Genomic DNA, 144,179 nt, shown 5'->3' with positions numbered 1-144,179 from the left:
TCTATCCCGTCTGAAAATCCTGTAACCAGGAATGTTGAGCTGCCATACCTGCCCCTCTTTCAGCCACGTCTCTGTAATAGCTATAATATCATAGCCCCAAGTATCTACCTGTGCCCTCAGCTCATCTGCCTTGTTCGCTATACTCCTTGCATTGAAGTATATACCATTTAGTGCAGGCAACCCACCTTGTTGACTACTATCTAGCCCTTGATTCCTTTGTCCTTCCAATTTATTTTCTATGTTTCTGTTTTCCAATTCCCGTTTATCTTCCCTCCCTATTGCCTCTATACTTAGGTTCCCATCCCCCTGCCAAGCTAGTTTAAACCCTCCCCAACAGCACTAGCAAACCCTCCCACGAGGAAATTGGTCCCGATCCCGTTGTGGTGCAACCCGTTTGGCTTGTAGAGGTCCCACCTCCCCCAGAAATGGTTCCAATTCCTCAGGAATCTAAAGCCCTTCCTCCTACACCATCTCTCCAGCCATGCATCCATCTGTTCTCATAGAGTCATAGAGTAATACAGCACGGATAGAGGCCCTTCGGCCCATCGTGTCCGCGCCGGCCATCAAGCCCTGTCTAATCTAATCCCATATTCCAGCATTTGGCCCGTAGCCTTGTATGCTATGGCATTTCAAGTGCTCATCCAAATGCATCTTAAATGTTGTGAGGGTTCCTGCCTCCACAACCCTTTCAGGCAGTGAGTTCCAGACTCCAACCACCCTCTGGGTGAAAAAGTTCTTTCTAAATCCCCTCTAAACCTCCCGCCCTTTACCTTGAATCTATGCCCCCTAGTTATTGACCCCTCTACTAAGGGAAAAAGCTCCTCAGCATCCATCCTATCTATGCCCCTCATAATTTTGTACACCTCAATCATGTCCCCCCTCAGCCTCCTCTGCTCCAAGGAAAACAAACCCAATCTGCCCAGTCTCTCTTCATAGCTGAAGCGCTCCAGCCCTGGTAACATCCTGGTGAACCTCCTCTGCACCCTCTCTAACGCAATCACATCCTTCCTGTAGTGTGGCGACCAGAACTGCACACAGTATTCCAGCTGTGGCCTAACCAGTGTTTTATACAGCTCCATCATAACCTCCTTGCTCTTATATTCAATGCCTCGGCTAATGAAAGCAAGTATCCCATATGCCTTTTTTACCACCTTATCCACCTGTTCCGCCGCCTTCAGGGATCTGTGTACTTGCACACCCAGATCCCTCTGACCCTCCGTCTTGCCTCGGGTCTCTCCATTCATTGTGTATTCCCTTGCCTTGTTAGTCCCCCCAAAGTGCATCACCTCGCACTTTTCCGGGTTAAATTCCATTTGCCACTATTCCGCCCATCTGACCAACCCATCTATATCGTCCTGCAGACTGAGGCTACCCTCCTCACTATTTACCACCCTACCAATTTTTGTATCATCCGCGAACTTACTGATCATACCCTTTACATTCATATCCAAGTCATTAATGTAGACCACAAACAGCAAGGGACCCAGCACCGATCCCTGTGGTACCCCACTGGCCACAGGCTTCCAGTCACAATCTTCTTATCTTCCTATTTCTGAACTCACTAGCACATGGCACTGGTGGTATTCCGGAAATTACTACCTTTGAGGTCCTGCTTATTAACCTCTTTCCTAGCTCCCTAAATTCTGCCTGCAGGACCTCATACCTCTTCCTACCTATGTCGTTGGTACTGATATGGACCATGACCTCAGGCCATTCAGCACCCCCCTCAGAATGCTCTGCAGCCGTTCAGTGACATCTTTATCCTGGAACTAGGGAGGCAACATACTATCCTGAAGTCACATCTGTGGCCGCAGAAACACCTGGCTGCTCCCCTAACTATTGAATCCCCTATCACTATTGCTCTCCCTCTCCTCTCCCCCCCCTCCCCCCCCCCCCCCGCCTGTGCAGCTGAGCCTTCCATGGTGCTGTGGACTTGGCTCTGGCTGCACTCCCCAGAGGAACCATCACCCTCACCAGAACTCAGCACCGAATACTGGTTGGTGAGCAAGATGGGCTCAGGGGACTCCTGCACTACCTGCCTGGTCCTCCCCTTCTGTCTGATGTCACCCATTCCCTCTCTGTCTGCACACTCTTAAGCTGCGGGTTGACAACCTCCCAAAACATGTTATCCACATAGCTCTCAGCCTCGCAGATGCACAGCAGTGACTGCAGACGCCACTCAAGCTCTGTAACCCAGTGCTCGAGCTGCTGTAGCTGGCGTCACTTCCCGCAAATGTGGTCGTCCAGACCACGGGACATGTCCAGGACTTCCCACATGGCACAGGATGTGCATTCCACGGGTGTGAGCTGCCCTGCCATACCTCTAATTAACCTCTAATTTACTAACCTAGCTGGAATAAATTTAAAATCCTTAAAAAAGCCAAGTATAAACACTTAGCAGATACTCAGCTCAGCTCCCTCCCCTTGTGCCGGCGTCACTTTTGACTTCTGACGTCACTCTTTCAAAATTCTGCCGGTGCTGAGTTGGTACCACCGCTGCAGCCTCGCCGCTCCACCCAGGTCCGCTCTGCCACTGCTGCTGCTGCTGTGAGGCCTACCTGCGCCTCAGGCTCTCTTTTTACCACCGCTGCCACCTCGCTGCTCCTCCCTGGTCTGCACTGCCGCCGCTGCTGCTGTGGCCAATCTCAGAAGCTTCAGCCTTCGGTATTTAGAACCTACTTTTGAGTTTTATGCACTTTTGAAGTGTTTGGAGTAATCTCTCTATCCATTGTCACCTCCTTGGAATAACCTATCTCAACATTTACAGATTACTTCTGTCATCTCAACCTCAACTGCCATCTATTCCATCAGCATCAGTGCCCTTGAAAAAATCTCACCTTGGTCCTCAGTATCCCAACACGATCAGCCCCAACACCAGCATCACTGGGCACACCAGCAGCACCAACATCCACACCAGCCTTCTCCGCAATCAACTGATGCTGCACTGGACTCAGGGCATCATCACCCATGCACATTGCTGCCTGGGACACCAGCGATAATCTCACCATGGACAGGTTTACTTCACTTAACACTGTACACCCTGACTGCCACAAGATGCACCAGCTTGGCACTACCCCACACCAGCACCAGAAAGCATCCCTACAATGTCCAAGCCATTCCTTTCACACTCATCACCATTGGGGGGTGGGGATGTTATGTTTCACCATTCACTGCAAATTACTAAGCCACTTTCAAAGGTGCATACAAATCTGTCCAAGAGGCAAAGTGGTGACAAAGAGGATTTCAATGCTTGACAACACATTAACAAAAAGTTTACATTGTGGCGTACCGATCACAGAAAGGACACAATCCGCTTTTCGGTCTGTAGACTATAAATCAGGCGTCATGCCTTTAAGAAGGATCACACCTTTAAGAAACTCGATCTGCAACATAGTTAAGCCCAGAGCGGGGGAGGAGCAGTCGAAGCTGTGGACTGATGAAAAGCAGTCAGATTTGGTGTAAGCTCTGATGCCATTTTGTGTTCAACATGTGGCCTCAACAATTAAACCTTTTCTGTTGAACCTCTCCGAGTTCAGTATTTTTTGCTAGGGGTACATTGGTGACCCCGACGCTCAGGACGACTCCTAAGCATAACCATGGCTGACACAAACGCAGTTTCTGTGAAGCTGCCGGAGTTCTGGGAGAACCTAGCCACCGCCTGGTTCCTTCAAGCCGAATCGCAATTCCGACTCCGCGGCATCACCGCCGACGCAATGATGTACGACTACCTCCTCACCTCCCTGGGTAGCTCCACAATCACGAAAGTCTGGACAACACTACAAGACCCTCCGGAGGAAGGCAAGTACGCACATCTCAAGGCCGCGCTCCTTAGAAAATTCACAGCCTCCCAATTTTTGCGCAACTGCCACCTCCTCGACCTCCCGGGCCTCGGTGACTCCACGCCGTCAGACTTGCTCTCACACATGCTTGCTCTGACCGATGAGAAACCGCCCGGCTCCCTCTTCCGCACGCTCTTTATCCGCCAACTACCACCCAGCATCCGCCCGGCGATCGTGGCGTCCAGCCTCACAGACCTCGAGGTCCTGGCCGACGAAGCCGATAAGCTCCTGTCCGCCGGCTCCAACCACGCCGTCACCCCCGACCTGGCCTCTGCAGTGTCGGCACGCGCTCCACCCTCTATCGCGCGGCCACACAGCTCAGCCACGAGGCCCCCCAGGCCCCCACGTCCCCCAAGCCCTCCGACCCAGGGCTACTGCTACTTCCATACCCGGTTCGGCGCACGTGCATGCCGCTGCAGCCATCCCTGCACGTTTCCAACCGCCCCCACACCGACCTACATGATGGCCGTGGGGCAAGCAGGTGCGCTGCTGTACGTTACGGACAGCGCCTCCGAACGCCGTTTCCTATGCGACACAGGCGCGCAGCGCAGCATCATCCCCGCGTCCACCCTCGAGATCCAGCGAGGCGGCTGTAGCCCTGCGCTGGCTGCCGCCAACGGCACCGACATCCGGTAGTATGGCACCCGCACCGTCACCATCGACCTCGCAGGCCGCCGCTACCACTGGGAGTTTATCACCACCAAGGTGCTCTGCCCGCTCCTCGGTGTGGATTTCCTGTGCACCCACGGCCTGTTGGTCGACATGCCTCGGCGCCGCCTCGTAGACATGAACATGATGGCACCCCCCTAACCCGCCGAAATGGCGCGGCAGTGCCACGCCCGCTCAACGGACGACTACTCAGCACACCTGGCTGAGTTCCCAGCCCTCACCAACCCAACCTTCTCCGCGAAAGTTGCTAAGCACGGGGTAGAACACTTCATCCCCACCACAGGCCCACCGGTGCATGCCCACGCCCACAGGCTGGACCCGGCTAAGCTGGAGATCGCGCGGGCTGAGTTCGCCACAATGGAACAGCTTGGCATCATCCGCCGCTCCAACAGCCCCTGGGCCTCCCCACTCCACATCGTCACCAAACCCGACGGGGGATGGCGCCTCTGCGGGGACTACCGGCGCCTAAACGACGCCACCACGCCGGATCGGTACCCCATACCGCACATTCAAGACTTCTCGGCTAGACTGGCCGGCCGCTCAGTCTTCTCCAAAGTCGACCTGGTGCGCGGTTACCATCAGGTGCCAGTCCACCCCACGGGCATTCCCAAGACGGCCATAATCACCCCTTTTGGACTATTCGAGTTCCTCCGAATGCCCTTCGGCCTCAAAAACGCGGCCCAGGCCTTCCAGCGGCTCATGGACTCAGTCCTCCGGGACCTGAAGTTCCTCTTTGTCTACCTGGATGACATCCTGGTAGCTAGTTCCTCCAAGCAGGAACACATCGAGCACCTCCGCACCCTGTTCCAGCGGCTCAGTGAGCACGGGCTCATCATCAGCCCAGCCAAGTGCCAATTCAGCCTCAGCAGGGTCGAATTCCTCGGCCACCATATCACGCAGGACAGAACCATTCCCCTGCCCGCCAAGGTGCAAGCCGTCCAGCAGTTCCCCCGGCCTACCACCATCAAAGGCCTCTAGGAGTTCTTGGGGATGATCAACTTTTACAACCGCTTCATTCCCAGAGCAGCCTCCCTCATGCGGCCCCTATACGAAGCCCTCCGGGGTAAGAAAGACAGAATGGCGATCGAGTGGTCGGCGGACATGTTGACCGCTTTCGACTCGACCAAAAAGGCGCTCGCCGACGCCACCATGCTCGCTCACCCACAGCCCAACGCCAGGGTGGCCCTCACCACGGACGCCTCCGACCACGCGGTCGGCGCCGTGTACGAACAGTGGGTCGACGGGGCCTGGCAACCGCTGGCCTTTTTCAGCCGCCAACTTCGCCCCCCGGAGGCCAAATACAGTGCCTTTGACCGCGAGCTCCTCGCACTGTACCTGGCAGTCCGCCATTTTAGATTTCTTCTGGAGGGCTGCCCCTTCACCGCGTTTGTCGACCACAAACCCCTGACATTCGCGATGGCGAAATCTGCGGACCCGTGGTCAGCCAGGCAACAATGCCAGCTCGCCGCGGTGTCCGAATTCACCACGGACATCCAGCACGTCTCCGGTCGAGACAACATGGTGGCCGACTGCCTATCCCGCCCCGCCATCCACGGCACCCACCTGGCAGTGGACTATGCTCAACTGGCAGTGGAGCAACGCACCAACCCCGATCTGCTCTCCGCGCCCACAACCCTCCCAGGGCTGCGACTGACCGACGTCGCCTGCGGCCCGTCCGCCGTCACAGTCAAATGCGACACCTCCTTGGCGCAACCCCGCCCCGTAGTCCCGGCGTCCTGGCGAAAACGGGTGTTCAACATCGTCCATGGCCTCTCACACCCTGGCACCCGTGCGTCCATTAGACTGGTGGCCAACCGATTCGTCTGGCGCGGCCTGCGCAAAGATGTGCGCATCTGGCCCAGATCCTGCACAGCTTGCCAGCATGCCAAAATCCACCAGCACATCAAAGCCCCACTCGAGGAGTTCACCGTGCCAGAAAGAAGGTTTGACCACATCCACATCGACCTCGTCGGCCCCCTGCCGCCATCACAAGGTCACACGCACCTGCTGACAATCGTGGACCGTACCACCCGCTGGCCCGAGGCCATTCCACTGACGTCCACCACCACCCCCGACATCGCGAGGGCGTTCATCGGTACCTGGGTCGCTCGGTTCGGCGTCCCCTCCGACATGACGTCGGATAGAGGCCCGCAGTTCACCTCTGATCTGTGGGCCGCCATCGCCCGAAACCTCGGGGTGGCCGTTCACCGCACCACAGCTTACCACCCCCAAGCCAACGGACTGTGCGAGTGATTCCACAGGTCCATGAAGGCGTCCCTCCGCTCCAGCCTCGAGGACGAGGCTTGGATCGACCGCCTCCCGTGGGTGCTACTTGGCCTACGCTCCGCAGTCAAGGAAGACCTGCAAGCCTCGGCGGCGGAACTCGTGTACGGCCAGCCGCTGCGCATACCCAGAGAGTTCCTGCCCACCGCCACGACCCCCTGGTCGGCTGACCAGCAACGCCGCGCTTTCGCCAACCGAGCACAACAGTTCGCTCCGGTACCCACCGGCCGGCACGGCGAACCAGCAACCTGCGTACCACCTAGCCTGCACATGGCCAAATTTGTTTTCGTACGCCATGACGCCCACCGAGGACCTCTACGGCCCCCATACGACGGACCCTACAAGGTACTCCAGACGGGGGACAAGTTCTTCCTCCTCGAAGTGGGCGGCAGAACTGACAAGGTGTCGGTCGACCGGCTCAAGCTGGTGCACCTAGAGCCCGACGAACCCGTACAAGTGGACCAACCCCCACCGCGGGGCAGACCACCTAAGAGCCCGACGCGTCCGACCGCCCCGCTCCCGACACCAACTGCCAAGAGCCGTTCCGGCCGTGCCATCAAGCTGTCACGCCGGTTCGTACACTCCCTACTAGCGGATTCTGGGGGGAGCTGTGTGGCGTACCGATCACAGAATGGACACAATCCGCTTTTCGGTCTGTAGACTATAAATCAGGCATCATGCCTTTAAGAAGGATCACACCTTTAAGAAACTCGATCTGCAACATAGTTAAGCCCAGAGCGGGGGAGGAGCTGTCGAAGCTGTGGACTGATGAAAAGCAGTCAGACTTGGTGTAAGCTCTGACGCCATTTTGTTTTCAACATGTGGCCTCAACAATTAAACCTTTTCTGTTGAACCTCTCCGAGTTCAGTATTTTTTGCTAGGAGTACGTAGACTCCTACAACATGACCATTGGCTAAAACACCCAAGAGCCTACCCTTGTGTGTTGTCAGTTGTTATGATTGGACTAGGATGAGGGTGAGTGTGAGGGGTGGCTAGTCAGATGGGGAAGTGATAATGTAGATAGAGAGGGATGGGTGGAGGTGCAAGGTAAGTTGGTGTGAGTAAGGATGTGCAGGTGTAGGGTAGAGAAGGCAGAGTGATGGGGATGTGATGAGTGGCACAGGAGGATGAGGTTGAGTGTGGCTTTGCAGTAACGTTTCATGATCTACTGAGATCATTAAAAGGTTTGCGCCACCGCAGCCTGGTCCTCCTGACAACATCCCTGCTTGTGCCTTCCTGTGCAATGTGCAGCCAGGTTGCGTTGATCTCCCGGGAAGGTCTCTTCTGCCCATTGGAAGGGAAGAGAACCTCCCTGTGTGCTGTGACTCCCTCCATAAGTATATGGAGGGAGTCATGGGAGAGCCTGAGTGTAGCTGTGCACCTCTGTGCAGTGGTTGTCAGTGTTTGCAGCACCTCAATGCTGCAGAACCGGCTGATGACCCATCATCAGATGATGTCATCAGACCCACTTCCTTTTAATTGGCTGGGAAACTTGCAGGGCGGGCTTAACGAGCCCAATCAGGGGAAAATCACTTGGAGGAGGTGGAATGAAGACGGGTGCGGAGTTTGCGGCTGCTGTCTGCTCCGGCCGCACCAGACTCGCCACAGCTGGTGAAATCATGGCCACATTTTCTGAATTATTAGTTCAGGCCTCTGGATTACTAGTCCAGCACCAAATATCCTTACACTAGCATATCCATCAAGTTAACAGTTTTATTATAATAGTTAAGGAATTTAACAAAAATAATGTGCTAAATATGGCATGCAAAGTAATTTCCGACCCCTGCTCTCTAAAATCATGTTGTGGGATACTAGCCAATAAACACTTGACCTGTGTCTGAAATTTCTCTCTATTATTTCAGCAGAGGCTAACTCCTCCATTAAAATAGTAGCGAGAGGAATTTCAGATGAATGTGTAAAGCTGCTAGCTTATCTACTAGTATCCTCTGCTGTAAAATCCGGTACATAAAGACCTAAGTTCAACATAGCTGCCCCCATTTTACAGGTGTGGAATGGGCCCAATAATGACAAATTTAGCAGAGTGACGGCCCACACCTGATTTGCGCACATGTTCCAGCAGTCGCTAAATTCCACTGGGCCTGATATATAGGCAGCCTTGGCACCTGCCTGAAATGACTGCAGGCCTCACTTCCATATTGAAATTCATTAAGACTAGATGGAGCTTCTGCTGCGCAAGCTCAAGCTTTGCAGCAGCCTGAACAGCAGCCCTTAATGGAAACTCTAGAGGCCCCCGAAAAAACACGTAGGTAGGGTTTTTAAACATATCATAATGTGGAGCCAGGAGTATTTTTCCCATCTCCACATTAACACTGTGGACTGCCTGCACTTGCCCCACTCCCATTTGCCCCGCCCCCCCCCGCATTATTCACTGGACTTAACTGCGGGCCAGCTCAGGGTCCAACTGCGGGTCAGCTCAGTGTCCGAACTGGAGAAAGTTTGAGGCCTGGTGAGCTACCTGATTTATTCTAATGAAAGCCAAGAACTAATTTAGGACCAAATTCAGGCCTCTCATTATCTGACACACGAGTTCAGTGAGCTAATTATTTCGTGCCCATTATCGAGCGCTATTGAATTTAGGCCCCGTGATGTTTTGCGTTAGTGAGATAGTGATTGAAACTCCTCTGAGTGTTACTGTTTGTGCACAGGTTAGAGCAATTATATCAAATTCCTGTGAACACTGTTTTCATGAAGCTGCTATAAACAACTTAGCAATCTGGCTATAACAGTACACACAGGGGGAAATGACCAGCATGCTAAAGATAGCGTACAAAGGACTTTCAACCCCACTGGGTGATTTCACTAATCCCAGCAGGAGTGCATCCTGTGATGTTTCCGAGATGCTCCATCTGTGAGAACCACTCCTTGCTTGGAGCATTAACTGCCCCTGATATTTACAGTAGTGCACAAAATCTTACCCCTGATTGAGGTAGTACTAAAGACCAAAATGACACATAGTAATAAAAGGTGCAGACCTGCAATCTGTGCTGAATACTGCTATTGAATATTCTAATAGAGTTTTGAAGTGCAACAAGTGATGTAAATGATAGGGTTTCAGCTTTGCTGCTCTCATTATAGCCCAATTGCATGACTGTTGTATGAGCTGTCATGGGCCATTCTTTATTAATCGCCCATGATCTTGTGATGTGGGCTCAATGAGGCTTGATTTTGAAATCTTAGAAAGAAGTAAAAAAAGAACTTGCATTTATATAGCGCCTTTCATGACCTAAGGACGTCCCACGTGCTTTACAACCAATGAAGTCGTTTTGAAGTGAAGTCACTGTTGTAAGATAGGAAGGTGGCAGCCAATTTGCACACTGCAAGGCCCTGCAAACAGCAATCAGATAATGACCAGATCGTTTTTTGGTGATGTTGGTTGAGGGATAAATATTGGCCAGGACACTGGGGAGAACTTCCCTGCTTTTCTTCAAAATAGTGCCATGGGATCTTTTACATCCTCCTGAGAGGCAGATGGTTTAACATTTCATTCAGAAGTTGGCACCTCTGATCGTGCAGCGCTCTCTCAGTACTGCACTGGAGTGTCAGACTAGATTTTGTGCTCAGATCTCTGAGTGGGGCTGGAACCCACCCCCTTCTGGCTCAGAGGTGAGGATGCTACCACTGAGCTACAGCTGACAGTCTTCCATGATCTTATATGATTTTGATGCTAAGGCCCCAAAACTGTGAGACTACACGCTTGGGGCAGAGAATTGCTCAATGGGAGAAACAGACAAGTCATGCAACCAGTATGCAGGACTCCTGATTTTCCAGTAACAGTTAGAAAATCACAGGCGCTGTGAATGGGGCACGCCCCGATCCTCAGATCCGTGGTCTCGCTGCATCAGGAATGGAGATCGGCAATCTTGTGGTTCAATATCTTTGGGCATGTTACCTTGCTCAGTTTTCTGTTTGCATTGCCTGATTCCTTTGTGCATCACATGCAAATTTCTGGGGAAATTAAATCCCTCTTCTTAATGGAAAACGGAAGACTGCTCTATAATTAACAACCTGCTAATGACATTGCAGGAATGAGCAGCTTCACAATATCCCAATTACTGAGACTAAAATTTCTTTGAAGGATTGTTAATTGTAGACAAAAAGGAACAAGCATTCTCCTGTCTTTCATTAAAAGAGGAATTTCACTCTCTCTGGTGCCTGGATCATCATCGCTCACAGAATTGGCCAACTGGTGAGTGTTGTCACCTGCGTGGAGACCAGGCCTAGTGCACAGTGATGGCGACAGGTTAGTTTGTGGATACGTGCAGGCAGAGCATTCATCAAAGAACAACTGCAGCATCGTGTGGATCAGTTAGAAAGTATCGTCTGCTCACATAGAAAGCTCAGGGACCCATCTCCAGCCAGCCTGTTTTCAATTAAGTAGTATATATATATTTTTCTCGCAAGTGGAATTATCTTTTGAATTTGAGTGGGAATAATTAGAGCTTGTAATTGAAAAAAATTCCTCTTAAATTCTAACGATGAAAACCAAGCAGGAGAAAAAGGTAACTAACAAGCTGCTTTTAATGAAAAGGAATCAATCCACCTGAATTCCAAAATTCCCATTAACATGTAGAAACACTTAGGGCTAAGTTTCCCTTTGATTATTAATTTTAACAAAATAGCAGACTCGAGTGGACAGATGAGGGAGATTGTAGTGGCAGACTTTTTCCCACTATTCAATGTCTTTGCAAGATTGTATGCTAAGTTCAGATAAAGAAAGTTCTGCTCATTTGACCTCATCATTTCAGAATACCAATCCTACTGTCTTCCCATTACACCACCTAACTGTTGTTCAAAAATGTGCCGTGTCCTGCTTCCAATCACTTCTCCTGGCAACCCTGTTCCAGTGATTGACGGGTCTCTGTGATTACACAATCACCATCTTGCTCCTACCCTTAAATTTCTGCAAGGAAATTGAAGGCCAAAGCAAGAGAAAACTATGTTGAATTGTGTGGTGGAGGCAGAAGGGGAGACTAAATCAGAAAGGGAGTCCTGAACCCAGACGTGGCATTATTATATGGAGGAAGAGGAAAATTTCAAAGCATCAGCACATTAATACTTAATTTTTTTTTAAATCTGATACTGTCCAATAACAACATAACAATTCAAACAGTAATTCAGATGTGCTTTAGTCAAATTCCAATGCTGATCCAAAATAATGGCTACATTTTGCTAAATATTCAATGCAAATTATATGTGCCTGGTACATTGTAAAACTTCCATTAAGGAAATGTATAAATGAATCAGTTGCACCAATATGTGTCACACAAGTGACAGAATTCAATGACAGGATTTAGCAATGGATTTATAAAGTTAAATGTGATTGAGTTTCTAAATATTTTTAAATCATACACAATGTGAAAACAGCAATTGTAACAAAGCAATGTTATCAATAATGTGACACATTGGTGCAGCTGATTCATTTATACATTTCCTTAATGGAAATTTTGCAATGTACTAGGCACGTAAAAACTACATTTATTATTTAATAAAATGGCCTTATTTTGCTTCTGCAACGGCATTTGTCTAAAGCAAATTTTACTACTTGTATAATCTCTCCCTTGAGCCTTCTCTTCTCTAACGTAAGCAATCCTAGGCTCTTGAACCTCTCCCTATAGTGCAGATACTTTAGCCCTGATTTTAACTCAGGGTGTGTGGGGTGCGGGACAGGACGGAAACCTCCACAAACTCCTTGGCATGAGGCCCGGGAGTTAAAATGGCTCGTGCCCAATTTCAGGGATCAAAGTTCTGTGCTCCAGGGGCACCTGAAAAAGTCTGACCTGGAATTGGGTCAGGCTATTTTTCAAGCATCCCTGGCAGCCACCTAAGGCAGGCATTACGTCCATTACATAAGTAAATGAGTGGCCTAACCCATGTAAAATGTTAATGAGGCCCAATTTCAGGCCAACCTCAGGTCTCTTGATTGGGGAGCCACCCAGCTGCAGACCAATTTCTTACTGCCTTTTATCCACATCAAATGCCATTTGCCAGCTATCAGCCCCACTTCAAAGCCTATCAAGATCCCTTTGTATTTGGTTTACCTGTTTCCTATTATTTGAAATCCCCTTCCAACTTGATGTCATCATTTAGAATCCCTAAGCCAATGCTCTTCCAACCGGCATCTAAACTCCCTGGATTTAGACAAATTGAAACAGTATTCTACAAGTGTGCATTTCTCAGCAGTTTGATTTTGAGACCCTTAAACATAATGGCCTAGAAATTGGGTTGGTAGCGCCGGCGCTGAGCGCCTAAAGAGACCTAGAATTGGGGCGAAGCGCTATGTTGGGGCGGACGCTATGAAGATAGCGCCAACTCAGATATTGACTATACATTTAGCGCCTGCGCTAAGTGTTTGCGCGCGCCCGCGAGTGCAAGCAGCTCATGACGTCATTTCAGTGTGCAACGCCTTTTAGGAGCGCCTGAGCGCATATTGGGTGGCGCCCGGAGCCTTAGCACCCAGCACTATTAGTGACAGTTCGAGGGAGGGCTAACAGGCCCTTCTCAGAGTAGGGGGGCGCTATTTAAAGGGGACAGCTCTACTGCAGAATCTTCTGCCACTTGGCCTGCTCATTGCGCTCGCTGCTAGAGAGAGTTGGCGAGCTAATGTGGAGCGGAGTTCTGGGATTTGAGCTTTACAGTACTTGGTACCTTCAACCCTGTCCGAAGCACTTGCACCACTACACCTAAAAGCCTTTTGACCAACTGGCATCAGAATGGGAGCTTGTTTGGAGGGCGACGGACCTCATCTGCACTCTGTGCAGCAGTCATGACGACCTGTCTTGCCCTGCGGGGAGACGGTGGCCGAACTTGCCTATCCCCCCTGCGTTGCTCCATGCCGCTTGGTCCGGCAACTGGTTCATCCTCAGAGCCACCCCCCCTCCCCTCCAGGGGACTACTATCCCCAGTCTGCAGATGTCTCCGCTCCCCGGATTCTGCAACGGCTGGTCCGGATTCCTCCTGGTCCTCGCCTCCGGTGGCACTGGCACTGGCAGCTTCAGCGCGTTGAGCCCGAGTTGGTGCTGCTTCATCTGAAAGTGGGAGGTGGAAGAGTGGCTTTAGCAAAAGGACAGGTTTGCTGAAAGGCATGCCAGATTGCGGCAAGGCTCTGACATGGCTGCACACTGAGGATGCATGCTGGCGGGGGGACCAACTGGAAGGCAACAGGTGGAAAAGGTGAGAGTCTTACGCTCGCTGTCGGTAATGGGGTCGCTAGATGCAGTGGTCACTGGACCAGACAGACATCCTCCAAGTATCTGGTGCACTCTCTCCTCCAGATCCGTGAGAGTGACCACTTGTGCAGGTCCGCCACCGGTTCGACGCTGCTCCTTTCTAATCTGTGCCATCTTGGGCTGCAGGGGAAAGAAGGGGAGGTTCTGTTACATGAGGCCTTGAGACCTCATCGCATGCCCCCCATGGTGCAAGAGCCCTTACATGAGGCCTTGAGACCTCATCACATGCTCCCCATGGTGCAAGAGCCCTTACATGAGGCCTTGAGACATCTGTCCATGTGTGTGGCCAGAAAGGGCCATGGGTGCATACTGACAGATGGCCATTGGCGCATCATTGCAGCAGGGTGCCCGAAGTCAGCTGCAGATGGAGGGAAGCACAAGTTTGGTAAACCATCACTCACCCTAACGATCCGTGTGAGGTCGTTGAATTTCTTCCTGCACTGAACAGGGGTCCTGGTCGCCATGCTGCTGGAATTCACCCTCACAGCAACCTCCCTCCAAGATCGTCGATAAGCCTTCTGATTTGGCCTCTTGCCATTATCCGGATACAGGACCTCTCGACAGTGTTCAACTGCAGCCACCAAGTGGTCCAGAGCCTCAGTGCTGAAGCGCTCTGCTTTCTGCCTTACCTTCTCCATAATGCACAAGTTTCTAACGCCAGACAAGGGCGAGCGCCGAATCTGAGGCCTTCGGGGCGTTGGGTGTTTAAGCTCAGTCTGACTGACCCGCCCCTTTAAGAGCTGGCCGGCGCCTGTAGGTCTCGTGCTTTCCCGTAATTGAGTTCACCTGCGCTGCGCCCGTCCGCGTCGATATTGAGTAGCGCCTGACCTTTTGCGCCTTAAGAGCACCGTGCAACGGCTGATTTAGCGCCTCAATCCCCTTTGGGGGCGATGCAACCCAATATCGTGCCAGGCGGTGATAAGTTTCGTCTGGCTATAAACTTAGCGCATCGCCAGTTCTAACGCCTCAAGCGGGGCTATACCCAATTTCTAGGCCAATGATTATTATTTCCCTACTGTGACAAAAAATCCTCAATATAGGGATTTAATAATGATCACTTTTTGCAAGGCTGATCACTGGATTTCATTGACTACACTAAAACGTGGCAGACTATTTTTCTAAAGACGCATTTACACTACAGCTGTAGTGTTAGTGCAAAGTGTTTACATGTGAATGCAGTCTGAATCTAGTGTCAGAGCCCAACTGACACAGGAGCAAAGCGGAGTGACATTGCCTGGAGGAGGGAGTCTCATTCCGCTTCCCATTGGAGTCTGTTTGGGACATAACCAATGTTGTCTTTAATTTGTTTTTGGGTGTGCGGTCCATTTAACGGGCTGCTCGGCCCATTCAAATTCCCACATATGCACAGTTTTTCCTGTTGTAAAGCCGGCAAGCGGCCTGCACGGGAGCTCCAGACAGCTGCGCGGCTGCACAGCTAAAGGGAACATTGGCCATGACACCCAATTTACGCTCACAGGGTCCATTTTGTCTGTTAAGGGATCAACTGGCTGAGCATCCCGGCGGCAAAGAGATGGCTGTAATTTTGAGGCCCCAGCCTTGTTTACATCGAACCAGCGAGGTGCCAAACGGTCAACCTGATGCAGATTGCCGGATTAAGGCCAATATCGAGCCACCCCGATCGGCAGCAAGGTCAGTGTAGGAGAGTGGGTGATCATAAAGTGGGGGGGGGGCGGTGCGGTCCCGGTCAGCAGCGGACCAGGTTATTTTTGTGGGGCCGTCTGCTCTTTCTGACCCCACAAATATAATTTCAAACTTACCTCTCCTGGGCCCCTATTGCCTGTGGAATTGATTGCAGAGTGCACGGCGCAGGATTCGACCAGTTCCTTGTAAAATGACAATCGGGGTTCTATTTACATCATAGGCCCCAGATTTGCATGCTAAAAGGGGCCTACTGCCTTCAGCCACCCAGTGTTAGTTCCTTTCAAAATGGCGACAGTTGCAGCGGCGGCCCGTACAGGGCGATAAGCACTGCACCACAATTTTAACTGTATTATTGTTCATTTGCACCAGTCGGGACAAGTTAAAGTCGGACCCTTATCTTCAGTTCAAAGCCTAAAGTGTTTCTTACTAAAGTTAACCTAGTAGTGTGATAACACTACAAGCTAACCAAATCTTGACTGTCACTATGAAACAAACACCAAACCTCAGTCCTTTCTTTTTGTACTTGCAATTGATTGTTATCCTTCAGTTCCTAATAGTGGAAAGGATGCTGTGATTAGAAACATATTTCCTAGTTTATACTTTCACTTACTTTATCAAAATCATTCGTAAAAGAAGGAAAATGTATGCTAGCCCTGTTTTGGTTACAACTCATGGTACCTCAGGTAGATTGCCATTTGCTTTGTGTATTTGAAAATGTTTTACAGTGCACCTACACTCCGCAAGTTTAGTTGATGCAAAGCAGAAGCAATTTTGTGAAGGCCTTCCTCCTCTTCATTCGGCTGTGAGGACTGACCCTGAATTTAAGCTGCATGGACACCATAAGTGTCAGTGAAACGCTTCACACTGAAAGCTCCCTTAGATAAAATGTACTAAATGTCCGTGTAAGTACACACGCTTTGTAAATCTTGTTGCTATAAGAGCAATTAACACAATTAACCTTTCCTCCACAAAAGAGGAAAATAGATCCCTTCATTTCTCTAACATCTACCCAAAGTCTCTGGTGCTGGGGATTCACTGACATGCTGTGTACTTTCCTGTTTTAAATACCATGCCCCAACGAAGTCACTACTGTAATTATTTTTAACAGTTCTGTACCTGAGTGAGTGTACACTGGTGTCAGCACAAAGCGAACGTATGTCAATGCAGCTTGAACATGGAAGTTAAGGTGAGTTGGCAGTATTAAATTTTATCAACCACATTCACTTTTTACAATCATTACCTCTTTATTTCTGTACAGCAGAGTTGCCAGCACTGTGATTAACATTGCCACTTTATATAAGATCAAATTACAGAATTGTCCACCTCCTTTTATTGACCTACTAGCTGGGGGTCCCGGCATTGCCAGGGCAATTTTGGGCCACGCGGTTTATGGCCGGGTGCTGCCGCTCCCCCGCTCTGTGTCACTCTTTCCCTCCGTCACCCTCTCTCTCTCCCTCCCCCTCTCTCTCCGTGCCCCTCTGTGCCCCTGCCCCTCTGTGTGACCCCTCTGTCTCTCTCCCTCCCTCTCTCTCACTCTCCCGCTCTCCTCTCCCTCTCTCCCCTCCCTCCCCCTCTCTCTCTCCCTCCCCCTGTCTCTCCCTGCTTTGCTCTCTGTCCCTCCCTGCCCTCTCCCTTCCCTCAGGCCCGGTGCCGTTGTGATAATTTGGGACCAGGGGAAGGGCTTTGAAAACTGAGCCCGGCCGCGGTGGATGTGCAGGGCCTAGTGGTTGAGGCCCAGCCGGGCTCTGGGGCCGAGACGGACCCCAGCTGAGCTCCCGGTGCAGCAGGGCGCCGTGGCGCGGTTAACGGCCAGCCACTGACGCTCCCCCGCCCACTCTGTGTCTCGGGCCGAGCGGTTGTGGGGCCCGGCCCGAGTGACTCCAACTCACCTCCCACTCCCGGAGCTGCAATGTGGGGGTTTGTTTGGCTGGTGCTGTCGCTGTGGGGATGAAAAAAACAGCAACAAAGTTTCGGGAGGCTGCAGGATTAGGCCCGCCCACAGACGGTGGATTGGTCAACCATCACGTCACTCAACGCTAATGAGCGGTAGGATTGGTCAACCGCTAAAGAGCGGATTTTTGAGGATTTTTGAAAGTTTTTTGTATAGTGTCCGAACAATTTTTGTCTGACCAAAAAGTAAATACACCTATTAGACTCCCCTAATGATAAGCTTTCTTTTGATATAACATGCGTGTATGTACGCTCTATAACTTTTGAGCGTATAGCGGACAGACAGACAGACAAACAGACAGACAAACCAACCGCTTTATATATATATATAAATAAAGCTGGAGTGCCCGGCGGTGCCGATGGTTTCTTGAGGGCATGTTGTTGCTGAAAGAGAGAGAGAGAGAGACTGGGGGGAAAAGAGAGAGACTGGGAGGGAGAGAGCGACTGGGGGGAAGAGAGAGAAAGAGAGAGAGACTGGGGGGAATAGAGAGAAAGAGAGAGATTGGGGGGAAGAGAGAGAGAGAGAGGCTGGGGGGAAGAGAGAGAAGGAGATGGGGGAGTGAGAGAGAGAGAGACTGGGGGGAGAAGACAGAGCCGGGGGGAGAAGAGAGAGATGGGGGGGTAAGAGGGAGACGGGGGGGAAGAGAGAGAGAGAGACTGCTGGATTTAGTTTGGGATTAGCCTGGAGAGAGAGGGGGTGAAGGAGCGCCTCAGGCCTGGCCTGATGGACCCCTGCGAAGGAAGGAAGGAAGGAAGAAGGCGAGCTCTTCCTCCCTCTCCCACCCCCTCACTCTTTCCCTCCCTCACCCTCTCTCTCTCCCTCACCCTGTCTCTCCCTGCTTTACTCTCTCTCCCTCCCTCCTGTCTCCTTTCCCTCCCTGTCCCTCTCCTCCCCCTCCCTCCCCCTCTCCTCTCCCTCCCTCCCTCCCCCTCTCCTCTGCCTCCCTCCCTCCCCATCTCCTCTCCCTCCCTCCCCTCTCCTCTCCTTCCCTCCCCCCCTCCCCCTCTCTCTCCCTCCCCCTCTCTCCCTCCCCGCTCTCTCTCCCTCCCCCTGGTTTACTCTCTCTCCCTCCCTCCCCTCTCCCTCTCTCCCTCCCCTTCTCCTCCCTCCCCCTCTCCTCTCACTCCCTCCCCCTCTCCCTCTCCTCTCCCTCCCTCCCCTCTCCTCTCCCCCCCTCCCTCCCCCCCTCCCTCCCCCTCTGTCCTCTCCCTCCCCCCGTCCTCTCCCTCCCCCCCGTCCTCTCCCTCCCCCCCGTCCTCTCCCTACCCCCCCTCTCCTCTCTGTCCTCCTCTCCTCTCCCTCCCGCTGTCTCTCCCTGATTTCCTCTCTTTCCCTCCCTCTCCCTCTCTCTCTCCCTTTCCTCAGAGCCCGGACGCGGTGACCGAAGGTCCCGTGTGCGGATCAGCGCCTCAGGGCCGGTCGGTGCGCGGCCTAGCACGTGAGGCCCGGCCCGACTCTCAGGTCCCGCTCCGGGCCGCTGCCGATGTTCACGCGCGCGCTGTCTCCCGCCCCGCCAGCCTTTACCAAGATGGTGGCGATGGCTACGTTGGGCTCAGCCCTGCCCCGCCAGCCTTTACCAAGATGGCGGTGATCGCGGGGCGGGCCCAGCGGGATGGGCGGTGCCTAGCTCGGGCGTGGCTGGTGAGGAGAGGCCGAGGATTCGAGGCCTGAGGCCTGCAGGCAGCTCATCCACCGCCGAGGGGGGGAAAGCCCGAGTCCCCTTTGCAAAAGGATTTTTTTTTCTTTTAAAACCAACTTTTTTTTTGCTGGAAATCTATGTTTCAAAATAAACACACAGAAAGTGGGAAAAATAAATCAATAGTTAGGAATCAAGATGGCGGCCACTCACCTCAGCTCAGAAGGATTAGGCCCGCCCACACACGCAATGAAACACACCCCGTGACGCACCGATTGGTCAACCATCACGTCACTCAACGCTAATGAGCAGAATGTTGCCTTTTTTTGAACCTTTTTTGTATACTGTCCGAACAATTTTTGCCTGACCAAAAAGTAAATATGCCTATTAGAGTCCCCTAATGATAAGCTTTCTTTTGATATAACATGCGTGTAGGTACGCTCTATAACTTTTGAGTGTATAGCGGACAGACAGACAGACAGACAGACAAACAAACCAACCGCTTTATATATAAAGATAATAGAAGATAAACTGTTGAATTGTCCTGTACCTATATTGATTATCTCTTTGTCCGAGTGCCCATATTAGCTTCAAGTCACACCTGCTGGCTTTACTACCCCTGAGCAAAAATACAAAGAAATGCTCCATGCACATAAATAATTATGAAGCAGGACATTAGAGTAGAGAGAATGCTTTCATTGAAAAGCACGCCCACTTTGCAGATCAGTTTCTCTTTTCTTCAAACCTTCCTGCCTAGCAGGAGAAATCCTCATTTTAATTGCTTTGCTGCACTCTTGTGGAGATCTGACATTTAAGGTCAGGAAGTTGCTGGAGGGCTGTTCAACTAAATACCGAAAGCAGGCTGAGACTGTGAGCAGCTCTATTGCATCAATGGGGTTCGGTATCCTTATAATTCCTGAATGTCAATCTAAAGCTTTCAGTCAGTGCGTAATGCATTGCACATCCCTATCAAAAGTAGCAGAGTGGAACTGTAAATCCATCACCACTTTTGCAATATCAATGGTTCTGTAGAGTTTTATGAGTGCAGTTATATATTGGTATGATATTTTACACGAAGATTGCACTTTTAAGTACTTCCAAAGCATAAATATCGCAAAGATTAGAGCATTTCTTCTGACATCACAGATGGTAGCAATAATATTATTGGAGCTACGATAACAATTTAAACAAAGTAATGTGTTTCTGCAAACCTAGGATCCCTGCACCCTCCCCATGAGACACCATTCAGCCTTTAACAATTGGTTCACTCATCTTTCCAAGTTTGCCTGAACTTTCGAACAAGGTCAAAACTCTATAGGCTTAAAAAATTTTTACTTCCAACATATTGGAAGAAAGAAAAAGAGGAAGTTTAAACTTTAACTGTTATTAAAGCTGTCCTTGCAAGTAAAGAAAAAAAACCACAGGGCAAGATTAAACTTGTGTTATGGTTAAAGCAGGCTTTTTGAATAATCTGTATGTGGTAAGAGAGCAATGTATATACTGAGTTTATTATTTGATAGCTCTGTTTGCTATGTCCAGTCCAATAACCCAGATTGAGAAAAATGTATCCCTCTGATGTCTCCTCTGCATTGTAGTGAAAGATCTCTGCTCCACCACCCACTAGGCAGTCACTGAATGACCCCTGTTTACCTTCTGTTGAGCGACTTCCTACTGTGTTATTGATGTGCTGCTCTGCCAACTGAGCACTTTGTTAGGCCCGCTCCAGTATGCAGATGCTGCTTTGTGAAGCCTGATGGAGAGTGATCTGATGTGGAACACTGGGCAACACTACACACCCAGGATTTAATAAGGCAAGTACCATTTAGTTCATCAGAAGCAATCATTGACTGATAGTTAGTCCATTAATTTCTAACTTGAACTATTAGTTCTGTCTTCACATAAAAAGATGATGCACTGTTGCACGAAACAAAAATTCAGTCATTTGCAGTCAAGTGATGAATTGAAAATTTGTTTTTATTAATGTTTTGTGCTGATCAAACAAAAATATAGAAAGAAAGAAAGATAGAAAGAAAAAAAGAAAGATAGAACTTTAAGTTATATAGCACCTTTCACAAGATCAGTGTCCCAAAGTGCTTTACGGCCAAATAAATAATTTTTAAAGTGTAGTTACTGTTGTAATGTAGGAAAACATGGCAGCAATGTGTGCACAGCAAGGTCCAACAGACAGCAATGAGATAATGACCAGGTAATCAGTATTTTTTAATGATGTTGGTTGAGGAATAAATATTGGCCAGGACACTGAGGAGAACTCCTCTACTCTTCTTCAAATAGTGCCATGGGATCTTTTACATCTATGTGAGGTGGCAGATGGAGCCTTGGATTAACTTCTAAAAATATACTTGAGAACAGTAATGATCAGTAGTCTACACTCAGCCAATTATTAAATGCCTGAGAGCGCAAGTTAAACATGCACTAAAGATTCCTCCTATACCTATAGATTGCTGTACATGCAGGACAATGTCATAAGTGAAGTCGTATGGCAACACAAAGTTTGCATTATGTTTAACAGGGTTCACAATATGGGCTCTGTAATGCTGTACAGATCACCCTGTTCTGGTTTGAGTCAGGTATAAGGGCTGGGTCTACAATTGGGTGCTCTCAGTGCAGATTTAAATATTTGTAAAAACACAGGCATTGCAGACTGTGATTTTCCAACCAGTGCTCCCTGTGGGTGCTACTCTGCGCTGTGAGTAGCCAATCATGGAACTAACCCTACGATTGGTTCACTTATAGGACAATTTAAATTATTCCAGTTTATCTGTTATCACATTTCATAGGAAAATAAGAACATGAATAGGTCATTTGGCCTATTGAGCCCACTTCACCATTTTGTTAGTCATGGCAGCTCTATCTGTTTAATTCTAATTCCCTTCCATTTCTCAATATCTGTTAATACCCTTACTTCAGAATTAAGTATTTCTCTCCCTTATTTTACTTTCTATCTGTAGCTTTCTGAAGCAGTGTGTTTTACAATCTCACAAGCCTTTGTGTGAAGAATTTTTCCCAGGATTCATATTTAATTCTTATCTAAAATTATGTCCCCTTGTTCTTAATATAGGGAAGAGTCTCTCTCTATCTACCCTGTCAATACCCATCATTATTTTAGACATAATAATCAGACCACTCCTTAACTTCCTCATCTCCACATAACATAACCCAAGGTCATCCAGTCTCCCATCATTATTCAATCATTCATTCACTTCTTCATTGCTGTTGGTTCAAGATCTTGGAACTCGCTACCTAACCGCATTATGCGACCATGTTCACCACATGGACTGCAGCCATTCAAGAATGTGGCTCACTTCTCAAGGGTAACTAGGGATGGGCAATAAATGCCAGCTTTGCAGCGATGCTCATATCCCGAGAATGAATACTAAGGAAAAAATCCCATTGTTCCAGGTACCATCCAAATGAATCATCACTGCACTTTCTCCAAGGCCAGGACAACCTATTCCTAAACCAAACACAATGGGGTAAAAATTCAGTTGGTTGCGCCACCCGTTAGCGCCTTAAGAGGGTGCTAAGTGGGGCGCAAATCAACTAGTGCCCAGGCGCGGCACTGCCCACGCCTCCCGCCAAATTCAGCGGGAGGTTAGTGGTGGCGCTAACCGGTAGCGCTGTGCCGCTGGCGATGATGTCATCGGTGTGCACAGCACCCCGCTCACGCCCCGGCCGCGATCTTCGCGAGTGCCCCCTGATTTACTGCCAGACGCTATGTCCGATAGGGTCAGGGTGGTGTACCTGCGGCCGGGGAGGTGCAATTTAAAGGCGAGGTGAGGGGCGACCATTTTTGTTGCTGGCACCTGCCTATGCTCCCATCCCCGGCCTCCTGAACGAACCCCCCACCCCAGAGTGCCAGCTGCGCTCCAAGAGCCCGGCACTTCTCTTGGGTGCCGGGCTCTTTTGCCGGCGCTCCCGATCCCCGGGGGCCCAACTGGGCCCCAGGTTGTGCTGCACAAGGCCCCTCCCCTTTAAGAAGGGGAGGAAGGCCTGCTATACCGCAGTGCGACGTGCCGCTGCGTGTGGCGCTGCGGCACATAGCGCCATGATATTCACTCGCAGCGCCCCAAGAGGGAGGCGGGGCACTTCCAGTAGCGCCCCGCTTCCCTCTTGGGGTGCAACCACTCAATTTCCGGCGCGGAGGCGCTAATTTTTCCGGGATGCCCCGGCGAAGTTAGCGCCTCAATGGGGGCACTACTCAATTTTTAGCCCAATATTCCAGAGTTGGTCTGGCCAGCACTCTTTATTGCTGCAGTAGTATTTCCTTACTTTTAAATTCAAAATCTTTTGTATTGAAGCCCAGCATCCCACTAGCCTGTTTGATCATTTTTTGCACCTGGGAGCTACCTTGTAATGGCTTGCAGACCCAAACATCTAAATTTCTTTGTTCATCTACCTTACATAGCACTTCACTATTTAGATTTACTTCCATCTGCCATTCTTACTATCTGAGTGTACTGCCGCATATCTTATCGTGTTAAACTGCCTTTGATTGGCCCAGTCAATAGTCTCTATCCTTTTGCAATTTTCTTCTCTCTTTATAATTCAGTATATCCTTAGCCTTGTATCATCAGCAAGTTTGGATATCTCCCCTCTATCCCCAAATTTAGATTATTTATAACCTGAGGGATAATTCAGCAATTAAGTGCACATGAAGCTCTAGTCAGGAATCATGGGCATGCTGTGCCTGATTTTCTGTCCATTTAAATGAATTATGGATTAGAATCCTTCTTTCGCCCTCTTAAGCCTCGCCATTCCTAAGATGCTGTTTTACTTCCTGCTCATTAACCATCACTGCTTTGTTAGGAGGGTTACCACCTAGGGAATGGTAACATTGTGGTATTGTCACTAGGCTAGTAATCCAACAGACCTGGACTAATGCTCTCAGAGATGTGAGTTCAAATCCAATGATGACAGCTGGGAAATTTAAATTCAGTTAATTGAATAAATCTGTAATAAAAAGCTTGTTATGTGAAACTGTAGGATTGTTGTATAAAACCCTCTCGGGAAGGAAATCTGTTGTCCTTATGTGGTCTGGCTCTAGACCCACAGCAATGTGGTTGACTTTTAACTGCCGAGCAAGCCACTCAGTTGTAACAAACCGCTACAAAACACAATAATAAGAATGAATCTGGATGGACCACCTGGCTATGGACATGGCAACGGCACACCCAGCTCAGTCGACCCTGCAAAGTCCTCCTCACCAACAACTTGTGCCAAAATTGGGAGAGCTTGAAGGGATAATTACTAGCCCTAGCCCTTTTCGGGCTACTCCAGATCAGGCGTATTCCCCAGACGTTCACCTTCAACTAAAGTTAGAGATAGCCGAATTCTGTAAGATGCTTTATTGGGTCTAAAGGTCCAGGCTATCTCTCTCTAAAGGAAAGGAATGACTTGAAGATGTTACCATCTTCCAGATAGCACTTTTAATATGTTTAACGAGACTGTAACCTTCCGGATATTATGAGGGTCCGGGAAACCCCCCCAGAATTCTGCAACTCCTCACCAAAGAGTGTACAGAAATTGAATTTGCGAGTTTGATACAGAAATACTATTTGAGACAATTCTAAAAATATATAGATTTATTAAAGAACTGACTTGCAGTTAACAGCTGGTGAGTCAATCGCAACTTTAACAGTTCAAAATACAAATAGCTTACATTTATTATTCTCAGAGCTCCTTATTCTCAAATCTTAACTTCGTTACATTTATACATTTCTTATTATTCTTAATCCACGATATCTACCAAAATCAAATAAGAGTACCTCTTGATCCCTGAGACTCAAAGAGTTAAAAACATACAGAGCCTGCCTCTGAAGTTAAGAATCGCTTGCCCCTTCCAGCAACTTCTGACTTTCTATCTGAAAGCTCCTTATTTTATATTCTTTTTTAGTGGTTTATCCTTTGAAGTTTTCTACTGGTGTAAACTAATTATCTCTAGTCATTCTCTGTTGAATTCTTTCTACTCTTATTGTCAATTCAGCCGTTAACTTTCAGAACCCTGTCTGCTGTATAGGTGTTTCAAAACTTATCATAAAAAATGGTTATTACAGATTTATCTCTTTGATGCCATTCTTACGAAGGACTTCAATTCAATTCTTAATATTGGCTTAACTGGTTATAATCAGACATTGTGGCCTAGAAATTCAGTCTGGACACTTTTGGGGTGCTAAAGTCGGGCGCTCGCTAAAGTTAGCGCCTGCCGGAAAGTGCAGGCCACCTCGCCGAAATTCAGTAGAGTTGGCCAAGAGTTTGGCCGAGCGCTGAAACTGGCGTTGCAATGCTCTGTTCAGGCGCTAATCCGGCGATGCGGCCTGATAACGCCGAGGCCGGGCGCAGCGCAGGTGCGGTCATGTTTTGATTGACAGCAGACACCCTGACGCCGGCCTGCTCTTAAAGGGGGAAGGGTCGACTTTGACTGCTGCCACGCCCTGCATACTGGAGCCCTGCAGCTAGGCCTCAACACTGCTGGTGGGCCAAAATAGCGCCAGGAGACATGGAGAGGGCCCGTGAACGAGCGCAGCGCTTCTCCGAGCATGCTCTGAGGGTGCTCATTAATGGTGTGGAGGACAAAAGACAGATCTTGTGCCCGGACAGTGGCAACAAGGCTCCCAGGAGCGAGTACAGGAAAGCCTGGAGGAGAATCGCCCGCAGGGTGTCATCCACCTGCGATGTCCCCAGGAGTGCGGACCAATGCCGCAAGAAGTTCAACGACCTCACTCGGTTGGTGAAGGTGAGTACCCTTTCCAGTGTCCTCCTCATCCCTGCATGTGAACCTCACATTATGGGCAAAGGGACCTCAAAGGCCTAATGGGCAGCCCTCCTCCCGCAGCAATGGCACTGGCATGATCATCAATAGCACTTTCTGCACTTACCACACTGGCCAAGCTATTCCACCATGGGAGGCAGTGCACACAGCAACAGTGCACCACACTGGCCAAGCTATTCCACCATTGGAGGCAGTGCACACAGCAACAGGGCACCACACTGTACTTAGAGTCCGTCCTTTCTCTTGCAGGCCAAGCTGGCAAGGAATTTGAGGAGCCAGACTGTCACCGGTGGAGGCCGTCCCCAGTACCAGGCGCTCACTGATCTGGAGGAGAGCGTGGCTGGACTCATGCGTTCCCGGGTGACTGGCCCTGTTGCGATCGGAGATGCGGACCCTGTACTGGAACCCACTGGTAAGGACATGACCGGTTGGACCTCTCTCGTTGCCCTAGCGCTTCAGATCTAGATCCTTTCCCACTGACCGACAAATGCGCATAATGCCACCACTCAGGCCTCCCTCGCTGACGCCGTGTCCTCACTCTAAAGCTACTCTTATGCCTTCCTGCTTTCAGCTGCTGAGGAGGAGGTGGTCCCTGAAGCTCCGAGTGCCAGGCCCTTGGAGGAGGAGGACGACGAGGACCAGGAGGAAGGCGGCACATCGGGGGAACCCTCAGCCGCGCCAGGGGATGGCAATGGAGGGGGGACGTCTGGCCTGCAGGAGAGCCAGGGGGAACTGTTGCAGGGGAGGGCAGATCCTGTGGCCAGTGGGGTTGAGGCACGCGGGAAGGGTCCGGCAGCACGCCGGCCTGCTCCCCAGAGGGGGGAGGTGTTGCAGGGGAGGGCAGATCCTGGGCGCAGTGGGGTTGAGGCACGCGGGAAGGGTTCGGCAGCACGCCGGCCTGCTCCCCAGAGGGGGGAGGTGTTGCAGGGGAGGGCAGATCCTGGGCCCAGTGGGGTTGAGGCAGGCGGGAGGGTTCGGCCAGCTCGGCCGCCTTCTCCCCAGAGGGAGAGTCCTCCCTCCAGTCCGGAGAGGGTCCTCGCCCAGGAGGTGCGCCTCCTCGAAGAGATCTCGGCGGCCTCTGAGCGGCGCCACCAGGAGTTCATGGGGGTTGTGGACCAGATGCCTCAGGCCATTCAGTCCCTGGCTTAGAGTGTGGTCGCATTCGGGGAATCACAGGCCAGGGGGGTGGAACAACTCGCGGCAGCCCATGACAGGGGTGTCCAGCATCTCGCGACACTGGCACAGCTGATGCGGCCACATACCTGGGCAGTTCGGGCACTCACTTCTGCCACACTCGCTGTGGCGCAGAGGCTTCGCCACGGCACCCGCCGCCCTGCTGCAGCACAGCGGTCTGGCCTCCGCCAGATAGCTGCGCCTGCTGCACTGCCAGGCCGGCCGAGTGCCAGTGTCTCTGGCGAACATCGTGCGCCTGCCATCAGCCAGCTTGTCCCCCTTGGTGCAGCCGACACTGCCACTCCCCCAGCCAAGGTGCGACGAGCTGCTGCTGGCACTGATGCTGGCCAGCGACAGCTGCAGCAGTCAGCAGCCGGCCCCTCCCGGGACGTGCATCGTCTAGGCCGACCCCCAAGGGCATCTGCCGACACGCCTCGGGGCCCTCATGAGCCTTCCCCCAGCCTTGTCCCAGCCACAGGGCCCAGGTTGAGGCGGAGCAGCACGTCGGGCAGGGGCCGGGGAAGGCTGTCTAAGGACTCGCCCTCTCGGCACACCCACTAGAGTGCGGTGAGAGCGGTTTTTTATATATGGGGGGGCTTGTGTTTTGGGGGGGATTATTTTGGGAAGGCCGAAGATCAAGGCCTTGTTTGTTTTTATGGGGGTGTTTGTGTTGTGGAGGGGGGCCCTTATTTTTGTAAGGCCGATGTTGAAGGCCATTTGGATGGCCAAGTTTTGTAAGTCCTTCCCAGGTTTTGGGAGCAACAGATGTTTTTGACTGTTTTTTGGGGCTCTTGTCTGTTTTTCTGTTTCATGTGGGAAGGGCCCTGAGTTTGTGAAATAAAGCGTTTTATTTATTCAGCATGTCCAGGTGTCATGTTTCAAGTGGTTGTTGCGTTAACCGGCTGAGGGCTTGCAGAGCGGCTGCCTTCAGGTGCGTACATTTCCACAGCCCATTCCCTGACAGGGGGCCTAGAAGTGTCGAGCAATAAGCCCCCGGCGGACGGCCCTTGGACCTTGTGGCTCCCTCCTGGGCTGGTACTCCTCCTCCTCCTCCTCCTCCTCCTCATGGTCCTCCTGCTCGTCCTCCTGAGGTGGTGGTGCAATGTCAGGTGGCAGTGCCTGAGTCCTGCGGATAGCCAGGTTGTGCAGCATGCAGCACACGACGACGAACTGGGAGACTCTATCCGGCGAGTACTGTAGAGAGCCGCCGGAACGATCCAGGCAGCGGAACCGTTGCTTGAGGACGCCTATCGTTTGCTCTATGATGTTCCTTGTGGCTTGATGGCTTTCGTTGTATGCCTCCTCCGCTGGGGTCCTGGGCGCGCGGAGCGGGGTCATGAGCCATGTACACAAAGGGTAGCCCTTGTCCCCAATAAGCCATCCCCTTGGTGGAGGCTGTGCCTCGAACATGTCAGCCACAGTAGTCTGGCGCAGGATGAATGCATCGTGGCTGCTTCCTGGGAAGCGGGCATTGACAGCTAGGATGCGCTGCCTGTGGTCACACACCAGCTGTACATTGAGGGAATGGTAGCCCTTCCGGTTGCGGTAATCCTCGGCATTGTGGATAGGTGCCCGCATAGCCACATGTGTGCCCTCAATGGCGCCCTGCACCATGGGGAAGCCCGCGAACCTGCCAAATCCGACTGCACGCTGCTCCTGCCTCTGTCGGGTCATGGGGAAGGAGATGAATTGGTGTCTCCTCGCGAAAAGTGCATCGGTGACCTGCCGGATGCAGCGATGCGCGGCAAACTGGGAGATGTTCGCTATGTCCCCAGCAGCGGCTTGGAAGGAGCCGCTTGCATAAAAGCTCAGAGCCACCGTGACCTTCACTTCCACCGAGAGAGACGTCCTGCACATCAGCTGTGGACGCAGATCTCTGTGAAGCAGCTGGCAGATCTCTGCAACCACCTCCCTTCTGAAGCGCAGCCTCTTAACACAATGCGCCGCAGTCATGGTGAGATAGGACACCTGCTGCCGGTATTGCCTGAGTGTGTAAGGCCTATGTTGCCGACGCCTGATGGCCCCTCTGCGTCTAGGCATGGCTGGCCCTCTCTCACAGCGTCTGCGAGCCCTTCGCACATAATGCTGCAACTCAGGGTTGCACCCCCATACAGCCCCCATAATGAAGTTGAAAACAGTGAAATCACAATGAGTCAAATGTCAAAGCACTGGCCAGAAGCCAAAAATACCTCTCCTATGTTGTCCCAAATCAGTTAGCTCTGTCCCTTGGTCTCTGTCCAGAAATCCAAAGCAGTAAAGTCATTGCAGCAAAATGGCTGGGCTTTATAGGTCAGTGTAAGTGCCCTTTAATTAGCGCTCCCCGAGGCCCACAGGGCCTCTGTTGCGTTCCACTTCACAGTTCTTAGCAGCGCCACGCCCACATTGGGCGGGCGCCACTGAATTTCCGGTTTGGGGCGCACAAACAGCGTTGCGCGATGATATGACGTCATAAGCTGCGCACGCACCTGAGCGGGCACAAACACTTTGTGCCGGCGCTAAATGTCAACTGAATTTGGGCGTCGGCGCGGATCGCGCTGCGCCCGGGCGCAAAGTGCCTAGCGCTGGAAGTAGACCCCTCTTATGGCGTTAACGGCTGGCGCTATCCACTGAATTTCTAGGCCAGTGTCTCCTAACTGTTTCATTTTCAATACAAAAACCATGTGATTGCTTGGTGTCATCTATTGAAGTCATATCTACAAATTCTTCTGTAGGAATCATATTTACAATATGTAAATCAAAACCACTTCAACCAGGGTGTTCTTTGCATTTCTTAGCTACTTCAATTGGTTGTATATATAATCATGTTTCCTGTTTCATTTGATGCTTTATTTATCAAAGGCACATGGTTCTTTAATGTTCTGTGTTTCTGTTCGAAGTGTTAGTTTTTAACACTTTAAACTGGGTATAGCTATTCTGTTGGTTCCAAACTGCAGACTCCTTGGAAGCAAGCCTTTGCTTCTTCAATATGGCCTTTGTCTCAGTATTAACAATCAATTCCCATTTCAAAAGCTTGTGTGGTGTTTACAACTTTTGTGTTAACACTTCATCTTATCTCAGAAGCCTGTATTCACAGCTTGTGTCGTTGAGGCTTTTTAGATTTTTAAACTCAGCATGTCATGTTTTAATAAAATCAGAATTCTTTTCATAGGATGGTGTATTTTTCTGAAATATGGCATTTCCTTTACAAGCTGTCCCACAGACTAGTCAAACAAAAGCCTGACATAGTCATACTGACAGAATCATGCCTTTCAGCCAATGTCCCTGGGTATGTCCTGGCCCACCGGCAGGACAGACCCACCAGGGGTGATGGCACACTGGTATGCAGTCAGGAAGGAGTGGCGCTGGGAGTTGTAGACATCAAGCCAGCATGTGACCGAGTGTGGCATCAACGAACCCAAGTAAAACTGGAATCAGGGGGAAAACTCTGGAGTCATACCTAGCTGGTGGTTGAAGGTCAATCATCACAGCCCCAGGACATCGTGGCAGGAGTTCCTCAGGGCAGTGTTCTAAGCGCAACCATCTTCAGCTGCTTCATCAATGAACTTCCCTCCAACATAAGGTCAGAAATGGGGATGTTCGCTGATGACTGCATAGTGTTCAGCGTCATTCACAACTCCTCAGATAAAGAAGCAGTCCATGTCCACATGCAACAAGACCTGGACAACATTCAGGCTTGGGCTGATAAGTAGCAGGTAACATTCATGCCACAGAAGTGCCAGGCAATGACTATCTCCAACAAGCGAGAGTCTAACCATCGCCCCTTGACATTGAACGGCATTACCATCACCGAATCCCCCACCATCAACATCCTGGGGGGTCACCATTGACCAGAAACTTAACTGGACCAGCCACATAAATACTGTGGCAACAAGATCAGGTCAGAGGCTACGTATTCTGCCACGAGTGTCTCACCTCCTGACTCCCCAAAGCCATTCCACCATCTGTAAGGTGTGTGATGGAATACTCTCCACTTGCCTAGATGAGTCCAGCTTGACACCATCCAGGACAAAGCAGCCCACTTGATTGGCACCCCATCCACCACTCGTCAAGGCTTCTTCGGCAGCACCTCCCATACCAGTGACCTCTTCCACCTAGAAGAACAAGGGCAGCAGGCGCATGGGAACATAGAAACATAGAAACATAGAAACTAGGAGCAGGAGTAGGCCATTCGGCCCTTCGAGCCTGCTCCGCCATTCAACGAGATCATGGCTGATCATCCAAACCCTAGCACCCGGTCCCTACACCGACAGCCATCCCACCCAAGCCCTATCCCCGTAACTCCACATATTTAATCCCCCTAACACTAAGGGCCAATTTTTATCATGGCCAATCAACCTAACCCACACATCTTTGGACTGTGGGAGGAAACCGGAGCACCCGGAGGAAACCCACGCAAACACGGGGAGAATGTGCAAACTCCACACAGACAGTCACCCGAGGCCGGATTTGTACCCGGGTCCCTGGCGCTGTGAGGCAACAGTGCTAGCCACTATGCCACCATGCTCCAAGTCACGCACCATCCTGACTTAGAAGTATATCGTCGCTGGGTCAAAATCCTGGAACTCCTTCCCTAACAGCACTGTGTGAGTACCTTCACCACACGGACTGCAGCGGTTCAAGAATTCAGCTCACCACCACCTTCTCAAGGGCAATTAGGAATGAGCAATAAATGCTGGCTTTGCCAGCGATGCCCAGATCCCATAAATGAATAAGCCCCACCCTGGATAGTCCAGGAGTCTCACAGAATTGAGGATTAATCTCCCAGACACTGCTGCGAGCAACCCGGGAGAAAGATTTGGCAAGTCAGCAAAGTTCGCCTGGTGACCTCCACTGCTGCATCTGGAACTTTCACTGAGTCAGAATAAGCAACGCTTCCCCTTACAGTCCGCTTCCTTCCTGTCCTTAAACTCTCTCGGGCCCGTCATTTTCTTGATGTTGGTCATGAGCAAGGTGGCGACGGGTTTTGTGAAAGAAAGGACTTCAGTGGAATGGAGAGTTCTTTTCCCAGCTCTATCTCTCAGGTAGAATGCACAATTGGTTTTCTACTCCAGGAATAGAGCAATATCTCTGCTGTTATGGATGCTGGGAAAAGAACTTCCTCTTCCATAAAACCCACTGCTGCACGTCACCAGCCTCTTAACCCAAGGAAAGCGTTTGTGGACAGCAAAATGGGCCACCCTTTCCTGGCCCAGTGCCAGGATGAGTCACACTTGGCTGGCTTACAGTGGTACCTGCATCCATGAACTCGTTCAACGGCTATTGGCAGCTCCTGCCTCCCTGATCCCACCATCATCTTCTTTCCCTCGGCTTCTGAGGGTGGATCCGCTTCTTTGTGGAACTTTGGCTTTGGATGGATGTCCCTCCATAACATTGAGCTCATCCAAAACTCTGCTGCTAATATCCTAACTCGCACCAAGTCCCGTTCACTCATCACCCCTGTGCTCACTGACTTATATTGGCTCATTTAAAATTCTCATCCTCATGTTCCTTCTCTGCAGGGCCTCACACCTCCCTATCTCTGTATCCTCCTCCATCCTTACAACTCTCAGAGAAAACTGCATTCCTCCAAAACTGGGCTCTTGTGCATCCTTCACTCCCTTTGCCCCACCATTGGCGGCCATGCCTGCAACTGTCCAGGCCCGATGCTCTGGAACCAGCACAACCAGTCATCACAGTTGCCATTTTTTTTACCTGTGACTGCCTGATACTGGTCAGTAGAAATTGAGAAATATAGCTTATTACAGAAGTTCTGCTCAAAGTGAGAGAAGCGTGAAATGAAACGGCAATTTAGACCGCAAAACTGTTAGGTGAACAGAGCTGAAAGCTGGTGTGTGGGAGGTGGATTATATAAACAAATGGAGGTTGTCTTTTGTCACTAAAGTCTGTGTTTCTCTCTGTAAATAAGTAATAGTGCTTGACAGATCAGATAGCAGGGCCGAATTCTCAAAATGAACTCTATACATTCAGACTATAGAGTTGCCAGCCCTTCCGGATTGTCCAGAAGTCTCCAGGAATGGAAGATGAATCTCCGAGGGCATTACTGCAAGCAACCTGTGGGAAAAGTAGAGCTGTGTCCCTGTGGTTCGAGCCTGTGCACTTTCTTCGAATGCTTGCAAGTGGCTTCTTGGTTCTCAGACCTTCTCACGTCTCAACTGCTGGCACAAAACCACGGGCAAAGACACTCACCACAGGGGACACCACCTTTCTAAGGTAAATGCAATAACATTTGCAAACTGTGGGAAGGTGTCATGTGATCGGATGTCGTGTGATTAAACCTCAGGGAATACATTCAACTAGAGATGGGAACCTTATTTGTTATTTATAACAAAATCATGTATCATTTGCTTCGTTGTTGGGTTGAAGATATGCTGATTTAGAAAATTGTCTTGAAGGCACTTCGTAAACCTATTTCCTTTCCTACCTGTGCTGCAATTTGTATCTTATTCTGCATCCAGGTTAAAACCTCCCATTGTTACCTCCATTCACATGCCTCCCGGATATATATAGAGTTGTGTGAGTATATCCGTTGATGATACCATCATAATAAGGATGTATATGAAAGGGTCCCAACAACATTTTGCAACGTATTTTGTTCCTTAGTCCTACCATAGTGAATCCGCGTACTGATCAACGTTCCCTGCAAGCTGCAATTTGTTCTGTGCAGCCTGTTTCTTTTAATGCGCGGTCCCTTTAAATTTTGGTGCATGCACGGTATTTACATGTAAAAGCTGGTGGGCGGCCTGCACGGGATCTTTCAGATTACTGCGTGAACATTGGTGCTGATTACACTTATTTAGGTCTGCAGTGCCCAGGAGATTCACCTTCAATTCCTGGAGACTCCTGGACAATCCAGGAGGGTTGGCAACTCTATACTCTGAATGTATATTTTTGCTCTAAGCGATTATGGGTAAAACTTTTATTGTTTAAAACCGCTTACAGTAATAGATTAGCACGCATCACTTATAAAAAGGGTATATTACAGAAAACAAAATTATGAAGTAATGGTGGGTGTATAGTTCACTATTCAACCATGAGATGAAGGCCTAGAATTTGGATAAGGCCCGAAAAAGGGCGCAGGGATCGCGATGCCCAATCAACCCGCGCACATTCGGAGGACTGCAGGCAGCACACAAACTTCGTGCTGCCTGCTAATTTACATGATTGTAGCATTCAGCCCAGTGCTGAACACACTGCTGAGTGGCTGAAAGCTCAGCAGGAAGCCCAAGTTCATGTGAGGCTAGCATCAATGAAAGCTAGCCTCCACTTTCTTAAAGACAGTCTGCACCTCTTAAAGGGGAGATACATTCTGCCTGCAGCAGCTGCCGGAACTGGCGGGGACGACATTGGAGAAGAAAGTTGCAATGACGGCAAAACAGGGGAGAGAGCGTGCACATAGGTTCTCGGGTACACCACTGGAAGCCTTGGTCCAGGAGGTCAAATCCAGGAGAGTTGTCCTCTTTCCACAGGGGGCCAGGAGGCCCTCCAGGCAACAGAGCAGACAACAGTGGGAGCTGATAGCCACTGTGGTAAATGCCAGCAGTTTAGCCCCAAGAACCTGGAATAATGATTCAGAGACGTGAGTTCAAATCCCACCACAGCAGCTGGGGAATTTAAATTCAGTTAATTAAAAAATCTGGAATAAAAAGCTAGTATCAGTAATGATGACCATGAAACTATCAGATTGTCGTAAAAACCCATCTGGTTCACTAATGTCCTTTAAGGAAGGAAATCTGCTGTCCTTACCTGGTCTGGCCTATATGTGACTCCAGACCCACAGCAATGTGGTTGACTCTTAACTGCCCTCTTAAATGGCCCAGCAAGCTACTCAGTTGTAACAAACCGCTACGAAAAACAATAATAAGAATGAAACCGGACGGACCACCCAGCATCAACCTCGGCACCGGCTACGGACACGACAACAGCACACCCAGCCCAGTCGACCCTGCAAAGTCCTCCTCACCAACATCTGGGGACTTGTGCCAAAATTTGGAGAGCTGTTCCACAGACTAGTCAAGCAACAGCCTGACAAAGTCATACTCACAGAATCATACCTTTCAGCCAATGTCCCAAACTCCTCCATCACCATCCCTGGGTATGCCCTGTCCCACTGGCAGGATAGACCCACCAGGGGTGGCGGCACCCTGGTATACAGTCGGGAAGGAGCGGCCCTGGGAGTCCTCAACATTGACTCTGGACCCCATGAAGTCTCATGGCTTCAGGTCAAGCATGGGCAAGGAAACCTCCTGCTGATTACCACCTACCGCCCTCCCTCAGCTGATGAATCACTACTCCTCCATGTTGAACACCACTTGGAAGAAGCACTGAGAGTAGCAAGGGCACAGAATGTACTCTGGATGGGAGACTTCAATGTCCATCAACAAGAGTGGCTCGGCAGCATCACTACTGACCGAGCTGGTAGAGTCCTGAAGGACATAACTGCCAGTCTGGGCCTGCGACAGGTGGTGAGAGAACCAACACGAAGGAAAAACCTATTTGGCTTCGTCCTCTCCAATATACCTGTCGCAGATGCATCTTTCCATGACAGTATTGATAACGGTGACCACCACACAGTCATTGTGGAGACGAAGCCCTGTCTTCACACTAAGGACACCCTCCATTGTGTTGTGTGGCAGTACCACTGTGCTAGATGGGATAGATTCAGAACAGATCTATCAGCTCAAAAACTGGGCATCCATGAGGTGTTGTGGGCCATCAGCAGCAGCAGATTTGTATTCCGCCACAATCTGTAACCTCATGGCCTGGCATATCCCTCACTTTACCATTACCATCAAGCCAGGGGACCAACCCTGGTTCAATAAGGATTGTAGAAGAGCATGCCAGGAGCAGCACCAGGCATACCTAAAAATGAGGTGCCAACCTGGGGAAGCTGCAACACAGGACTACATGCATGCTAAAAAGTGAAAGCAGCACACTATAGACAGGGGTAAGCAATCCCACAATCAACAGATCAGATCAAAACTCTGCAGTCCTGCCACATCCAGTTGTGAATGGTGGTGGACCATTAAACAACTAACGGGAGGAGGAGGCTCCAAGAATATCTCCATCCTCAATGATGGTGGAGCCCAGCACATGAGTGCAAAAGACAAGGCTGAAGCATTTGCAACAATCTTCAGCCAGAAGTGCCAAGTGGATGATCCATATTGGCCTCCTCCTGAGGTTCCCACCATCACAGAAGCCAGTCTTGAGCCAATTCGATTCACTCCACGTGATATCAGGAAAAGGCTGAGTGCATTGAATACAGCAAAGGCCCCAACAACATCCCAGCTATTGTGCTCCAGAACTAGTCGTGCCTCTAGCCAAGCTGTTCCAGTACAGCTACAACACTGGCATCTATCCAACAATGTGGATAACTGCCCAGGTACGTCCTGTCCACAGAAAGCAGGTCAAATCCAATCCAGACAATTACCGCCCCATCAGTCTACTCTCAATCATCAGGAAATTGATGGGAGGTGTCATCGACAGTGCTATCAAGCGGCACTGACTCACCAATCACCTGCTCACTGATGCCCAGTTTGGGTTCTGCCAAGACCACTCAGCTCCCGACCTCATTACAGCCTTGGTCCAAACATGGACAAAGGAGCTGAAGTCCAGAGGTGAGGTGAGAGTGACTGCCCTTGACATCAAGGCAGCATTTGACCGAGTGTGGCATGAAGGAGCCCTAGTAAAACTGAAGTCAATGGGAATCGGGGGATAAACTCTCCACTGGCTGGAGTTATACCTAGCACAAAGAAAGATGGTTGTGGTGGTTGAAGGTCAATCATCACAGCCCCAGGACATCGCTGCAGTAGTTCCTCAGAGCAGTGTCCTAGGCCCAACCATCTTCGGCTGCTTCATCAATGACCTTCCCTCCAACATAAGGTCAGAAATGGAGATGTTCGCTGATGACTGCACAGTGTTCAGTGCCATTCACAACTCCTCAGATAATGAAGCAGTCCATGCCCGCATGCAACATGACCTGAACGACGTTCAGGCTTGGGCTGATAAGTGGCAGGTAACATTCACACCACACAAGTGCCAGGCAATGACTATCTCCAACAAGCAAGAGCCTAACCACCGCCCCTTGTTATTCAACGGCATTACCATTGCCAAATCCCCCACCAGCAACATCCTGGGGGTCACCATTGACCAGAAACTTAACTGGACCAGCCACATAAATACCATGGCAACAAGAGCAGATCAGAGGTTAGGCATTCTGCGGCGAGTACCTCACCTCCTGACTCCCCAAAGTCTTTCCACCATCTACAAGGCACAAGTAAGGAGTGTGATGGAATACTCTCCACTTACCTGGATGAGTGCAGCTCCAACAACACTCAAGAAGCTCAACATCATCCAGGACAAAGCAACCCATTTGATTGGCACCCCAGCCACCACCTTAAATATTCACTCCCTCCACCACCGACGTACCGTGGCTGCAGTGTGTACCATCTACAAGATGCACTGCAGCAACTCGCCAAGGCTTCTTAGACAGCACCTCCCAAACCCGCGACCACTACCACCTAGAAGGACAAGGGCAGAAGGCGCATGGGAACACCACCACCTCCAAGTTCCCCACCAAGTCACACACCATCCTGACTTAGAAAGATATTGCTGTTCCTTCATCGTCGCTGGGTCAAAATCCTGGAACTCCCTCCCTAACAGCACTGTGGGTGTACCTTCACCACACGGACTGCAGCGGTTCAAGAAGGCAGCTCACCAGCACCTTCTCAAGGGCAATTAGGGATGGGCAATAAATGCTGGCCTTGCCAGTGACGCCCATATCCCATAAACGAGTAAAAAAAAATGAAATTTAATGACCTCACACGTGTTTTCAAGGTCAGTGAATGCATCTTTAAATGCCATATCCCACCAACCTCACCACTAACCTCACACAATGCTTAATGCACCATACCCGCATTGCTAACCTACCAACTATCTTGACCAAGCATGAGGCACAACTCACATTCCAAGCTTCACATTAGTGGGAGTGGTATATAGACCTCCAAACAGTAAGGCGGAGGTTGGGGATGGCATTAAAAGGGAAATTAAAGAAGCGTGCAATAAGGGCACAGCAGTCATCATGGGTGACTTTAATCTACATATAGATTGGGCTAACCAAATTAGTAAAAGTACTGTGGAGGAGGAATTCCTGGAGTGTTTACAGGATGGTTTCCTGGACCAATATGTTGAGGAACCAACCAGAGATCAGGCCATCTTAGACTGGGTATTATGTAACGAGAAAGGATTAATTAGCAATCTTGTTGTATGAGGCCACTTGGGTCGGAACGATCATAATATGATTGAATTCTTCATTAAGATGGAGAATGAAGTAGTTGACTCAGAAACTAGGGTCCTAAATTTAAATAAAGGAAACTACGATGGTCTGAGGAGTGAGTTGAGTAGGATTGATTGGGGAATGGCACTCAAAGGGTTGACGGTGGATAGGCAATGGCAAACATTCAAAGACCGAATGGATGAACTACAGAAGTTGTTCATCCCAGTTTGGCATAAAAATAAAACAAGAAAGGTGACTCAACCGTGGCTAACAAGGGAAATTAGGGATAGCATAAGATCCAAGGAGATGACATACAAATTGGCCAGAAAAACCAATAATCCTGAGGATTGGGAGCAGTTTAGGATTCAACAAAGGAGGACAAAGGAATTAATTAAGAATGGGAAAATAGAATATGAGAGTAAGCTTTCAGGGAAGCATAAAAACTGACTGTAAAAGCTTTTATAGATATGTAAAGAGAAAAAGATTGGTGAAGTCAAGCGTAGGTCCCTTGCAGTCAGAATCGGGGGAATTTATAATGGGGCACAAAGAAATGGCAGACCAACTAAATATATATTTTTGTTCTGTCTTCACAAAGGAGGACACAAATAACCTCCCAGAGATGTCGGGGAACATAGGGTCCGATGAAAGGGAGGAAGTGAAAGAAATCTGTATTTGTAGGGAAATGGTGTTAGGGAAATTGATTGGATTGAAGGCCGATAAATCCCCAGGGCCTGATAATCTACATTCTAGGGTACATAAGGAAGTAGCCCTAGAAATAGTAGATGCATTGCTGGTCATCTTCCGGAACTCAATAGACTCTGGACCAGTACCCATGGATTGGAGGGTAGCTAATGTTACCCCACTATTCAAAAAAGGTGGCAGAGAAAAAGCGGGGAATTACAGACCGGTAAGCCTGACATCGGTAATGGCTGAGCCCATGGCCAGCGGTGGGGATGAAAGATTACAAGATGCCGGTATCCTCATATGTTATCCTTCTTCTCACATCGCACTTCCCCCTCATCTCACAGTCTCTACTAATTTACAATCTACACATGATGTAAGCATGCAGCTCTTGCTCACCCCCCTCCCCTCACCAAAATATCCTTGTGCCTTCCTCATTTCAGACACCCAAGAAATTTAGCCTGCATAGCCAGTGGGTCAACACGAAGAGGGAGAGGAGAGTGAAGAAGAAACAACGTCACTTGATTTCACACTCCCAGCCGCCAGCTCAGATACCGACACTTCACTTACTTTAGAGGAAAGGTTAGATGTGGAATCTGCACGTGGTGAGACACCAGACACGAGTGGCCTGTAGCCAGGGCTGGTGGACAGGGTAGCTCAGGTGCCAGCTGCCCGCAGGGTGAGGTCGCGCAGGAGTTCTGCTGCACAGGACTCAGATGAAGACCTCGATGGGACAACCTAGAGAAGAATGCTGATGGTAATGCACAATGAAATGTTTGTTTGGTGCATTGGCAGGCCTCCCATAAAGCCTGAATGCGATGTCAAGGAGCATGGAGGAGTCCAGCTCGAGCCTTGCACGGGGTCTTTGCTCAGAGCTTGGCGCCCATACTTTCCAGCGTGGAAGGACTGGGCAGATCCATGAGCGCACTTGTGGACCCAACCATCATGCAGTGTCTGATTGCCGAAGTCTCAGCTTCCATTACAGCACAAGCCGCATCCACACAATGTCTGAGTGTTGCAATGGAAGCTCAGACTGAAGCCATGCAAGTGCAGCTTTCTGCTGTGCAAGCACAGACTGCTGCCATCATGGCTGGGTTTAGTGTGGCATGGTGCTTGCAGGGTGTCACAGCAGTCCAGCAGTCTGTACTCCATCAGATTACTAAGATTTCTGATACGCTGCCCTGGGGGAGTAGCAATGGATCTGTGGAGGATGAACCTGCTCTCTCAGCAGGACAGGATTTGTCCTTCCACCACTGCCCTTGCTGTTGCCTGTCAGCAAGGCCAGCCCAGATTGCTGCCGCCCATGCTGAGGTGGTGTAGTACAAAACCGGACTTACAAGGCAAAGGGCTTTTTGAAGTCATCCTGCAAGGCCATCTTCAGTCTCCCCTACTGAAAGTCAGCAGCCTTCCACCAGCCATGCTGTAGCCTCTGGAGCAGCACTGCGTTGGAACACTAGGATAGGCAAAAGCACACTGAAGACATTCACTGATGGTATGCAGAAGGGTGATTAAATGATTTTTTGATGTAATATTGGATGGATAGATGTATAAAGTTGGATCGCAATTTTTGCTTTGTGGTGACTAAGAGGACGCTGTGATGGTCATTAACAGAGGGAAGTAAGTTGTGGGACTAATGTTGAATGGGGAATTAGGGTTGCATTCACTGGTACTGCAAGGAGATCCCAGATATTCCGGCCAGAAAGGGGCTGTCTGAGTTGCTTCCTTCCTTCCGCTTCCTCCTCCTCCTCTCTCACTTCCTCCTCTTCTGCCTTCTCCTCTTTCTCCTCCTCCTCCTCCTGAGCTGGTGGCTGTATCCTGAGTGGCAAGATGGCCAGGTTGTAGAGGATACAACAGACCATAACGAATGGGGACATGCTCCAGTGAGTACTGTAGGGCTCCTTCAGAGCAGTCCAGGCAGTGGAAGCATTTCTTTAGCACTCCAATAATCTGCTCTATGATGTTTCATGTGGCAGCATGGCTCTCTTTGTACGCATGCTGGCTACGTGTGGCTGGGTTGCGAAGCGGAGTCATGAGCCAGGTGGTCAAGGAATAGCCTTTGTCGCCCAGTAGCCACCTTTGGTTTGTCTTGGTGGTTCAAAGACTGATGGAACGGCAGAATAAAATCATTATGACTGCTGCCAGGATACTGGGCATTCACAATCATGGTATTCCGGCCAGAAAGGGGCTGTCTTGGTTGCCTCCTTCCTTTCGCTTCCTCCTCCTCCCCCTCCTCTTCCACCTCCTCCTCTTCTGCCTCCTGTCCCTGAGCTGCTGGCCGCCTCGCTGAGCATGGTCGCACACCAACTGCACATTCAGCGAGTCATAACCTTTGCAGTTGTGGTACATATCAGCATTTATAAAAGGTGCCCGCAAAACCCCGTGTGTGCAGTCAATGGCGTCCTGCACCATGGGGAAGTCCGCTATCCTGGCAAAGCCACGAGAACGCTCCATCTGTTTCTCTCTGGTCAGAGAGAAGACAATGAAGTCCCCTCTCCGGGCTAAATAGCGCCTGTCACCTCTCTTATGCAGCAGTGGACATCGAATTGTGAGATGTTACAGATCTCACCTGCTCCAGCCTGGAAGGATCCCAACGCGATGAAATTCAGGTTCACCATCACCTTCACAGCCACTGGCAGCGCTGCCCTTGTCCTGGAGTGAGGCTGCATGTCTGGTTGCAAGAGGTGGCAGTGTTCTTTAAGCACCTCCTTCGGAAAGCACAGACATCTCAGACACTGATCCTGGCTCAGTTTGAGGTAAGAGAATTGTTCACAGAAGACGCTAGGTGGCTAAGGCCTCCTTCTCCCTCTCCTCCTCCCTCTGCGAGCAGCTTGTCCTCTGCTCCATCTCCCTTTCAGATTGCAGGCCAAGGGGATGACAACTAAAGCGCCCATGAGTTGGAGCAAGTGGTCTGACCAGAACCCTTGAAGTCAGAAGCAAGGTCTTCTCCACTTGCAGCACCACTCCCTGTCACCTCACCAACTTTAAATAACTCTAGAAAGCTCTAAACAATTCCATAAACTTACACAGAGCCAGTAGAAATCAAAAAGCAAGTTACCTGAAAGTAGTTGATGATCCCTTGAAATAGTGCTGGTGGGCCCTTCCTGCTGTTGAATGTGTGTTCAGCTGTGTGAGGTTAACACGGGGTGTTAGTTCCAGCGATGATGTCGAAAATGGCAGCGCTAGAGTCAAATCAGCGTGTAATGCTGATTAACGACACGATCTGCCTACTTACCATACTTTCAGCGCACGCTCCTAACGGCCACCCTACCGCCCTCACCAAGATGGCATCCAGCGCGGCCCACACCAGAAGTGTGTGTGCGCGCTGCTCGGACACCATTTTGTATCCGATTCGTCACCCATAGTGCCCAAACAACGGGTGCTATGCAACTGAATTTCTAGGCCGAAGGCTTTATTTTCCATAAACCAACAATTCTTGACATGCATGGGCATGTTTTCTTTTATTGTTCTTCGGCATACTGGATAACCCAGATAGAGGAAAATTTGGCAGAAAGCATTGTATGCTCTTTATGGAACCTGTCCGATATTCTGTCCAAATGGATGGGAAATCAGTTGGGCGCCATTATGGACAATGCAGTCCTCCCTCACTACTGCACTGAAGTGTCAGCCTGGATTATGTTCTCATCTGTAGAGCGAACTTGACCCCTGCCTCAGAGGGGGATCTGGTGGTCTTAAAATCAGTGGGAAAAAATTGCAAAAAATGAAAACAAGTCTTTTTTTGTTAATAACAAGCAGACACAAATACTCAATCATTGCGGTTTGAAGTTAAAAAACAATTCTATTGGTATTTTGGTGGAGTGTAAAGTACCTGACATGAAGCTCTAATCCACAGCAGTATTAGTTAGGTCAGTATCAATAGTGTGTCCTCACCATCAAATCCAAACAGTGTACTAGAACATTACTAACCTATTGCTATATATAATGCTTTAGACAAGCATTGTACTGTTGACATTTAAAGCTGTGCAGAAGTATTTTCAAACCTTTTTTTGTTTGCTTTCAGAAGCTCAGATGCAGTGACATGATAACGTGTCAAAATACAACATGAAAAATGTTTTTAAGCTGCTTGATTGTGACATTTCCTCCGCCATAAAGACGGTCCCCTTTAGAATAGATGGCCTAGAAATTCAGTGCCCTTAGCACCGATTTTGCGGCGCTAGAGGGCCTAGCGCTGCAATTGGCGCCGGTTCCTAAATTGCCTGGGGCCCTTCCGCGGCGGTAGACCGGTAGCGCTGCGCCGGCACCGATGACGTCATCGGTGTGCGCAGCGTCCCGGTTGCCGTGGTAACCCGGCCCCAAGCCGAAATTCAGTTGCGGCCGCCTCGCCAGTGGCAGCCGCAACTAAGACTCCGGCAAACGAGTGTTGCCGGAGTCTGCGCCGGCGCTTTAAGGAGGCGCGGCGGCCGGCCGCTTTCCCGCCGGCCACCTGCCCGCAGCTCCCTCCCCGGACTTCTCCCCCCCCCCCCCCCCGGAACAGATGCAAGCCCGGCACTTGTCCGAGGTGCCGGGCTCATTTTTGAAGAGATTTGCGCGGGCCGCGGCCGGGTGCAGGCAGCTCCTCTTTAACGGAAGGAGGAGGCCTGCACTTCCCGAGCCTGCCGCACCGCAGCGGGCGCCGCAGTGCCGGAATAGCACCGCAATGCGGCGCGTTGCGCCAGTTTTCAGGCGCTAAAACCCTTCAGTAGCGCCGGCAGCCGTTTGGGCGCAGCGCGACTGAATTTTTGGCGCGCGCAAAGGGACTTAGCGCCGGCGCTAACTTCCGGCGCTAAAGCCCTGGCGCAGCGCAAACTCAATTTCTAGGCCGTATTCTCTATATTGAATTAAGTTTTAGTCAAAATATATCAAATTATTGGCGTCGGCTTGACTCTGGAGTAGATGGGCCGTATTTTTCGATCGGAGGCTTCCACGTGCGGAGGCCTCCGATCTGGAAAAAAGGTACCCACTTACCTGAGGGCTCCCGAGGTGCGTATAGTTCCAATGCTGGGCCTCTCCAACTCCAAGTGTGCAGGGCCCACGTATCCCAGAGGTGCATGCGGTTCGTAAGTGTCCCTGGGATCACATGGGCCATGGGGAGCCAATCAAAGAAGGGAATCTCCCTTCACACATTTGACAGATAGACTTGTCAAATATATGAATGGAGATCAATGAAAAAACATAGTAAAATTTTAAATAAATTTTAAAAAAACCATCACCTTTTTAAAAATTGTTGAAATTACAATGAATTAAATATTTTAAACAAAAATTTAATTTTTTGAAATAAATAATTAAAGTTTTTTACAGGGCTAAAAATAAACTTACCTTTTTTTAAAGTATTTTTAAACGATAAATGACTGAAAAATTTTTATTTTTATTTTTTTACTTTTTTCGACTCTTATCCTGGTAAAAGCAGGCCTTATGCCTGCATTTACCAGGCGTAAGAATTCTAAGGGTTTTTTGCAGGCGGAGATTCTCCAGAAAGCGGAACTATCCGCTCGCAGAGGACCTTCTCTAGGGCAGGTGTCCGATCTGTCAAGAACATTCTTGACAGATCGGAAATGCCGGTTTTCAGCACATGTGCTGTGCATGCCTGAAACCGGCATTTCCAATGTCCCAACGGGTGGTTACACAGCGCGCACTCACCCGTAGGGATCAGAATATCCAGGCCAATATAGGGTTAATGGCCTAGAAATTGAGTGCCCTTAGCGCCGATTTTGCGGCGCTAGAGGGCCTAGCGCTGCATTTGGCGCCGGCGCCGAAATTGCCTGGGGCCCTTACGCCGCGGTAGACCGGTAGCGCTGCGCCGGCACCGATGACGTCATCGGTGTGCGCAGCGTCCCGGTTGCCATGCCGACGGGCCCCAGCGCCGAAATTCAGTTGCGGCCGCCTCGCCCGTGACAGCCGCAACTAAGACTCTGGCAACAGAGTCTTACGAGTCTTTGCGCCGGCGCATTAAAGGCCCCGCGGCGGCCGGCCGCTTTCCCGCCGGCCGCCTGGCCGCAGCTCCCTCCCTGGACTTCCCCCCGCCCCCCCCCCCGGAACAGAAGCAAGCCCGGCACTTGTCCGAGGTGCCGGGCTCATTTTTTAAAAGATTTTCGCGGGCCGCGATCGGGTGCAGGCAGCTCCTCCTTAAGGGAAGGAGGAGGCCTGCACTTCCCGAGCCTGCCGCACCGCATCGGGTGCCGCAGCGCCGGAATTGCGGCGCGAAACGGCAGTTAGCGCCGATGTACCGCCGCAAAGACCCTTCAGTAGCGCCGGCAGCCGTTTGGGCGCGGCACTGCTGAATTTTTGGCGCGCGCAGGGGGACTTAGCGCCGGCACTAACTTCCGGCGCTAAAGCCCTGGCTAAGCCAAAACTCAATTTCTAGGCCAATATGTATTATATATCTGGTCATTATCACATTGCTGTTTGCAGGAACTTGCTGTGCGCAAATTGGCTGCCACCTTTCCCAAATTACAACAGTGATTGCACTTCAAAAAGTGCTTAATTGATGGAAACATGCTTTGGGACATCCTGAAGTAGTGAAAGGTGCTATATAAAGGCAAGTCTTTCTTTTTTTTTTGTTAGCTTATGGATATATAGTCATATGACTAATAAGATCACTGGATCAAGTAAAGAATGAAAGTTTAAATCTAGCTTTACTGGGGTTGTGACTCTCACCCCAGATTTGGTTGTCAGTCCGTGGTTCCGTGGTATGCTTTACAAGTATCTGTAGCTTATCCTATTGCAGATTAATCAGACTCCCAGTTTGAACAGCAACTCAATGACAAGTCAAGAAGACATAGCAACCTTGCAAAATCAAGCAGCATTCGTGAGCCAAGCTACCAATACATGGAAGGACAATACAGTACTAATTAGAAAGGATTGTCTTGCTTACAAGACATTGACCATGACCAAATGTCTAAAAGAAAGGAAAGATGGACTAGCAATAAGAAAGATTGAAGGGGCAACATGGAACAGGGGTCTGTTCAAAGGCATACTTCTTGAAGATGAGGACAGTTGGCAAATGCAATTTAATACATTTTGGGAAGAAAATCAAGGAATGGGAATGTACATTCAATAGAAAGATGTTGAAGTGTGTGGATGAACAGAGAGATCTAGTGGTTCAAATACATAATTCCCTTAAAGTGCAAGTGCAGGTAAATAAAGAAATAAAAAAGGCCAAAAGCATTTTCGGCTTTATAAATAAAAGCATAGAATATAAGACTATAAATAGGAGCATAGAGTACAAATGTAAAGAAACAGTGATAAATGTATACAAAATTACAGTTAGAGTACTGTGTGCAGTTTTGGATGTGTAAAAAGAACACCAAAGCCATACAGACCACACTGCAGAGATTCACAAGGAAGATGCCACAGATTGGAAACTATAGTTATGAGGAGAGATTTAAGATACTGGAAGTATTTCCACAGGAGCTGAGAGGGCTAAGGGGAGATTTAATAAAGGGTTTTTAAACTACCAAAGGATGAATGGGAAAAAACATTTCCTCTGGTTGGGGAGTCAGTGATGAGGAGTTATCATTTAAAATTGTCACTGAGAGTTAGGACAGAAGTTAGGAAATATCTCTTTACACATCAAGTTGTTGGAGCATGGAATGCTTAGCTATAAAGAATAGTTGAGGTATCTTTTAGGGGAAAAGTAGTTAAATATTTGAAGCAAAGCTACTGGGCCATGCGAAGAGAGCAGGGCAGTGGTATTAGTTTTGGATTGCTCTAGCAAAGAGCTGGCACAGATATGATGGCTGAATGGCCTCCTTCTGTGCTGTAAACTTATATGGTTTCATGGTTCAATATCATCAGACCAGAGTCTTACTGGAATACAGACAGTGGACGATCTGACAGATCCCCGTTTGAATGGAAAGCTGATGTTGGTCATAATGGCAAAGCAAGATTGAGCAATGCCATAAGATTTTTACCAAGGTCATCACATTTAGGAGTTCGTTTTGAGTTCTGGATGACCAAAGGACAGAGCACGCTGGCCGGTCGCACACTCTCAAAGCAAAGAAGTGGCAGTGATCGTGAGCCTCAGCCTCATTAACATTGGGCTGATGAGGCAAACAGACCTCTCACTGCAGCTCGCCAGATTGAGGCCTACCAATATCGTGCTGCCCGGCCGGCAGCAATTTAACTATGATGTGGGTGAGAAGGGGGCATCTTGGCACAGCAGTGGACCAGGTTATTTTTGTGGGGCTCAGAGGAGCACTCCTGCTCCTCTAGGCACAACAAAAATAATTCCAAACTTATTTTTGCTGGGACTCTTCTCTATAGCCCATGGAATAGATCGGAGCATGCTCAGCGCACACCCATACCATTTCCAACCTAAAATGGGAACAACCTCGATTTGCATATTGAAATAGGCCAAACATCTGAAACAGGCAGGCACATTGGGTGCCCAGTTGTAGGCCCCTTTCAAAATGGTGCCAGCCATATCGTTGGGGTTACCAGGACGGAAAGGCTACTGACCCCATTTTAAGGCCATTATCTCACCGTTAAGGCCAGGCTATATAAGTTAAAGAAAGAAGAACTTGCATTTATATTGCGCCTTTCATGACCTCAGGACATACAAAAGCACTTTACAGCCAATGTTGTAATGTAGGAAATGCGGCAGCCAATTTGCACACATCAAGGTCCCACAAACAGAAATGTATTAATAACCAGATAATCTATTTTTGGTGTTGGTTGAGGGATAACTATTGGCCAGCACACCGGAGAGAACACCCCTGTTCTTCTTCAAAATAATGCCATGGGATCTTTTATGTCCACCTGAGAGGGCAGATGGGGCCTCGGTTTATTGTCTCATTCGAAAGACGGCACCTCCGACAGTGCAGTACTCCCACAGCACTGAACTGGAGTGTTAGCCTAGATTATGTGCTCAAGTTTCTGGAGTGGGACCTGAACCTGCAACCTTCTGACTCAGAGGCTAGAGTGCAACCAGAGCCACAGCTGATTAAAATTGACTCCCTGGAGAGAACAAGTGAACCATAAAATTAGCTTTCTCTTCAGGAGAGGTTGCAGCTTTGTTTATCGGAATGGAAGATGAGTAGAAAGGAGGATTTACATAGATTACAAGAGTCAAGTTTAGTAAGGGAGAAGAAAGAACATCTGCTGGAAGGCAGGAAGACAGCTGTTAGTAATTTTTTCAATGAAGTGGTGTTTATGCACAGAGTATTGACACATTCTGAGACTTTAATGTATAGTTACTGATTATGAATGGATATTGGGTAGAATACATAGCAAAAGGCCATTTCCTGCTTTGGCTATGCTCAGGACTGGTGCTTTAACCCAGGCTCATCATTTGAAGGATGCCTTCAATGGAGCTACTCTCTGCAATGTTATGGGGGAATCTTTCACTGCTTACATTCTGCCTGCCAGTTTTTTATTCTACTACTGTTGCTATTCTGTTTGATGTAAAGACTTGTTAGAATCAGAATAGATTGATTTTTGTTTTATTTGGTGACACTATTCTCTATTTTAAGTGAAATTTGAGATGACTTGGAATGCTTTTAACCAAAAATGTTTCTCACACTTAAGGGCAAAAAGATAGGTGTAGTGGAATGAAACTTCCAACCACTATTTTGACCCTGCCATGACCGTGTACAAAATCCCCCAGTTGGGGCATTAACATAATAGGGATGAATGCCTGCATCAGTAGCTGCACCTCGCAGTGTCCACTCTGCAGCAAAGTCCTATCAGCTCTCAGTAACAAGACAATGTGCTACTAGATAGTACACATGGCATGCATTCTGCTATGGCATCACAGGAGTCTACTGGGGCACCACAGGAGTCTACTGGAATAGCGCTGACAAGCTATCCCATCACAATAGCAAAACACTGCGGATGCTGGAAATCCGAAATAACAACAGAAAACGCTGGAAAAACTCAGCAGGCCAGGCAGCATCCGTGGAGAGAGAAACAGAGTTAACGTTTCAGGTCGAAGACCTTTCGTCAGAACTGGAAAAAAGCAGGAAATGGAAAGCAAGTTTAGAGGCTGGGAAAAGGGGGAGGGGATGAAAGAACAAAAGGGAAGGTCAGTGATAGGATAGAAAGCAGGAGATATTAAGAGACATTGAGAGACATTAAGAGATATTCAAGGCAAGAGGAGATGGTAATAGGACAGGTTAAGGAACAGAGGATGGCTCTAGATGAAGTGTGAATTGAGCTGGCAGAATGAAGGACAGCTGCCATGTGGACTCAACATAGAGTTCAACAATTTCAGAATATAACCTCAGCCCATATCACATATATATATTTTCTTTCTTTCTTAATCCACACTTTTTGTTTGGCCTTTTTTTCTTCCCTCCCACATGGCAGCTGTCCTTCATTCTGCCAGCGCAATTCACACTTCATCTAGAGCCATCCTTTGTTCCTTAACCTGTCCCATTACCACCTCCTCTTGCCTTGAATATCCCTTAATATATATTAACAATATATATTAATGACCTAGACGAGGGAACTAGATGTAATATCTCCAAGTTTGCAGGCGACACAAAGCTGGGTGGGTGTGTGTGCTGTGAGGAGGATGCAGAGAAACTCCAGTATGATTTGGACAGGTTGGGTGATTGGGCAGATGCATGGCAGATGCAGTATAATGTGGATAAATGCAAGGTTATCTACTTTGGTGGCAAAAACAGGAAGACAGATTATTATCTGAATGGCAATAGATTGGGAAAAGGGAAAGTGCAACAAGACCTGGGTGTCCTTGTGCACCAGGCGCTGAAGGTAAGCATGCAGGTGCAGCAGGCGGTTAAGAAGGTAATTGGTATGTTGGCCTTCATAGCGAGAGGATTCGAGTACTGGAGCAAGGATGTCTTGCTGCAGTTGTATGGGGCCTTGGTGAGACCACACCTTGAGTATTGTGTGCAGTTTTGGTCGCCTTATCTGAGGAAAGATGTCCATGCCATGGACGGAGTGCAGCGAAGATTCACCAGACTGATACCTGGGATGGCAGGAATGACGAATGAAGAGAGATTGGGTCGATTAGGCTTATATTCGCTAGAGTTTAGAAGGATGAGAGGGGATCTCATTGAAACTTATAAAATTCTAACAGGACTAGACAGACTAGATGCAGGAAGGATGTTCCCGATGGCGGGGGAGTCCAGGACCTGTGGTCACAGTCTAAGGATAAGGGGTAAGCCATTTAGGACTGAGATGAGGAGGAATTTCTTCACCCAGAGAGTGGTGAACCTGTGGAATTCTCTACCACAGAAGGCAGTTGAGGCCAACTTATTAAATATATTAAAGAAGGAGTTAGATATATTTCTTAAGGCTGAAGGGATCAAGGGATATGGGGAGAAAGCAGGGACAGGGTACTGAATTTGGATGATCAGCCATGATCTCATTAAATGGCAGAACAGGCTCAAGGGGCCGAATGGCCTACTCCTGCTCATATCTTCTATGTTTCTATGTTTAATGTCTCTCAATGTCTCTTAATCTCTCCTGCTTTCTATCCTATCACTGACCTTCCCTTTTGTTCTTTCATCCCCTCCCCCTTTTCCCAGCCCCTAAACTTGCTTTCCATTTCCTGCTTTTTTCCAGTTCTGATGAAAGGTCTTCGACCTGAAACGTTAACTCTGTTTCTCTCTCCATGGAGGCTGCCTAGCCTGCTGAGTTTTTCCAGCATTTTCTGTTGTTATTTCAGCTATCCCATCACCTTGGTTTTAAGAAGTGGTTGAAGGCAGTCGTGGGTGATGGGGAAAAAAGATCAGAATTGAAACGGTAATAAATGCTGAATGTAGTTATAAATCATCAGGCAAAGTCCACCCAATAGGATTCTCGCATCAGCACTGCAAGTGTTATCAGTACAGGGAGTAATCAGCTAGCTGAGAACTGCGAGAAAATTATCACTCAGTCCAATAAGAAGGCTCAACCAATAAGGCCACACTAAAGGCTGGGATGTGCACTTCAAATAATGGGATAACTCAAGTAACATATTTTCACATTTATTGTGTGTACTGGAAAGGAGGAGGCATTGAATGGGTTGTATATTTTCCCCATCACCACGAACCTCACTGGGCTTCCTTCAGTTGGGAGAGTTATCTGGTGACTTTTTCCCAGTGTTATGTGTATGTGGGAATGTTACTGTTGGTCATTTTATTAAAACGTTGGATTTTCCTCCAGTGTGGGTTCGCGCTCAAGAGGAGTGTCGGTGTGAGATTTTTGCCTGCTACGCTAACCCTTACTATTACCCCGATCCATTTCCCTGGGTCAGGGTTCATTAGTTATGCAGGTGGGATCCTGATGGGATCCCTGTCACAAAGAGGGATCCCTCCTTAGCTAATGGGAGAAATACAGCCTATGCTGCATGGGGCATCCAGAAGGAGGAGGAGTCAACATTAAAGGGGCGGAAGGTTTCTGAATTAATTCTAATGTAAAGCTCGCCATGAGTCAAAGCCTCCCACAGCAGGAAAGGGCCCTGAACAGTTAGAGAAAGGTGCCCAAGGTAGCCCTTCTCCCTCCAACGATGCCTCTAGTGGGCTTTCTGCTGATGCTTCAGGATGTACTGCCACCCCTTTCCTGGCAGCCCTTGAGGTCTATAGCGCTTCTGGTGGGAAACTAACTTTACTGTTGGGGAGCTGGGAGAGAAAGATTCCTGCTGGCGCTGCCTGGGGCAGAAACCAGTGATAGCCCTCCCCAACCCATTTCCCTTTCCGCTATTATGCTGCCTAATTTTGGTATAGAGGAGGGAAATCTAGCTTAAAGATACACACCTGAAACATTATCTTGCTTTTTCCCTCCACAGCTACTGACTTACCTGCTTTGACTGTTTGAGGTTCTCTTGCTAATGAAGTTATCTGTTGACATCATGCCAAAAATAGTGAAGAATTTCTCCTGACACAACTTCAGTGAGTACATTAGTTCTGCTCCCCTTGTCTTGTCCAATTATTCCTGCAGTCTGTATCTGCCATTTGTGATGTCTGCTTACCTATCTCCAGAGCAATGTTTCACAGGAGCCTTTTCCCTTTGACTGTTGTGCTGAAAGGTATGTGCCTTTCTGGCTGATCATGAGATAGGTTAATAGCAAAATACTGAGGATACTGGAAATCTGAAATAACTGAAAGTGCTGGAAACACTCTGCAGGCCAGAAAGCATCGAGGAGAGAGAAACAGTGTCAAAGTTTCAGGTCGAACCCTTCATTAGAACTGGAAAAGGTTAGGGAGGAGAGATTTTTAAGCAGGGGCAGGGAGGAGGGGAAGAAAGAACAAAGGGAAGGTCTGTGATAGGATGGAAGGCAGGAGCGATTGACTGACAAAAGGGATGATGGTGCGAGGCAAAAGGAGAGGCAATGGGACAAGTTAAGAAACAAAAGATGGCTCGAGATGATGTGTGGATGATGATGGCAGCAACATTAACAGCTACCATGTGAGGAAACAAGAGAAAAAAAAATATAAAGAAATACAGGTGCCAATTTATAGTCTGAAATTGTTGAACTCGATGTTAAGTCCAGAAGGCTGTAAAGTGCCTAATAGAAAGATGAGGTGCTGTTCCTTGAGCTTACGTTGAGCTTCATTGGAACAATGTAAGAGGCCGAGGTCAGAGTGGGAGTGGAACGGAGAATTAAAGTGACAGGCAACCAGAAGCTCGGGGTCACCCTTACGGACTGAACGGAGGTGTTCTGCAAAGCGGTCACCCAATCTGTGTTTGGTCGCCCCAATGTAGAGGAGACCGCATCGTGAGCAGCGAATACAGTATACTAAATTGTAAGAAGTACAAGTAAATCACTGTTTCACCTGGAAGGAGCCATCTAGAGTTTCTTAACTTGTCCCATTACCTCTCCTTTTGCCTTGCACTATCATCCCTTTTGTCAGTCAATCTCTCCTGTCTTCCATCCTATCACTGACCTTCCCTTTGTTCTTTCCTCCCCTCCCCGCTCCCCCTGTCCCTGCTTAAAACTCTCTCTTCCCTAACCTGTTCCAGTTCTGACAAAGGGTTCAACCTGGAACGGTGACTGTGTTTCTCTCTCCTCGATGTTGTCTGACCTGCTGGGTGTTTCCAGCACTTTCTGTTGCTATATGGAATAGGTTAAGTCAGTTTTGTTCTGCTTTCTTTTGTTTTGTTGCATAGTTGTAGAAACTTAGAATAAATTTTAATGAAGTTAGAAAACATATCGATTTTCAATTTTACAGGAAGAGCCGAGATTAAACCCTATACATGTCACTGACGGTGGCAACAATCCTAACCGCTACCTCCTGGACTCTGTACGGCCTCCAGCTCTCGGACTACTGCACTGTGATCCCAAACCGTCCTGGAATCATGACCAGACTCATCCGATTTTGGTTGTTCGGGAGCTTTTTGCCAGCTCAGGACAAGTACTTGTGCCGACCAGTTCAGGCCTGAGGCCAGAGGTATATTTGGACTTTCAGAAGGCTTTTGATAAGGTCCCGCATAAGAGATTAGCGTGTAAAGTTAAGGCACATGGATTGGGGGCAAGGTATTGATTGGATAACGAACTGGTTGGCAGACAGAAAGCAAAGTGTTGGAATAAACGGGTCTTTTTCCGAGTGGCAGGCAGTGACTAGTGGGGTACCGCAGGGATTGGTCCTTGGACCCCAGCTATTCACAATATATATTATTGATCTAGACAAGGGAACTAGATGTAATATCTCCAAATTTGCAAATGACACAAAGCTGGGTGGGCATGTGTGCTGTGAGGAGGATGCCGAGAAACTCCAGGATGATTTGGACAGGTTGGGTGATTGGGCAGAAGTATGGCAGATGCAATATAACGTGGATAAATGTGAGGTTATCCACTTTGGTGGCAAAAACAGGAAGGCAGATTATTATCTGAATGGCAATAGATTGGGAGAAGGGGAAGTGCAACGAGACCTGGGTGTCCTTGTGCACCAGTCGCTGAAGGTAAGCATACAGATGCAGCAGGCGGTTAAGAAGGCAAATGGTATGTTGTCCTTCGTAGCAAGAGGGTTTGAGTACAGGAACAAGGATGTCTTGCTGTAGTTGTACAGGGCCTTGGTGAGACCACATCTTGAGTATTGTGTGCAGTTCTGGTCGCCTTATCTGAGGAAGGATGTTCTTGCCATGGAAGGAGTTCAGCGAAGATTCACCAGGCTGATACCTGGGATGGCAGGAATGACGTATGAGGAGAGGTTGGGTCGATTGGGCTTGTAGTCACTGGAGTTTAGAAGAATGAGAGGGGATCTCATTGAAACTTCTAAAATTCTGAGAGGACTGGACAGACTAGATGCAGGAAGGATGTTCCCGATGGTCGGGAGTCCAGAACCAGGGGTCACAGTCTAAGGATAAGGGGTAGGCCATTTAGGACAGAAATGAGAAGGAATTTCTTCACCCAGAGAGCGGTGAACCTATGGAATTCTCTACCACAGAAGGCAGTTGAGGCTAATTCATTAAATATATTCAAGCAGGAGTTGGATATATTTCTTAAGGCTAAAGGGATCAAGGGGTATCGGGAGAATGCAGGGACCGGGTACTGAATTTGGATGATCAGCCATGATCGCATTGAATGGCGGAGCAGGCTCGAGGGGCCGAATGGCCTACTCCTGCTCCTATCTTCTATGTTTCTATGTTTCTATGTTTCTACTTTGCAGGATGCCATTTTGCCACTAGCCTGTGTGGAGGAGACCTTCAGAGAGATGCTGCCTTTTCCAGAGCTCACTGACCCCGGCCCGCCCGCAGGCCCACACACCGGGAATGGAGCGGGAGGAGGGATCACTGATCGATCCGAAACTTCTGTCAAACCACCGACTCCCATTCTGAAGATAGATCCTTCTGGATATCAAAGCTGTTTCAGAAAATTAAGAATTCTATCTGTTTTTAACACATTTCTGTGTTAGAACATCAGTTTAATTTAACCTTATTTGTATCAATAGTCTTGGAAACTGAGTAAATGCAGTACCTGGAGTGCATACGATTGTGTGATAGTATAGAGTTATCAATTGGTGATGTTAAGTGGACAGAAGTATAAAAGTATGGGGAAAGTAGTATTCTATGCTGGAGTGAGCACTGAACATCTACAATGATATAAAACTGCATGAAGGAATGTCGTGGCTAAAGAACAGCAAGATGGTAGAAGTGCTCAAATAGCAATACACTGTGTTGTGGATCAAGTAGATCTGTGCCTCAGTCTTCTGTACCAAAAGCTGGAACTGAACTACCATGAAAGTAGTTACAAGCCTCACTCCAGTCAAAAGGGATTCACTCAGTGTTAGCAATTATATTACAAGATTCCATTAATGATAACCACTGGTTCAACAAGATAATGTGTTACCTGGCTATTGACCACATGTAGGTAATGAAGTTAATCCTTTTACAAGTGGACACTTTTTACTTGTATGTGCTTCACAGTTTGCAGTTCCTTTGATGGACCATTCACAGCAGATAGGGCAAATGGCTGACCTAGAAGTGACAGCAACACTTTGAATCTGTTCATTATGTTAGTTATGATATTGGTTAAGTGTGTCAAATAACAGGAAGTAGCCCAGTATTCCCAGACAGATTTAAGATAACAACTATACATCAGAGGCGTGGAATATTGAAAAAGAATGGATGATTCTTCTGACAGTAGAGAATCATCATACTTGTTGGTTTAAAGGTCAGAAGAGAGCTAAGTACCACAGCGTGTGCCTATATACACATTCTTCTCTTTCTTTCTATAAACCAGTACTTCCTTTACTTATCTGAGTAACTGAATAACTGTGTGACATTGGAGCCAATTTTTCTGTCGTTGCTAAATTTAGCAGGAAAAGTAAATATGAGTAAAGAATAGTCTGAAAAGGCACTAATGGATTATTTGTACTTCGAGCTGTTCTGAGGAACCCTACCTGTGCAAAAATAAATGCTGAAGGGCTGATTTTCTGTTCATTGAGCATACCATTCAGAACTAGCATTACTGATTTTAACAAAGCCAAAGGGCTAAAAATTGAGTAGCGCCTCATTTGGGGCGTTAACTTCGCTGGTGCGCTACTTTTAGCGCCCCGGAAAAATTTGTGCCGCCGCGCCAGAAATTGAGTGGTTGCGCCCCAAAAGGGAAGTAGGGTGCCCTAACCTCTAATGGGAGGCGCAAAGCAACCCAATTTTTCCCCCAAAGATTTTCAAGTATTACCACAGCAGGTAACAAAGTGAATAGTATATTGGTGCTTTCTATCTAAGAGCAACCATTGCTGAAGGTGCAGTGCAGTGAAAGAGGAGGAGGAGGAGAGGGCAACTCAGAAGGGCATATGGCATAGGAGGTACATGACCATAGAAGGTGCAACCCCTGGCACTGGGTATACCCAACAGAATCAGCTAAGAAAGGGAAATAATAATGCCTTTCACAACCTCAGAGCTTCTCAAAGCACTTTACAGGTAAGGAAGTACTTTTGAAATGTAGTCACTGTTGTAATGTAGGAAACAGGGCAGCCAATATGCACACAGCAATGTCCCACATTCAACACTGAGATAATGACCAGATAATCTGTTTGCTTAAGGAATAAATATTGGCTAGGACACCGGCTGAACTCTCTTGCTCTTCTTCGAACAGTGCCATGAGATCTGTTATGTTCACCTGTGAGGGTAGACAAGCCTCAGTCTCCGGGGTGGGAAATGAACCCACAACCTTCATGACTCAGAGGTGAAAGTGCTACCACTGAACCAAGGCTGAGCCCTGTCTGACAACTACCTGATTATGTATGTATGGAATGCCAAGCTGACCAGGGTGGCAGGTGTGATCCCTGAAACCATGAAGATCAGCAGGGATAGTCAACCAGCTGTCATGCATTACCAGTGGCATGGAAGGTCACCATTAAATTATGGATTGAATGAGCAGACATTTTTTGATGTGTAATTTAAACAGCTGCACAGCTTTAATGTCTTGTGCTTAGCTTATCTGAATGTTATATATATATTGCAGGCAGGATGTTGGTGAGAATGTTTGAAAGCTCACTGAGTGTATTGTGATCGTTAGCTGTGTACAAAATTATAGTCAGTCTTCATCTTTCTTAACTGTATCATTCTAGCTGCTTTAGATTCAGCTGTACTAGTTTGCAACCATATTACAGGAAACTTTTGTTTAACCGGAGGTTAAATGTCCGGAAAGCTCTATCTACCGGCAAAATTCAGGAGCCGTTTCCTATAAGTTTTTTTACTTCTCGTTGCATTTTTTTTCCAGTCGTGGCTCCTGAGCATCTAGCTAAAGCTGTTGCTTAGCTACAGAGATGCTTTTAAGCTGCGGCTGACTGTTTTGAAGCTGTTGCTAAGCAACAGGGTTTGTTGTTTCATACGGAGCTGAGAAGCTCCGTATGTTTTAACATTAGCGCTGGTCTATACGGCAGTTTTGATGGGACGGCACCAACTCGGCCCCGTCAGTGCCGGATATCAGAAAGTTTCCTGTTGTGGCAAAGCCACCAAGAGACTCTTGCAGTAATGTATATAATTGCCTTTAACAGGGGCTTGTTACCTTTAAGTGTTTGCTCTGTATAAACAGCGCGGGTTCGGTAAAATGGCGATCCAGCGCGATGACGTCATCACACAGGTCACATGACGTTCCCAATGGCGGGAAACGTGATGACATCATGACATCAGGGGGGAGAGGCGTTCCCCCTCTGTCCTCGTGGAACCAGTTGGTGTACAGACCTGTATAGAGTTTCTCCTGCGTTTTTGTTTGTAACTTTTACGAGTGCATTAAACCACGTTTGGTTAACTGCTAGTTTCAGTCTCAGTACTTTCGTTAGGAGTTCAAGCACTCCTACGCTGTAATTGCTTCACACTGTTGCATTTGTTGCATTTTCAGGACCATTTCAACTAAGTGTACTGAGGTATGCAAACCTAATACTTCTAACTTTCTTTGACTGTAACCAATGTCCACTTACATGTATGGCAAGTTATGTTTATTTGCACTCATTCTCATATCTCACCTTTGCATTTTTCTTCAAGTCTGACATCTTTCAGGTATCCTTGGGTCTCTCCTGGTACATGACCCCACAATGACCTCTTTTCCTGTCCCTACTTCGCCCCTCTGCTCCTGAGAGAGCATTTTCCATGCCCTCATGTTGTTCATTCTTTCTGACTTGGTTATGTTCAACTTTTAACACACTCGAGTTTCCAGTAAGTACCCAGAGTAAAGCTGCACATTCCTGTAAGCGTGTGGGGAAAAAGGTGGCCAAAAATATGAACTCCCATTAAATGTAGTGGGGGTGAAATTGGTCCTCGGCAGTCGTGCAAAATGGGCAATAATGAATCGGCAGCCTGGATTACACTCCACCCGATTTTTTCCACTGAGAACAATTTCACCTCAGTGTGGCTGACTCCTATGATCTGTCCAGAAGGTTTCTGTGCCTAAAAAGTGAGGTGTTCTAACTCTTTTGGAAAAGGACAATATATAACAGAAAGCACTGTGTGCAAATGGGTGAGGAAACTCAGCAGGTCAAACCCTTCCGGTCCCTACCATGGAAGACATTGGCTGGGAAGCTGTACATGGCTTTGGTGAAATACAAGCTGGAGAAATGGAATAACCTCTAGTTTACATATATTTCTAATTGCACACTTCCTCTGTAAAAGCATCTTAGCTGATGTAAAACAAATGGAAGGGCAAGAAGTTGGGCCCACTTACCAACAAACCTCATCTCAGCACTCAGTGTCATCACCACTTAAAACATGCTTCAGGCACACAGGAATAAATTGTCGCCTTCGCAACCTGGGTGGTATTCTGAGGGACTGGTTTGCCTGGCCATTTTGGAACCCACTCCAATTTCCATTCCATTTAATTTATTTCAAGACAAAGACAAAAAACTACCTGACAGTTTAGATGAATTAATGACTTAGAAGAGGAAGCAGAGGTTGAGTCACTTTTCAAAGGTGAGGAAGGGACACAGGTAGAGACTGAAGAAGGGCTGACTTTGTGATTCCAATCTCAAGGGGCTGCTATGAAATGGCGTATTCTTCAGGAAGGTACCCACCAGTCACTTGTCTTCTTGTAAAGCACAGTACAAGCAGTTGGTACACAGTTGAGCCATTCTGTACAGCAAGGGTTCAATGCAGCCTGCCAATGAGCAGTATACAGAATCATCTGCTGGATAGATCCCAGGTGAGCACAGTTACAACAACTCTTGTAAATGTTCTCACTGATTCTAGCAAGGTGGTGAAGTTCACATTCCATGACATGGTACAAAGGGCTTAAACATGTTTAGAGGGACCAGGACTGAGAGATTTAGAAACCTTATGGTGGTGGAATACTCTATGCAGTAGCCAACATGAGGAATTAGTCTCTAACAGGAACATGTGACTAGGAAAAGGTGGGAAGCTCATAAGTTGCCCTTGCCTGCAGGTCTTGCTTCTGGACCAGTGACAGGACAAGCCCCTGCAGTGTTTTGTTTGGAGTCCCCGTGATCTTGGCCCAGAAGGTGGGAAGCAGCCTGGACCCCTGAAGTTGTAAGTTTTTAATTTTTTCCTGATGTTTAATGCAGCCAGAAATAACTGACCCTATTGAAATTAAATCACCTCCCATTGACACTGTGGCCCCGATTTTCGGCTTGTGTGGGAAATGGTCGGATTTCCCTGAATGTGGGGTTTCTGACACACTTAAAAAAGTGTCAGCCAGCTCCACGCAATTTTCCCTCAAGTGGCCAATTAATTCCCAGCATGTGGGAAGCCTTGCTAATTGTCCAATTCGAGTCAGAAATCCCCACACTATGATCTCATCATCCGTGGTGCTTTCAAAGTGTCCAGCAAGCTTCTCCACCTCTGCAGGCTTCTCAACCACTCTTGCACAATGGCAGAGGAGCCTGCACCAGCTGCTGCCAGCGGCAGAGGCCGAGCTGCCTTCAAATTTGACGAGGCTTCACTGCAGGCATTATTGGATGGGGTTAGGGTCCACAGGGAGGTCCTCTTCCCTAGGTCAGGGAGGAAGAGACCTCCCACTGAGACCAATGCTGCATGGATGCAGGTGTCAGCAGATGCCAACTCGCTGGGAGTCACCAGAAGAACCTTGGCATTACATCTCTATCTCCTTCCTTTACTCCCCCACAGCACCATCCAGAGCCTCCGTCCTCACTGTGGTGGAGGAAGAGGCTGTGCAGCCAGACTCCTCAGAGGAAGCTCCAACCTCTGAGGTCGCAGCATCAGCAGAAGTAAGCGCACCCAGCACCAGCGCAGACACTCACACCTCGGGGGACCTTCGGGACATAGAGTAGTGCTGTCACCTGGTGTTTCACAGCTCACAAGTGAGCCTCAGCAGATTCTGGAGACAGGGACAGCAGTGGAGAGTCCTCGTCAGAGGGCGCAGGACTCTGCCAGCTCAGCTCAGCTGTGCTGCATGACGACCCTCTGCCTTTGGGTCCATCCGCAAGAGAAGAGGTGATGGATCTCTCTCCATGCACAGATGCAGAATCTCTGGCAGGTTTTGTCTCCAGGGTTGCTGCGAGTGCTGAGCAAATGGAGGAGTCCATAGCGACCATGAGCAGAACCTTTGTGGAGTCATTGGCGCATGAACGCATCACCATGGAAAGGTTGGCAACTTCCATGCAGGAGATAACTCGCCAGGGTACGGAAAACATGGTGAGTGCTCATAAGAGAATGACATCTCTTGAGGAGCGTTGGCCATCTGTTGAACAGAGAAACCAAATCTTCATGGAAGTCCTTCTGATTAGGACTGCCAGTGCAGAAACGGGTCCCACTGGCCCCCTAAAGTGCAGCAAGGTGCTCTCAAGCCACTTCCAAGCGCTGGCCCCTTCTGGCCTGTGCAGCTTCAGGTGAGTGAGCAGCAGCCTGGTGCTCCTGGTGCTCATCCTGCTGTTCCTGGTTCTGCTGCTGCCGCCTCTGCTGTTGGAGATCCTCTAATGCCAGGAAGGGAAGGTCCCAAAGGCCTCCCATGCTTCTGGCAGATGCCTCCGTTGAGGGGGCGCTGCGTTAGGGTGGTGAGAGGGGCTTGCCAGGAGCTCACTCTGGAGAAGTATGTGAGGCTCCAACTTTCTGCAGCTGCTCCTAAGGCTTCAAAAAGTTCCCCCAAGCCTTGATCAACAAGGTCCTGCAGCCTGCAAATGCTGCCTATTTAAATCTCTTCAGCCCTCAGCGACCTGCTGCTGCAAGCAAGCAAGCCAGCTGTTTTCACGCCAGCCCTCAGCAGCGGGGTTCCCCGCAGGCGGGTTTCAGGTGGGGAAAGCCCCAAAGTCGCAACGGCACGGGAAAATCCACTTCAACAAGCAGATAATTGCTTGTTAGTGCTCCGACGACCAGTCCCGCCAGCGGCGGCCGGGACTGAAGCGGGGCGCACGGAAACGGCAGTCCGAAAGTCGGACAGGGCGGGGAATCAGGCGGGGGGGGGGTCCCGACCCGCTTTTTCGCCGATTTTCGGCCCCCGGCCGCATGAAAAGCCGCCCGACAGCGGCCAGAAAATCAGGGCCTGCATGTCACACTGAATGGTCACCAGCAAATGCAATCCCAATGTAATTTCCAAGATTGCAGCCTAAGGGTTGGGGGCCCAGTACCTCTTTTATTATGCATTCTTGGCTAAGCATACATAGTGGATGTGCTCTTCATTCATTATAATTGCCTGACACAATTCTGGCAAAGCTTTGTCAAAGAAAGAGTAACATCGCCTCAAGTCTAGTTGCACCATTTTGCTTTGGTCAGCCAGGTATCTAACAAGTGCAGAAACCTATCACTGTGTTTAACAGTCTTCAATCCAAGCTATTGAGGAATCCACATGGTAGGGTTTCTATTTGTCCAATATGGAATGAACACTTTCTTCCCATTGGGACACCATACCTAGGTCAAAAGGTCTTAGACACAGGTTGGCAGAGCTGAAGCTTAGCAATACCTAATTATGTGTAGGGATACAGCTGATGTTTCATGAGTTAAAGTCACACAGTCTACCAGCACAGAATGTAGGACATTCTCCTACTACTTTTGGACCTCGGGAGAATTACAAATAAGCATAAAAGTGACAGAGAAGTTTGTTATAAATAAAATGACCTTTATTCACACTACAGTTTAAAAATTTAAGCTTACATAATAGCACCCTTGGCAATGCATAGGCCCACAGTTTATTAATTCGTACTGGCAATATATATGCCCACAGTTTCGTACATAAAAGTATCCCCCAGCAATTCATATGCTAATCCCTGGCAATTCATATACTCAGGTTCGAACATAAAATTACCCCATAGCAATTTTTTTTAAAAATTCGCTTATGGGATCTGGGCATTACAGGCAAGGCCAGCATTTATTGCCCATCCCTAGTTGCCCTTGAGAAGGTGGTGGTGAGCCGCCTTCTTGAACCACTGCAGTCCGTGTGGTGATGGTACTTCCACAGTGCTGTTAGGTAGGGAGTTCCAGGATTTTGGCCCTGCGACAATGAAAGATCGGCGATATACTTCTAAGTCAGGATGGTGTGTGACTTGGAGGGGAACTTGGAGGTGGAAGTGTTCCCATGTGCCTGCTGGCCTTGTCCTTTTAGGTGGAAGAGGTCGCGGGTTTAGGAGGTGCTGCCGAAGAAGTCTTGGCGAGTTGCTGCAGTGCATCTTGTAGATGGTAAACACTACAGCCACGGTACACCGGTGGTGAAGGGAGTGAATGTTTAAGATGGTGGATGGGGTGCCAATCAAACAGGCTGCTTTGTCCTGGATGGTGTCAAGCTTCTTGAGTGTTGTTGGAGCTGCACTCATCCAGACAAGTGGAGAGTACTCCATCACACTCCTGACTTATGCCTTGTAGATGGTGGAAAGGCTTTGGGGAGTCAGGAGGTGAGACACTCGTCGCAGAATACCCAGCCTCTGTCCTGCTCTTGTTGCCACGGTATTTATGTGGCTGGTCCAGTTAAGTTTCTGGTCAATGGTGACCCCCAGGATGTTGATGGTGTGGGATTTGGCGATGGTAATGCTGTTGAATGTCAAGGGGAGGTGGTTAGACTCTCGCTTATTGGAGATAGTCATTGCCTGGCACTTCTGTGGTGCGAATGTTACCTGCCACTTATCATCCCAAGCCAGAACGTCATCCAAGTCTTGCTGCATGCGGGCATGGACTGCTTCATTATCTGAGGATTCATATGCTAATCCCTGGCAATTCATATGCTCACAGTTTCGTACATAAAAGTACCCCCCAGCAATTCATACGCTAATCCCTGGCAATATATATGCCCACAGTTTCATCATACATAAATGTACCCCTCGCAATGCATATAATCCATGTCTGACTTTCATACATACATACATACATACATACATACACTCCTCCATGGGTGATCAGTCCGGAAGAAGTGGTAGGCTGCAAACGTAGACTGCCACTTCAGCGGCTCCCTTTTGCCCTTATGACTTTCCCGCTTCTGTGCCTTTTCTTTATAGTGCCTTCCTGCCCGGGCCCCCTCATATATCTTCATCTGCCTTCCTCTGATAGGTCAGTTTCACTCCCAACCTTTGCTGATTGGAGTTCCTTCTGCATGATATGTTCATGTTCCTGTTATGTGTGTGGGGGTGGGACTCCCTCTTCATCCAGTGTTTCTCTATCCTGTCCATGTGGTCTCACAAACAAAGGATCATATGCTGACCGCCTCAATTTTGAATCCTTACAGACAAAGGAACACATGCTGACTTCCTCCATTTTGAATCCTCACAGACAAAGGAACACATGCTGACTTCCTCCATTTTGAATCCTCACAGACAAAGGAACACATGCTGACTTCCTCCATTTTGAATCCTCACAGACAAAGGAACACATGCTGACTTCCTCCATTTTGAATCCTCACAGACAAAGGAACACATGCTGACTTCCTCCATTTTGAATCCGTCCGTTATCATCTCACAATTTGTTCGCAATTTTGATCTCCACACATAGCAGCAGTTTTATTATGTGCTTAGAATCTTACAAGAATATTAGTAAATGCCCTGCTACTTCTCCAGCCAGAGCCATCCTTCCCAATAGATCATTGACTCTTCTGGTTATGGGGAATTGAGTGGAAAAAAACTCCCAGCCCCCGGTGACAGGTCCACTCCTTGTTCTTCTATTTGTGAGTCAGGCTGGTTAGTCAATCATCAAGTGCCCTGGAATACTGTAGATATGCTGGTCCCAAGATATCAGATTAACAAATCTGCTACAGAGGGTTAATTTAGTTTCAAAACTATCAGTGACAGACATACCATCTGGGAACCATCTTGATTCCAAAGGACACCACTTACGCCAGTTATACTTAAACGTTCTGCATTCCAAGCATAATCTGAGAATTGACAGTGCTTTGTATTTTAGCAAGCAGTGTGACACTATCAGATGCATTGATTGAACAAAGTGAATATGATACTAATTGTTGCTCTGCCTGTTCCCTCGCTGTGAAAAACAGCAGCATAATAATTTGAATGAGGCATCATCCCACCAAGTGATTGTCCAGTCCACCTTTGCAAAGATTGAAAAAGTACACATGCAAAAAGCTCAAATATTTGGTTCAGATCACAAGAGTGTATTATTGTTACACATACAGTATCACACAATTTGCAACACTAACATTAAAATATAATCAGCATTTGAAGAGCAGGAAGTGGAGCACTTTGGAGGGTATGTGTCTGTGTATGGAAGCATTGTGTGGCTGGCAGGAACTTGTATCTTTCAGCTCTACAATGCTCTAAACCGGTAGAGATCTCAAGTCTATCATCCTAACAGACTTGATGTACATGTTGTGTAAAACAAAATGTTTTGAAATAATAACACAGTACTTTTCAAATAATCTTTCGGAATGTTAGGAAATGTTTTGACTGTGTGGATACAGTTCCTTGCAGATCTGGGAGTTTATATTGATCAGAGTGGAGATTAATACAGTGTACATCTCTGAAGCAGCATTATTTATAGCCATAGGGAATGAAAGAAATAATTTTAAGGCAGCTGAGCTGTAGTCATTTTTAAAATAAATTTTAGATGATGTATCTAATTCCAACATGCAATGTATAAGATGATAATCACACAATCAATCACCATAAAACAGGCTTTCTTACTGCTTATAACATTTTTTTAAAAAGCATTTATTTTTCATGAAATAACAGGTGAAAGATATCAGTTATTTCTTGCACATTGTTCCATGGCAGGTTGGAACCCAAATTAAACATCTTTCATTTTGAGTGCTTTTCCTGCAGGCATTTAATTTCCATAATCACACCACTTGTACATGTAGTTCTCTCATTTAATGTAAAACACTGGGGTTGAATTTGGAAAAAAAAGTATTTTTTTACTTAAAACAATTTCATGTTGTGAACTGACATCAGCAATATAAATGCCCGAAAAATTAAGAACAATTGGGAATTTCTTTTTGAAGATGCAAAAGAATTTGACTGACATTAAAATATTGGCATTTGAGGCTCTAATGTATTGTGCTACAGTGCAGTTAGATGCAAGTGAACCCTCAATGATCTTCTGTGCTGTCAGTTCCAGACATTAGTTGTGACCATGTGCGTACACAATTCGAAGAGGATAGGCCTGGCAGGGGGTGGAAATATGAAGCAAAGTAACATGTTGAAAGTTACTCGTCTGTATCTCTGAGAAGCCAGCAACATTTTCAGAATTTTGCGTTCTAAGAGGCCAGCGAGGAGCAATGTAGAAAATAATAACTTTATACAAAAAAAAGTTAAAGAGGAGAAAAACTACAGTGCTTAGATAATGAGTGGACTTAGTTAACCAACATACATGAATAGGTTAACTTAAAAAATATATTCCAACAAGATACATTCCCACAAGATATGCCTCATTTCCTTTGCTTGGAAGTTGAGGGGTGAAATTGGTCTCGGGGCGGTAGCACATTATGGGTAAGAACAAATTGGTAGTCAGTGTTACACTCCACCCAATTTTTTTTCCCATCGACTTCAATAGAAAATTGGGTGGGGTGTTAAATGAGCTGCTAATTTATTATTGCCCGTTGTGTGCTACCCCACACCCCCAGACCAATTTCAGCATGTTTAATGTGATTACAGAGAATATCACATGATGGTTCAACTCTTAATAACATCTACTGCAGCCTGGCTGGGGAAGGCATGAGGAGGAGGAATAAGTGGGGATGCTGCATATGTTGTTCTTTATAGTCTTCAAAACCTGGAAGAGCGTGATGGAGTGATCCAGGTATCCAACTCATCCTTATAGTTTAGACATCCACAGTCCTATCTAGCTGTGCTGTCCAATTGTAAAATAACTGCCGAGTTTGTGATTTTATGTGGATCCTTGTGTACTCAGATGTGACGTAAGGTTTGACGAGAACGAACAGGGGATCCAGGAGCTAATAAGCCGCAAGTGCAAAAAAACATAGAAACATAGAAACATAGAAGATAGGAGCAGGAGTAGGCCATTCGGCCCCTCGAGCCTGCTCCACCATTCAATGCGATCATGGCTGACCATCCAAATTCAGTACCCGGTCCCTGCTTTCTCCCTATACCCCTTGATCCCTTTAGCCTTAAGAAATATATCCAACTCCTTCTTGAATATATTTAATGTATTGGCCTCTACTGCCTTCTGTGGTAGAGAATTCCACAGTATCACCACTCTCTGGGTGAAGAAATTCCTCCTCATTTCTGTCCTAAATGTCCTACCCCTTATCCTTAGACTGTGACCCCTGGTTCTGGACTCCCCGACCATCGGGAACATCCTTCCTGCATCTAGTCTGTCCAGCCCTGTCAGAATTTTATAAGTTTCAATGAGATCCCCTCTCATTCTTCTAAACTCCAGCGAGTACAAGCCCAATCGACCCAATCTCTCCTCATACGTCATTCCTGCCATCCCAGGTATCAGCCTGGTGAATCTTCGCTGAACTCCTTCCATGGCAAGAATATCCTTCCTCAGATAAGGCGACCAAAACTGCACACAATACTCAAGATGTGGTCTCACCAAGGCCCTGTACAACTGCAGCAAGACATCCTTGTCCCTGTACTCAAACCCTCTCGCTACGAAGGACAACATGCCACTTGCCTTCTTAACCGCCTGCTGCACCTGCATGCTTACCTTCAGCGACTGGTGCACAAGGACACCCAGGTCTCGTTGCACTTCCCCTTCTCCCAATCTATTGCCATTCAGATAATAATCTGCCTTCCTGTTTTTACCACCAAAGTGGATAACCTCGCAATTATCCATGTTATATTGCATCTGCCATGCTTTTGCCCAATCACCCAACCTGCCCAAATCATCCTGGAGTTTCTCGGCATCCTCCTCACAGTACACACGCCCACCCAGCTTTGTGTTGTCTGCAAATTTGGAGATATTACATCTAGTTCCCTTGTCTAGATCATTATTATATATTGTGAATAGCTGGGGCCCAAGGACCGATCCCTGCGGTACCCCACTAGTCACTGCTTGCCACTCGGAAAAAGACCCGTTTATTCCAACTCTTTGCTTTCTGTCTGCCAACCAGTTCTCTATCCAAGTCAATACCTTGCCCCCAATCCCATGTGCCTTAACTTTACATGCTAATCTCTTATGCGGAACCTTATCAAAAGCCTTCTGAAAGTCTAAATACACCACATCCACTGGTTCTCCCTTATCTATTTTACCAGTTACATCCTCAAAAAAGTCCAGTAGATTAGTCAAGCATGATATACCTTTTGTAAATCCATGTTGACTTTATCCGATCCTGTCACTGTTTTCCAAGTGCTCTGCTGTTACATCTTTTATAATGGACTCTAGCATTTTCCCCACTACTGATGTCAGGCTTACCTGTCTGTAATTCCCTGTTTTCTTTCTACCACCTTTTTTGAACAGTGGGGTAACATTACCTACCCTCCAATCCATGGGTACTGTTCCAGATTCCATCGAATGCTGGAAGATGATCAGCAAAGCATCAACTATTTCTAGGGCCACTTCCTTAAGTACCCTAGGATGTAGATTATCAGGCCCTGGGGATTTATTGGCCTTCAATCCCATCAATTTCCCTAACACCATTTCCCTACAAATACTGATTTCTTCCAGTTCCTCCCTTTCATCAGACCCTATGTTCCCCGACATCTCTGGGAGGTTATTTGTGTCCTCCTTTGTGAAGGCAGAACCAAAATATGTATTTAATTGGTCTGCCATTTCTTTGTTCCCCATTATAAATTCCCCTGATTCTGACTGCAAGGGACCTACGCTTGACTTCACCAATCTTTTTCTCTTCACATATCTATAAAAGTTTTAAAGTCAGATTTTATGTTCCCTGAAAGCTTACTCTCATATTCTATTTTCCCTTTCTTTGTTGAATCCTACACTGCTCCCGATCCTCAGGTTTACTGCTTTTTCTGACCAATTTATATGTCTTCTCCTTGGATCTTATTCTATCCCTAATTTCCCTTGTTAGCTACGGTTGAGTCACCTTTTTTGTTTTATTTTTATGCCGAACTGTGATGAACAAATTCTGTAGTTCATCCATGCGGTCTTTGAATGTTTGCCATTGCCTATCCACCGTCAACCCTTTGAGTGACATTCCCCAATCAATCCTACCCAACTCGCGCCTCAGACCATCGTAGTTTCCTTTATTTAAATTTAGGACCCTCGTCTCTGAGTCGACTACTTCATTCTCCATCTTAATGAAGAATTCGATCATATTATGATTGTTCCGAACCAAGGGGCCTCGTACAACAAGATTGCTAATTAATCCTTTCTCGTTACATAATACCCAGTCTAAGATGGCCTGATCTCTGGTTGGTTCCTTGACATATTGGTCCAGGAAACCATCCCTTAAACACTCCAGGAATTCCTCCTCCACAGTATTGTTACTAATTTGGTTAGCCCAATCTATATCTAGATTAAAGTCATCCATGATGACTGCTGTGCCCTTATTGCACGCCTCTCTAATTTCCCTTTTAATGCCGTCCCCAACCTTTGCATTACTGTTTGGAGGTCTATATACCACTCCCACTAACATTTTCTGCCCCTTGGTATTTCTCAGTTCTACCCATACAGATTCCACATCATCAGATCTAATATCCTTCCTTACAATTGTGTTAATCCCTTCTTTAACCAGCAATGCTACCCCACCTTCCTTTCCTTTTTGCCTATCTTTCCTGAATATTGAATACCCCTGGATGTTGAGTTCCCAGCCTTGGCCACCCTGGAGCCATGTTTCTGTAATCCCAAGCAAATCATATTCATTTACCTCTATTTGCGCAGCTAATTCATCCACCTTGTTACGAATGCTCCTCGCATTAAGACACAAAGCCTTCAGGCTTGTTTTTTTAACGCTTACTCCTATTAGAATTATTATTTACTGTGGCCATGTTTGATTTAAACAGTTGATTTCTCTGACTGCCACTTTTGTTTTTCTCCTTCCTATCTTTTGATTTTATCCTTGTTTCCCTTTTCTCTGTCCCCTTGCTCAGGTTCCCAACCCCCTGCCATTTTAGTTTAAACCCTCCCCCAGAGCACTAGCAAACACTCCCCCTAGGACATCGGTCCCGGCCCTGCCCAGGTGCAAACCGTCCGGTTTGAACTGGTCCCACCTCCCCCAGAACCGGTTCCGATGTCCCAGGAATTTGAATCCCTCCCCCTTGCACCATTCCTCTAGCCACGTATTCATCTGAAATATCCTTCTATTTCTACTCTGACTAGCACAAGGCACTGGTAGCAATCCTGAGATTACTAGCTTTGAGGTCCTATTTTTTAATTTACCTCCTAACTCCCTATATTCCGCTTTTAGGATCTCATCCCGCTTTTTACCTATATCGTTGGTACCTATATGTACCACGACAACTGACTGTTCACCCTCCCATTCCAAAATGTTCTGCAGCCGCTCTGAGACATCCTTGACCCTTGCACCAGGGAGGCAACACACCATCCTGGAGTCTCGTTTGCGGCCACAGAAATGCCTATCTATTTCCCTTACAATAGAATCCCCTATTACTATAGCTCTCCCCCTCTTTTTCCTCCCATCCTGTGCAGCAGAGCCACCCCTGGTGCCAAGAAGTTGGCTGCTGCTGCCTTCCTCTCGTAAGCCATCCCCCGCAACAGTACTCAAAGTGGTGTATCTGTTTGAGAGGGGGATGTCCACAGGGGACCCCTGCACTACCTGCCTGTGCCTAGTACTCAGTCTGTTGGTCACCCATTCCCTTTCTGCCTGTCCAGCCTTTGCCTGCAGTGTGACCAACTGATCAAACGTGCTATTCACAACCTCCTCAGCCTTGCGAATGGTCCAGTATGAATCCAATCGCAGCTCCAGCACCGCAATGCAGTCTGCCAGTAGCTGCAGCTGGACACACTTCCTGCACACATAGTTGTCAGGGACACAGGAAGTGTCCCTGAGTTCCCAGATAGCGCAGGAGGAGCATACAACGGGGCCGGGCTCTCCTGCCATGACTTACCCTTTAATTAATTGCAATTAAATTAAATCAAATCAATCCCACCAATTACACTACCGTTAAATAGTAAGGCATTCCTGATCTGGAAACAGCAACAGAACTCAAGAGCAAGAAAGTAGCTCTACAGACGCCTCAAGGCCGAGGACCAACAAAAAACTCGTGACCTAAAGAACAGGTGGTGGGTGGAGAAAGCGTAGGAGATCCAGCAGCTAGCCAATAACCACGACGTGCGTGGATTCTTTAGCGCAATCAAGGCCAACTGTGGTCCCAGCACCCAAGGTCCTACCCCACTGTGGGCCAAGAATGGAGAGGTACTCATCAAGGACAGAGAGGCAGTCAGTGCCCACTGGAAGGAGCACTTCGAAGATTTCCTTAATCGAGACGCTACCTTTGACGCGAGTGTCCAGAACTCCATCCCACAGCATACTACCCGCCACCACCTCAGCACAACCCCAGCCTGGCATGAGGTTGAAAAGGCCATCCGATAACTGACGAGAAATAAGGCCTCAGGTGCAGATGGAATCCCCACCGAGGTGCTAAAACATGGCGGAGAAGCACTATTGGTGCGAATACATGAAATCATTTCTCTTATTTGGAAGGAGGAGAGCATGCCAGGGGATCTCAGAGACGCCGTAATCGTGACCATCTTCAAGAAAGGTGACAAGTCCGATTGTCATAATTACAGCGGAGTCTCCCTGCTGTCTGCCACAGGGAAAGTCATCACAAGAATGATCCTCAATCACCTTCTCCCAGTAGCTGAAGAGCTCCTCCCAGAGATGCAATGCAGATTCTGCCCACTTAGGGGCACAATGGACATGACATTCACCGCGCGTCAACTATAAGAGAAATGAAGGGAACAGCATCAGCCGCTGTACATGGCCTTCTTTGACCTCATAAAGGCCTTCCACACTATCAACCGTGAGAGATTATGGAGTGTCCTCCTCAAATTTGGCTGCCATCAAAAGTTTATCACCATCCTCCGCCTGCTTCATGATGACATGCAAGCCATGATCCTGACCAATGGTTCCACCACAGACCCAATTCACGTACGGACCGGGGTCAAGCAAGGCTGTGTCATCGCACCAACGCTCTTCTCAATCTTCCTGGCTGCAATGCTCCATCTCACCCTCAGTAAGCTCCCCGCTGGAGTGGAGCTAATATATAGAACAAACGGGAAACTGTTCAACCTCCGTCACCTCTAGTCCAGACCAAGGTCGTCCCATCCTCTGTCGTTGAATTACAGTATGCAGACGACACTTGCGTCTGCACTTATTCTGAGGCGAAGCTCCAAACCATCATCAACACCTTCACCAAAGCTTACGAGGGCATGGGCCTTACACTAAACATCTGTAAGACAAAGTTCCTCTACCAACCTGCCCCTGCCACACAGTATTGCTCCCCGATTATCAAAATCCACGACGAGGCCTTGGACAACGTGGACCAAATTCCATACCTCTGGAGCCTATTGTCAACAAGGGCAGATGTCGATGACGAAGTCCAACACCGCCTTCAGTGTGCCAGCGCAGCCTTCGGTCACCTGAGGAAGAAAGTGTTTGAAGACCAGGACCTCAAACCCAACACCAAGCTCATGGTCTACAGAGCAGTAGTGATACCCACCGTCCTGTATGCTTCAGAGACATGGACCATGTACAGCAGGCACCTCAAAGCACTGGAGCAGTACCACCAATGCTGCCTCCGCAAGATCCTGCAAATCCATTGGCAGGATAGGTGCACCAACATCAGTGCTCTTGCTCAGGCCAACATCCCCAGCATCGAAGCTTTTACCACGTTCGATGAGCTCCGATGGACGGGCCACATCATCCGCATGCCTGATACGAGACTCCCAAAACAAGTGCTCTACTCAGAGCTCTGACATGGCAAGAGAGCCCCAGGTGGGTAGAGGAAACGCTTGAAGGACACCCTCAAAGCCTCCTTGAAAATATGCAACATCCCCACTGACACCTGGGAATCCCTGGCCCAAGACCGCACAAAGTGGAGGAGAAGCATCCAGGAAGATGCCGAACACTTCAAGTCTCTTCACCGGGAGCAAGCGGAAGCCATGCACAATCAGCGGAAGGAGCGCACTTCAACCCAAGCACCCCACCCACCCACCCCTTCAACCACCGCCTGCCCCACCTGTGACAGAGAGTGCGGGCAGGATTTTCATTGGGCTGTGGAGGCAGGATTGGAGGCATGTGGGGGGTTAAAATCCTGAAATTGGGGGGGCACTCCCAACCCGCCTCCATTCCAGTTTCAAAGGAAGGGGTTCCCGACCCGCACTGGGACCCTCCTCCCCGAGGCGGGAAGGGGATTAGTGCCAATAAACTGCCTGTTAACAGGTTGTTAACAGGCAGTTTTTAGCCTTATCCCTATTTTCATTGGTGAAATGTGTGATTCCCGACAGCTCCAAACCACGGCATGTTAGCGAGGCGGGCCGTCGGGATGAAGGGCTTGGAGGGTTCGAGATGTCTGGTGTTCAGGTGAGTGATGGGTGCATGAGTGAACAGGTAAGTGTGTTTGGTGTATGTAAAGTGTTTGAAGAAGTTTTACTTACATGTACTTACCTTTACAGCCTTCCTTCCTTCAGGTCTCGGGAGTCCCTCATCTCACCGGCACAGAAAGCAGAATGGCCGCGATCTGTCAAAAATTGCAGCATTCAGCTTTCTGTTCTGGAGAGATCTCTAAATCATCCTGAGAGGAAGGAATTAACTTGGAGTACAGATTGTCAGTGTTTCACAGCTTCAAACAGCTGTGAAACATTGATATTTCATCTGTCAAAGGTTTTGACAGATGAAATATCAATCTGTGACATCACCTGTTGCCAGGTGGTCCTTAATAGGCCTGCTGAGCCCGCTGGGTGGGCTCAACAATGTCAATCAAGTCAAAATCACGTAGCTTGGCTAGAACTCGATGGAGGCGGGACTACAACCCCGAAAGTTGTAGTCCCGCCTCCAACCTGCCTCCTCAATGAAAATCCAGCCCTGTAGTTCCCGCATTGGACTCATTAGTCACCTGAGAACTCATTTTTAGTGTGGAAGCAAGTCATCCTCGGTTCCGAGGGACTGCCTAAGAAGAGAAGAATGTTTTGATGCATCTTCAGATATCACCAGTTCACCTCAACAAATAAATTAATACATTTTTTTAAAGTAGCCAAACTGTGCATTGTAAACCTTCATCAAACTATATGCTGGCCTGGATGTTGCAGTCAGTGGTGAAGGAATGGCGTTCGCTGTTCAGTAAGCTCACAGCTGCCCACAGGCTTTTCATGAGCTTTTGAGCGGTAAGTTACAGTTACTAGAGATCCTTTTCAGTGTGGTTCCCTCTACAGGGGATCTATGGAATGTGTGAACAGGCCAAGCAACAGGGTGTCTCTTCAACCAATCAGATTGAAGAATCCCCACTGAGACACGTAGGGCTCGATTTTGCCAGGCCCGAGGAGGTGAGATTGGAGGCGTGTGAGTTATTAAAATTGCAAAAAATTGCGGGTGGGCCCGATCCCGCCTCCATCCCACCTCCGAGCAATTTTCCCACATGCGAGCTTTCTGACCCCGTTTCCATCCCATCTCCAAGAGGTGGGATAGGCCCTTAAGGCCCTTAACAACCACTTAATTGCCTCTATAATCCCATTTTGAGAGACTTTTCCAATTTTAACCCTTTTCCCACATTCTGCATGTCCCCTCTGGAACACGCCAGTGAATCCTGGTGGCTTCACAAGTGGACTGCTTAATAACCGCTGCAGCTCCACCATTATAAAGGGGTTTTCACCAATCATCATTTGCAGGTGGCAGAACTTTGTTGTCTCATGCCTGGGGGAACTTTTAGCAGGCATACTCATTGTTCTGGAAGTTTGGAGCCTGACCCCCATCTCCAGTGTGACCTCCTGGGAAACCCCTCTCCCCACCTTGACTGAGCGCTTCCTCAACTGAGGTATTTACCAGAAGAACAGGAACTATTTACCTCCTTTCCTCCTGGACATCAGATTCAGACGAAGACCAGCCGCGGCAGCAGCAGAACCCTGAGCAACAGCAGCACCAACTGCAGGAGCAACAGCAGGAGTACTAAGCTGCTGCTCGCCCACCTGAAGCTGCACAGGCCAGAAGGTGCCAGCGCATGGAAGCCCGTCGTTGCAGGAGATACCCCCAAAACAGGGTGTACAGACAGAGGATCAGCTACCTCAACATGACTGAGCAGCAGTGCCAACTCCGGCTCAGGCTTTCGCGAGAGGTAGTGGGTGGCACCTGCGTAATGCTACAGCAAGACCTGGAGCCTAGAGGAGCAGGTGGACACCCCTTACCAGTGGCCGTCAAAGTCACCACCGCACTCAAATTTTTAGCTTCAGGCTCATTCCAGGGATCAGCAGCAGACATCAGCGGCGTCTCCCAGGCGGCCACACACACTTGCATCACGCAGGTAACCAATGCCCTTTTTGCTATCGCGCACAATCACATCAATTTCTCCAAGGATCAAGCCAGTGTAACTGCATGTGCCATTGGGTTTGACAATCTGGCAGGCTTTACAAGGGTGCAGGGCATCGTTGACTGCACCCATGTGGCCCTAAAGGCACCCCTTCGCAATCCCAGTATTTTAGTCAACCGCAAGGGATTCCACCTCCTCAACGTACAGCTGGTGTGTGACCACAAGAAGGAAATTTTGCATGTTTGTGCCAAGTACTCTGGCAGTTGCCATGACTCCTTCATCCTGCGCCAGTCTAGTGTGCCTCTGCTCTTCAGTCCGCCAGACCAACTATGCGGATGGCTACTTGGAGACAAGGGCTATCCCATGAAGACGTGGCTAATGACACTGTTGAGGAGCCCTTCCAACGAAGCAGAGGAGCGCTACAACTCAAGCCACATGTCCACCAGATCCATAATCAAGCAAACCATCAGCTTGCTGAAGATGCGCTTCAGATGCATGGATAGATCAGGTGGAGCCCTGCAGTACTCAGCAGCCAGGGTCTGCAGAATGGTCGTCGTTTGCTGTGCACTCCACAACATGGCACAACATCGTGGCTTGCAGATGCCTAAGTACAAGTGGCTCATCACATAGCCTCCTCAGATGAGGAGGAGGAGGAGGAGAGCGACAATAAACAACTTGCAGAGGCGCATCAACCAGCGGCAGCAACATGCGAGCTCATTGCTGCCCGGGATCCAAGGCACGCACTCATCTTGGCCAGATTTGCTTAGCCTGCATAATCAAACACTTTTGCCTCACACCTTCTTATCAGACCCTCGACAATGACCAGGAACCTGCGGATTCCTATCACTCTGACCACCATATTGACAATTGCAAGTAATCCTAAGCCCTCAACGTGGAAGTCCTATTAGCAACATGACACATGCCACAACTGCAACAGTTTGCCATCAGAATTTTTAATGGCAATAAGCATCTGTTGGCTTTTCAACATCAAACATAACATTACTCCCAAATGACTACCCTTGTGACTACTTGTGCATTGTCTTCCACTTACGCGTGCTCCTACGTGGTGCTTCCCCTGTGGCTTCAGCAGATGTGGAGACCCCTTGCTCACTTTCCTGCTGCTCCTGTCTCAACACCTTTGGTGGGTGTCCTCTGGGCTTGCGAACCTTTGAGGGCTCGGCAACAGTCTGCTGCTCCTGCGGCTGTGCAGGGGTTGAGACGCCGATCTCAGTTGGGTGGTGACACTGGTGGGGCTCTGACCGAGGGCTTTGCAGTGGCATGGTTGTGTGAGCACTTGGAGAGGAGCCCCCACTTCCTTGCTGTCTGCCGCCAACATCCCTCTCATGGGTCAGCCCACTTCAGAGCTAGCAAGTGGCTTGACAGCACCTTGCTGCACTTCAGGGGGGCCATGAGGACCCGTTTCTGTATTGAAAGTCCTACTCTCGAGGACCTGCATGAATGTCTGGTTTTTACGCTCAATAGCTGACCATCGCTCCTCAAGAGATGTCAGTCTATTCTGAATTACCATGTTTTCCATATCCTGGAGACTAAGCTCCTCCATGGCCATAGCCATCCTCTCCTCTACCATAGCCATCCTTTCCACGAAGGTTGCCATCCTTTCCGTGGTGATGCGTTCATGCGCCAACGCCTCCACAAAGGCTCTGCTCATGTTAGCAATGGACTCCTTCATTCACTCCACACTCGCAGTGACCCTGGAGACAAAACCTGCCAGAGACTCCTTCACCTGTTCCTGGAGTTCCAGCACCGCTGTCCTTATGGATGGACCCAGCGGCACAGGGTCGATATGCAGCAGAGCCGAGCTGGGAGCGTCCTGTGCCCTCCAATGAGGACTCTCCACTGCTGTCCCTGTCTCCACCATCTGCTGATGCTCACTTGTGAGCTGTGATACACCAGGTGACAACTCTACTCTATGTCCCGAAGGTCCCACCGAGGTGTGAGTGTCTGCGCTGGTGATGTGTGCGCTTAATTCTGCTGACGCAGCACCCTCAGAGGTTGCAGCTTCCTCTGAGGAGTCTGGAAGCTCTTCCTCCTGGACAGTAGGGATGGGGGCTGTCGTTGGTCCTGTGGGAGAGTAAAGGAAAGAGTTAGAGATGTGTGGTCAGGCTACATGCACATTGAATAGTGCAGATGATCTTAAGTCGATCTGTTAGAGCCTCAGATTCATTATCAGTGACTCATGCAATGTCAATGAGAGAGATGCCAAACTATTCCATCACCAGCTTGCTGTGATGAGCCTGCCTGTCCGTCCCTCACTTGGGAATCCTCCTCGATCCCGGCAATTTCCAGGGCAGCCTCCTCCGAGGTGGTGAGCTGGGCTACTGAGGGTGGCCCTCCTCCTGTCCTTGCTCTTTTCTTCTTATTGTGGGCTCTGTAGGGGGTGCCGGGTGGCGCGTGCGCCCAGTCAGTTATGCCCCTGACTGCCTGTGAGCAGTTCGAATCGCTCCCACACCCCTGGGTTCTAGACACCGGACTTAGGTGCAGGCGGCGATACAGAAAAATCGAGTAGCCAAGTGGTTTGGTGTAAGAAAACCAAGATTTTATTAAAACAGAAATAAAAACAGTCTTATGAGAAATTACTGGTAAACAATTACAGGCATAAACAAACAACTATACTTATACAGGGAATGGGGAACACACGGCACATCGAGGGAAAACAAACTACATTAACAATCCCCTTATCCTTATCCCACCCCCTATACCTAACTAGATTAAGCTATGAGGGGCCAGGAATTCATGCTCACCAATCCAAGGCTTGTTGCCTTAACCGTTGTGAGTTTTGAGGTTTGGCCCCCTGTCCTTAGGGGTACACTGTCACCTCGTGGTCTCAGGGCGCGGTGCTGGAGCTGTTGCTGCGACACACCATTCCTCTCCTCAGCTACCGTCGTCGTCACGTCGCAATGGGTTCTCTTCTTCTTCTCCCTCGGGCGGTCGTCGGCGGTAACGTTGCGTTGGCAGTCTTTAATACTTAGGTTTTTCTACCCATTCTTAGAACGCTGGTATTATTCGTCTAAACTCTTCCCCAAGCGCCAGCTTATAAATAGGTGCTCGGTCTTTATCAATGCGTCTTTTGCTGCCCTTCTCTGCTCTTGTCGGGTCGCCACCTTGTTCTTCGTCTTGTTTCGTTTCGTCTCGTTTCCTCTGCCCTCTTTCGTGGCCCGGGTGTCCTGGGTGACTTTGGACTCGGGTCGCGTTCCCCTCCTCTGTGCTTGGTATGGATGTCCTTGGTTGCAAAACTCATGCGGGGAGCGAGAAGAGAACCCACCACGAGGCCAGAGCACGAGTACGGGCGGCAGCAGCCCAAGAGGTCAGAGCAGAGCAAGGGACAAGAGTCAAGAGTAAGAGAGAGATTGGTACTGATGGGCCTACAATTATACTCCTTCGGAAGGCCCTAATCTGTGCGCCAAATCAGGTCAGTTCATTGTTTAACATTTGGTGGGCTGTTTTAAATGATTACACCAATCTAAACTAACTGGCTTTAGATGGCCGTTTATCGCACCTGATGGGCCGATGTCCGAGCTGTATTGTCATTAATGCATTTTAATTGGCCTGTCCAGGCTTGGTGGCTTCCTTAAGCTGTTTCCGATTATTTATGCGGACAAAGTAATGGCTTTACGCTTAGGCCTAACTGGGTTGATCTGTTCCAATCTGACGAAATGCATATTCAGTGTTTGCCTAGCTGTCTGGTTTTTCAAACACAAAGTCCTTTTCACAGAAATGCAATTTAAGTTTTGATTTCCCGAAACTGCCTGCTCTGTGCTGCAGAGTCCAAGCTTTTAAAATCTTACAGGCTTTAGGTCACGAGGTGCGGATGCCATCTTTTGGGTACCTTTTTTTAAATTATCCATGCAGGGTCCCTTTTATTAATAACCTTTGGGAAATGTGGGAATTTTGCGAATCTTACAGCTCTCTTTTCCTGCAATGAGGGACACAAGTGGAGTTTGAGTGAGAATGAAGGAGTGTAGAGATTCCATAGCATAGATGCTTAGAAGGAGACAAAGGGCCCTCCCTGTGTGTTGTAAGTTGTCATTGCATCACAGTGATCAAGAGTGTGAGGGCTGCATGGTCAAATAGTTAAGTGAATGTGACCATAAAGAGAGAGGGAATGGGTAAGGGTGCAGGGATATCAGTGTCAAGTGGGATGTGGAGGAAGAGGTTGGCAAAGTTGGGTGCTGGTGAGGAGAGGCGATGGGGATCAGATTGAGAGTGATGGGAAAGTCATACTCTCTTTTCCAGTGCGCAGAACGTCATAAAACCTCTTCCTGCAATTCAGCCAGGTTCTGCAGAACATAGAGATGGCATTGACCTCCCTGGCCACTTGCAGCCACACAGCTTTAGTTTGTTGTGGTGGCTTTTTCTCCCTGAGGAAAGGAAGAGCACCTCCTTATTAGATTTTGCTCTCTCCACCAGAGCTTGGAGGGAGGGCTCATCAAATCGAGGTGCACACTTTTGCTTGCTGGTGGACATGGTCGGTAAATGAAGTCCTTCATACAATGCCCAAAGCGTTTCCAGTCTCCAGAAGAAGCAAGGCTGCTTGCAGGCCTTAAATCCAGCAGCAGCGATGATGTCATCGGAGGCGATGTTTAGGATGGAAAGACTAATTGGGCCAGGGGTTCCCACACGCTGGGAATCAATTGCCCAATTAGAGGAAAACCGCTCTTTTTCCCCACATCACACTGGTGTCAGGTTCAGGACTCTAAAAATACCTGACATGCCCTAGCCCGCCCACACTGGCAAAATCGAGCCCGTAGAGTCGAAACCAGGAAATATAAATTAGAATATTTAATTCATTGTAAAATGAAAGTGAAATAAAGGCCACTATTTTGCCGACCGAGGCAGGTCTGAGGCGGCCGGGGTCGGTGTCGCAGTTCCAGCCCATTCTCTTTGAGTGATTTTACTGTAGGGGGTGGTGTGTGGATCAGCTTCGCCTCTGACTTATGAGCGGTTCGAATTGCTCCCACAACTTGGTTCTAGACCTTGGACTTATTTGGTGGCTGTAATGAAATTGCAACAGACAACTGAATTTCGGTGCAAGAACTTTGATCTTTATTTGAGAAAGAAAATACAACACAATAATAACACTCTAATAAAATGGGGAAAACACTTCGACATACACGAGGGAAAAATTACAGTAGACAAATATCTCACCCCTCCCAATCCCACCTTACTAGCTATGTTAGGCTCTAAAGGACCAGGGATTATGCTGACCAAACGCAGGAATAGTTTGTAGAGTGGAAAAACTTGCAGATCTTCGGTTTCTTTCGAGCTGGTTTTTTCATTGGTCTTGATGGCCCAATATTACCCGGTTGGCTGATGGTAATGTTCGGTTGGTTGTTTCGTAAGGCCCTTGTTGCCGCGAGGTGTCCGATGGTCACTGAAACTGTTGCTCTGGTTTCTTCTTGTGTGTTACTTCGAGAGAGAGAGAAAGAGAGAGCTGCTTCGAGATGCTTGAACTCTACTGAACTTGAACTTGGAACTCTGTACTTCTTGAACTCCCACGTTGCTGAACTGTAACTTTGAACTGTCCTGCTGAAACCTTCCTGACGAGTTTTTTGAACTTCTTGACTTCTCTGTCTTTAGAAAACAGGCTTTTAATTATTCTAATTGGGGCCTCCTAATCTGATTAAGTTGTTTAATGTGGTTTCGGGGTGGTTCCATCGATCTTAAGTTGTTTTAAGAACATGTGAAGTGGTTTCGGGATGGTCCCATCTTGTTTAATTGCAGTAAAGTTGTCTTTTCCTGTGGGGGTCAAGGTTTTTTTGTTGGTTGGTGGCATGTTTTGCATTATGCAAGGCTTTGGATGGTTCTGCAAGGCTGTTCTTCCGTGGGTCTATTGTTAGCATGTAAATTTCTTGATAGGGGCTGAGTGATGCTTTCCAGTTCCCCCAGACAGTTTGATTACCTCGAATACTCAGAACTTGCTACTGCATAGGTAGATCCCAAATTCTTTGTTGCATCCTTTTTCCCAAAACATGCCTGAACGTGTCCTTTTTAAAAAAAATGCCAAGTCTGTTTTTGATCTTGAATCTCCCTGCTGGGCCCAACATGCTTTTTATCCTCCTGAGGTTTTTAGCAAGGGTCCAAAGTCACTTTAATATGGTTTTTCTTTCATAATGGGGGATCTGTAAATTTTGAGAATCCTACATTACGTAGATTGGGCTTGTTAAGCCCGCCCTGCGGGGTTCCCGGCCAATTAAGTGGAAGCAGGTCTGATGACGTCATTTGATGACATGTCATCAGCTGGTTTCCTTTTGACAGTTCTGCTGTCAGTGTGCTACAGAATTGAGGTGCTGCAAACACTGAAACACTGCACAGAGGTGCACGGCTGTGTGCTGTGACTCCCTCCATAAACAGGAGGGAGGCTGTGACTCCCTCCTGCTTATGGAGGGAGTCACAGCACACAGGGAGTTTCTCTTCCCTTCCAAGGACAGAAGAGACCGCCCAGGAGACCAACACAGCCTGGTTGTACATTGTACAGGAGGGCAAAAGCAGGGATGTTATCAGGAGTACCTGGCTGCAGTGGCACAAATCTTTCTATGATCTGAGCAGATCATGAAATGTTACTGCCAAGCCACACTCAACCTCATCCTGCTGTGTCACTCATCAAATCCACATCACTCTGCCTTCTCTACTCTACTCCTGCACATCTTTACTCACACCAACTTACCTTGCACCTCTCTATCTACATTATCACTTCCCCATCTCACTAGCCACCTCTCACACTCCCCCTCACAGAAACACACAGAAACACACAGAAACCCCACAGTGCAGATAGAGGCCATTTCGGCCCATCAAGCCTGCACCGACACATATCCCACCCGATCCCTGTAACCCCTACATATCCCACCCTATCCCCGTAACCCCACGTATTTAATCCCCCTAACAATAAGGGTCAATTTATCATAGCCAATCAACCTAACTCGCACATCTTGGACTGTGGGAGGAAACCGGAGCACCCGGAGGAAACCCACGCAAACACGGGGAGAATGTGCAAACTCCACACAGACAGTCGCCCGAGGCTAGATTCGAACCCGGGTCCCTGGCGCTGTGAGGCAACAGTGCTAACCACTATGCCACCGTGCTGCCAACCTACTGCAAGCATACCAACTAATAACACAAAAGGGTAGGTACTTGGGTGGTTCATGTGAAGTTTCTTTTAATGTGTTGTCAAACATTGAAATATATATTTTCAGGACTTTACCTTATTGTACAGATTTGTGCTCACCTTTGGAAGTGTCTTAGTGAGTTCCAGTGAATGTTGAGACATAACTCCCCTTCCCCTCAATTGTGATGCGTGTGAAAGGAATGGCTTGGACATTGTAGGGATGCTTTATGGTGCTGGTGTGGGGTGGTATCAACCTGCCGTATCATGTGGCAGCCAGGGTGTACAGCATCAAGTGTTCATTGAGTGTATTAGGGATGGGTTTCTTGAGCAGTATGTAACTGAACCGACCAGGGGGCAAGCAACCTTAGATCTGGTCCTGTGTAATGAGACAGGATTAATTAAAAATGTCCTAGTAAAGGATCCCCTTGGAATGAGTGACCATAACATGGTTGAATTCCATATTCAATTAAAGGGTGAGAAGGTTGGATCTCACACAAGCATGCTAAGCTTGAATAAAGGAGACTATGAAGGTATGAGAGCGGAATTGAGTAGAGTGGATTGGGAAAATAGATTAAAGGGTAAGACAATACATGATCAGTGGTGTACATTTAAGGAGTTATTTTACAACTTCCAAAAAAAAAATATTCCACTGAGAAGAAAAGGGTGTAAAAGAAAAGACAGCCATCCGTGGCTAAGTAAAGAAATTAAGGATAGTCTTTGACTAAAAACAAGGTCATATAAGGTAGCCAAATCTAGTGGGAGGATAGAGGATTGGGAAAACTTTAAAAGGCAGCAAAAAATAACAAAAAGATTGATTAAGAAAGGGAAGATAGATTATGAAAGTAAATTAGCAAAAAATATAAAAACAGATAGTAAGAGTTTTTATAGTTATATAAAAAGAAAAAGGGTGGCTAAAGTAAATGTTGGTCCCTTAGAGGATGAGACCGGGAAATTAATGGTGGGAAATATGGAGATGGCAAAAGCACTGAATGAATATTTTGTATCAGTTTTTACAGTAGAGGAGACTAAGAATATCCCAACACTGGACAAACAGGGGGCTATAGGGGGGGAGGAGCTAAACACGATCAAAATCACTAAGGAAGTGGTACTCGGTAAAATAATGGGACTCAAGGCAGAAAAATCACCTGGATCTGATGGCTTACATCCTAGGGTCTTGAGGGAAGTGACGGTAGGGATTGTGGATTCATTGGTAATAATTTTCCAAAACTCCCTGGACTCAGCAAAGGTCCCGGCAGACTGGAAAACTGCTAATGTAACACCCTTATTTAAAAAGGGCAGTAGACAGAAGGCTGGAAACTATAGACCGGTTAGCCTAACATCAGTGGTAGGTAAAATTTTGGAGTCCATTATTAAGGAGACAGTAACAGGACATTTGGATAATCATAATTTAATAGGACAAAATCAGCATGGTTTTATGAAGGGGAAGTCATGTTTGACAAATTTGCTGGAGTTCTTTGAGGAAGTAACATATAGGGTGGATAAAGGGGAACCAGTGGACGTAGTGTATTTAGACTTCCAAAAGGCATTTGACAAGGTGCCACACAAAAGATAATTGCTTAAGATAAAAAATCACGGGATTGGGGGTAAGATTCTGGCATGGATAGAGGATTGGCTATCCAACAGAAGGCAGAGAGTTGGGATAAATGGTTCATTCTCAGACTGGCAATCAGTAACTAGTGGTGTTCCGCAGGGGTCAGTACTGGGTCCCCGATTTGGAGGAGGGGACCGAGTGTAACATATCAAAGTTTGCAGATGATACTATGATGGGAGGGAAAGTAGTGAGTGAGGAGGACATTAAAAACCTGCAAGGGGACATAGAGAGGCTAAGTAAGTGGGCAGAGATTTGGCAGATGGAATACAATACTGAAAAGTGTAAGGTTATGCACTTTGGCAGGAAAAATCATAGAGCAAGTTATTATCTTAATGGCAAGAAACTGGAAAGTACTGAAGTACAAAGGGATCTGGGGGTCCTGGTGCACGAAACTCAAAAGGTTAGTATGCAGGTGCAGCAAGTGATTAAGAAGGCCAATGGAATGTTGGCTTTCATTGCTAGGGGGATAGAATATAAAAATAGGGAGGTATTGCTTCAGTTGTACAAGGTATTGGTGAGACCGCACCTGGAATACTGCATACAGTTTTGGTGTCCATACTTAAGAAAAGACATACTTGCTCTCGAGTCAGTACAAAGAAGGTTCACTCGGTTAATCCCGGGGATGAGGGGATGGACATATGAGGAGAGGTTGAGTAGATTGGGACTCTACTCATTGGAGTTCAGAAGAATGAGAGGCGATCTTATTGAAACATAAAAGATTGTGAAGGGGTTGGATCAGGTGGATGCGGGGAGGATGTTCCTGATGATGGGTGAAACTAGAACTAGGGGGCATAGTCTTAGAATGAGGGGCTGCTCTTTCAAAACTGAGATGAGGAGGAACTACTTCACTCAGAGGGTGGTAGGTCCATGGAATATGCTGCCCCAAAAAGCTGTAGAAGCTACATCATTACATAAATTTAAAACAGAAATAGACAGTTTCCTAGAAGTAAAGGGAATTAAGGGTTACGGGGAGCGGGCAGGAATTTGGACATGAGTCTAGGTTCGGACCGGACATGGCCCTGTGGGTAGCGGAGTGGGCCCAGGGGCCGTGTAGCCTGATCCTGCTCCTATTTCGTGTGTCTAATTCTGTTAGATTCAGGAGATGGTTCTGTGATAGTAGATTGGCGGTTAGGATCAGATCAGCCATGATCTTATTGAATGGCGGAGCAGGCTCGAGGGGCCGATTGGCCTACTCCTGCTCCTATTTCTTATGTTCTTATGTTCTTATGAAGTAAATCTGGCCATGGTGATGCCATCGCTGGCCTCGCGGGCAGCAATGTTGTCGGGTGCTGATGCCCTGTGACCTGTGCAGCATCAGATGATTGCGGAGAAGTTTGGTATTGTTGTTGATGATATTGGTGTTCAGGCTGATCGTGGAGAGATTCAGAGGACCAAGGTAAGATTTTTTGAAGGACACCGATGTTGCTGGAATAGATGGCAGCTGAAGTTGAGATGACAGAAGCGAACTGTCAATGGTGAGAGAGGTTGCTCCAAGCAAGTGACAGTGGATAGAGAGTTCTACATACAGCTCAAAAGTGTCTTCCAATTCCTGAAGGCTCAAGCTTCTGACATTGGCAAGTGACCAGCTGTGAAATGGTAACTTTCATACCACTTTTGCAGCTGTCACCTATTCACAGCAATGGGGAGATATAGAGAACCTGACCTACTTACCTGACGTGATCTCCAAACAACAGGAATCCTGTTAAATATGTTGGAAAATAGGAAAAGGCTGGCAAGATAGCAGTTAACAAGCACTTAACAAGCAGTTAACTATCTTAAATGCCTCACCAGTCGCTTGGTGTAGGGTCTGTTCTGAAATCGCAGACCCGACATTTGGAAACTTACATGGAGGTGGGTTTGCGGCGGTTTTCCAACCCGCTGTCAATCATTTTGAATTTAACAGCTGACCCACCTCCGAACCTGCCATCTGAGCGCCGACAAAATCGCAGCCAAAGTAAGGGAAAGAAAGATGGGATTAAGAGAGAGAGATAAAACAGGCAGAAAGAAAAAGTTAAAAACAATGTATTTTTAAAAAAATCTCCAGGAATGAGACTCCACACTTATAAAATTTAATTTTCAGTGCCAGAGAGGTTGTTTGGCAGTAATTTAGACTTATCATTCCGTTAAAAATTCACTTACCCCTGAATGCACCGGCCCTAACTTTTTCTGGTGTGTTTAGTGGTAGCTTGTGGGTAAGTACCGCAACGTCAGCCCTTCATATGTTTTAATGTTGAATCGATCTGTGAGGTACTTGTGTAGCGCAACTTGTGGAGGAGCAGGGCAAATCCGACAGCAATTTCCATATTTCCGTGTTTAGCTGCGCATGTGTGGACTCCGTTGCTGTCCGATTTACTCCATTATAATGATGAGCGCTGATAGCCTCACCGTTATTCCTATCACAAAATTCAGGCCATTGTATGGAATTTTTTTTTATTTGTTCCTGGGATGTGGGGGTCACTGGCAAGGTCAGCATTTATTGCCCATTCCTAATTGCCCTTGAGAAGCCTACTTGAACTGCTGCAGTCCGGTTATTGTTTCTTATAGCGGTTTGTTACAACTGGAGTGCCTTGCTAGGCCATTTCAGAATCAACCACATTGCTGTGGCCTGGAGTAACATATAGGCCAGACAAGGTAAGGACAGCAGATTTCCTTCCCTAAAGTACATTAGTGAACCAAATGGGTTTTTACACCAATCCCGTAGTTTCACCATTACTGATACTAACTTTTTATTCCAGATTTATTTAATTAACAGAATTTAAATTCCACAGCTGATGTGGTGAGATTTGAACTCACATACTCTGGAGTATTAAGGCCAGGACTCTGGGATTGCTAGCCCATTAACATAACCACCATGCTACCATTCCTGTTGTTTCCAGATTGGTGCAGTTTTGCAAAGAAATTTCTGCAGGAATCATGACTTTTTAATAATTAAGGGCAATTTAAATGATTAGATAAACGTTAAATAGTTAAACCCCTTAATCAACCCAGGGTTTTATTTTCCACTGTGTCCTAATTTTAGCACACTGATTAACGTGTTAGTGTTAAATTTCTGTCTGTGTTATTAACTAAATAGGTCAATAACTGTATAAACTGTATAGATAGGAATGAATGAGTTAACCAGTGCCCTTAAAGCAGGTCACAAAAAATTAAATCCTTCTATATCTAAATATTACTCAAATAAGCCTAATTCAAGTGACATGAATCTGTTGCATACCAGACCTGCCTAGTGTAACATTATTCACATATGGTATATTTTCTTTGGGCCGTAACTAAATTAAATAATAATTCAGAACTGTTTTGGTGGAATTTCATACTTTGTAAAAGAATGTGTGGCGTATGTATAGCAGGCAGTGATGAATTGTTAAATTCAAATTAATCCAGTGAGGGTGGGCCACATCATTCATAAGCACGAAGGATTTTGGTGCCAGGGCTGTCGCTTTTATGGAATCTGTTTATACAATACAGTTACTTTGTGCTATTATTTTAAAATTCCCATCAGAATTGCTGAGTGCAAGGTGTTGGCATTCTACACCTTCCTGAAAGAAAACCACTCAGCATAAGTTGTTATAATGCTGTAATAGTTTGTAATTCTATGTGGTCATGTCTATTCGGAAGCGGATGTAATAGGCCAGAATTTCATGGCAAAATAACGGCAAGTTTAATGCACATGCCATTATTAATGTGTAAATCATCCAGCAACTTATGGTGAGGAATAGATACCTCGCGAGTTGTGAATCGCCACAAATTGCTGGACGATTTGTGCCACTCCGTCGTTAGCCTTGCGAAAATAGCAGCTTCCCATCAACCTCCCCATGTGTTTCAAGGAATTGCTGCATTTGTGCATTAATTACCAACTAAACTCACCCCAGAAAATTAGGGCTGATAATTACCTTTTTTATATTTATATTCCTGCAATGCCACTCAATCTCCAGCCCAGAAAGGCAGCAATTGAAACTGTGGAGTCTCATTCCTGCAGGTAGTTAATTGTCTTTTGGGATTTTTTTTAATTTTAAAATGTTTTTCTTACTTTTCCTTTCTGCCTTTTTTCATGCTCTATTAATCCAATCTTTATTTCCCTCTCTTTATTTCTCTTTCTGTATCTGATTTGACATTGAATTCACACATTCACCCTCCTTCTCGGTCCTTCCTGTTTATTTCTGAATCCTGAAATCTCATTGGTTAAGGAGATACTCCATTGGCCCCATCATTCACCAAGGTTCCAGATGCCCCGTTATCATTTCGCACTTCCAGCAATTTGCCGCAAAAATTTTTTTGAGGTGAAGGAAAAAGCCTAACTACGAGGCCCTGCTCCAGAATATTCTGAGCCAATGTTTCAATGAATGTTTAGATAGCATCTGTTCATCTCAATAACAAGATTATTTGCACTTTAAAAGTAGGCCTAGATTTCCTTTCACCGAGCTATATATTTTATGGAATTGTCCAGATTTAACAAAGACTTTTCTGTTGGGATCAGGATATTGTAATAAATTTAAATACTGATTAGATAAACAATAAGCAGTTACATTTCCTAATCAAATGGTGGGTTTAATTCCCACTGAGTTCTATTTTTAGCACAGCAGGTAACTCTTTGTGAAGCCTGATTACTGTCACACTGTTTCACATCATAATCTGGTTGTAATACAACAATGTTATCACGGGCACAGAATTTACCTCCACTAATGACTGGGGAGACAATTCTAGTCTATGTTAGTTCAACAGTCATCTCTGCTTTGGTAAGCCTATTTTATTTCACAATACGGTCTATTTTATATAATATAAAATACTCCCAGTTTAAAATGGCTTAGAAATTCACATCTCACATGCATACAATATTCAAAAACATCAAACCATTCTACACAAGGGTCATGCAAGGTTCTGTCTCTCACCCCATTAGGGTTCATCTTTAAAGGTCAAAGCATCACACTGAGCGATATAAATAAATGTACCACACAACTGTTTATGCACTTTCCTTCCTGCTAATAGCCTCTGCCAGTAATAATAAATCCCAAGTTATGCATTACTGCACTATGGTTCAAATACAGATATAAAGAAGTTCTGCTTGAGACATGGTGATTAACATCTAGAATGGATTACTGGAGAAAAAAAAACCTTGAATGATTGAAGAACCAGCTAAATGTTCTGATGGGGTGACTATAGGGTCTTTCTGGACAAGGATGGGCTGAATGACCTTCCTCATCTTGCAAAGAGAATTTAATTGAACACATTGATAAAGGAACATAGAGAACCACACAGCAAGACAGGGAGACAGATGGAAGGAGGGGGGATGATTTTACTCTGAGGGCACATGTTGGGAAAGCAATGGTGCTGCCCCTGTGAGAAAACAGGATCCTCTGACTTTCTTGTCCCCAGCCATTCCGGACATAGACTGAGCCCCGGCTGGGCCTAGCGCCAAAAAACTGAGGAAGAGAAAGGAGTGCAGCTGTAGGCCCAAGAGGGATAAGTACCCAGAAGGCTCAGACACTTATGATCAATGATGTGATGGGGGTCGATACTCAAAAGCCTTCAAAATCTTCAACCCACCCCCACGACCCCTGCAGATCCTTTGTCCATGGGGGCCTAGTTGCAAGCCCTCACACACACTTTCTTCAGGCATCTTTTCCCTACAAGGGCCTGATGTAAGGAATCTCTGCCCCTTTTCCATCTTTGCTGCTACTGGGTAAAGGCAATCTTCAGATAGTTAACTCCAACTACTACATTTTGTAGCCTCTTGAGGTGTGGGGAGGGAAGAAGTGCTTAGTCATGATACTCCAGCCATCATGGTGTGGGGCAAGCTTGACAGACCAGCTGGTCTTTTCCTGCCCAACAATTTTGTATGTTCATACATCAGTCTGCTATGTAATTCTTAACTTTAAAGCTGGTAAGGGATACAAATTAAATACATAGGTACAGAAAATATAAAGGCTACTAATTCACAGCTTTCACAGAATAATGAGCAGAGTCATAGTACATCAGTGGCCCTAATGTTATCCCCAATGTGGCATAAACATCCCTAGTGTTATAAAATACTGTGGGAGAGAAATTGAGTCTTACCCACTCTGGGGCACTAACTTCGCCGAGGCGCTACTTTCAGTGCCCTGGAAAAATTAGCGCCCCCGCGGCCGAAATTGAGTGGTAACGCCCCAAGAGGGAAGCGGGGTGTTACTGGAAGCGCCCTACCTCCCTCTTGGGCGCTGCGAGGGAATATCATGGCGCTAAGTTGCGCTGCGGTACTGCAGGCCTTCCTCTACTTCTTAAAGGGGAGGAACCTTGCGCAGCATGACCCGGGGCCCAGCTGGGCCACCAGGGATCGGAGTGCCGGCAAAAGAGCCCAGCACTCAAGAGAAGCGCCGGGCTCATGGAGCGCAGCCGGCACTCCGTGGGTGGGTCAGGAGGCCGGGGACGGGAGTGGAGGCTGGTGCTGGCAGGCGGCCAGCAACAAAAATGGCCGCCCCGCAACTCGCCTTTAAATAGCGCCACCCCGGCCACAGGTAGGCCCCCCTGACCCTGTCAGACATAGCGACCAGTGGCAAGTCAGGGGGCGCTACCGAAGATCATAGCCGGGTCGCGAGCGGGGCGCTGCGCACGGCGATGACATCATTGCTAGCGCCGCAGCACCGCGGGGTCCTAATGGTTACCGCCACCGCTAACCTCCCACTGAATTTCATGGGAGACGTTGTTGGTGCAGTGCCCGGGCGCTAACGGGAGGCACAAAGCAACAGAATGTTTCCCCCGTGTCCTCCAATTTCACTGTGAGCATTGCCATGGGAGATCTGCCACTGTTTTTCACTAAAAACGTAGAAGTGTGGGCAGCACGGTGGCATAGTGGTTAGCACTGTTGCCTCACAGCGCCAGGGACCCGGGTTCGAATCCGGCCTCGGGCGACTGTCTGTGTGGAGTTGGCACATTCTCCCCGTGTTTGCGTGGGTTTCCTCCGGGTGCTCCGGTTTCCTCCCACAGTCCAAAGATGTGCGAGTTAGGTTGATTGACTATGATAAATTGACCCTTAGTGTTAGGGGGATTAAATACGTGGGGTTACGGGGATAGGGTGGGATATGTGTTGGTGTAGGGGTTACGGGGATTGGGTGGGATATGTGTCGGTGCAGGCTCGATGGGCTGAAATGGCCTCTATCTGCACTGTGGGGTTTCTGTGATTCTGTGAAGTTACCTATTGATTTCAAATGTTTAAGGTTACTAATTAAGTAAGGCAGATGCTGGGATTGCACAAGTTAGGATGTGTTATTTGCACCTCTTGTCCTTTTGCTACTATTGGTGTAATGTATATACCTTTAAGTGGGGGGACTATCTTTTACAGCTCATGTATACAGCAGTACCGGCAGTGAAGTTGAGTAAACACCTGTTATACTGTTCTCCTGCAGTCTGTGTCTTATTATACACGGACACAACATTGGCGACGAGGCAAGTTCGAACCAACCTGCAACTCTGCTCCACCTCCCGGGGATTTGTTCCTGGAGATCAGTGGATTGGAGGTCAAGGCCAGAGACTCGGGCGTCGACCACGGGGAACCGCCAGTCATCCAGCAGAGACTCGAGAATTGCGGGGGAGGCTGTCGAGAGCCAGGCTTGGCTTTCCAGTCAATGTGGTCCAGCGAAACGGGCTGGCAACAGGTAGTGCGCAGACACTTCCCGGACAGCGGCGGGCTAGAGCCCGACCGACCGGCACAGCAAAGGGCCGAGCAGCGTCGACGGGGGAGAGAGAGAGAGGGCAGAGCGCACAGGGCGCAGCCGGTGTTCAGGGGCCGAGCAGCGTTGAAGAGAGGGAGAGAGAGATGCGCAGAAACCCGAAAGGCGCCGCCATTGCTACGAGGACAGCCGAGAGCGGTGTTGGCAGCAGCGCAGGAGAAGAACGTGAAACCTACAGGGCACCGCCATTGCCACGAGAACCGCCGGGAGCGGCGTTGGCAGCAGCGGGGGAGGAAGGAAAGCGCGGGAGATGCCATTTTAAGCCATTGGGAGACGCCATTTTAAACCACACCCAAAATGCCGAAGAGTGGCAGTATCACCGCATTTGACAATGAAGTCGAAGATTGAACTACATATGTCGAACGAATAGAGGTGTAATGCAAGGCAAATGAGGTGTCAGATGACAAGAAAGCGTCGGTATTGTTAAATTTAATGGGTGCAAAGACATATGGTTTATTATGAAATCTAGTAACCCCAACGAAGCCAATGGAAAAGAGTTTTGAAGACATAGTAACGATACTACAGGAACACTTAAACCCCACACCGCTGCTGATAGCAGAAAGATTCAAGTATCACAAACGGAACCAGCATAAGGATGAAAGCAATGCTGATTATTTAACAGAACTGCGCAAACTATCGAAACACTGCCAGTTTGGAGCGGGACTGGCAGATACCTTAAGGGACAAGTTTGTGTGTGGGCTTCAAAGTGAATGAACCCAGAAATGGCTTTTATCTGAAAAGGACCTTACGCTGGAAAAGGCTTTCAGCATTGCGGTATCATATGAAGCAGCAGCACGGGGCGCTGCAGAGATACAACAGAGATCGCAAGAATATGGCACAAACGAAATGTCATATGGAACAGAGAAGTGCTATCGCTGCGGCAGAACAACACACGACCAGAATGATTGCTGGTTCAAAGACAAAGTGTGCAGACAGTGTGGAAAAGTAGGACACATAGCACGAGTCTGCAGGTCGGGAAAGAAAACCAGCAATAAGAAACCTACCGAAGAAAAGTACAAGAAGGTACATAAGATGACGGAGAATAGTTCAGACGAACAAAAGAGTGATAACGACTCCGAAAGCAGGGAACTGAGTTGTCTGAAACTACATAACGTGATCACAACGGAGGATCACCGAACCATTTGGGTCACTCTCAAGATAGCAGGAGTCCAGGTAAAGATGGAATTGGACACAGGATCAGCCCTAACAGTCATAAACCGACGGGACTACGAGCGGCTATTCTCACACATACCCTTGAGAGACACAAAAATTGTGAAGACGTACATGGGGCAAAAAGTCTACCCCAAAGGAAAAATAAGGGTGACCGTTATATATAACGGTAAGGAAACACCAAAACTAGACCTGTATGTATTACAAGATGGAGGACCACCATTACTGGGACGTGAATGGATCCGGAAAATACAACTGGATTGGCATTCCATACAGGCACTGGCTGTGGCTGACAAAAAGGATGACGACGTCACACCTGGGCGACTGTCAAAGATCCTAACTGACGCGAAAGAAGTGTTCCAGCAAGGACTCGGAACACTAAAAGGCATGACAGCGACGATTAAAATTGAAGAAAACACAAGCCCAAAAATTTTTAAGGCGATCCGCCCAGCCATCGAAGCAAAGCTGGAGAGTCTGGAACGTTCAGGTGTACTGTCCAATGCAGACTGGAGCGAGTGGGCTACACCCATCGTCACTGTGATGAAAAAGTCGTTGAGCAGCACGCCTGGGGAACCAAGGAAGGTTCGCATCTGTGGGGACTTTAAGGTAACACTGAACCCGATCATTCACACCGTACAATATACACTTCCGCGGATTGAAGATATTTTCGCCTTGCTATCTGGAGGGAAACACTTCACTAAGATTGATCTGGCCCAGGCGTATCTGCAAATGGAGGTAGAAGAAGCATCAAACAAATACCTCACAATCAACACCCATAAAGGTCTCTACCAATACAACCGGCTGGTATTCAGGGTAGCATCAGCTCCGGCTATTTGGCAGAGGGCAATGGAACAAGTCCTGCAAGGGATCCCAGGGACCCAGTGTTATTTGGACGACATCCTGGTCACGGGCGAAAATGACAGTGATCACCTTGCCAACCTGGAGCAGGTGCTCACTAGATTGCAGGAATATGGGCTCTGAGCTAACCGCCCCAAATGCGAGTTTTTTAGAAAACAGATCTCGTATTGTGGCCACGTTATCGATAAAGAGGGGTTACATAAGTCCCCAGAGAAGATTGAGGCAGTAGTCAAGGCTCCAGCACCGGAAAATGCGTCACAACTGAGGTCGTTCCTCGGGCTGGTAAACTACTACCATAAGTTCTTGCCAAATTTGTCTACAATACTACACCCACTGAACACCCTACTGCAAACTGGGGTGCCATGGAAGTGGAGTGACGAATGTAGACGAGCTTTCCAGAAGAGCAAAACACTAATCACATCGAAAGAGGTATTGGCCCATTAGAACCCAGCATTACCAATTCGGTTGGCATGTGATGCGTCACCCTATGGCATTGGAGCGGTGCTGTCGCACAAATTCAATCACTATCTGCACGGGCAGAAATTCACCTTGTTGTCGGATCACCAGCCTCTTCTCTCCATTTTTAATCCGAAGAAGGGCGTTCCGGTGATGACTGCGCAACGACTACAAAGATGGTCACTTTTTCTAGGGGCGCACCACTATGTGATTGAATATAAGGGCACGAAGCAGCATAGAAATGCTGATGGGCTATCACGCCTGCCACTGCCTACTGCGGAGGAAGCACCAGCAGTGGATCCTGTCAAAATATTCCATTCGACTATAGTTGAATACCTACCGGTAATTAACGCTTGTATCGAAAAGGAAACCCGAAATGACCCGACACTGTCTCGGGTATATGATTTGACGGTGAAGGGATGGCCATCACATGGCGACTCACTGCTGCCATCATTCTCGACAAGGAGAGAACAGCTGTCAGTGTGCCGGGGGACCTTGATGTGTGGATCCCGAGTGGTAATTCCACCCAAGTTAAGGGATAGAGTGCTCAATGAGTTTCATGAGGGTCATCTGGGAGGGATAAAAATGAAAAGCCTAGCCAGGGCTTATGTGTGGTGGCCGGGATTCGATAAACAAATTGAGGACATGACCAAGAGTTGCTCAGGATGCCAGAAAGTCCAAAATGCACCAACACAGGCCCCTCTACACCCATGGGAGTGGCCCTCATCTCCATGGCAATGGGTGCATATTGATTTTGCTGGTCCATTCATGGACTCAATGTTTTTAATAGCCATGGATGCGCACTCGAAATGGCCTGAGGTCATCAAAATGTCCTCCACCACCACGGAGAAAACTATTGCAGTCCTACGGACCATTTTTGCCAGGAATGGCTTACCAGAACAGATTTGCTCCAACAACGGACCACAGTTTGTGTCCGAAGAGTTCCGGAGGTTCTTGAAAAAGAATGGGGTAAGGCATTACACATCCGCCCCGTATCATCCAGCCACAAATGGATTGACTGAGAGGTTCGTACAAACCTTTAAGAAGGCAATAAAGGCTATGTACAATGACAACATTCCGCTGCAGCACAATTGGCCAATTTCCTGTTCGCCTACCGGAATGCAACACATGCAGTCACCAACCAGGCCCCAGCCATGATGTTCTTTAACCGAAGGTTAAGATCTCGCCTGGATATGCTCAGACCAAATGTACGAAGAGATGTTGAGAGTAAGCAATTCCAGCACATCCATGAGAAGCCAACAAGGAGCTTCAATGTAGGGTAACCAGTCTTGGCCCACAACTACCGAACAGAAAAATGGCAGCCAGGAACGATATGCACACGGCAGGGCCCACTAATGTACACAGTGGACGTTGGGGAGAGCATCGTGAGATGCCATGCTGACCAGATCCTAGAGTCACAGGAACAAGTCAACCCCATGCCTCGCCCATACGTACCTGGTGAGGAACCCGACGTACAGGTCGCATCTACCCCAGAAACAGTAGCATCGGAAGCTGATGAACCAACCGACGACAGGGGGCCAGAATCGCCTCTGCACCAAGAGCAAGACACTCGGGAAAGGCTCTATCCAGAAAGGATCAGGAAGCCTCCCCAAATACTGAATATATAAATAGACTATTTTCAGCTAATGTTGCATGTTAAAAGTGTTAATTGTAATTAGTTTGATATTTAATTGTTAAATGAGTGTTATGGTACTGTTAATCTAAAAGGGGAGGAATTGTAATGTATATACCTTTAAGGGGGGGACTATCTTTTACAGCTCATGTGTACTGCAGTACCGGCAGTGACCACACCTGTATATAGCCCTGAGTAGTAATCTGTACAGATCAGTTCCAGTGTGAGCCACGTTGAGTAAACACCTGTTATACCGTTCTCCTGCAGTCTTTGTCTTATTATACATGGACACAACAATTGGCAACACGCTTACTTCCAAAATATAATGTTATAGGTTCAATCCTGACTACAGAATTGAGTTCATAATTTACGCTGACATTTCAGTGCAGGACTAAGGGAATGTTGTATTGTCAGAGGTTTTGTTTTTCAGATGAGATTTTAAACTAAGGCTGTGTCTATTTGCTCATGTGGATGTTAAAGTTCTCATGGAACTATTTGAAGAGAGTAGGGAGTTCTTCTGGTAAAGATCACTCCTTCCTCAACCAGCACCACCATAAAAAGAGTAATTCATTCATTTCTTGTTTACAGGGATCTTGTTGTGTGCAAATTGATGGCTGTGTTTGTCTTCAACAGTGACTACACTTGGAAATTAATCCATTGGTCCTGAAGTGCTTTGGGATGACCTGAGAATGTGATAAGATGCTATATAAATGCAAGTTTATTCTTTTGTTCATGCAGGTTTTTATATTCTGCTGACTTAGAGATGAGACTTATACAAGTACCTCAATGTAGGAGGGTCCCACGTTCTGCCCCTGGTCTGTGCTGAGTTACCCAATGTCAGTTGAGTTTGCAATAGGGCTGCTACAAGTGGCTTCAGCTGGAAAAGTGAATTAGAGGACTGGATTGCGCTCAGCCATCATCTCTCAACTACCCCTGCAGTTGCATAGCCTGTTGACGCTCACTGACAAGACCCATGTATGAATAATGAGAAAAAAAAGAACTTTTGCAAATATATAGTGCCTTTCATTACATCCCAAAGTACTTTACACCCAATGAAGAACCTTTGACGTGTAGTCACTGTTGTAATGTAGGAAACGTGGCAGCCAATTGGCACACAGCGAGAGCCCTCAAAAAATAAAGAGGTAATAACCAAATAATCTGTTTTTAGTGATGTTGTTTGAGGGATAAATATTGGCCAGTACACTGGTGAACTCCCCTGCTCTTCTTCAAATACCACAATTGGATTTTTTTGGGGAGAAATTCAGTACCGCCCCATTTCGGGCGCAATTCTCTGCCGGGCGCAAAGATTAGCGCCTGGCGGTAATTATCGCCTCTGACTGCAAGCCTGGCTTTTATCGCCCCCAGAAGTGATTGGAGCGCTAAATCAGGTGCTACACACCTCTCTTAAGGCGCAAAGGCCGAGGAGCGAGGCGCTACCTCAGAGCACTGGCGAAGCTCATGTGATGTCAGTCAGCAATTGATTTTGCTCTCCATCCACATCCTGCTCATTGCAGCCTTGAATCTCGGCCTGGAGAGACCTGTACATCAAATCTGCTGGAAAGAACAATGGAGAGGCCATGGGAAAGAGCTCAGAGTGCAGCCCCCACAGTCTCTTCTAAATCGATACAAGGAAGGGCAAATCAAAATGAACCTGCAAACTGCTGCTCAGTACCCAAAACTCCTTCACACAGCGTTGAATCTCTCAAGTCTCTCTCTCTCTCTCTCTCTCTCTCTCACTCTCAGAATACGTGGTGCAAAAATGTCACCAACCAAAAAAGGCAGGAAGCAGTTGCCTTTAAATAGCGCTCCCCCAGTCCCTTTCCAACTTCAAAACGCTCCCCTCAACCTGTTGTTGCTGGCGGCATGCGGTAAGGCAGGGAGCGCCACTCAATATCCAGTTCAGGGCACTACTGGGACATTGCACACTCGATTGACGTTATGATCTGCTGGCACAGGAGATTGTGGCGGTAATGATTAGCGCCGCCGCAAAATGTCTAGTTAATTTTGTGAATGGCGCAAACATTGCCGCCCACAGGCGCCAGTTGCTTTGCGCCCCATTAGCGACCTCTTACGGCGCTAACGGGAGGCGCAAACCAACTGAATTTTCCCCCTTTATGTCTACCTGAGAGGGCCTTAGTTTAATGTATCTTTCAAAAGACAACACCACCGACAATGCAGCATTCCCTCATTACTAAACTGGAGTGTGGGCCTAGATTTTGTGCTCAAGTCTCTGAAGTGGGAATTAAACCCATAACCTTTCTGACTCAGAGGCAAGAATGCTACCATTGAGCCATGGTTGACACCTATATAATAGCCTGAATAATGGCCACTTCAGTAAGGTACTGAAGAATGGACTGGCACCCATGGAGCTATACCCCAGCGAGGAGTCATTGCATCCAAGAGAAAAGGAAAGGAAAACAAATTGGTGAAAAAAGAGTTATACAGTGGCACAATTTAATGGGATTTCTTTAAGCTGGTGAATTTCCTCAAGGCCTCTCCACTCCGCTGCCATAACATCTGCAGAAGTCATGTTTACGCACGTAAATTGAATTTCTGCACATAAACAGTAAAGTTACAGTAGCAGAGCTAGAGAAGCCTGGAGCAATTCACCCCCATTGTGTATGGGATAAAATCAGTCCAACTGATGGACTAGCTCTTATACCGTACAATATATAAACTGGAAAGTCAATGTATGAACAACATATTTTCATGATATAAGTAATAAATATTTCATGTCCCACTGTTTTTTGCTATTTCTTATATGCAGGAATGAATTCATAAGGCTGCAGTAGTGACAAAAGCTTTAGTGATAAATCTTAGTGGTCAGTAAAATAAGGCAGAAAACTTATATACAAAAATCACACAGATTTACCGCTAACGGCTAAACTTAGTTTATTATTCTTTACAAAAGTTGTAGATACTATATTTATATGCTCTAGAATATGAAATCTGACTGCTCACTCAGTTATTGTGGACAGTTTAGTTTATCTTCAACTCTCTACGGTCTATGCACCACATCCAAAAAATAATATCAAAGCTCTTTATGTACTGCTGGATTCAGAACTTGCTGCAGTAGATCTCACCTTTATACCTTGGTACAAATGCTGTCTTCAAAAGAACTGGAGCACTGGAAAAATACTTAAACCTATTCAGCAATAATTATTTCTTCATTCAACACAACAACTTGCATTTATACAATGCCTTTCATATAGTAAAACATCCCAAGGCACTTCACAGGAGCGAAGTCAGACAAAAATTGAATCCGAGCCAGAGAAGAAGACATTAGGACAGGTGGTCACTGAAGTAGGTTTTAAGGAACATCTTAAAGGAGAAGAGAAAGGTGAAGAGGTTTAGGGATGTAATTCCAAAGCTTAAGGCCCAGACCGCTGAAGGCATGTCCACCAATAGTGGGGTGAAGGAAATGGGGTATGGACAAGAGGCAATAATTGAAGGAATGCAGTGCTCTCGGAGGGTTGTAGGTCTGAATAAGATTACAGAGATAAGGAGGAGCAAGGCCATGGAGGGATTTGAACACATGGATTTTGAAATTGAGGCATTTGGGGACTGAGAGCCAATGTAGGTCGGCAAGCACAGGCGTGATGGGTGAACGGGACTTGGTGCATTTTGAAATGAGCAGCAAACTGTTACTGTATAAAACTATTAATATTTAACTAAATGTACCTAAGATACTACATATAGCCCTGCAGAACATTGATTATTCATGTAGGTTTCAAGAAGAGCCAAGTTCTACTTTACTCATTGTGCTGACTGCCAGTTGAACCTGTCCCCCCAAGGAAACTGCTTTTATGTCCATTCTGACACACTTAAAATTTACCTTATAATTAGTTGAAGCTTTCACAGAGGTTCTGGAGTGCATTGAATTAACTCTGTCCACAACAAAAGCAAACAAAATAATATTTACACGTATAGGATGGGTCTACAATATCCTTCATTGGTAAGTACATAAAAACATGTCTGAGCTTGATCAAAGTACTCGGTAATCATATTTAAAATAGCAATAGTGATGCCAATCAGATTGTTAAACTACAGTGAAACCTGCAAAATGGATACTGCCAAAAAACAGACAACAGCAAAAAATAGACTCTTATTGAGAGACCCAAATAAATTCCACTGTAAAATATTCAAGAGGCAGTCAGAAACCACAGACAGCCATCAATGCACCAAAATCTTTTACATCATAAAACACGGGACACAGACTGATGTCACACTTTAAAATGTTCAAAGTACGTAATATTTCTTCGTCTGAAGATCATGGCGACCAAAGGATTTATATCGGGTTCCTTTTTGTCCATGCCCAATATTGCGGTTTGAATCATTCCTGCAGCTGTTATCCCTGCTTCCAAAAGCAACACTGTTGAAAACACATGCCAGAAAATATACTCACATCCAACCCCAGGCTGACCCAGAAGATACCTCACACTTGACCCCACACGGACCAAGAAGATACACACATAACCTGACCACACACTGACACAGAAGATACACTCACTCCTGACCCCACACTGACCCAGAAGATACAATCACACCAGACCCCACACTGACCCAGCAGATACACTCACACCCGACCACACACTGGCCCAGAAGAAACACTCAAAACCGAACACACACTGATCCAGAAAATATACTCACATCCGACCCCAGGCTGACCCAGAAGATACACTCACACCTGACCCCACACTGACCAAGAAGATACACACATAACCTGACCACACACTGACACAGAAGATACACTCACTCCTGACCCCACACTGAACCAGAAGATACACTCACACCAGACCCCACACTGACCCAGAAGATACACTCACACCCGACCACACACTGGCCCAGAAGATACGCTCAAAACCGAACACACACTGATCCAGAAAATATACTCACATCCGACCCCAGGCTAACCCAGAAGATACACTTACACCTGACCCCACACTGACCTAGAAGATACACTCGTAACCAACCCCACGCTGACCCAGAAGATACACTCACACCTGACCCCACACTGACCAAGGAGATACACACATAACCTGACCACACACTGACATAGAAGATTCACTCGCTCCTGACCCCACACTGACCCAGAAGATACACTCACTCCTGACCCCACACTGACCCAGAAGATAAACTCACACCCAACCCCACAGTGACCCAAAAGATACACTCACACCCAATGCCATACTGACCCAGAAGATACACTCACACCCGACCCCATGCTGACCTGAGGAATGGGACCAGCAAATCTGAGGATTGGGAGCAGTTTAGGATTCAGCAAAGGAGGACAAACGGGTTAATTAAGAGGGGGAAAATAGTGTATGAGAGTAAGCTTTCAGGGAACATAATAACTGACTGTAAAAGCTTCTATAGATATGTGAAGAGATAAAGATTGGTGAAGTCAAGCGTAGGTCCCTTGCAGTCAGAATCAGGGGAATTTATAATGGGGAACAAAGAAATAGCAGGCCAATTCATTACATACTTTGGTTCTGTCTTCACAAAGGAGGACACAAATAACCTCCCAGAGATGTCGGGGAACATAGGGTCTAATGAGGGAGGAACTGATTGAAATCAGTATTTGTCGGGAAATGCTGTTAGGGAAATTGACGGGATTGAAGGCCGATAAATCTCCAGGGCCTGATAATCTACATCCTTGGGTACTTAAGGAAGTGGCCCTAGTAATAATAGATGCATTGCTGGTCATCTTCCAAAATTCTATAGACTCTGGAACAGTTCCCATGGATTGGAGGGTAGCTAATGTTACCCCACTATTCAAAAAAGGTGGTAGAGAGAAAACGGGGAATTACAGACCGGTAAGCCTGACATCGGTAGTGGGGAAAACGCTAGAGTCCATTATAAAAGATGTAATAGCAGAACACTTGGAAAACAGTGACAGGATCGGACAAAGTCAACATGGATTTATAAAAGGTAAATCGTGTTTGGCTAATCTACTGGTATTTTTTGAAGATGTAACTGGTAGAATAGATCAGGGGGAATCAGTGGATGTGGTGTATTTGGACTTTCAGAAGGCTTTCATTAAGGTCCCGCATAAGAGATTAGCGTGTAAAGTTAAATCACATGGGATTGGGGGCAAGGTATTGACTTGGATAGAGAACTGGTTGGCAGACAGGAAGCAAAGAGTTGGAATAAACGGGTCTTTTTCCGATTGGCAGGCAGTGACTAGTGGGGTACTGCAGGGATCAGTGCTAGGACCCCAGCTATTCACAATATATATTAATGATCTAGACGAGGGAACTAGATGTAATATCTCGAAGTTTGGGTGGGCGTGTGTGCTGTGAGGAGGATGCCAAGAAAGTCCAGTATGATTTGGACAGGTTGGGTGATTGGGAAGATGCATGGCAGATACAGTATAATCTGGATAAATGCGAGGTTATCCAATTTGGTGGCAAAAAGAGGAAGGCAGATTATTATCTGAACAGCAATAGATTGGGAGAAGGGGAAATGCAATGAGACCTGGATGTCCTTGTGCAGCAGTCGCTGAAGGTAAGCATGCAGGTGGAGCAGGCGGTTAAGAAGGCAAATGGTATGTTGGCCTTCATAACGAGAGGATTTGAGTACAGAAGCAAGGATGTCTTGCTGCAGTTGTACAGGGCCTTGGTGAGACCACACCTTGAGTATTGTGTGCAGTATTGGTCGTCTTATCTGAGGAAGGATGTTCTTGCCATGGAGGGAGTGCAGCGAAGATTCACCAGACTGATACCTGGGATGGCAGGAGTGACGCATGAGGAGAGATTGGGTCGATTGGGCTTATACTCGCTGGAGTTTAGAAGAATAAGAGGGGATCTCATTGAAACTTATAACATTCTAACAGGACTAGGCAGACTAGATGCAGGAAGGATGTTCCCGATGGCGGGGGAGTACAGAACCAGGGGTCACAGTCTAAAGATAAGGGGTAGGCCATTTAGGACAGATATGAGGAGGAATTTCTTCACCCAGAGAGCATTGAACCTGTGGAATTCTCTACCACAGAAGGCAGTTGAGGCCTATTCATTAAATATATTCAAGAAGGAGTTAGATATGTTTCTTAAGGCTAAAGGTATCAAGGGATATGGGGAGAAAGCAGGGACAGGGTACTGAATTTGGATGATCAGCCATGGATTCATTAAATGGCGGAGTGGGCTCGAGGGGCCGAATGGCCTACTTCTGCTCCTAACTTCCATGTTTCTATGTTTCTATGACCCAGAAGATACACTCACACCCGACCCAACACTTACCCAGAAGATAAACTCACACCCGACCCAACACTTACCCAGAAGATAAACTCAATCCCGACCCAACACTTACCCAGAAGATACTCTCACACCCGATCCCACAATGACCTGGAGATACACTCAGAACAGACCCCACACTGACTCAGAAGATACACTCACACCCGACCCCACACTGACCCAGAAGATACACTCACACCCGACTCCACACTGACCCAGAAGATACAATCACACCCGACCCGACACTGACCCAGAAGATACACTCACACCCGACCCAACACGTACCCAGAAGACAGACTCACACCCGACCCCACACTGACCCAGAATATATACTCGTACCTGACCCCACACTGACTCAGAAGATACACTCACACACGACCTCACACTGACCCAGAAGATTCACTCGCACCCGACCTCACACTGACCCAGATGATAAACTCACACCCGACCCCACACTGACCCGAAGATACAATCACACATGACACCACGCTGACCCAGAAGATACACACACACCTGACACCGCAGTTGTACAGGGCCTATGTGAGACCAGACCTTGAGTATTCTGTGCAGTTTTGGTCACCTTATCTGAGGAAGGATGTTCTTGCCATGGAGAGAGCGCAGTGAAGATTCACCAGACTGATACCTGGGATGGCAGGTGATGCGTCCGTGTATAATAAGACACAGGCTGCGGAGAACGGTACAACAGGTGTTTACTCAATGTGGCTCACACTGCAACTGACCTGTACAGATTACCACTCAGTGCTATATACAGGTGTGGTCACTGCCGGTACTGCAGTATAAATGAGCTGTAAAACATAGTTCCCCCCTTAAAGGTATATACATTACAGCAGGAGTGACGTATGAGGAGAGATTGTGTCGAGTAGGCTTATATTCACTAGAGTTTAGAAGAATGAGAGGGGATATCATTGAAAATTACAAAATTCTAACAGGACTAGACAGACTCGATGCAGGAAGGATGTTCCCGATGGTGGGGGAGTCCAGAACCAGTGGTCACAGTCTAAGGATAAGGGGTAAGCCATTTAGGACTGAGATGAGGAGGAATTTCTTCACCCAGAGAGTGGTGAACCTGTGGAATTCTCTACCACACAAGGCAGTTGAGGCCAATTAATTAAATATATTCAAGAAGGAGGGGCACGGTGGCATAGTGGTTAGCACTGTTGCCTCACAGCGCCAGGGACCCGGGTTCAAATCTGGCCTCGGGCGACTGTCTGTGTGGAGTTTGCACATTCTCCCTGTGTCTGCGTGGGTTTCCTCCGGGTGCTCCGGTTTCCTCCCACAGTCCAAAGATGTGCAGATTAGGTTGATTTGGCTATGATAAATTGACCCTTAGTGTTAGGGGATTAAATACGTGGGGTTACGGGGATAGGGTGGGATATGTGTCGGTGCAGGCTCGATGGGCCGAAATGGCCTCTATCTGCACTGTAGATTCTGTGATTCTGTGATTCTGTGAAGGAGTTAGATATATTTCTTAAAGCTAAAGGGATCAAGGGATATGGGGAGAAAGCAGGAACAGGGTACTGAATTTGGATGTTCATCCATGATCTCATTAAATGGCGGAACAGGCTTGAGGGGCCGAATGGCCTACTCCTGCTCCTATCTTCTATGTTTCTATGACCGCACTCAGACTCAGAAGATACACTCACCCCGATCCCACACTGTCCCAGAAGAAACACTCACACGCTACCCCAAACTGACCAGAAGATACACTCACACCCGACCCCGTACTGACCAGAAGATACACTCACACATGACCCCACACTGACCAGAATATACACTCACATCTGACCCCACACTGATCCAGAAGACACACTCAAACCTGACCCCACACTGACCCGAAGATACACTCACACCCGACCCCACACTGACCCGAAGGTACACTCAAACCTGACCCCACACTGACCCAGAAGATACACTCACAACCGACCCCACACTGACTAGAAGATAAACTGACACCTGACCCCACACTGACCCAGACGATACACTCACTCCCGACCCCATACTGACCAGAAGACACACTCACACTTGACCCCATACTGACCCAGAAGATGCACTCACACCCATCCCGACACTGACCAGAAGATACACAGACACCCAACCCCACACTGACATGAAGATACACTCACACACGACCCCACACTGACCCAGAAGATACACTCACACCCGACCCCACACTGACCCAGAAGAAACACTCACACCCGACCCCACACTGACCCAGAAGATACACTCACACCCGACCCCACACTGACCCAGAAGATGCACTCACACATGACACCGCAGTTGTACAGGGCCTTGGTGAGAACCCACCTTGAGTATTGTGTGCAGTTTTGGTCACAGCACCTGAGGAAGGATGTTCTTGCCATGGAGAGAGTGCAGTGAAGATTCACCAGACTGATACCTGGGACGGCAGAAATGATGTGTGAGGATATATTGGGTCGATTAGGCTTATATTCACTAGAGTTTAGAAGAATGAGAGGGGATATCATTGAAAATTACCAAATTCTAACAGGACTAGACAGACTAGATGCAGGAAGGATGTTCCCGATGGCGGGGAGTCCAGAACCAGGGGTCACAGTCTAAGGATAAGGGGTAAGCCATTTAGGAGTGAGATGAGGAGGAATTTCTTCACCCAGAGAGTGGTGAACCTGTGGAATTCTCTACCACACAAGGCAGTTGAGGCCAATTAATTAAATATATTCAAGAAGGAGTTAGATATATTTCTTAAAGCTAAAGGGATCAAGGGATATGGGGAGAAACCAGGGACAGGGTACTGAATTTGGATGTTCATCCATGATCTCATTAAATGGTGGAACAGGATCGAGGGGCCGAATGGCTTACTCCTGCTCCTATCTTCTATGTTTCTATGACCGCACACAGACTCAGAAGATAAACTCACACCCGATCCCACACTGTCCCAGAAGAAACACTCACACGCTACCCCAAACTGACCAGAAGATACACTCACATGTGACCCCACACTGGCCAGAAGATACACTCACACCCGACCCCACACTGACCCAGAAGGTACACTCACACCTGACCCCACACTGACCCAGAAGGTACACTCACACCCGACCCCACACTGACCCAGAAGACACAATCACACCCGACCCCACACTGGCTCAGAAGACACACTCGCACCCGACCCCAAACTGACTAGGAGATAAACTGACACACAACCCCAAACTGACCCAGAAGAAACACTCACATCCGACCCCACACTGACCCAGAATACGCACTCACACCCGACCCCAAACTGACTAGGAGATAAACTGACACCCGACCGCACACTGACCCGAAGATACACTCACACCCGACCCGACAATGACCAGAAGATACACTCACACCCGACCCCACACTGACCAGAAGATTCACTCACACCCGACCCCACACTGACCCAGAAGATACATTAACACCCGACCCCACACTGACCAGAAGATACATTCTCACCCCACCATACATTGACCCAAAAGATACACTCACAACCAACCCCACACTGACCAGAAGATACACTCAAACCCGACACTAAGCTGACCCAGAAGATACACTTGTACCCAACCCCACACTGACCCTGAAGATACACTCATACCAGACCCCACACTGACATTGAAGATAAACTCACACCCGACCCCACACTAACCAGAATATACGCACACAACTGGCTCCACACTGACCAGAAGATACAAACACACCCGACCCAACACTGACCCAGAAGATCGATTCACACCCGATCCCACGCTGACCCACAAGATACACACACACCCGAACCCACACTGACCCAGAAGATACACTCACACCCAACCCCAAACTGACCAGAAGATACACTCAAAACCAACGCTAAGCTGACCCAGAAGATATACTCGTCTCCGATCCCACACTGACCCTGAAGATACACTCATACCTGACCCCACACTGACCCAGAAGATACACTCACACCCGACCCCACACTGACCCAGAAGATAAATTAACACCCGACTCCACACAGACCAGAAGATACACTCAAACCCGACACTAAGCTGACCCAGAATATACACTCACACCCGACCCCAGGCTGACCCAGAATATATACTCGTACCCAACCCCACACTGACCCAGAACATATAGTCGTACCTGACCCCACACTGACCTGAAGACACACTCACACTCGACCCCACATTGACCCGAAGACACACTCACACTTAACCCCACACTGAGCCAAAAGGTACACTCACACCCGACCCCAGACTGACCCAGAAGATACACTCACACCCGATCCCGCACTGACCCAGAAGATACACTCACACCTGACCGCACACTGACCCAGAAGATACACTCACACCCGATCCCACACTGACCCAGAAGATACACTCACACCCGACCCCACACTGACCCAGAAGATACACTCACACCCGACCCCACACTGACACTGAAGATACACTCACACCCGACCCCACACTGACCCAGTAGATACACTCACACCCGACCCCACACTGACACTGACGATACACTCACACCCGACCTCACACTGACCCAGATTATACACTCACGTTCGAATCCACTCTGAACCAGAAGATACACACACACCTGACCGCAAACTGACCCAGAAGATACTCTGACACCCAACCCTGCACTAAACGAGAAGATACACCCACACCCGACCCCACACTGACCCAGAAGATACACTCACACCCAACCCCACACTGACACAGAAGATACACTCAATACCGATCCCACATTAACCAGAAGATACACTCGTGCCCGACCCCACACTGACCCTGAAAATACACGCACATCTGACCCCACACTGACCCTGAAGATACACGCACACTCGACCACACACTGACCTAGAAGATAAACTCACACCCGATCCCACAATGACACAGAAGATACACTCAATACCGATCCCACATTAACCAGAAGATGCACTCACTCCCGACCCCAGGCTGACCCAGAAGATACACTCACACCCGACTCCACACTGACCCAGAAGATCGATTCACACCCGATCCCACGCTGACCCACAAGATACACACACACCCGAACCCACACTGACCCAGAAGATACACTCAAAACCAAGGCTAAGCTGACCCAGAAGATATACTTGTATCTGACCCCACACTGACCCTGAAGATACACTCACACCTGACCCCACACTGACCCACAAGATACACTCACACCCGACCCCACACTGACCCAGAAGATAAATTAACACCCGACTCCACACAGACCAGAAGATACACTCAAACCCGACACTAAGCTGACCCAGAATATACACTCACACCCGACCCCAGGCTGACCCAGAATATATACTCGTACCCAACCCGACACTGACCCAGAACATATAGTCGTACCCGACCCCACAGTGACCCGAAGACACACTCACACTTAACCCCACACTGAGCCAAAAGATACACTCACACCCGACCCCACACTGACCCAGAAGATACACTCACACCCGATCCCACACTGACCCAGAAGAAACACTCACACCTGACCGCACACTGACCCAGAAGATGCACTCACACCCGATCCCACACTGACCCAGAAAATACACTCACACCCGACCCCACACTGACCCAGAAGATGCACTCACACCCGACCCCACACTGAGACTGAAGATACACTCACACCCGACCTCACACTGACCCAGATTATACACTCACATCCGAATCCACTCTGAACCAGAAGATACACACACACCTGACCGCAAACTTACCCAGAAGATACTCTGACACCCAACCCTGCACTAAACGAGAAGATACACCCACACCTGACCCCACACTGACCCAGAAGATACACTCAATACCGATCCCACATTAACCAGAAGATACACTCGTGCCCGACCCCACACTGACCCTGAAAATACACGCACATCCGACCCCACACTGACCCTGAAGATACACTCACACCCAACCCCACACTGACCTAGTAGATACATTCTTACCAGACGCTACACTGACCCAAAAGATACACTCACATGCGACCCCACACTGACCAGAAGATACACTCGTACCTGACCCAACACTGACCCTGAATATACACTCAAACCCGACTCCACGCTAACCCAGAAAATAGACTCACACCTGACCCCACACTGACGCAGAAGATACACTCACACCCGACCGCACGCTAACCCAGAAGATAAAATCACAGCTGACACCACCCTGACCATAAGATACACTCATACCAGACTCCACGCTGACCCAGAAGATACACTCACACCCACCTCACACTGAACCAGAAGATACACTCACACCCGACCCCACACTGACCCTGAAGATACACTCACACCTGACCCCACACTGACCCAGAAGATACACTCACACCCGACCCCACACTGACCCAGAAGATACATTAACACCCGACAACACACAGATCAGAAGATACACTCAAACCCGATACTAAGCTGACCCAGAATATATAGTCGTACCCGATCCCACACTGACCCAAAATATATACTCGCACCCGACCCCACACTGACCCAGAAGATACACTCACACCCAAGTCCACACTGACCTAGAAGATACACTCACACCTGACCCCACACTGACAAGAAGATACACTCAAACCCGACACTAAGCTGACCCAGAATATACACTCACACCCGACCCCAGGCTGACCCAGAATATATACTCGTACCCAACCCCACACTGACCCAGAAGATACACTCACACCCGAGTCCACACAGACCCAGAAGATACACTCACACATGGCCTCACACTGACCCAGAAGATACACTCTCACCCGACCAAACACTGACCCAGAATATACACTCACACCCCACCCCAGGCTGACCCACAATATATACTCTTACCTGATCCCACACTGACCCAGAAGATACACTCACACACGACCTCACACTGACCCATAAGATACACTCGCACCCGACCTCACACTGACCCAGAAGATTCGCTCACAGACGACCTCACACTGACCCAGAAGATACTCACTCACCCGACCCCACACTGACCCAGAAGATGCACTCACACCCGAGTCCACACTGACACAGAAGATACACTCACACTCGACCTCACACTGACCCAGAAGATACACTCACACACGACCTCAAACAGACCCAGAAGATACACTCTCACCCGAACACACACTGACCCAGAAGATACAATCACACCTGACCCCACACAGAATGAGAAGTTACACTCACACACGACCTCAAACAGACCCAGAAGATACAATCACACCCGAACCCACACTGACCCAGAAGATACACTCATACACGAACCCACATTGACCCAGAAGGTACACTCACACCAGACCCCCACTGACCCAGAAGGTACACTCACACCGACCCCACACTTACCCAGATGATAAACTCACACCCAACCCCAGGCTGACCCAGAAGATACACACACACCCGACCTCACACTGACCCAGAAGATACATTCACACCCGACCTCAGTCTGACCCAGAAGATACATTCACACCCAACCACAAACTGACCAGAAGATATACTCACACAGGACACACACTGACTGAGAGGATACACTCAGACGCGACCCCACACTGACATGAAAGATACACTCACACCGAACCCAGGATGACCCAGAAGATACACTGACACCCGCCCCCAAACTGATCCAGAATATACACTCACACAAACCTCACACTGACCCAGAAGATACACTCACACCCGGCCCCACACTGACCGACAAGATACAAACACACCCGACCCCACACTGACCCAGCAGATACATTAACACCTGACCCCACACTGACCAGAAGATACACTCATACCCGACTCCACGCTGACCCAGAAGATACAAACACACCCGACCCCACACTAACCCAGAAGATCGAGTCATACCCGACCCCACACTGACCCAGAAGATACAAACACACCCAACCCCACACTGACCAGAAGATACACTCACACCCGACACCACACTGACCATGAAGATACACTCACACCCGACCCCACACTGACACTGAAGATAAACTCACACCCGACCCCACACTAACCAGAATATACACTCACAACCGACTCCACACTGACCCAGAAGATACAAACACACCCGACCCCACACTGACCTAGAAGATCGATTCACCCCCGATCCCACGCTGACCCAGAAGATACACACACACCTGAACCCACACTGACCCAGAAGATACACTCACACCCAACCCCACACTGACCAGAAGATACACTCAAAACCAACCCTAAGCTGACCCAGAAAATATACACCTGCCCGACCCCACACTGACCTTAAAGATACACTGACACCTGACCCCACACTGACCCAGAAGATACACTCACACCCGACTCCACACAGACCAGAAGATACACTGAAACCCGAAACTAAGCTGACCCAGAATATATACTCGTAACTGATCCCACACTGACCCAGAAGATACACTCACACCCAAGTCCACACTGACCTAGAAGATACACTCACACCCGACCCTACACTGACCAGAAGATACACTCAAACCCGACACTAAGCTGACCCAGAATATACACTCACATCCGACCCCAGGCTGACCCAGAATATATACTCGTACCCGACCCCACACTGACCCAGAATATATACTCGTACCCGACCCCACACGGACCCAGAAGATACACTCACACCCGAGTCCACACAGACCCAGAAAATACACTCACACATGACCTCACACTGACCCAGAAGATACACTCTCACCTGACCAAACACTGACCCAGAATATACACTCACACACCACCCCAGGCTGACCCACAATATATACTCACACCCGATGACACTGACACAGAAGATAAACTCTCACCCGAGTCCACACTGACCCAGAAGATACACTCACACACGACCTCACACTGACCCAGAAGATACATTCGCACCCGACCTCACACTGACCCAGAAGATACACACACAGACGACCTCACACTGACCCAGAAGATACACACTCACCCGACCCCTCACTGACCCAGAAGATGCACTCACACCCGAGTCCACACTGACCCAGAAGATACACTCACACATGACCTCAAACAGACCCAGAAGATACACTCTCACCCGAACCCACACTGACCCAGAAGATACACTCACACCTGACCCCACACAAACGAGAAGTTACACTCACACCTGAACCCATACTGAACGAGAAGATATACTCACACCCGAGTCCACACTGACACTGAAAATACTCTCACCCGACCTCACATTGACCCAGAAGAAACACTCACACATGAACCCACACTGACCCAGAAGGTACACTCACACCAGACCCCCACTGACCCAGAAGGTACACTCACACCGACCCCACACTTACACAGATGATAAACTCACACCCAACCCCAGTCTGACCCAGAAGATACACTCACACCCAACCCCACACTGACCAGAAGATATACTCACACCGGACCACACACTGACTGAGAGGATACACTCACACGCGACCCCACACTGACACGAAAGATACATTCACACCCACCCCCAAACTGATCCAGAATATACACTCACACACACCTCACACTGACCCAGAAGATACACTCACACCCGGCCCCACACTGACCGACAAGTTACAAACACACCCGACCCCACACTGACCCAGCAGATACATTAAAACCCGACCCCACACTGACCAGAAGATACACTCATACCCGACTCCACGCTGACCCAGAAGATACAAACACACCCAACCCCACACTAACCCAGAAGATCGAGTCACACCCGACCCCACACTGGCCCAGAAGATACAAACACACCCAACCCCACACTGACCAGAAGATACACTCACACCCGACACCACACTGACCATGAAGATACACTCACACCCGACCCCACACTGACATTGAAGATAAACTCACACCCGACCCCACACTAACCAGAATATACACTCACAACCGACTCCACACTGACCCAGAAGATACAAACACACCCGACCCCACACTGACCCAGAAGGTCGATTCAACCCCGATCCCACGCTGACCCAGAAGATACACACACACCCGAACCCACACTGACCCAGAAGATATACTCACACCCAACCCCACACTGACCAGAAGATACACTCAAAACCGACCCTAAGCTGACCCAGAAGATACATTAACACCCGACTCCACACAGAACAGAAGATACACTCAAACCCGAAACTAAGCTGACCCAGAATATATACTCGTACCCGACCCCACACTGACCCTGAAGATACACTCACACCTGACCCCACACTGACCCAGCAGATACACTCACACCCGATCCCACACTGACCCAGAAGATACACTCACACCCGACTCCACACAGACCAGAAGATACACTCAAACCCGATACTAAGCTGACCCAGAATATATTCTCGTACCCGATCCCACACTGACCCAAAATATATACTCGTACCCGACCCCACACTGACCCAGAAGATACACTCACACCCAAGTCCACACTGACCCAGAAGATACACTCACACCCGACCCCACACTGACCCAGAAGATACACTCACACCCGACCCCACACTGACCAGAAGATACACTTCAACCCGACACTAAGCTGACCCAGAATATACACTCACACCCGACCCCAGGCTGACCTAGAATATATACTCGTACCCGACCCCACACTGACCCAGAATATATACTCGTACCCGACCCCACACTGACCCAGAAGATACACTCACACCCGAGTCCACACAGACCCAGAAGATACATTCACACACGACCTCACACTGACCCAGAAGATACACTCGCACCCGACCAAACACTGGCCCAGAATATACACTCACACCCCACCCCAGGTTGACCCACAATATATACTCGTACCCGACCCCACACTGACCCAGAAGATACACTCACACCCGAGTCCACACTGACCCAGAAGATACACTCATACACGACCTCACTGTAAGAGCCATAAAAGCTTAAGAAAATACTTTAAAATAGTGGCTAAATGGCATAATACAGTTAATTTACCTGACAGACTTATTGTATTAAGAAACCCCCTATTTTCTTGCTCCAGTAGTATAGTGCGACAGCCCCTTCATTCTTGCCACAATGGAACAGTCCCTAAGCCACACATGGGTGCAGCCATTTTACAGTTTAAACTGCACGTGGTGAAAGAGGCAGAAGCTGTGAGGTTTGGAGCAGTACAGTTTTTGACCGTGTTCGTTTATACGTGTTTGCTTTGTAATTCTGTTTGTTAAGTGTTATAGTAAACAGTTTAAAAGACAAAGCTACGTTTGGGAATGTTTTATTTCGACACGCGTCTACTCGTTGTTAAAGGCCCCACAGCTCAGTGGCCTGCCTGTTTGGAAACTAAGAAGCGCCACCACATTAGTCAAAAACTTGCTCCCTAAGAAGGAAGGGACGGAATCGTCGGCGAACGTATACATGAATGGTCACGGAGCCAGACGACAATATAAGAAAGCGAAGGTACAGTGACTGTTACTTGCTTTGTTCATTCTATTGAGAAGCTAAATAAGAGCTGCGGGTAAAATGGCCGAGGCCTTGCGGAGCCAGGAGCTTCCCTCAGCCAGAAGGATTGCTAGCCAAAAGAGGGAAATAAAGCTCACCCCAAAGGCAATGGAAGAGAAGTTACATAGAAGCATAGGTGCAAGGAAGGCTAAATTAGCTCAGATAACTGGAAAAATGAAGATAATTGATCGCCTCATGGAAGATAATGCTAATATTAAGAAAGCTGAAGACATAATGTATTACGATTTCTCCAAGCTGCATGAAGAATTTAATGTACTCAATGAAGATGTATTAGCACTTCTGTCTGAAGAAGAGGGAAACGATGATCAGCACAACTGGTTTGATCTTAAATCAACCAGCATTAAGGACTATATCAAGGCCACGGAACAGTGGATTTTAAAGATTCGTCAAGATGCTGATACAGCAGAGAAAGATAAAGTTGACGATGAAGTCGGACCAGACGATAGCATTTCAGAGACTTCCGCCAGACCGAGCAAAAATCGAAAAGAAGGTAGCTCTGTTTCTGGACGCAGGTCAGTCGCTTCCACCACAAGCTCGTCGCGACGCATGAGAGCGGAGGCTCAACGGGCGGCGTTGATGGCGCGCGCAGCATCTTTAGCGGAGAAGCAAGCTCTTGAATGGGAAGAGGCCCGACTGCAGGTCCAAGAGGCCCAACTGCAGGCCCAACGGGCCCAGGTGCAGGCAAAGAAAGAACAGCTGGAGATAAAAACAGCTATCGAGGTCTCAGACGCCAGGTTGAGTGCGTACGAAGATTATGAAGGCTCACGGGATGGCGGGAGCCACTGCCAGTCAACGTTGTCACATAGAGTTGGATCCAGGGCACCTTCAAGAGTTACAACAGAGCCCGAAGGCAATCCCCTGGCATTACAGCGTGGAAGAGTGGCCTCTCCACCAACAGGAGCACGTGATGCTACCCCAGACGTCAGACGGTCTAGACTAGACCCTGCTGATGACCACCAGAGGCCTGAAGACACAGGGAGAAGCCTATACCGAGTGATGCAACGTCAGAACGAAATTACAGAGATGCTTGTAAAACAACAGAATCTGTTTCGACTCCCTCAAAGAGGCATACCAGTGTTCCAAGGCGACCCACTCAAGTATAAGCCCTTCATCAGATCCTTTGAACAAGCCATTGACTCCAAAACAGAGAGCAGCAGTGATAAGTTGTACTACCTGGGACAGTACACCAGTGGTAAACCACAAGACCTGGTCAGAAGCTGTGAACACATGAGACCGGACCGGGGATACATAGAAGCCAGGAAGTTGCTGCAGGAGCACTATGGTAACAAGCTGAAGATAGCCACTGCATATATTGAAAAGGCTACCAAGTGGCCACAGATCAGATCGGAGGACGGAGAGGCATTGAACGCATACGTTCTTTTCCTCATAGGATGTCGCAACACCATGGAGGATGTTGAATTCATGGAAGAGATGGACAATCCTACGACTATGAGAATCATCATCTCTAAGCTTCCTTACAGGATGAGAGAACAATGGAGAAGAACAGCCTTCGAGATAATGGAGAGGCGGAAAAGTAGAACCAGGTTTGCAGACTTAGTGAATTTCATAGACAAACAGGCTAAAATTGCTAGGGACCCATTGTTTGGAAACATCCAGGAGGTCAGCCCGACTACTGATGGAAGAGTGAAAGCCAAGCCTGTTGAATCAAAGACTCTCAGGAAAGGTGGTTCCAGGGGAAGCAGCTTTGCAACTATCGTCACTCAGGCCGAGGAAGAAAGGCCCCAGAACTCCTCTACCAAAAGGAGCAGCACAGGGACGTCTGCTGATGCCTTTCAGAAGCCATGCTTATTCTGCCAGAAGAATCATACATTGGATTTCTGCAGCGACATCAAAGCACAGCCACATAAGGACAGAATCGAATTCCTGAAGTGCAACGGCCTATGTTTTGGATGTCTCTCTCAGGGGCACCTGAGTAGAAACTGTAAGCAAAGAACAACATGCAGAGAGTGCACTCGGAAATATCCCAGTCTGCTGCATATCCAGAAAGAAGAACAAGTCCCTAAGAAGAGTGAAGAAAACAATACCGACGAGACGGTTGTTTCAAGTGCTCTGGTGTCGCTAGAACCAGAGACTTGTGGACTTACTGGGGCCGGTGACAGTGATTGTATTCTTGCCATCGTACCAGTAAGGATCAAGTCTAAGAGGAGTGAGAAGGTTGTGGAGACTTACGCCTTCATGGATCCAGGTAGTTCAGCAACGTTCTGCACAGAATCACTCATGCGACAGCTGAACGTTAGAGGCAGAAGAACAGAAATCCTATTACGCACCATGGGTCATGAGAAGGCAATGCAAAGTTATATCCTGTCAGACCTAGAAGTGTGTGGACTTGAAGAGAAGGACTTCATAGACCTGCCTAATGTTTTCACACAGAGGGAGATTCCTGTTAGAATAGGGAACCTAGCCCTGCAGAAGGATGTGGATAGATGGCCTTACCTAGAAAAGGTGCGTCTCCCATACATTGAATCAGAAATTGGCCTATTAATTGGAACCAATGCCTACAAAACTATGGAGCCATGGCAGGTGATAAACAGCAAGGATGACGGACCCTACGCCGTCAGGACAGCCCTTGGATGGGTAGTCAATGGACCGGTAAGGAGAGATGATGGCAACAAGTCGAACAAGGAGGAACGACAAAATGTCACAGTTAATCGCATCTCGATCGCAAGCACCGAAGAGCTGTTGATACAACAGTTCAACGCAGACTTCTCAGAACGCAGCTGTGAGGAAAAGACAGAGATGTCACAAGAAGACCATCAGTTCGTGGATTTGATGACAAGGTCTACACAGTTCATTGATGGCCACTATCACATTGGTTTGCCACTGAGAAGACAGACCGCGAAGATGCCGAACAATCGCTGCATAGCAGAGCAACGCGCCATCAGTCTAAAGAGAAAGCTGAACAAGAACCCCGACTTTCACGAAAACTACAAAGACTTCATGAGAAACATCATAGCGAAAGGCTATGCTGTAAAAGTGCCTGAAGAACAGTTGAACAGAGACGATGGAAGGGTCTGGTACACTCCTCATCACGGGGTGTATCACCCAAAGAAGAAAAAGATCCGTGTAGTGTTTGACTGTGCCGCCTCATTCAGAGGAACTTCACTGAATGATCAGCTGCTTCAAGGTCCTGATCTTACTAATACCCTCATTGGCGTCTTGACTAGGTTTAGACAAGAGCTCGTTGCCATGATGGCAGACATAGAATCAATGTTCTACCAAGTCAGAATCCCTGATGAAGATGCTGATCTTCTGCGTTTCCTTTGGTGGCCAGATGGCGACGTTAGTCAAGCGATGGTGGAATGTAGAATGGCCGTACACTTGCTTGGAGCCACATCATCTCCCAGCTGTGCAAGCTACGCTCTCAGAAAAACTGCAGAAGATGGCAAAGGCAAAGCACCATCAGAGGCCGTGGAGACAATCTTCAGAAACTTTTATGTCGATGACTGTCTGAAGTCCGTGTCAACAGAAGACGATGCCATCGCACTGTCAAGAGACCTTAGAACTCTGTGTTCGAATGGAGGATTCCATCTGACTAAGTGGATAAGCAACAGCAGAGCAGTTCTAGCTTCTATCCCAGAAAAGGAAAGAGCCACTGAAGTCAAAGATCTGGACCTGAGCCACGATGTCCTTCCTATCGAGAGAGCTCTTGGTGTACAATGGTGCATCGAGTCAGACACGTTCAACTTCAGGATAATGGTGAACGAAAGACCATCCACAAGACGAGGGATTCTCTCCGTGGTCAGTTCCATCTACGACCCTCTCGGATTCCTGGCACCACTCATTCTGCCGGTGAAGCTGATGCTACGAGAGCTGTGTAGAGACAAGAGAGGATGGGATGAAGATATCCCAGAAGGTCAAGCTCAGAGATGGCACAGATGGCTGACAGATTTGCAGCAACTTTCTAGCTTCAACGTCAGTAGATGCATCGAGCCCGCGAGTTTTGGAGTTACAAGGACGGCTCAACTACATCATTTCTCGGACGCCAGTGAGGACGGCTATGGCACGGCTACTTACCTCTTGCTGACAAATCAACAGGGCCAGAAACATTGTGCCTTCCTCATGGGGAAATCCAGGGTGGCTCCGCTGAAGCAGGTCACCATCCCGAGACTGGAATTGACGGCAGCGGTTGTCGCAGTTAAAGTTGACCAGGTGATGCGTAAAGAGTTACAGCTCCCATTAGAAGAATCTGTCTTCTGGACGGATAGCACGACGGTGCTGAAGTATATAGAGAATGAGAAGATACGCTTCAAGACCTTCGTAGCAAACAGAATCTCATCCATTAGAGAAGCTACACAACCATCTCAATGGAGGTATGTAAACACCTCATTAAACCCAGCAGATCAAGCCTCACGGGGATTGAAGGCTGAAAACTTCACGAGGAGCGAAACTTGGATACAAGGCCCAAGTTATCTGCTGGAAACAGAGAGATCATGGCCAGAAAGACCAGATATGCCAAGTCAGATTGCTGAAGACGACGTCGAAGTCAAGAGATCAGTCACAGTAAATCTCATAAATACGAAAGAGAACTTCGACACAGTGAACAAGCTTGTTAACCATTTCTCAGGATGGCACCAGTTGAGGAAAGCAGTTGCATGGTTTCTAAGGTTGAAAGAGTTGCTGCTACACCTGAGCGGTAAGAGAAAAGAGTACCGAGCCACTATCAGTCAGTCTGAAAGTAACCCTGATAAGCAGAGAATGCTTCTACAGCAGTACATGCATCAGCACAAGACCACATTGGGCAAGAATTCATTGACCGTGGAGGATTTGGCCAAGGCTGAGAAGGAGATAGTTCGCTTCAGTCAAAGACAAAGATACCCAGAAGAAATCGAAGCTTTACAGCGAAATACTCCAATCAAGAAAGGTAGTCATATCTACAAGCTGGACCCTACACTGCAAGATGGAGTACTGAGGGTGGGAGGGAGACTAAACAAATCTGCTATGCCAGAGGAGGCCAAGCATCCTGCTATCCTTTCTAAGGACCTCCGGGTTGCTACTCTCATTCTTCAGCATATACACCAGAGTATTGGACACAGTGGGAGGAATCACGTGCTTGCGAAGCTAAGACAAAGATACTGGATTCCAGGAGCTAATTCCGTAATAAGAAAAATACTCTCTGAATGCATTGTTTGCAGACGGTTACACGACCCTGGAAAGACCGATCACAAAGCTCTGCCTGCTACAAGAAGTAGCATGAAAGGTTCCTGAACGAAAAAAGTGGACATTTATATTGTAAATATGTTGAACTCATTAGTTTATGACTCTTAAGAATGTTTGAGTAATTGGTATGCTTCATGTGCCTAGTCAATTAGGGGCCGGAATGTAAGAGCCATAAAAGCTTAAGAAAATACTTTAAAATAGTGGCTAAATGGCATAATACAGTTAATTTACCTGACCGACTTATTGTATTAAGAAACCCCCTATTTTCTTGCTCCAGTAGTATAGTCCGACACCCCCTTCATTCTTGCCACAATGGAACAGTCCCTAAGCCACACATGGGTGCAGCCATTTTACAGTTTAAACTGCACGTGGTGAAAGAGGCAGAAGCTGTGAGGTTTGGAGCAGTACAGTTTTTGACCGTGTTCGTTTATACGTGTTTGCTTTGTAATTCCGTTTGTTAAGTGTTAAAGTAAACAGTTTAAAAGACAAAGCTACGTTTGGGAACGTTTTATTTCGACACGCGTCTACTCGTTGTTAAAGGCCCCACAGCTCAGTGGCCTGCCTGTTTGGAAACTAAGAAGCGCCACTACACTCACACTGACCCAGAAGATACACTTGCACCCGACCTCACACTGACCCAGAAGATACACTCATAGACGACCTCACACTGACCCAGAAGGTACACTCTCACCCGAACCCACACTGACCCAGAAGATACACTCACACCTGACCCCACACAGAACGAGAAGTTACACTCACACCTGACCCCATACTGAAAGAGAAAATACACTCACACACGAGTCCACACTGACACTGAAGATACACTCACACACGACCCCACACTGACCCAGAAGATACACCCACACCTGACCCCACACTGACCCAGAAGATACACTCACACACGAACACATACTGACCAAGAAGATACACACACACACGAACCCACACTGACCCAGAAGGTACACTCACACCAGACCCCCACTGACCCAGAAGGTACACTCACACCGACCCCACACTTACCCAGATGATAAACTCACACCCAACCCCAGGCTGACCCAGAAGATACACTCACACCCGACCTCACACTGACCCAGATGATACATTCACACCCGACCCCAGTCTGACCCAGAAGATACACTCACACCCAACCCCACACTGACCAGAAGATATACTCACACCGGACCACACACTGACTGAGAGGATACACTCACACGCGACCCCACACTGACACGAAAGATACACTCATACCGACCTCAGGATGACCCAGAAGATACACTCACACCCGCCCCCAAACTGTTCCAGAATATACACTCACACCCACCTCACACTGACACAAAAGATACACTCACGCCCGGCCCCACACTGACCGACAAGATACAAACACACCCGACCCCACACTGACCCAGCAGATACATTAAAACCCGACCCCACACTGACCAGAAGATACACTCATACCTGACTCCATGCTAACCCAGAAGATACAAACACACCGACTCCACACTGACCCAGAAGATACAAACACACCCAACCCCACACTGACCAGAAGGTACACTCACACCCGAAACCACACTGACCCAGAATATATATTCGTACCCAACCCCACCTTGACCCAGAAGATACACTCACACCTGAATCCACACTGACCCAGCAGACAAATTAACACCCGACCCCACACTGACCAGAAGACACACTCGTACCCGACTCTACACTGACCCTGAAGATACACTTGCACCCGACCTCACACTGACCCAGAAGATACACTCACAGACGACCTCACACTGACCCAGAAGATACACTCTCACCCGACCCCACACTGACCCAGAAGATGCACTCACACCCGAGTCCACACTGACCCAGAAGATACACTCACACACGACCTCAAACAGACGCAGAAGATACACTCTCACCCAAACCCACACTGACCCAGAAGTTACACTCACACCTGACCCCACACTGAACGAGAAGATACACTCACACCCGAGTCCACGCTGACACTGATGATACTCTCACCCGACCCCACACTGACCCAAAAGTTACATTCACACCCGACCCCACACTGACCAGAAGATACACTCAAAACCGACCCTAAGCTGACCCAGAAGATACATTCACACATGACCCCACACTGACCCAGAAAATACACTCACACACGAACCCACACTGACCCAGAAGATACACTCACACCAGACCCCCACTGACCCAGAAGGTACACTCACACCGACCCCACACTTACCCAGATGATAAACTCACACCCAATCCCAGGCTGACCCAGAAGATACATTCACACCCGACCTCACACTGACCCAGAAGATACATTCACACCCGACCCCAGTCTGACCCAGAAGATACACTCACACCCGACCCCACACTGACCAGAAGATATACTCACACCGGACCACACACTGACTGAGAGGATACACTCACACGCGACCCCACACTGACACGAATGATACACTCACACCGACCCTAGGATGACCCAGAAGATACACTCACACCCGCCCCCAAACTGATCCAGAATATACACTCACACCCACCTCACACTGACCCAAAAGATACACTCACACCGGCCCCACACTGACCGACAAGATACAAACACACCCGACCCCACACAGACCCAGCAGATACATTAACACCCGACCCCACACTGACCAGAAGATACACTCATACCCGACTCCACGCCGACCCAGAAGATACAAACACACCCGACCCCACACTGACCCAGAAGATCGAGTCACACCCGACCCCACACTGACCCAGAAGATACAATCACATCCAACCCCACACTGACCAGAAGATACACTCACACCCGACCCCACACTGACCAGAATATATACTCACACATGACCTCACACTGACCCAAAAGATACACTCACACACGACCTGACACTGACCCAAAAGAGGCACTCACACCCGACCCCACACTCACCCAGAAGCTACACTCAAACCCAACCCCACACTGACCAGAAGATACACTCAAACCCGACACTAAGCTGACCCAGAAGACACACTCACACCTGACCCCACACTGACCCAAAAGATACACTCATACCCAACTCCACACTGACCAGAATATATACTCACACCGGACTCCACACTGACCCAGAAGATACACTCACACCTGACTCCACACTGACCGGAAGATACACTCACACCCGACTCCACACTGACCCAGAAGATACAAACACACTCAACCCCACACTGACCCAGAAGATACACAAACACCCGACCCCACACTGACCCAGAATATATACTCATACCCAACCCCACCTTGACCCAGAAGATTCACTCACACCCGAATCCACACTGACCCAGCAGATACATTAACACCTGACCCCACACTGACCAGAAGATACACTCGTATCCGACCCCACACTGACCCTGAAGATACACTCACACCCGACCCCACACTGACCCTGAAGATACACTCATACCCGACCCCACACTGACCTAGAAGATAAACTCACACCCGACCCCACACTAACCAGAATATACACTCACACCCGACCCCACACTGACCCAGAATATATACTCGTACCCAACCCCACCTTGACCCAGAGGATACACTCACACCCGAATCCACACTGACCCAGAAGATACACTCACACCTGACCCCACAATGACCCAGATGATATACTCACACCGACCCCACACTGACCAGAAGATACACTCATACCCAACCCCACACTCACACACAAGATACAAACACACCCAACCCCACACTGACCAGCAGATACACTCACACCTGACCCCACACCGACCCAGAAGATACACTCACACCCGACCCCACACTGACCAGAAGATACGCTCACAGCCGACCCCACACAGACCCACAAGATACACTCACACACAACCTCACACTGACCCAGAAGGTACACTCACACCCAACCCCACAGAGACCCACAAGATACACTCACACATCACCTTATACTGACCCAGAAGATACACTCGCACTCAACCCCACACTGACCCAGAAGATACACACACACCTGACCCCACACTGACCTAGAAGATACACTCACACCTGACCCCACACTGACCCAGAAGATACACTCACACCCGACCCCACACTGACCCAGAAGATACACTCACACCCGACCCCAAACTGATCCAGAAGATACACACACACCTGACCCCACACTAACCAAGGAGATCGAGTCACACCCAATCCCACGTTGACCCAGAAGATACACTCACACCCGACCCCACACTGACCCAGAAGATACACACACACCCGACCACACACTGACCCAGAAGGTTCACTCACACCCAACCACACACTGACCGGAAGATACACTCAAACCCGACACTATGCTGACCCAAAAGATACACTCACTCCCGACCCCACACTGACCCAGAAGATAAACTCACACACGACCCCACACTGACCTAGAAGATACACTCAAACCCGACCCCACACTGACCAGAAGATATACTCACACATGACCTCACACTGACCCAAAGGATACACTCACACACGACCTGACACTGACCCAAAAGAGGCACTCACACCCGACCCCACACTGACCCAGAAGATCGAGTCACATCCGATCCCACGCTGATCCAGAAGATACACTCACACCCAACCCCACGCTGACCAGAAGATACACTCAAACCCGACCCCACACTGACCCAAAAGATACACTCATGCCCAACTCCACACTGACCAGAATATATACTCACACCGGACTCCACACTGACCCAGAAGATACACTCCCACCCGACCCCACACTGACCAGAAGATACACAGACACCTGACTCCAAACTGACCTGAAGATACACTCACACCCGACTCCACACTGACCCAGAAGATACAAACACACTCGACCCCACACTGACCCTGAAGATACATAAACACCCGACCCCACACTGACCCAGAAGATACACACACACCTGTCCCCAAATTGACCCACAAGATACAAACTCACCCGACCACAAACTGACCCAGAAGATACACTCAAAACCGACCATAAGCTGACCCAGAAGATAAACTCTCACCCGACCCCAAACCATCCCAGAAGATACACACACACCCGACCACACACTGACCAGAAGATACACTCAAACCCGACCCTACACTGACCCAGAATATATACTCGTACCAACCCACACTGACCCAGAAGATACACTCACACACGACCTCACACTGACCCAGAAGATACACTCACACCCGACCCCACACTGACGAGAAGATACACTCACACCCGACCCCACACTGACCTAGAAGATACACTCACACCCGACCCCACACTGACCCAAATGATACACTCACACCCGACCCCAGGCTGGCCCAGAAGACACACTCACACCCGACCCCACACTGACCCAGAGTATATACTCGTACCCGCCCCCACACTGACCCAGAAGATACACTCACACACGACCGCACACTGACCCTGAAGATACACTCATACACGACCTCACACTGACCCAGAAGATACACTCGGACCCGGCCTCACACTGACCCAGATGATAAACTCACACCCGACCCCACACTGACCCAGAAGATACACTCATACCCGACCCCACACTGACCCAGAAGATACAGTCATACCCGACTCCACACTGACCCAGAAGTTACACTCACACCTGACACCACGCTGACCAGAAGATACACTCACACCCGACCCCACACTCACCTAGAAGATACACTCACACCCGACCCCACACTGACCCAGAAGATACACTCGTACCCGACCCCACACTGATCCAGAAGATACACTCACACCCGACCCCTCACTGACCCGGAAGGTACACTCACACCCGCCCACAGGCTGAACCAGAAGATACACTCACACCCGACCACAGGCTGAACCAGAAGATACACTCACACCCGACCACAGGCTGACCCAGAAGATACACTCACACCCGACCCTACACTGAGTGAGAACATAATAACATATGACATAGGAGCAGGTGTAGGCCATTCGGCCCTTTGAGCCTATCTATCCTTTAGCTTGAGGCTGTGTCCCCTGGTTCTAGACTCCCCAGCCAAGGGAAACAATCTCCCAGCATCCATCCTATCAAGCCCTGCAATAATTTTGTATGCTTCAATGAGATCCCCTCTCATTCTTCTGAATTCAAGAGAAAACAGGCCTAGTTTACTCAATCTCTTCTCATGCCAATCCCGCCTCCCAAGAATCAATCTTGTGAACTTTCATTGCACTCCCTCTATGGCATGTATATCCTTCCTTAGGTAAGTAGACCAAAATTGTACACAGTACTCCAGGTGTGGTCTCACCAATGCCCTATATAATTGGAGTAAGACTTCTTTACTCCTGTACTCAAATCCTCTTGTAATGAAGGCCAGCATACCATTTCCCTTCCTAATGGCTTGCTACACCTGCACATTCACTTTTAGTGACTCATGTACAAGGACACCCAGGTCCCTTTGAGCATCTGTATTCCCCAACCTTTCACCATTTAGGAATTACTCTGCCTTTTTGTTTTTTCTACCAAAGTGGATAACTTCACATTTTTCCACATTATATTCCATCTGCCATGTCCTCGCCCACTCACTGAGCCTGTTGAGATTGCCTTAAAGCCTTTTCACATCCTCTTCGCAACTGACACCGCCACCTAGCTTTGTATCATCAGCAAATTTGGAAATGTTACATTTAGTCTCCTCATCCAAATCGTTGTTATAGATTGTGAATAGCTGGGGCCCAAGCACCGATCCTTGCAGTACCCCACTAGTCACAGTCTGCCATCATGAAAATGACTTGTTTATCCTTACTCTTTGTTTTCTGTCTGTTAACCAATTCTCAATCCATGCTTGTATATTACCCCCAATTCCATGTGCCTTAATTTTTTCACCAACCTCTTGTGTGGAGCATTATCGAAGGCCTTCTGAAAATCCAGATACCCCACATCTACCAGTTCCCTTTTTTCTACTCCACTAGTTACATCCTCAAAGAACTCCAATAGGTTTGTCAAACAGGATTTCCCTTTCATAAATCCATTTTGACTATGCCCAATCTTACTATTAGTTTCTAAGTGCCCAGTTATTGCATCCTTTATAATAGATTGCAGCATTTTCCCAACTACTGATGTGAGGCTAACAGGTCTGTAGTTCCCCATTTTCTCCCTCCCTCCTTTCTTAAATAGTGGGGTTACATTTGCTATCCTCCAATCTGCAGGAACCATTCCAGAATCTATAGAATTTTGGAAGATGACAAGCAATGCGTCCACTATTCCAATGGCCACCTCTTTCAAAACCCTAGGATGTAGGACATCTGGTCCTTGGAATTTGTTGACTTTTAGTCCCATTAATTTTGCTAGTACTGTTTTTTTACTAATAATAATTTCTTTAAGTTCGTCATTCTCATCACACCCTTGGTTTTCTCATATTTCTGCAAGGTTTTTTGTGTCTTCCTCCGTGAAGGCAGAAACAAAGTATCTATTTAATTTCTCTGCCATTTCCTCCTTCCCCATTATAAATTCTCCCGTCTCTGACTGTAAAGGACCTACATTTTCCTTCACCAGTCTTTTCCTTTTCACATAACTATAGAAGATTTTATAATCCATTTTTATATTTTTCATTAGTTTGTGCTCATATTCCATTTTCCCTTTCTTTATCAATTTCTTGGTCCCTCTTTGCTGATTTCTAAAAAGATCCCAATCCTCAGGCTGACCACTTTTTCTGGCAACTTTATAAGCTTTCTCCTTTGAATTAATACTAGCTTTAATTTCTTTTGTTAGCCATGGTTGGATCACTTTTCCTTTTGGGTTTTTATGCCCTAGTAGAATATATGTTTGTTGCAAATTATGCATTATTTCCTTGAATGTTAGCCACTGTATGTCCACCTTCATACCTTTTAGTGTCGGCTCCCAATCTACCATGGCCAACTTGTCCCTCATACCCTTGTAGTTTCCTCTGTTTAGATTGAAGGCCTTGGTTTCAGATTGGTCGACATCACTTTCAAACTTAATGTAAAATTCAATCATATTATGGTCACTTGTCCCTAAAGGCCCCTTTACCACAAGATTATTGATTAGCCCTTTCTCATTACACAGTACCAGATCCAGAATAATGTGTTCCCTGGTTGGTTCCTCCACATACTGATCCAGGAAACCATCTCGCGTGCATTCCAAGAATTTGTCCTCCACACCATTAGTGTTAATTTGATTTGCCCAGTCAATATGTAGATTAAAGTCCCCCATGATTACTTTATTGCCCTTGTTACATGCACTTCTAATCTCTTGATTGATACTGTTCCCTACATTACCATTACTGTTTGGTGGCCTATACACAACTCCCACCAATGTTTTCCACCCTTTGCTGTTTCTTAGCTCCACCCAAACTGATTCCAGTTCTACATCACGATCTACCAAGCCAAGATCTTTTATCTCTACCGTGCCGATCTCATCCCTTATTAACAGTGCTACGCCACCTCCTTTTCCTTTTTGTCTGTCCTTCCTAAATGTTGAGTACCCTGGAACATTCAGCTCTCAGCTTTGGTTACCTTGCAACCATGTCTCTGTAATGGCAATTATATCATAACCATTTACTTCTATTAGTGCCATTAATTCATCCACCTTGTTGCAAATGCTACGTGCATTTAGATAAAGTGCCTTCAACTTTGCCTGTTTAATATTTTTCTGCACTTTGACCCTCTTTACTGTTGGCCTTTGTTTCTGCTCCCTACTAATTTAGCTGACTACTTTTCTAACTTGCACTTCCAGCTTTGTTTCTCTCCATCCTGGGCCCACGCTTAGGTTCCCAGCCACCTGACAAACTAGTTTAAATCCTTCCCAACAGCACCAGCAAACCCCCCTGCGAGGATGTTGGTCCCGTTTCTGCTGAGGTGTAACCTGTCCAGCTTGTACAGGTCCCACCTTCCCCAGAATCGGTTCCAATGCCTCAGGAATTTAAATCCCTCCCTCCTACACCATCTCTCCAGCCATACATTCATCTGGTCTATTCTCCTATTTCTGCTCTCGCAAGCACGTGGCACTGGGAGTAATCCTGAGATTACTACCTTTGAGGTCCTGCTTTTTAATTTATTTCCTAGCTCCCTATATTCTGCATGCATTACCTCGTCCCTCTTTCTAAATATGTTGTTGGTACTGATATGGACCACGACCTCTGGCTCCCCCTTCAGAATGTCCTGCAGCCGCTCAGTGACATCCTTGACCCTGGCACCAGGGAGGCAACATACCATCCTGGATTCACGTCTGCAGCCACAGAAACATCATCTGTTCCCCTTACGATAGAATCCCCTATCACTATTGCTCTCCCACTCTTTTTCCTCCCCTCCTGTGCAGCTGAGCCACTCCTAGTGCCACAGACTTGGCTGTTGCTGCATTCCCCTGAGAAACCGTCTCCCCCAGCAGTATCCAAAACGGAAAATCTGTTGGAGAGGGAGAGGGACCCAGGGGAGTTCTGCACTACCTTCCTAGTTCCTTTACTGTGTCTGGAGGTCACCAATTCCCTGTCTGCCTATGCACTCATTACCTGTGGTGTGACTACCTCGTTAAACATGCTATCCATGAAGATCTCAGCCTCACGGATGCTCCACAGTGACTCCAGCTGCAGCGCCAGCTCCAAAACGCGAATTTCGAGTAGCTGCAGCTGGAGTCACTTCCTGCACACGTGTTCACCCTGGACACCGAAAGTGTGCCTGACTTCCCACATAGCACAGGAGGAGCACTCCATGCTGCCGAGCTGCCCTGCCATATCCTACCCTTAATTTACTCCCTTTACTTCCTTCAAATTAAAGAATATTAAATATGCTAGGGACCTTACTTCACTTTAAAAACTATTTACTCTAAACTAGAGACCTTACTTTTACTTTAACGACTGGACTGTAGAAATACTCACCAGGTCCTACTTTCCAATCAGCTCCTTCCCTTGTGCCGACATCACTTTTAATCTCTGACGTCACTTTCGAATGTTGCTTGTTTTGGTCCGCTCTCGCTGCATCTCCCAATAGCTCGGTCTGGGCCTCGAGCCTTGGGCTTTATTTCCTCGCTCCTCCTCCGCCTGTTCCCTCACAGGTCGGTCCGTTCTCGCTGCTGCTCCCAATAGCTCAGTCTGGGCCTCGAGCCTCAGGCTTTATTTCCTCGCTCCTCCTTCGCCTGTTCCCTCACAGGTCAGTCCGCTCTCGCTGCTGCTCCCAATAGCTCGGTCTGGGCCTCGAGCCTCGGGCTTTATTTTCTCGCTCCTCCTTCGCCTGTTCCCTCACAGGTCAGTCCGCTCTCGCTGCTGCTCCCAATAGCTCAGACTGGGCCTCAAGCCTCGGGCTTTATTTCCTCACTCCTCCTTCGCCTGTTCCCTCACACGTCGGTCCGCTCTCACTGCTGCTCCCAATAGCTCGGACTGGGCCCCAAGCCTCGGGCTTTATTTCCTCACTCCTCCTTCGCCTGTTCCCTCACAGGTCGGTCCGCTCTCGCTGCTGCTCCCAAAGAAGATACACTCAAACCCGACCCCACGGTGACCCAGAGAATATACTCACAACCAACCACACACTGACCCAGAAGATACACTCGTACCCACCCCGACATTGACCCAGAAGTAACATTCACACCCGACGCCACACTGACCCAGAAGATATACTCGTACGTGACCCCTTCACTAACCCAGAAGATACACTCACAACCGACCCCACACTGACACACAAGATACTCACTTCTGACCCCACACTGACCTAGAAGATACACACACATCTGACCCTACACTGAACCAGAAGATACACTCGCACCCGACCAGACACTGACCCAGAAGATACACTCACAACCGACCCCACAGTGACCCACAATATACACCCACAGCAGACCCCACACTGGCCCAGAAGATAAACACACACCCAACACTGACACAGAGGATACAAGCCTACCCGACCCCACACTGACCCCCCAGCAGATACATTAACACCTGACCCCACGCTGACCCAGAAGATACACTCAGACCCGACCCCTCGCTGTTACAGAAGACACACTCACACCCGAACACTCGCTGACCCAGAAGATACACGAACACCCGACTCCACACTGACCCAGAAGATACATTCACACCCGACCCCACAGTGACCCAGAAGAGACACTCGTACATGACCCCACACTGACCCAGAAGAAAAACTCACACCCGACCACTCGCTGACCCAGAAGACACACTCACAGCCGAACCCTCGCTGACCCAGAAGATACACTAACACCCGACTCCACACTGACCCAGAAGATACATTCACACCCGACACCACAGTGACCCAGAAGAGACACTCGTACACGACCCCACACTGACCCAGAAGAAAAACTCACACCCAACCCCATCACTGACCAGAAGATGCACACACACCCGACCACACACTGACCCAGAAGATACAATCAAACACGACCCCACACTGACCCAGAAGATACAGTCACACATGATCCCACACTGACCCAGAAGATACACTCGTACACAATCCCATGGAGACACAGAGGATACACTTACACCCAACCGCACGCTGACCCAGAATGCGCACTCAAATACGACCCCACACTGACCCAGAAGATACACTCACATCTGACCCCACGGTGACCCAGAAGATACACTCACAACCGACCCCACACTGACCCAGAAAATACTCTCGCACCCAACCCCACACTGACCCAGAAGATACACTCACACCCGACCAGACACTGACTGAGAAGATACACTCAGACCCGACCCACACTGACCCAGAATATACACTCACAGCAGACCCCACACTGGCCCAGAAGATGCACATACACCCAACCCAACACTGACACAGAGGATACAACCCTACCCGACCCCACACTGATGCAGAAGTTACATTCACACCTGACCCCATGCTGACCTAGAAGATATACACACACCGGACCACACACTGACCCAGAAGATACGCTCACACCCGACCCCTCACTGACCCTGAAGATACACTCACACCTGACCCCACACTGACCCAGAAGAGACACTCGTACACGATCCCACACTGACCCAGAAGAAAAACTCACAACTGACCCCACACTGACCCAGAAGATAAACTCATACCCGACCCCACACTGAACCAAAAGATACACTCACACCCTACCCATCACTGACCAGAAGATACACACACAACCGACCACTCACTGACTAGAAGATACAATCACAACCAACCCCACACTAACCCAGAAGAATGTAAGAAGTCACACAACACCAGGTTATACTCCAACAGTTTTATTTGAAATTACAAGCTTTCGAAGCGCTGCTCCTTCGTCAGGTGAAGTGGAGGAGAGATGCCTATAGACACAAATTATATAGTCAGAGAATAATGCCAGATGATTACAGGTAATCTTTCTAACTGGCATTTATCACACCTCGGCAGAGAGATAATCACAGCAATCAAAGGTATGAATGTTGTCCAAACAGGTCAGTCAGGAAAACATTACATCAAAGAACAATGAGGTGGGGTCACAAGGGGTAAAATGTTGCAGATGCTGGGGTCTGTATGAAAAACAAAAAACAGACAAAAAACATTTTCATTGCTGGAAATCACAGCAGGTCTGGCCGCATCTGTGTAGAGAGAACAAGCCAACGACGACTTGAGTCTGGATGACCCTACGTCAGGTGGGGTTACATGTAGCGTGACATGAACCCAAGATCCCGGTTCAGGCCGTCCTCATGAGTGCGGAACTTGGCTATCAGTTTCTGCTCTACGATTTTGCGTTGTCGTGTGTCTCGAAGGCCGCCTTGGAGAATGCTTACCCGAAGATCGGAGGCTGAATGTCCTTGACTGCTGAAGTGTTCCCCGACTGGGAGGGAACACTTCTGCCTGGTGATTGTTGCGCGGTGTCCGTTCATCCGTTGTCGCAGTGTCTGCATGGTCTCGCCAATGTACCATGCTCCGGGGCATCCTTTCCTGCAACGTATGAGGCAGACAACGTTGGCCGAGTCACATGAGTATGTACCATGTACCTGGTGGGCGGTGTCCTCACGTGTGATGATGGTATCTGTGTTGATGATCTGGCCTGTCTTGCAGAGGTTGCTGTGGCAGGGTTGTGTGGTGTTGTGGTCGCTGTTCTCCTGAAAGCTGGGAAATTTGCTGCGAACGATGGTCATTTTGAGGTTAGGCGGCTGTTTGAAGGCGGGTAGCGGAGGCATGGGGATGGCCTTAGTGAGGTGTTCGACGTCAACAATGACATGTTGAAGGCTGCGAAGAACATGGTGTGTTTCTCCACTCCAGGGAAGTACTGGACGACGAAGGGTACTCTGTTGGTTGTGTCCCCTGTTTGTCTTCTGAGGAGGTCTATGCGATTTTTTGTTGTGGCCCGTCGGAACTGTCGATCAACGAGTTGAGCGTCATATCCCATTCTTACGAGGGCGTCTTTCAGCGTCTGTAGCTGTCCATCGCGTTCCTCCTCGTCTGAGCAGATCCTGTTGTTGTATCCGTGTGTTAATAGAGACACGGAAGGCAGGAGTAGGTTTCACAGGTGTTTACTGAACAAAGTCTGGAGGTGAACTAACAGATACAAGACAATATACAGGCTTACATAGCCCGAGTGGCCCTTACCGGCATTACAGTACACAGGGGGCTCTTAAAGGCACATACACCACAATTCCTCCCCTTTTAGACAACCAGTACATAATATTTTAAGTAATCATTAATTAACATGTTACAAGAACAATAATCTACACATTGCTGCAGTTAATCAATTATAAGTCAGTCTTTCTGGAGGCTTCCTGACACGGTCCGGATAACGCCTTGGTGGTGCAGTAGTTTCTGGTGGTGTAGTAGGTTCTTTTGGCAAGGCTGATTCGGCTTGAATGCCAGTGTCGGGTTCATCTGGTTCCAGTATCACCGGATCGGAGGTAGATACTATGGGTATCTCTACTTCATCATTAGGCGCATAGAGTTGTGGTGTAGGTTGTCACTTTTCGGATGACTCTATGATCTGGTCAGCATGGCGCCTTATTATGCTTTCTCCAATGTCCACGGTATACATCAGCGGTCCTAGTCGTGTGCAAATAGTTCCATGCTGCCATTTCTCGGTACGGTAGTCCCGGGCCAAAACTTGTTGACCTATCTGGAAGGTTCTAGTTGGCCTTTCATTCATGCCTTGAAATTGCTGGTTCTCCACGTCCCTTCTGATGTTTGGCTTGATCAAAGCCAGCCGGCATCTTAGGCTTCTATTGAAGAACATCATGGCGGGAGTTTGGTTAGTAACCACATGTGTTGCATTCCTGTATGCAAACAAGAAGTTATCTACCTTATGCTGAAGTTTTATGTCTTCATTACCCATGGCCTTTATGGCCTTCTTGAAGGTCTGGACAAACCTTTCAGCCAATCCATTGGTGGCGGGATGGTATGGGGCGGACGTGTAGTGCTTAACCCCATTATTTTTTAAGAACTTCCTGAATTCTTCGGACACAAATTGCAGTCCATTATCAGAACAGATCTGTTCAGGCAGCCCATTCCTGGCAAATATGGTCCTTAATACTGTGATGGTTTTTCCGTGGTGGTGGAGGACATCTTTATTACCTCCGGCCACTTGGAGTGTGCATCAACCGCGATTAAGAACATTGAGTCCATAAATGGACCAGCAAAGTCGAAGTGTACCCTTTGCCATGGAGATGAGGGCCACTCCCATGGATGTAGAGGGGCTTGTGGTGGGGCGTTTTGGACCTTCTGGCATCCTAGGCAGCTCTTGGTCATTTCTTTGATGTCTCCATCGATACCTGGCCACCACACAAACGCTCTGGCTAGGTTCTTCATTTTCACTCCACCCAGATGCCCCTCGTGAAGCTCCTTTAGCACTTTATCCTGGAGTTTGGGTGGAATCACCACTCTGGATCCACACATCAAGGTTCCTCGGCGCACTGACAGCTGTTCTCTTCTTTGCGAGGATGCTGGCAATAGTGGTTCACCATGTGCTGGCCATCCCTTCACCGTTAAATCGTAGACTCGTGAGAGAGTCGGGTCATTTCTCGTTTCCTTTTCAATGGCAGAATTTGTTACTGGTAGACATTCCACTATGGTTGAGTGGAACATTTCCATTGGGTCCACTGTAGGTGCCTCTTCTACCGTTGGCAACGGTAGGCGCAATAAACCGTCAGCATTCCCATGCTGTTTTGATCCTTTGTATTCTATGTCATATTGGTGTGCCCCTAGGAAAAGGGACCACCTCTGTAGCCTTTGTGCTGTCATAATGGGAACACCCTTTTTAGGGTTGAATATGGAGACGAGGGGTTGATGGTCAGTCAACAAGGTAAATTATTGTCCGTGTAGGTAATGGTTGAATTTCTTCACTCCCCATACCAGGCTGAGTGCTTCCCTGTCGATCTGGGCATAGTTACGCTCAGCTGAGTTCAATGAGCGTGACGCAAAAGCTATCGGCCATTCTGAGCCATCAGGGAATCTATTTGATAATACCGCTCCTACGCCATAAGGGGATGCATCGCAAGCCACTCTGATTGGCAGTGATGGGTTGTAATGAGCCAAAACTTCCTTGGACGTGATCAAGCCTTTACATTTATGGAAGGCACGTTTACAGTCCTCGCTCCATTCCCAAATTACTCCCATTTGTAGCAGTTCGTTAAGAGGGTGCAGAACAGTTGACAAGTTCGGTAAAAATTTATGGTAGTAATTTATCAATCCCAGGAACGACCTTAATTGTGAGACACTTTCAGGTGCTGGTGCTTTTATGACCGCTTCAATTTTCTCAGGGGACTTATGCAACCCTTCTTCATTAATTATGTGGCCACAATATGATATTTGTTTCTGGAAAAATTCACACTTGGGGTGGTTTGCTCGTAGGCCCCGTTCTCTCAGCCTAGTGAGTACCTTCTCCAAATTGGCAAGGTGTTCGTTGTCATTTTCTCCTGTTACAAGGATGTCGTCTAGGTAGCATTGAGTCCCAGGAATCCCTTGCAGGACTTGTTCCATAGCTCTTTGCCAGATAGCTGGAGCTGATGCTATTCCAAAAACCAGTCGATTGTACTGGTACAGGCCTTTGTGTGTGTTTATTGTGAGATACTTTTTAGAGGCCTCCTCAACCTCCATCTGTAGATATGCCTGTGCCAAGTCAATTTTTGTGAAACATTTCCCTCGGATAGTGAGGCGAAAATATCTTCTATCCTTGGAAGAGGATACTGTACCATGTGAAGGACTGGGTTTACAGTCACCTTGAAGTCCCCACAGATGCGAATTTTTCTCTGTTCTTCAGATTTATCATTATTTAACGTTTTCTTCATGACCGGGACGATGGGTGTTGCCCACTCGCTCCAATCTATCTTGGATAACACGCCTGTCTTTTCCAAATTCTCCAGCTCTGCCTCGACTGCTAGACGAATTGCGAATGGCACCGGCCTTGCCTTAAAAAACTTGGGAATTGCCGCATCTTCCACCTTTATTGAGGCGGTGACGCCTTTCAAGGTTCCTAGTTCCTGTTGGAACACCTCTTTGGTGTTGGCCAAGATGTCTTTTAATCGTTCAGGTATGATGTCATCATCATTTTTTTTCTTACTGGTCACCGTCAGTGCCTGAATGGAGTGCCAGTCCAAACGTATCTTCCTGAACCATTCACGTCCCAACAGCGGTGGACCACCATCTTGCAGAACATATAAATACAACTTCTGTATTTCCTTGCCGTTGTATACAACAGGCACCTTTATTTTCCCTTTTGGGTATACTTTCTGCCCCGTATATGTTTTCAAGATAATGGATGTGTCTTTCAAAGGTATATGCGGAAATAGCCGCTCGTAATCCCGTCTAATTATGACGGTCAGAGCTGATCTTGTATCTAGCTCCATTTTAACTGGGGACCCCGCTATCGTGAGGGTAACCCAAATGGTCTGGTAATCTTCTTTGGCAATTACTTTATGTAATTTGAGAGAGCTTAGTCTCTTGTTTCCAGAGTCGCTATCGCTCTTCTGGTCTTCGGAGCTACTGTCCGTCATCATTTGTACCTTTCTGTACTTTTCTTTATTGATTTTTTTTCTGTCAGTGGGTTTTTTGTTTCCAGATCGGCATACACGTGTAATGTGTCCCATCTTTCCGCATTGCCTGCATGCTTTGTCCTTGAACCAGCAGTCCCTCTGGTCATGGGTGGATCTGCCGCAGCGATAACATCTCTCGAAGCCCCGTGTCATTTCATGGGTGCCGAAGTCCTGTGGCTTTTGCTGTATCTTTGCTCCTCCTGCTGCTGCTTCATATGATACAGCCACACTGAAAGCCTTGTCCAGTGTCAAATCTTTCTCAGAAAGTAGCTTTTTTTTTGTGTTCCTACACTTAGGAGACTGCAGACGAATTTGCCTCGTAGAGAATCTGCCAGTCCTGTCCCGAATTGGCAGTGTAGGGTATCAACAATCTCCTTAAAATTCTTGTCCATCGGTTTGGCTGGAGTGATTAAGTTTCGTAACAGCCCGTATGTCCTTGCGCCCATTAGATTTAGAAGTACCGATGCCTTTTTATCATCTTTTATTTCATTCGCTGCGCAATATTTCTCCACTCTTTCCGCATATGTGGTCCAATTCTCTATATCGCTATTGAAAGCATTAATATTGCCAGCCTTAGCAATCTTGGGGGAAAAAAATGGCGCCTCCCGCGCTTTCCCGTCGCTGCTGCTGCTGACAACACTGTTTTCCGCGGTTTTTATTTACAGGTGGAGACTCGTTCCCGCCGGAATCTCTGGGACTTTTCCCTCACTCTGCTTGTCCGAACGCCGACCTGCTTTGCAGCGCCGGCCGTCTCCCGAGTACTCCCCCCCTCTGTCTGTGTTTGCCTCCGTGTTCTCTGCTTGGCCCCGCTGCAGAGCCAGCCGATGGAGCCCCAGCCCGCCACCCAGGAAGGATTATTGCAGTACCTGCCACCAGCTCGGCTAGCTGGTGAAACCACAGTTTTTTTTTCTTGCTTTTCTTTGACTTTCGTCTGAGGAATCGATCTTCTTGAGGTGCTGCCGAATTGCAGGTAAGTCCGTTTCCACTTCGTCGCCACTGTTGTATCCGTGTGTTAATAGAGACACGGAAGGCAGGAGTAGGTTTCACAGATGTTTACTGAACAAAGTCGGGAGTTGAACTAACAGATACAAGACAATATACAGGCTTATATAGCCCGAGTGGCCATTACCGGCATCACAGTACACAGGGGGCTCTTAAAGGCACATACACCACACCTGTGTATTCGCAGGGCTTACCATAGGGGATGGCTTCTTTAATGTGGTTAGGGTGGAAGCTGGAGAAGTGGAGCATCCTGAGGTTGTCCGTGGGTTTGCGGTAGAGTGAAGTGCTAAGGTGTCTGTCTTTGATGGAGATTCGTGTGTCCAAGAATGAAACCAATTCTGAGGAGTAGTCCATGGTGAGTTTGATGGTGGGATGGAACTTGTTGATGTTATCGTGTAGTTACCGAGAAGATACAGTCACACCCTACCCATCACTGACCAGAAGATAAACACACACTCGAACACACACACTCGACCACAAACTGACCCAGAAGATACAATCACAACCGACCCCACACTGACCCAGAAGATACACTCACACCTGACCCCACACAGACCCAGAAGGTACACTCACACCCGACACCGCCCTGACCCAGAAGATACACTCACACCCTACCCATCACTGACCAGAAGATACAATCACAACCGACCCCACACTGACCCAGAAGATACAATCACAACCGACCCCACACTGACACAGAAGATACACTCACACACGACCCCACACTGACCCAGAAGATACACTCACAACTGACCCCACGGTGGCACAGATGATGCACTCACATCCGACCCGACACTGACACAGAAGATACACTCACTCCCGACCCCACACTGACCCAGAAGATATACTGACACCCGACCACACACGGACCCAGAAAATACTCTCACATCTGACCCCAAGCTGGACCAGAAGATACATTCACTCCCGACCCAAACTGACCCAGGAGGTGCACTCACTCCTGACCCCACACTGACCCAGAAGATACACTGAAATCCGACCCCACACTGACCCAGAAGATACAGTAACACCCAAACCCACGCTGACACTAAAGATACACTCACACCTGACCCCACACTGACCCAGAAGATACACTCACAGCCGACGACACACTGACCCAGAAGATACACTCACACCTGACCCCAAACTGACCCAGAAGATACACTCACACCCGACACCACACTGACCCAGGAGATACACAAACACCTGACCTCACACTAACCCAGAAGATACACAAACACCCGACCACACGCTGACCCAGAAGATACACTGACACCCGACCCCACGTTGACCCAAAATGTACACTCACACCCGGCCCCACTTGGACACAAAATGTACACTCCCACCCGACCCCACACAGACCCAAAATGTACACTCACACCCGACCCCACACTGACCCAGAAGATACACTCACACCCAACCCCACACTGACCAGAAGATACAATCACTCCCGATCCCACACTGACCAGAAGATACACTCACACCCGACCCCACACTGACCCAGAAGATACACTCACACCAGACACCACACTGACCCAGAAGATACGCTAACACCCAACCACACATTGACCAAGAAGATACACTCACACCCTACCCCACACTAACCCAGAAGATACACTCACACCCGACCTCACACTGACCATAAGATACACTCACACCAGATCCCACACTGACCCAGAAGATACACTCACACCCGACCCCACGCTGACCCGGAAGATACACTCACACCCGACCCCAAACTGACCCAAAATGAACACTCACACCCGACCCCACACTGACCCAGAAGATACACTCACACCAGACCACACGCTGACCAAGAGGAAACACTCACACCCGACGCCACGTTGACTCAGAAGGTACACTCACACATGACCTCACACTGACCCAGTATATGCACTCACACACAACCCAAAGCTGACCCAGAAGATAAACTCTCACCCGCCCCGACGCTGACGAGAGTATACACTCACACCCGACCCCACATTGACCCAGAAGACACACACGAACCCGACCCAATGCTGACCCAGAAGATACATTAAAACCCGACCCCACACTGAACTTTAAGATTCACTCACACCCGACCCCACCCTGACCCAAAAGATACACTCACACTTGACCCCACGCTGACCCAGAAGATATACGCACATCCGACCCCACACTGACCTAAAGATAAAGTCACACTCGACCCCACAGTAACCCAGAAGATACACTCGTACCCGACACCACACTGACCATTAGATACACTCATACCCGACCCCACATTGACCCAGAAGACACACTCAAAACCGACCCCACACTGACGCAGAAGATACACTCGCACCTGACACTACACTGACCCAGAAGATACACTCACACCCGACCCCACACTGACCCAGAAGATACACTCAAACCCGATCCCACACTGACCTTTAAGATACACTCACACCCAACCCCTCACTGACCCAGAAGATACACTCACACCCGACCCCACTCTGACCCAAAAGATACACTCACACCCGACCCCACACTGACTCAGAAGATACACTCACACCCGACCACACGCTGACCCAGAGGAAACACACCCGACCCCACCTTGACCTAGAAGGTACACTCACACACGACCCCACACTGACCCAGAAGATACATTCACACCCAACCCAAAGCTGACCCAGAAGCTAAACTCACATCCGCCCCCACGCTGACGCGAGGATACACTCACACCCAACCCCACATTGACCTAGAAGACACAGACAAACCCGACCCATGCTGACCCAGAAGATACATTAAAACCCGACCCCACATTGACGCAGAAGTTGCATTCACACCTGACCCCACACTGACCTTTAAGATACACTCACACCCGACCGCACACTGACACAGAAGAGACACTCGTACATGAACCCACACTGACCCAGAAGAAAAACTCACACCCAACGGCACACTGACCCAGATAATATACTAACACCTGACCCCACGCTGACCCAGTAGATACACTCATACTCGACCCCACGCTGACTTGAAGCTACACTCACACCCGACTCCACACTGACCATTAGATACACTCACACCCGACCCCACACTGACCATTAGATACACTCACACCCGAACCCACACTGACCTGAAGATAAACTCACACCCGACCCCACGCAAATACAAAAGATACACCATTACATGTCCCAGATTTCCCACATAGTGCAGGAGGAGAAAACTACGGGGCTGAGCTGTCCTGACATGACTTACCCTTTACTTCCTTTAAATTAAGTTACATTTTTGGTTACCAGCAGCCGCCACTACACCTCAGAGCTTAGAAACTATAAACCACGGAGTTTAAGTTTGAAAAAAAAAGGAGGAAGAGAGAAAAACTCACCAACCAATTACTTAGCTGCTTTCTGGTGACGTCACACTTTGATTACTTTTTACCTCTCTCTCTCGCTGCTGAATTGGTAAGCCTCGCCTCGCTGCTGCTTTTAAGCCGCGCTCCTCACTCCACACCCAGGTCCGCCGCTCCGGTCTGGCCTCGCCTCGCTGCCGCTTTTAAGCCGCGCTCCTCACTCCACACCCAGGTCCGCCGCTCTGGTCGGGCCTCGCCTCGCTGCCGCTTTTAAGCTGCGCTCCTCACTTCACACCCAGGTCCGACGCTCTTGTCGGGCCTCGCCTCGCTGCCACTTTTAAGCCGTGCTCCTCACGCCACACCCAGGTCCGCCGCTCTCGTCGGGCCTCGCCTCGCTGCCACTTTTAAGCCACACTCCTCACTCCACACCCAGGTCCGCCGCTCTGGTTGGGCCTCACCTCACTGCCGCTTTTAAGCCACGCTCCTCACTCCACACCCAGGTCCGCTGCTTAAACCCGGTACATTCAAGATACATTCAAAACCGACCCCAAACTGACCCAACTGAAAACCCACCCAACATTTACACAGAAAATGTACTCAAACCCGACACCATGCTAACCCAGAAAATACACTCACACCTGACCACACGCTGACCCAGAAGATACACTCACGCCCAACCCCAAACAGACCCAGAAGATACACTCACACCCGACCTCACACTGACACAGAGGATACACATAAACCCGACCCAACACTGACCCAGAAGATACACTCACACATGACACCACCCTGACCCCGAAGGTACACACAAACCCGACCCCATGCTGACCCAGAAGAAAAACTCACAGTCGCCCACAAACTGACCTAGAAGATACACTCACACCCGACCTGAAACTGTCCAGAAGATAAACTCACACCCGACCTTACACTGCCCATAAGATACAAACACCCGACCCCACACTGAACCAGAAGATACACTCATTCCTGACCCCACACTGTCCCAAAAGATACACGGAAACCTAACCCCACATTGACACAGAAGATATAATCGAAACCGACCCCAAACTGACGCAGAAGTTACACTCAAACTCGACCCGACACTGACCAGGAGAGACACTCACACCCGACCCCACACTGACCCAGAAGATACACTCACACCGACCACACACTGAGCCAGAAGATACACTCGTACCCAATCCCACGCTGACCCAGTGGATACACGCACACCCGACCCCACACTGACTCAGAAGATACACTCACACGTGACCCCACGCTAATCCAGAAGATACACTCACACCCGACCCCACACTATCTCAGAAGATACACTCACAGCTGACCCCACAATGACCCAGAAGACACACTCACAACCAAACACACGCTGACCCAGAAGATAAACTCAAACCCGGCTCAAAACTGACACAGAAGATACACTCACTCCTGACCCTACACTGACCCAGAGGATACACATAAACCCGACCAAGCACTGACCCAGAAGATATACTCACACCGGACCCCACACAGATCCAGAAGATACACACAAACACAAACCCACACTGACCCAGAATATACACTCACACACGAGCCCACATTGACCCAGAAGACACACTCACATCCGACCCCACACTGACCCAAAAGATACACTCACACCCGACCCCACAATGACCCAGAAGTTACACTCACTCCCGACCCCACACTGACCAGAAGATACACTCACACCTGACCCCACACTGACCCAGAAGATACACTCACACCCGACCCCACACTGACCCTGAAGATACACTCACACCAGACCCCACACTGACCAGAAGATACACTCACACCTGACCCCACACTGACCCAGAAGATACACTCACACCCGACCCCACACTGACCCAGAAGATACACTCACACCAGACCCCACACTGACCAGAAGATACACTCACACCTGACTCCACACTGACCCAGAAGATACACTAACACGCAACCACACATTGACCAAGAAGATACACTCACACCCGACCCCACACTGACCATAAGATACACTCACACCAGACCCCACACTGACCAGAAGATACACTCACAGCCGACCCCACACTGACCCAGAAGATACATTCACACCCAACCCCACACTGACCCAGAAGGTACTCACAACTGACAGCACACTGACCCAGAAGGTACACTCACACCCGACCCCACACTTACCAAGAAAAAAACTCACACCCGACCCCATGCTGACCCAGAAGATACATTCACACCTGACCCCACACTGACTCAGAAGATACACTCAAACCCAACCCCACGCTAACCCAGAAGATACACTCACACCCGACCCCACACTATCTCAGAAGATACACTCACAGCTGACCCCACAATGACCCAGAAGACACACTCACAACCAAACACACGCTGACCCAGAAGATAAACTCACACCCGGCTCAAAACTGACACAGAAGATACACTCACTCCTGACCATACACTGACCCAGAGGATACACATAAACCCGACCCAGCACTGACCCAGAAGATATACTCACACCCGACCCCACACTGACCCAGAAGATACACACACACACAAACCCACACTGACCCAGAAGATACACTCACACAAGAGCCCACATTGACCCAGAAGACACACTCACAACCGACTCCACACTGACCCAGAAGATTCACTCACAACCGACCCCACACTGACCCAGAAGATACACTCACACCCGACCCCACACTGACCCAGAAGATACACTCACTCCCGACCCCACACTGACCAGAAGATACACTCACACCTGACCCCACACTGACCCAGAAGATACACTCACACCCGACCCCACACTGACCCAGACGGTACACTCACACCAGACCCCACACTGACCGGAAGATACACTCACACCTGACCCCACACTGACCCAGAAGATACACTCACACCTGACTCCACACTGACCCAGAAGATACACTAACACGCAACCACACATTGACCAAGAAGATACACTCACACCCGACCCCACACTGACCTATAAGGTACACTCACACCCGACCCCACATTGATCCAGAAGATACACTCATTCTGACACCACACTGACCCAGAAGATACACTCACACCCGACCCCACCTTGACCCAGAAAATACATTCACACCCGACCCCAGGCTGACCCATAAGGTACACTCACACCCGACCCCGCAGTGACCCTGAAGATACACTCACACCCGACCACACACTCATCCTGAAGATACACTCACACCCGACCCCACACTGACCTTGAAGATACACTCACACCCGACCCCACACAGACCCAGAAGATACACTCACACCTGACCCCATGCTGACCCAGAAGATACAATCACACCAGACCCCACACTGACCCAGAAGATAAACTCACACCTGACCCCACACTGACCCAGAAGATACACTCACACCCGACCCGAAACTGACCTAGAAAATACACTCACACCTGACCCCACATTGACCCAGAAGATACACTCACTCCCAACCCCATGCTGCCCAAGAAGACACACTTATATATGACCCCACACTGACCCAGAAGTTAAACTCAAACCCGTATCCACACTGACCCAGAAGATACACTCACACCCAACCCTATGCTGTCCAAGAAGACACACTTATACCCGACCCCACACTGACCAAGAAGATAAACTCAAACCCATATCCACACTGACCAGAAGATACACTCACACCTGACCTCACACTGACCCTGAAGATACACTCACACCCGACCCCACACAGACCCAGAAATACACTCACACCCAACCCCAT

This window comes from Somniosus microcephalus, chromosome 10 (genome assembly GCF_052327205.1).
Source record: "Somniosus microcephalus isolate GS21.2 chromosome 10, FLI_Smic_1.0, whole genome shotgun sequence".
Lineage (NCBI taxonomy): Eukaryota > Metazoa > Chordata > Chondrichthyes > Squaliformes > Somniosidae > Somniosus > Somniosus microcephalus.
This window is presented reverse-complemented; position numbering follows the sequence as displayed.